This window comes from Onychostruthus taczanowskii, unplaced genomic scaffold, assembly GCF_017590055.1.
Source record: "Onychostruthus taczanowskii isolate IOZ18803 unplaced genomic scaffold, ASM1759005v1 scaffold2, whole genome shotgun sequence".
In the NCBI taxonomy this organism is placed as follows: Eukaryota; Metazoa; Chordata; class Aves; order Passeriformes; family Passeridae; genus Onychostruthus; species Onychostruthus taczanowskii.
This window is the reverse complement of record NW_024499239.1, coordinates 6,143,864-6,288,042: the sequence shown is the minus strand read 5'-3', so window position 1 is coordinate 6,288,042 and position 144,179 is coordinate 6,143,864. Positions and strand designations below refer to the sequence as shown.

The 144,179-nt window shown below is 37.3% G+C and overlaps 1 protein-coding gene across 3 annotated transcripts; it reads right to left on the bottom strand.

Annotated features, from left to right (window-relative positions):
- Window positions 1-47,412: 47,412 nt before the first annotated feature.
- KCTD8 (potassium channel tetramerization domain containing 8) lies at window positions 47,413-139,155 on the bottom strand. Of its 3 annotated transcripts, XR_005952518.1 has the most exons (3): window positions 138,266-139,155; window positions 95,189-95,290; window positions 79,987-80,343 (listed from the first exon to the last, which is right to left on the bottom strand). XR_005952518.1 is itself a non-coding variant. In XM_041402942.1 (2 exons), exons 1-2 carry the CDS (start codon window positions 139,107-139,109, stop codon window positions 48,279-48,281), a joined length of 1,305 nt encoding a protein of 434 aa, XP_041258876.1. In that variant the 5' UTR covers window positions 139,110-139,155; the 3' UTR covers window positions 47,413-48,278. The 3 variants fall into 3 exon arrangements, 2 of the variants coding, with proteins under 2 accessions (XP_041258876.1, XP_041258877.1); XM_041402942.1 differs by lacking the exons at window positions 79,987-80,343; window positions 95,189-95,290 and adding an exon at window positions 47,413-48,739; XM_041402943.1 differs by lacking the exons at window positions 79,987-80,343; window positions 95,189-95,290 and adding an exon at window positions 134,051-134,176.
- Between the last annotated feature and the right edge of the window lie 5,024 nt (window positions 139,156-144,179).

Here is a 144,179-nt window from a genome sequence, read left to right as displayed (position 1 = left end):
ATCATTCACCAATTACTGTCATGGGCAAAACAGATTTGACTTGGGGAAAATTACTTTAATTTATTGCCAGTCAAGTCAGAGTAGGGTAATGAGGTATAAAATCAAATCTTAAAAAACACCTTCCCCCGTTCCCTTCCCTTCCTCCTGGTCTCAGCTTCAGATTTTCTTTACCTCCTTTGCTGCAGTGATACAGGAGGAGCGGAATGGGGGCTGCAGTCACAGAATCACACCTTTTCTCTGCCTTTCCTTCCTCCCCACACACTTCCCCAGCTACAGCATGGGGTCCCTCCCACAGTAGACAGTCCTCCACAAACTTCTCCAACGTGGGTCCTTCCCATGAGCTGCTGTTTTCCATGAGCTCCTTTATTGTGGGTCCCTCCCACAGGTTGCAGTCTTCAGGCACAGGCTGCTCCAGTGAGGGCTCGCCCCAGGGTCACAAGTCCTGCCAGCAAATCTATTCTACTGTGGTCTCTCTCTCCATGGAGCCACAGGTTCTGCCAGGAGCCTGGTCCAGTGAGGGCCTCCCACAGGGTCACATCCTGCAGTGGGGTCCTCCAAGGGCTGCAGGTGGATCTCTGCTCCACCATGGACCCCCGTGGTCTGCAGGGGCCCAGCTGCCTCATGACAAACTGCAGGGGAATCCCTGCTCTGGCACCTGGAGCACCTTCTCCACTGACCTTGGTATTGAAAAGCTCCTTCCCTCACATACTCTCACTCCTCTATGTGGCTTCAGCTGTGCAGCAACTTTTTCCCTTTCTCATACACGTTACCACAGCAGTGCTACCTCCACTGCTGGTGGACTCAGCCTTGGCCAGGGTGGGTCCCTCTTGGAGCTGGCTGGGATTTGTTCTGTTGGATATGGGGGAAGCTTCTGGTAGCTTCTCACAGAAGCCACACCTGTAGCCCCTTCCACTATCAAAACTTTGACCTGTAAACTCAATACACTGAAATATAATAAATTTGCGTTACTGTCCAGTTTTCTGTGGTTTACTGCTGCAATAAAGTGAGAAATATCAGTTTAATGTTTGCTTTCTGTGCAAGGTACCAAATTAGTAGACTTAGAGAATTTTCAGAAAAGGACACCTAGGATAATTAGTTATGAAATAGCTTAGGTATGAAAAGTGTATTTATTGAGCAGTGAATGCCGTGGAAAATAAGCAAATGTGAGGAAAAAGCTAAGATAATTCTGTTAGTCATCAAGTAATTTGAATAAAATTAATAGCATACAAAAGCAAATAATGAGGAGTGAATCTGATCAGGTATTCATGGTACTCTTCAATAAAAGAATACAAAAATCTTCAATAGAAACTAAAAGGTACTTCTGAAACCAAGGGATTTATTCTGCAATTTGTAACTAAGCTGTAATTACCCTGCCACAGGATTGTAGATTTTCAGTTAATGTCAGAGTTGACAAAAATCACTGGAAAAAGACATGGAAGAGTCTGTCTGTGATTATTAAATACCAAGATAAGACTCTCTAAGGAATCAACTCACTCAAAAATTACTGGAAGCAGGGAGAGCATCTGTGGAAGTTCATGTTCTTGCATCTCTTGTTCTGATTGTGTCCTTTGGGAATTCTGTATGGGTGTCTAAGTAGACATTGATCTAACCTGTGAGAGCCAATCTTAAATGGAATTTGGTTCAAAGCAGAATCTGTGATAGAAAACATGCAAGGAAAACTCAAAACACTTGCATTTCTCAGGTCTTTAGTAGGCCTCAGATAAAAAACCCTTCTAAAGGGTACAAAATATAGAGATATTGAGCTTACTTCCAAATAATTTTCTATTTTGTCTAGATTATACTATCCATTATCAGCCAAAATAATGCAATACAATAACTATCACATGGGTCAATGTTATGATCCGATTACTAAAAACATTTGAGACATGACTCTGCCCAAATTTAATTGCAAATGAGATCATTTAACAAAGTCAATGGTCCGGATTTTTATTAACAGTAAATGTGAAGTAGAGATAAAAAGAAATAGGAAAAAGAGAAGTAATAAGATAGAAAGCATATAGTCACTACCAACTGGAGTCCTTGGCAAGGCTTGAAATTTTGATGTCTGTTGGTCACAGTGACAATTGCAGACTCAATAATCTGTCATGTTCTTGGGCAAATCCCATCACTGTGATTGAGAAACCCACAAAACAGGAGGTCTGATGGCGTTATATTTGCTAAGGTTCACATGGGAACCCCACAGGGGTACCTCCCCTGTGCTGGGAAGTTTCACACTGGATGCTGTGGATCATGAGGCATCTGACAACAGCTCAGGAGCCTTTGATGCCTGCTAAGATGTTACAGCTGCCTGTTACATCCCTGGCAGGGGAGTTATGACATCTGAGTTCACTTGCTTGAGGACAGTACCTGCCTCAAAAGTTTTGCCAGTTTCCTTATCTCATTCAACACCCAGCTGCAGCCTGTAGGGCTGTGCTCACCCTCTCCACCTGGGCAGGTGCTTTGCACATCGACAGCTCGCCCCCTCAATGTCTGAGCCAGCAGCATTCCACTCTATCTTCCAGTATTGCTTGTGGATACATTCTTCCCCCCAGACACAGGGAGAACTGAACAAAAGAACCACCTTTATCTTATCTCAGGTTCTCAGCACTGTCCAAATTCTAGCTATTAGGTGTATTCAGCAAGGGGTGGGCTTTGGTGTTGCAGATGAACAGCTGCTGCTTTGCAGTTCACTACAGTACAAGCCTCAGATGATCTTAATGATGTTTAAGCCATTAACCATTTCAATCTCTTACAGTCAACCAATATAATTAAGTAATTAGGTACAATCTATCACAAGAAGCAACAGTTCTGTAGTGATCTCCACTTTCTTTGACCCTTCAAAGAAAGGAAATGTAATGGAAACTGTATATGCTCACAATTGGGGAAATAACTGATTTCTATCATACAAGAGCCACTGTGTTAATTATGCATCAACTGACTAAGAGGATCCTAATGCCATGGAAAAAGACATTAGAGTTCCCTGTTAAGATTAGAAATAACTGTATGAGACAGGTATTAACACATTATGAAAGTGTGTGCAGACGGATAAAAATTATAGGAATGTACTCATGTATTTGTAATACAATAAGATTTTTTGTCTTAATAATTTAAATATGAAGAAAAATAATGAAACCTATGATCTAACTTTTCAACTTGAAATTTGAAAGAGCTAAAGAGAAAGCTACTTTTCTTAGTTGTAAATAATTGAATGTAAGACACTTTTCTGAAAGCTAGGCTAGCTGTAAGATCTCTCTAAAAAGACAGAAAATTATAACATCTTAACTGAAAAATATTTTATATTTTTCAACACCAAAGCTCTCCAGTTAATAGTTTTCTTTGTCAGATTTTTGCCCTCCAGGCTGCTTGAGCAGGTCTGGGTCTTGCAAGGTATCCTGACTGCACAGAGCACCTCAGTGAATCAAGTACATAAGAAGAGGAATGAACTGCACTAATGACTGCTTCAGAACATGCTACCACTTCAAAGTGCAGGCAACTTTGCTTTCCCTCCCACACCAGATGACATATCATAAAGCAAAACTGAAAAACTTTATTGATGAAAGCACCATTTTATATCTCTATGATTTTTTTCCCCATTAATTTACATTTATTCCTGGCGGACAGCTGCCTAGATCACAGTCCTCCCTAGGAGCAGTGCTGTCATGACTTCAAAAGTAGTCAGGAAGCTTTGAACTTTAGAAACAGTTATTTCCTTCTTCGGATACCATGAACAAAGATTAAAGAAATAATAAATTATTAGAATTTATAGCACTTATTACAGTCCCATAGAAAAATAAGATTTTTTTTCACGTATGGAATACAACAGCAAGACCAAGTTGGTCTGCATACTGACTCATACTGAACAATGGAGTTCTAATTATATGTATGCAAACACATCCACAATGTTAGGGTTCAATGCTTTCTCCATCTTCTTTCTGCTCTGGGTGACAAAGCTCATCAGGAAGGAGAAAACTCACCATCTACCAGGGTACCCTGACATAGTATTTAGTCTCTTCTTAAGTTCTTCACTTGTCCTTTTCTGTCTTGAGGACTTGCTAACACACATGAATGTGAGGAAAGCTAAGGCAAAGTGATGTGTTTGTCAAAGCAATGTTATTTCTGCAGAATGCTTTCTCTTCATGAATGGATATAATTGCCCTCACCAAACTGTTATGATCCAGTTATTAAAATTATTAGAGGGATCCCTCTGCCTGAATTGAAGTGCAAACTAGACCGTAGGCTGAAGTCAATAGCATGGATTTTATTTAACATTAAATGTGAGGTAGAGAGACAAAGAGACAGAAAGGAAGAGAAAAAGAGGATGGGGGAGACAGAGAGACAGAGACAGATTAAATAGAAAATATCACCACTGCATGGATACAAATGGCATCCTGTTGATCCTTTTCTTCTGATCTTTTTGGTGGTGAGGGTCCTGCAAAACACAGAGTTCAACGGATATGTTTGGGCCAGTTGGGAATGGTCAGGAACCTCCCCTGGTAGGGGGCAAGTTTGCCATACTTGGAGCAAACTCTGGATTTTGCATCACGAGCAGTGGTCTGGTGCAAGGCCTCAGGAATGAGTCTCAGGGGGACACTTCAGGGGTTTTTGATGATTTGTGATGCCTCCTCAGCTGTCTCTCATGTGAACTTTCCTTGTGTATGTGGCCAGGGTTATGACTGACAACCCACGCAAACAGGTTTGCATTCTGCAGTGACTTCCTCTTTTTGTTTCCCTTGAGAGTGGGGTTCATTAGTCTAATTTTGACTATCTGAATGTTGAGGATCTATGCTAATCAGCTAGATCTCTTGGGAGACAGCAGAAGAAGGTGAACTTCTATCAGGAATTGGTTCAGGTGATAGACAAATGGTTCAGGTAATAAAAATAGCTATTTAAGACCTATCTCCATTGACTGGGAGAATCTACTTAGGTCACTGGAGGCTAACTTTTTGGTGGCTAAAGGTAAAGGAGATAGGTTCCATCCTAAATATAGATTTTGTCACTTAACGCTACATTAAACAGTCTGTGGTTGGAAGTGCAGGAGTTAGAAGCCATTACCTGTGTGACCAGCCACATGGAAGATGCTTGACCCCAGTGGCACAAAGAGGAGTTTGTTGCTTTGTCCAACAGGAATCTATATTTGCCAGTAGCACCATAGCTACTGTTCTCCTTTGTGCTCAAGGACACTTTGACATTAATGTACAACTGACTCTAATGCAAACCCCAGACTACCATCCTGTGGCAGCAGGGATCAATGGATTCAGGGGCCTTGCTTTTCAGCTGTTTTAGGGAAAAGTAACAGGGAGATTTTGCAGGTAGTTTCCCCATTTGTATTCAATCCAATTTGTACTGCTGAACCAAGGATAAACAAAGAACTTAATTATAATTGTAATTAATGACAGAATAATTTAGGTTAGAAAAGAACTTTAAGATCCTCAAGACCAAATCTTAACCCAACACTGCCAAGCCCACCACTAAATCATACCCCTAAGTTCCACACTGACACATCTTTTATATTCCTCCAAGGATGGTCAGTCCACCTCTTCCCTAGGCAGCCCATTCCAGTTCTTGATCATGCATTGAGCTACGCTTGTTTTGATGATTTTGAAATTGCAAGGCACCCAATTGTGCAAGCAAAATTTTGTCCACTCTAAAGGAGACAGGCAAATTTGCGTAAATACATTTTTAAGATAGGCCACATCCTGACACTTTTCACTGTGGCTAGTGCTTCCATACTTCATTAACATTGGAGGATTCTGTGAGACTCCCCAGATATATTCATCCTTTAAACTGTCATAAATGAAAGAGTTACTGCTCTTCCTTGAGAGCTTAAACATGTCATTCCAACATAGTTTCATCCTTATATGGCTTAATTTAGAGACACCTCACTGACAGTGGCCAGACCTTGGGAAAGGTCAAGATAATCCATAAGTAGACTCAAGGAAAGAGAAAAGGAGGCTGGTTGTCCTACTTAGAGCACATGGTGGCAAGCCATTGGTATTTTTATTTTCACTGCCTATCTCACTCAGAGGTTTCAAAGGAAAGACAGCAGGACTGTGTGGTACCATACAGGGCACAGACTCAGGATATGTGAGCAATGCTTCAGATTTGCTTTCTTTGTAATTTGGGAGAGAAAGTAATACTTTTCAAGGATGTGTACCTTTTCATTCTCCTCCCCACCCACATCAGTACTAAGTCTTCTCATTCTCAAAGGTGAGCAGCTTTAAGGATTTTATTTAAATTTTTGCATTTTGATTGTCACCCACTGAAATAACAGAAGTACCATGTCAAGTTCAAGTGTGTGAAATGACTGGACATAGTAAAAGCGGAATTCTCTGCCTCTGAAGCACTAACTTGTGAAACTCAGTTGTCTGTCCTTTTTGTTGGCCTGCTAGATGATGCAAAGTTTAATACTTTTGTACTTTGCTTTGCTCATCTGAGCAATGCTTACATCCTTTGCATTGAGCTCCAATGTAAATGTCCATTTGAGAGATGTCACAACAGTTTTAATTTCTTCTGTAAGATTCTACCTTAACTGTATCAACTCAATTTCCTTATCTCATCTTGTTTTTCACCACCATATAGTATGTGATCTTTCCACAATCTAATACACTGGAGAGAGTATTCTCCTGTAAATTTGCCTTAAATCTGCACTCAAGAATTCTGCACAATTTACCCCATTCCTGGTACCCTTGCATCAGTATTGCTTTGGTATCAAATTCAAAGCAAAGCACCAGGACACCAACTTATTTTATAGGGAACCTCTTTTCACAAGCTTGATTTCTTTTTTCCCAACATCCCTTAATATAGGCAGCAGCAACAACTTCTTATGAGTTTCATGAACCTGAAAGAACCTCTTGGACTTCTTCCAGGAGGCAAGGACAGCAACAAAGTCTATCTGAGTTTGTTTTTATCTAGCACGGAGCCAAGTTTCTATTTAATATAAGAAAATGGTAAGTTTCTCTTGAGTCCAATGACACCAGGATTTTGCCTGTGTAGCTCAGAATTTTGTCTTATAAAGTTCTTCCTGCCAACAGAAGCGTGAGTTATTCAAATGCCCACTTTCAAACTTGCTTCACAATGAATTGTTTATTATAGAATCTCTTCTACATTAATAGAAAGGATCCATTCCATACTATTGAAAGCTTTTCCTTTCTATTGGTGTGAAAATACATTCAGAAATATGCATAAAGTTCACTGTTTTCTGAAATAATATTTCTTCTTTGGAAAACAATTTTGCAGTCTTCAATGATTTATTTCACAGAATCACAGAATGAGTCAGATGGGAAAGGACCACAGTGGGTCATCTGATCCAATATTCCTTACTCCTTACTTACTCTGGGTCATCCCAGGGCACAGGACACAGGCTTATTTCCAGGTGGTTCTTGAATATCTCCAGTGAGGAAGACTCTATACCCTCTCTGAGCAATCCATTCCAGTGTGTGGTCACCCACATGATAATGTTCTTTCTCATGTTTGGGTGGAATTTCCTGTGCATCAGTTCCTGCCTGTTGTTTCTGGTGCAATTGTTTGGCATTGCTTAGCAGCAGCTGGCTGGAGTTCCATCCTATGAAAACCCTTCCTTCCAATATTTGTAGGCATTGATGTGGTCCTCCCTCAGCTATCTCGCATTAATGCTGAACAGGCCCAGCTCACTCAGCATTTTCCTGTAACAGAGATGCTCCAGTCCCTTTACCATCTTTGCAGCCTTCTTCTGGACTCACTCCAGGAGCTCCATGTCTCTTTTGTACTGAGGACACATTACTCCAGATGCAGCCTCTCTTCACCTTAGCACACATTGTTGTTATTAAGATGAAAAAATATACATGCAGAGAGGTTTAAAATTCCCTATTTCTAACAAAACCAATTTTAACTGAGATGGAACTAATTATGCAAAAAGATGTTGTACCAGATCTACTGCTAAAAATACAGCAGATAAAAAAGTCAAATTGGTATCACACACATTTTTTGGTGTTTAGACAGACAAAAGATTTTTCTAAGTCTCCTTGGACAGGGTAACCAATTTGAATTGTAAAAATATATAGAGTGACCTTTTCTATGTTATTAATAATTTCAACTCCTGCAAAATGAGACAGAGGTTTATCCTGTATCTAGATCCCCTGCATCTTGTATATTAATTTCTACCATTGCTGTGTTTAAGGATGAATCCTTCAAACTGCTGTCCTGTGGCGTGATGCTCTACTGGTACTACTCTTATTACTGCAAGCCAACCCTATAAGTGTTTTATAATCCTTTCTTCTTCAGAAAATCAGGAAGTTAAATTGTGTCTGGGAAAGCCACTGTGTAGACTGAGCTCTAAAGAGTGTTAGTAGGAGTGGAGCATCCTCATAGTGGTACCACCAGCAGCAGGATTTCCAACAGTGAAAGGAAAACCAGGATGTTTACCTGACTAGAAGCTAGTAATCACTTTTAGGGTTTAATATTCAATTATGAAAAAGTATCAATCAATGACTAAGCTATACAGAGAATTCTGCCTGGCAAAACTAAATCTGAAGTTAAAGCTCTTCTCTTGCCCATGTGAATTCTGGGTCTAATTGGTGGTGGTTATGAAACCATTGTTCAAAATGCAATGAATAATTCATAACATATATTTGTTGGCAGCAAGAAGGCCAGAAGCAAGAGTTTCCCAATTGCTTTTGCAGTTTTCCACAAAGCACACCTGACTTTGTCAGGAGATAACATAAGGAAATAAATTTTACTGTCTCTGAATTTTCAGATCACTTTTATATGTGGAATGAGATTTCCATATCCACTGACCCAGAAGGGTGCTGCTACATGGCTTGAGCTTTAAAACAGGAAATTACTGAATTAGCTTGATTATATAATCTCTGGTTATAATCTCAAAAGTGGTGCTATGCTGCTTTATTCTTCCAGGTGAAGCTGTAGTCCCAACCACTGAAGGAGCCTCTTCTAGCTTTACTGAGTACAACCTCAGTGTCAGTCTGACAAGGTATCACCATTGTGCAGACATCTGAATTCTCCAAGAAATCCAAACCAAAGTTCTCCTGATGTAACTCTGTATTCTGCTGTGGGAGGGAGAAACTGCAAAGAATTCTTTTACATCTTTGGGAGCAGAGCTGGCACTGATCGCTTGCTCACTTCCTCATCAGCTATGAATAGATCCCCTTACATAAGGTGAGTAAAGCTGTGGAAAGACATACATTAAACACATTCTAGGAACAAGGTGTATGTTAGAGAAGTCTGCAAAAAGCAAAACTTTGTTTCCCAGTAGTCTTCTGAGAATATACATGAAAAGTGTGCTACAGGCAGCGCTGAAACTTGTCCAGAAACAATTTACAGCATCTCAGCCAACGGGGAGAGAAGACAGTGAAGACAAAAGTCTCTGTATTGCATGAAGACAAGCTGACTCTGACTGTATTACGTAAGAATATGGGTAAAGCTGTACAGTAAGACAGTACTTGAAAATTAATTTTTTTTACCAGTAAAAACAAGAATTGCTTTCAGAACATCAGTGTCATTAGAATAGACATTCTCTGTACAGGTGAAGCAAATAACCTGTGATTTCCTGAATCAAGCAAAAAGAATGAAGGCTGGATATAAAAATTAGATAGTCTTCAATAAGGAAGATTTGATAGTGCAAAAACCTGTATTCATTATATGACATAGAAAGAAAAAGTAATTGAGTGGCCATAATAATTTTATTATTGTTCAAAAAATAGGAAACATGAAATGAGTGCTTTGTCAGTGTTGTCATTTTCTACCAACCTCAATACATCATTGTTACCCATTTAGGATGAGAACAAAGATACATAAATTTAGACTATCAGTTTGTCACGACATATTTTTTTCAAGGGATGGGAGGCATTCTGTCAGGTCTTTCATTCTGCCAATTTTCTACTGATTTAGATTCACTTTCTTTCAGATTGTATTCTCATATTTGAAGCCTTTTCATTGAGAGGAATGAAATAAGGGACCCTCCTCTGCTTTTCCAAAAATAGTGTCCAAAACAAGGGAATGGAAATATTGAATGTGAGGCATATGCAAATATATTTGTGAATTCATTCATTGCTCTGTGAAGATGAGGTGTATATCCTCAGTGGATATATTTTTCTATAAATTTTAGAAAGGCTAAAAGTTTGTCCTTTTTTTCTTGTTTACTTCCTGGCTTTTCATTAAATATTTATTGAAACAAGGATCTAAAGATCCATTTCATGAATAGATTTTCTTTTTATGTTTTTTCATGGTCATTTGAATTTTTTTGAGCAAAGACTTTGGCTCACTAGAAACCAGTCTGCAAGTCATAATTTTATTTTCAGTAACTGTAATGTACTTCACTTGTTGAAGCTCTCTTATGATCTTAATATCTATCCTCTTTATCTTTTATATGCTTATCATATAATCAAAAGTAATGGTCCAAATTCAAATCTATTGAAGACACATTGCTACTAAGTGTAGCATTACTACAAGCTACACTGATTACATTTACCTCATTCTCAAGTATCAGATACAATCTTTAACTAATGATTTCAGAGTTTGTAGGATAAAATGCAAAAGACATGAAGGCAATGAAAGCGATAATGATATTTATATACTGAGGCTGAGTGGGTGGGTAAATAATTTTACAAACATGTGGCATACACAGGAGATCTTCCAATCAGAGCCTGATCTTTCCAGGCAGGGTACTAGATTTTTAATCTGTTTGGCTTTTTAACTCAGACTTGAGTGCTATTTATGCAGTTTCATGCAATTAGCAGAGGTGCTTATGTTAGGATTATGACCACCTTTAATAGTCAATGGAAAAATAAATACCTCTAGACTACATTTTAGCTCATCAGACTTCACAGTTTTCCTTCAGCTGTCCCTCTTCCTAGCAATGGAGGGGGTCTGAGGAGACAATAATCCTCTCTCCTCAGTGTTTTACTGCAGTGGAATTATCCCAGGCTCCTCCTTGAAGTGGGAACTTGTCCAAGCTTGATGGAAGGTGTCCAAAAATAACATCAGAGTAAATCCTGAAGTATAAAATTTAATCTGCTTGGAAGAAATAACTTTATTTTCGTCTGTGATTTGCACGCACACCATTCTAAAAACTATTCTTGAATCAGAAACACCCTAAGTTATGTTGTAATTAATATTTTGGTAATGAATAAAGTTGAAAATCACCATTGCCATATTTCTTCTCTTTATCACATTTCATGGTAGATTTTGTCATTTGATTGCAGAGCCAATATCTGGTAGTGTCAATCTAATGGTAAGATAATAGACATAAATGTTACAAAGTAAATAGATCCAGTGTGAGTAACCTTGTAATAATTCTTGGAACCTACTAAGCTTTTTACCAAGTTCGCAGGAACCTGCAATTTTCTCACCACCTTTTCCATTTCTTCATTTCTGTTTTATCAAGGAAGGAATTAAAAATCACCCTCTCAACTTCTAAATTTTTCATGGTCCCTTTACACTTTTGCTACTTGCTCCCACAGTGTCTCACTCTGTTGGTGAAAACCCAGTCTATTTATTCCTCTCCATTTGACTGCACACATCATGATGAGACAGTGATTTCTCTAACTTGTCATATGAACATTTACAAATGCAAACATTTGCATTTTGGTTTCTTATTTTTAGGTAACCATCCAAGTGTAAATAAAGCGCTGCTCAAGTTCATGCTCTGAGAAGACAGAAATCCACTAAGGATGTTTGCCTTTATAATAAGAGGATAAATAGTGTTGTGTAGAGACTTTTGCTCTTTGACAAGAAAAGGCTAGCCCTTTCCTAATGTAATTCCTTCTAGTGTGGGCTTTGAAACCATTTTAATTATTGTTAGATCTATACCTAGGATTTTCACATCTAACTGCCAAGAAATAAAACTGTCTCCACCCTACTTCCTCCTGTTCATACTTTTCTCTTTCATCTGTTCATGCCACATTTTTTTCAGTAATATCTTGCCTCATTTGTTCTTGTCTTTTCTACACCTTTTTTGATAGGTGTCCAATGTCTGTGGCAAACTATTCAATATTTAAAAAACAAGAAAACTAACAAGAAAACCAAACCAAACCAAGCCACAAAGAAAATAAAAACAAAACACCCAAAACCTAAATGCCCAGAAAAACACTTTCGTCCCCCAAAACAGCTTTGTAAATAGTGGTTATGCTCATTTGGTATTTTCCCTTCCTGCCCCATGGCATTCATCCAGATTCCCCTTGGCTCCAGTTTGCATAAAATTGTTGTGCAATCTGACAGTTCCTTCAAATAAGTAAAAGTATTGCAAAAATCCACAGAAAACAGATATAGAAGCTAAGCAGGACAACCCCATTTCATCCCTTTTTAGGTCCCTGCACCCAGTGCTAATTCTAATTGGTTCTACAGAAAAAAAAATAGGCTATGGGAAGAGCTTAAGTCCCTTCCAAAGCCAGCAGAAACAGAGTAATTGAAGAAATATACTTGTCATTTTCTAGGGCTGAGATAAGATTGGTCCTGAGTACTTAATTCAAGAAACATCAAATTAACTCCTATTCAAATTTTTATAATTTCATTAATTTTCTGTTATAGCAATTTTGGTATCTTTTGGAATGGACAGATTTTGGTCTCCATAAGATTAATTTATTTCTACGATAACACTAATTAAAATATTAATCCATATTGGAGTTCTGCACTTCATATTAGAGACTCCTTTGCTTTTGATGGCAAGCTGTTTGTGACTATTTGGGTATCTGACAGAGCTTGCACTTTCAGAAATTTGACATTCATCCTTTGACATGTGCCTTATACATATTTTATTTTTTTTTTCATCTTGGTCTTACCCATCTCTCATCTGGTCTATGGATAAATTGGCAATAGGTCATGATAGAAATTGAAAATACCATGAACAGTAAATATTTACATCCCATGGTTAAGATTCAGGAGCAATAAGTAGATTGCGGTCAAAGAATTAAGAAGTAGGAAAAAGAATTTGGCCTCTACACTGAAATTTCTATCCTTCCAGTATTGCTTTTAACATTGATTTTGCACGTAGTATTTCAGAAGATGGAGATAGATTTTCCTTCTAATTTACTTCAGAATATATTCCCATATTAAAGAAAAATGTGCAAAGGAAGATTTTGGGCTTCATTGGCTTTACAGTGGTGCAAAACCTTCTAAACCTGCAGCAGAAGTTCCCAGCACCAGTTAATGTTAGTCAGGGTGGCCTCCTGGCAAGTATAATGCCAGATGGACTCCTTTTGCAACTGCACAGCAAACAAATCCTGACCTTTGGTTCACTCACACATCCCGTATAAGCTTTTTACTTCAAAATGCCGTGTGGCTTTTTGCCCCTGTTCTTGACCAATGCTATGGCTTAAAGTATAAAGACATAAAAACAAGCTGCTGATCCTGTTATACCAATATTTAAATGCTGCTATTTGAATCACAGTCTGAACTCCTATGGTTTCCACAACTTTGGGCCCAAGAGGTATCATTGTAAGTAAATATCTTCACCTTCTCTCTCAGTGGGGGCTGCTGGAAACAGATTTATTTTTGTAAGGAATCACCTCCTTTGTGCTGCACCTGAAGAACAGTGTTGAACTAGGGCCAGACAGGAAAACCGGTAACAAAGATCAGCACACCTGAAGAACCTAAAAACCATCTCCTCCCTTACCAGGACAGAGAATTGCAGTCAGTCAAGAGGGAATGGACACAGTTCCACAGTAGTTTAACTCTCAGTTTGACACAGTGTTGTTTCTGTATGGGAATTTAACAGCACTTAAGTAACACCTGATCAATATTGAGAAGGTCAGCAGTGTCTGAGGAATGCTTTCTAGATCTTAGACCAAAGACTCAGAATCCCTATCCATAGGAAGTCAAGACTGCTTTGTTCTTCACTACTTCATCACATTATGTTTTTAATGTCCAAAAATCTAGCTCCTATCTGCTCCTTCAGAAAATTATTCCAAGGAATGATGTCCACCAGGCTGAAGGGTCTCTGTGATCTCTCTATCATTTTTGTCCTCGCTGACATTTTTCTTTCAGTTTAAAGATGAAGAGCAATGGCTGAATTACTTTACCACCCTGTATATGCATTCATTTGTAGCTCATTTCTACTGGCATGAAGAAGATTTTTGACCCCCTTAAGTAGTAGGAAAGAAAATATTTCCAGCCATTAACAAATGCAGCATTTAATGATATTATAAGCCTGCCTGATCAGAGACCTTTACTGGATATTGGATTGCTTGTAGTAAGTCGATTTTACAACAAAATAAACACCAGCATGACATAAATTTCACCAGTTTAGTTTTCAGTTGCAGTTATATGCCATATTACTCCTCAGGGGTGAAAAACATTATGTGTGCAGATGAATTTAGATACACAGCAACTGATTTTCCAGTGACGATATAATTAAGGCTATAAAAGACAGCCTATATGTAACAGCTACTGTGGGAGCCCCTCTCGTGCTCATATATACAAAACAACTGTATATTTTTTTCTTATTTTGCTTTAACACTTGTCTTTTTGTAAGACAAGCAAATTACACATTGTCTAAAAAAATTCTAAAAGACTGAGAAGAACAATAATTAGACCACTGACTAAAATTTTGCATTAGAGAAAAATAAACATTGCTAAATCAAAATACATCTTATTTGTTTAGTACTTAGGTATAAATACTTGTTTTCAATACAGATACATGTACGTCATGGGAACAAAGTGCGTAGTTTTAGCACTTTAGTTTTCAGTTCTTTTTCAAGATGATCACCTGTTTTCCTGAACAAGTGACTATTAGAGTCCCTCTGGTTCCTGAACAAAATGTTCATCCACTGTGGCTTCACTTGGGATTAAGACAGTAGCAAGGCAGCACAATGCATTATTTTCTTTTGTATCAAGGGAGGCTTCACTGAGTTGCTTTTTTTTACTGCAACCAGAGGAATTGACTAAGTCTTGCAATTACAGGCACCACTCAAATTTTTGTTCTCCTTGTTCACCTGAGAAAGCAGAAAAAAAGTGATGGTGGCTTTATAGCAGCAGGCCAGAACTAGAGGACTGCTGAGGAGTTATAAGCATGAAAGTGGAAGGGAAGGGGATAGAGATACCCAAGCACCAGGAGCTGAGCTCCATCACTGAAAAGAAAGCTGAGGTATTTTAAAACACATTTTGGAATCCATGAATAAGAATGTTTAAACCAGTAATTTAAACAGGCACAGTAGATAAATATTAATCAACTGAGCTTCCCTCTGCAGTGTAAAGTGAAGAACTATTTAAGAAGATATTTGGAGCTGCTTTTTACTCCAGTTTTATGTGTAAAATTTTATAGATTTCTCTGAGAATTTTGATTCTTAAAAAACAAGGACAAAAAGTTCTTGAACAAAATGAGCATAATGAGAATGTGACACAATGGTGAATAATTATTTTCCAGAAATTAAACCCAGGAACAGGAACAGGAATTAAACCCAGGAACAGAGAATACAGGTTAGACTTAAAGTTAAAAAAAAAAAGGCACAATTCTGAATATATTTTCTCTCTATGCTTCCATGAGAAAACCAAATACAAAATTCTTTACACTAGAAAAAGAAGTATAGAATGGTAAATATAAGATTATCACTTACCTAGTGACAAGCAACGCCCCCCTTGTCTTCATTATTGCTTTCATATACATCTAAAAGTTATTTACTATTTAACATAATATAAAATAAAAGCATCATGATGAAGGCTAAACCTGCAAAGGCTAGATTCATTTAACTATTGTCCCTAAAAGAAGCAACATACTTGGACCACCAGTTTATTTTCTACCTGAAATTTTTCTTCTAGCTATTACATTGTGGTATGGTATTTGGGTATTTGGGGGTTTCTTCTGTTTATTTTTTTCTTTGTAAGACAAATTGCTGCTATTCCATGAGGGTTAGGCCTTGACTGCTCACATGGCTCAGCACTGACTGATTATTCTGAGTTTAGATGATACAGCTGTCCATAGAAAAACTGATCTGCTCAGCTGCCCAGGGAGGCAAAGGCTGTAACCCTGTTTTTAACTTACAGAATAGACTGTGTTTATTATATTTTGACAAAAGTAGATATATTAAATGCTCTTGGCTAGTCATAGTGCTGATCAGTGGCTCCTAAATATAATGACACAAGCAATTACTACACAGTTATATATAAGGTTACTAACCAATACAACCATAGTAGAGAGCAAATCAAAGACCTCAAACAATGAGCACATATAATATTAAATACTGACAATAGAGGTCAGAAAGTACACTCCATCTGTTCAAACACATCTTCATTGATTCATTATCACAATGGTGTGATCATTTATAGTACCTCAGACTGATCAATACCAGAAGTTACAGACAAGGTCCTGAAGTGCTATTGGTTGCATCTAATATGTTGCTTTTACCAGACAGACACCAGATTCCCAGCTGCAGTGAGTTCTTTACTTGCAGTTAACAAGATGCTTTCCTGTCCTGTTATATCCTCCCTACCTATTTTTAGAAGTGCTTCACACTTACTCATGCAGTGCTCATCAATGTGTGAAATTAAATTATGAACTGATCAGTATGTGAAAGTGAGGTTCATAGAGTTAATTTATGAATAAATTATGCCAGGGATCCTGAATATATTTAAGGAAGGCTGTGCCACCTGCTAAAATGAGCTGTTACTACTACACAGATGTCTGAAATCAGAATGGTTGCAAGCAAACCCTAGCTGGAATCTACTGTGGTGGGACAAATATCCTCAAGTTACTAAATATAGAAAGTTACTTGTATTTTGCTGGGATGCCAAATATAAAATCATGTCTTAAACATGATAGGCAGAATTACAAAAAAATCAGTTTCTATTCTGTAAGATATACTACTTAAAAGCTAATGTTTCAAGCTCTAGATATGGTTTACAAGTAAACTGTATTTTTCTGCTTAAGTTATTGAAATGAAAAGTTCCATGTGTATTTCTGATGCCTGTGTGTAAGGAATGAAAGTGCTTTACCTGTTCAAAAGAAGCTATTTTGGAATACATAAAAAGTAGACATTACCTGTTAAATTAGTTTCATGCTCCAAAATAAAGTGGGTCAATTTCTTGCTGTTTGGGCTCAAAGAGACGGTGAACAACACACAGAGTTAGGAGTTAAATCAAATTAAGAATAATAATAGCATGGAAGAATATACTAAAGATAAATGCTCTGTCAGACCTGCAATCCCCTGGAAACTCAAAGCATCCAAGAAAGATTTAATCCATACACAGGGCACTCATAAGAAAGCAAATGGAAGGTAGCCTTATTTCTGATAAAGGAAGGTTCTGGTAACATTCAATGCATCTAGACAGATAATTGTGTATGTCAAACCAATTTTGCAGGAGATGGGATACGCAGCATACTAATGTCTGATGTGACTGACAGGATGTCTACTCTCCACTTTCAAACAGAGCGGTGGTGGGTTTTGATAGCATATTTTATAGCACTGGGTAGAAAGCATTATATGTACACACTGATGAAAAAAAATAAGATAAGCTTGGTCTTTTCATCCTCAAAATTCTTCTAAAATGTGCTCTTGCTTTCTCTTCTGAGCTGTTCCATGGGTATTTGATAAGCAGAACATGTTAAGGGGTAAAGTTGTGAGAAAAGGGAAAATTTAGATGTAGATATTTTCCTAGAAAATTATGCTTTAAAGTTATTATAAATTTAAAACCAAAACAATTGTTAAAACGGTCCCAAAAGTTTGAAACTGTGGTTCTAAGCCTACAATATGAAAACGGAGCTATGTGCCTCCATAAAAACTGCCAGGAAGCTGGGAGACACACTCAAGCTCAGTACCTTCTGAAAATGATGGAAACTATTTCAGAGGTTTAGGACTATTGAATAGAAACATTACCCTTCAGTTTTGTAGGCCACAACAGTTGTGTTACTCCACTAAGACTGACTTGGGATTAACTCATCTAACAGAAGAAAAATGAAGTAGTTATTTCTCAGGTTAGACTAAGGAAGTTCACTTCATCATGAGTTTCAAATATTTTTCATTCTCAAAAAAATTGCAGATTTCCTCAAACGTTTGAATAACTCTAAGAATAAACTACATTTGCTTATTCAACTATAAAAATTTCTTAGCTTTTTCATATTTTTTCAGAGTAATGTTTTAAAGATTAAATGAAACTCATTTAAATAGTTTCCACAGCTCTTCAGAAATTTTGCTTCCAAATAATACTACATGGTATTATTCTGAGTTTTTTGAAGATAAGTTTTAATTTTGTACTTTCTAAATGAAGCAAAATGTTTGTCTTGAAATACATAAATGATGGAAATGATAATATTGGGTATAAATCCACAGTTGTTTATTTGTCACTATTTTCATTGCTTTGACAATGATTTAATATTTTCTGTTCCAAGGTTGAATGGAAATTTTTATTAAATGTGTGAAGTTATGTACAAAAAAAAAAAGTTCTTATTTCAATAAGGTAGTAATTTTACATGGTGGAAACTTGTCAAGGTAATAACTAAGTTTCAAACCTCTTCAAAAATGCTGGCATTTTTCAGAGGTGAAAAATATATGGAATATGGTTCCAAGAAGTGCAAGTAGAAATGGATGAAATTAAAAAAAAATTTGTGAAAAAAAAATAAGGGGAAAAAGAAAAGAAGCATGAGATGGTGCTTTGTAGCACAGCTGCAAATTGTGATTAATGAAGCTTGGTACATTAGTGCACTAAAAAAAGACTTCCACTTTATGTCAGCTTGTCTGATCTGGTGAATTTGGAGACTGATTTTTAACATGTCTGATAGTTCTCTTTAATTTTTCTAATCCGGTGGTTAGCTGTGCTTTGGCTGGAGGCAGGTGTGTCAGTTGAAAGGACACAGACACATTTGCCTCTGCTGAGATTACATTTATAATACCTTGTACCATTGAAAGGAAATTAAATGCTTTAAGTTTATTTAAAAGTAGGCAGGTGTCTATAAATAGAAATAGAAAAGTGATCAGCTCTATTTGCATAAGTTGTACATATTTTACATTAAAAAACCACTGTAATCCTCTGTGTTGCTCCATGTATGAAGGTACAACCTGGTGCACAATTAAATTATACAAAAATCCATTACAAGGTCTAATGTTGCCTTGTGTGGCTTGTGAAATAATGAGCATTTTCAGCTCACAGTCTCAGCCATTATAATGTTATTACACAGTCATTAAATTGAAGTTGTTATTCTACTGCTAGAACAACTGATCAATATCCATTACCATTCAGTGATGGTGGGAGCCAAAATGAGATTATATTGCAAATGAGCTGCAGACAAGGTAATGATCCCTCCATTTTGATATATTTAAAGGCACTTCCTAAAGCAGATCATTTCCTTAAGGGAGAGTACAGCTTTTCCATCAAGTCACCAATCTAGGAAAATAAAAATGTTCTTTAATTACAAAAAGCCTTACATATTATTATTTATAATGAAACAATAGTGTTCTCAACAAAGATAACCACTGTTGGATCAATGAAATTGTTTCTAGTTTCTGCCCACTGCGTTTTACTTGTTATAAGTGCTGTGTTGTACAGACCCTGTGCCTTACCAAAGAAACAAACCAAATTATGTTTCTTTGAACTCAGGACTTATCTCAGTGTAGTATACTTTGAAGCTTGTCCAAAAATAAATAAATAAATAAAGATGGTAAATACTTCCTTAGAGGGATTTCAGCATCTTGTTCCCATAAGACCCACAATAGTTTCGTCCTTTCTTGTCACTTACAAAGTCTGGCCAAAAATTTTCCAAGCTGGACTTGAATGGTTCCTCCAAGGCCCTGTCAGTCACTGACTTGAGGGATCCATGTTTAGTTATCATCGCTGTTATCTCTGGATCATTGGTATACCTGGGTGTTTATAAGTTATTATTCTTAATTATTTCTATGTATTCATATATGCTATATTATAATTAATTATGTATAATATGTAATTATTCTTAATATGTATATGAATATGTATTAATAATGTGTATATTAATATAATTAATACGTATTATAATTATAATTACATATAATATGCAGTATTATTTTAATGTGTGGTTTTTCCTTTTATGTCAACAGTTTATTCTCACAAGACATGTCCTTACATCCAGGTATCCATACCTCCTTTACATTGCACATATCATTACAATATGCAGAACACAGGAGGTTTTCCAGTCTCCATCTTGCACCTCGATTTTCAACTGGTCCTGAAGTTTCCCCACTGAAGCAAAAGACTTCTCAAGTTGTTAAACAGATTTGAACAATTTACTAATATGTAGCATAATATAGTAACAAAATGTATCATGTTACTTTATCTAAAGATCTTCTTTCCTGCTTGGTTTTTGGGTTTGTTTTTTTTTTTCTGTATTAGACAGATTTCCTTCATTTTGTTTTTCAAAGTGGATATCCATGGATATATGGATAAAATTCTCAGTTTGTTTCAAATAGACCTTTTAGAACTAGATCTTCTGTTTCTATTTAATTCAGTCTTCTGTTATTTTGAATATATTTATAGAATATTAAAAGAACTTTAGTCCTCTTCAAAGAAAATCAGTTCAAAAATAAAGCTTTGCTTTTGCTACTATAATGACTACTTGGAAGGAAAAACTACCAGTAACTATGATAGGTTTATGTATGTATTTATATACTAAATATAAATACTTCCTGTGGCAGAAAGAATTTTCCCAATATGAAGATAAAATATTGGAAGTCCAATACTTCATTTTTACTTGCCTATATATATTTGATATTCATGTGAATATTACTGTTCTGCAGCAAGGCTCTGAGGGAATTCTGGCTTATCCAAAGGTTAGTGTCTCTGCAAATGTACGGAATGATGGAGGCAGAGGAGTTTATCTTTTTCGTGGGTAAAAATTAGTCTATCCTCTTTGCAGTCCTTCATAACCATAAAACAAAGGCTGTGACTTAATTTTCCATAAAATAGACACATTATCCACCTAAAATATTCAGTAGAAAAAAAAATTAGAAATAGGCTGGCTTCCAATGGTAACTTTTGTCATTGCTCTCTTCTTTCTTATGTAAAATTACTGCTGTTTTGGAAAAACTCATATTTCATGGCCCATTTCTTTGGATAGATCATTTGTAGCTTCTCACCTCTCTGGATTTTCTTCTGGTCTTCTCAAAAGCTTTTCCCTCTTACTGACCCAACCTGGTATCTTCATTTAGTGAGGACAATTTGGTTTTCCTGACTTGCAAGTCTGCAAGCATAATTACTATGCAAAATCTCCTCATTTTCCCATGAAAGCTCAAATGAAAGCATAACCAGATAGGCAGCTGGTGTGTTGTGACCACTATGCATGTCACACTGGGACTCACTGCTTTCTCCTGCCTGCCTGTCTCACTTTCACTTTGTCCTGTATCTTTGTCATTTTGCTGTGCAATCATCAAGCTGCCTGTCTTGGCCCCCACCTCTATCACTATTGTACCGGACTGCAGTGGGGGCAGCATAAGACCAGAAAGGAATAAGATGCTGAGATCCCACAGGGAATGGACTGAGGCAGGCACAGAGCATGCTGTGTTGGTTTCACTGCTCCTGGCACCCAGGAGAGAGTGAGTAAAGCTTGCTGCTCTCCCACCTCTGGTGGCTCTCTGTAGCTGTGATATTTTATTAAAAATCCTTTCCTAGGATTTTTCCCTCCTGAGAAGCTGAGAAGCCTCAGGAAAGGAATGTAAACAATAACTATCTGCTGCTGTGGAATGCAACAGGTGCGTCTTCTATTGGTCTATGTGGATTGTTTTCAATTGATGACCATTCACAGCCACCTGTGCCAAGGCTGTGAGCAGTCACAGGATTTTGTTATGCATTCTATTCTATTATTCTATTCTATTCTATTCTATTCTATTCTATTCTATTCTATTCTATTCTATTCTATTCTATTCTATTCTATTCTATTCTATTCTATTCTATTCTATTCTATTCTATTCTATTCTATTCTATTCTATTCTATTCTATTCTATTCTATTCTATTCTATTCTATTCTATTCTATTCTAGTTCTTTGTAGCCTTCTGATCATCTTTTCTCTCTGTTCTTTTAGTATAGTTTTAATGTAGTATTTTACTATAATATATAAGATAATAAATCAGCCTTCTGAGAAACATGGAGTCAAGCCTTGTGTCTCCACACACAGAGAGTTCATCTCAACAGCTCTCTAAACATCCTCTCAGTGCTAAGTTCCTTGGCGGAATAGTGTGTGTGGCAGAAAGAACTGGATCATAGTCAATGCCTACTCCAAGACATGATGGCAATACCAGCAATAAATAATAATAACCAGCAATAACTTTGCATCGTCTGACAACACAAATGCACACGTAAAGCAAAAATAAATAAATAATTGCTGTGAAGAGACCCTTACAGGGCCTTCTATACTACTATATTCTGCTTCATTTAGTGTAAAGTACATAACCCAGCCTGACAGCTCTGACAGCAGAACTGTCAGAAGATTTAGTGGAATCATAATTTTCTGTCTCTGATCAAACTGAGAACTGACTTTTTTTTGGCAAAATTGTAACAAGGTTTTGAATGTTGACAGAAGAAGGGCATGTTGGGGAGAAGCACATAGGTCATGAAAGCTGTCTAATCTAATAAATACTATAATTCTTAATGGGCTTTATCTTGGTGATTTTTATTTTTTCCTTACACTATTGTTTCCCGGCAGTTTCCTACTCTCACTTTATGTTTTCTGTACGAGTACATTAATTGCATCTCAGCTTTCAGAGATCTGAGGGCTGGTGCTGGTAGCAGAACTTGCTGCTCCTATTTATACCAAGTGTTTGATCAATAATGTATTTATTGCAGATGTGCAGCCCCCAGTATGTTGCTGCATACACCCAGATGGAATGCCTTTCTCCTACGCACGCTCCACAGCAGCTCAGCTGAGCAGTGCCCAGCACTGCTCCACTCAGAAGCCAATTAAAACCTCGGGGTTTAATTTCAAGTCCATTATAACCCTGCAAAGGTTAAGTTATTGCAGTTACTGACATTTAAGTTGTAAGTAAACAAGGCCTGAAGAGAAGAAGTGGGATGCTGTTTTTATTGCATGAAAAGAATAATTTTGCTGGAGTTATAAAGACAATTCTGTTGGTTTCTTTAGAGCTGCTGAAGAAAATTCTCATTGGATGTGGCTCAATTTAACAAAAACATGTTGGGAAAAGTATTTTAAAAGACTGAAGTGAAAGACCTTAATTTCCTTTTACTTACACCTGCCTCTGAAGGAATAATATAGGTGAACTGATTCTGGTGGGTTGATTCCCTTTTATGATATGAATGCAAACTGAACAGAATGAAATTCTGTCCATATTACCTTATCAAGTTCATTGGGCACAAACAGAATAATTTCCAGAGTAATGCAACGTGATATAGAATGCAGACCTATTTAGACTTAGTGTTTTAAGAGAAAATGAAAATTATTACATTCTGTTCAACAAGTTCAACAATAATGATCATCTCTAGTCTTTAAATGTCTCAGCTTATGAGAATTGTTTAACTAGCCCTAAGCTGCATACATATTAATATGAATTTTTTCTCTTTCATAAAAAAAAAAAAAAAAAAAAAGCTTTTTCCTACCCTGACTAATGAAATTGTTGCAAGGAATAACATGGCTTTATCATTACTTTGAGTTCTTAAATCTGATTTTAATCTTCCTGTAGATAATAATATGCAATTTCTTGAGTTCTATGCAACTACTTCATAAAATTCTACAGCACTGGTTACAAAAACAGATGTGTCCATCTCTTCTAGCTTTAATATCTAATAATATTATGTTCATGACATACATTAATAAACGGCACAGTCAGCACACTATGTCAAGATAAACAATGTGAAAATAAAAGAGATATTATTTTAATTATTTCAGAGCTTAGAAAACTATTAACATACTAAAGTGAACTTTTGCTGTTATTTTTAATATCTTAATTGTTGTTTTAATTCAGTAAATTTTGTTATGTTTATTATTATACATTATCTTACAAGATTTCCATTTTCAGCTTTCTTCAGAACTTCACATAATCTGTATTATTTGACAGATGATGACTGAATGGCCAATGACCATTCTGGTTGCTGAGAATAATTCAGAAAATAATTGTTTTCCAGTGATTTTCAGATATTTTAAAGATGGTCCTTGATTGTTGGATATGTCTTATGGATTCAGAAAAATTAGATAACCAAGGCTACTCACCCTTCTCAAGAAAGTCAATATATTATGAGGCATTATTAATTATATTCCCTTTAGCATGTTTCTTTTAGAACCTTGAGTCACTCCATTTCTGTTACTAAAAACTCAAATTATGCAATTAGGTAAACAGAGTTATTTCTGTTTTATATAAGCAAAATTTTATTACTAACATCAGTACATAGGCAGAAGACATAAATTAAATTTTAATGCCTGGTTGTTAATCATAAGTCTATCATGCTAATTTTTTTTTTCTTGTAAGGCTGGTTTCATACATTTTCCTGTACAAATATGTAAATTTTTCCTTTGTTGTTTAGTCTTGCTGTTTTCCTTAAAGGTCATTTTATATGCCTGAGTTTAGCAGTAGAGATGATAGCTACACAGTGTTTTATAACTCTGCAGCACTTTAGTTTATAAAGTGAAAAAACCTGACAATCTAACAATTCATCTGGGTCTTCTTGCCTCCTGAGCACATCGCTGATGCGTGTAGCATTGTCTGTGGAATAACACCAAGTGATTGATGGCACTTCTTTCCTACCTAAATGCTGTGTTATAAGTGTTTAGAATAAAATTAGTTCTACTAATTGAGTTTACTGGAGTATGAACATCATTGGGGAGTGTACTAACACAGTTTTTCCATGGTCCAATCCTGATCCAACGCAAGTAATTTGAAAACATACATTAATTTTCAGAGGCAAGTTTTGGCCACAAGAAATTCAGAGAGAAAGTCATGCAGCATAAAGATAAATAGTTCAGAATCCAGTATCTTTTATGCAAACTTTTTAAACGTATACTGTCAACATCATTGGAGCTGCTCACAGTTACATTGATATAAAAAAACAGATTGGGCCCACCAAGATTAGATTAATACTAGGATGTCAAACAGTCACATGGAGCACGACCTGATTCAGAAATTCTCAATCATCAGAATGAACATTCTAATTTCTGCAGAATTACTTAGATAGACTAATAGACACAAAACTCAATCCAAAGCAGTAGGAATCTACAAGGATTTTTTTTCTGCATCGTTGGTTTAATTGTAGTGGAAGATCAGACTATCGTTTTATCCATCCATAGGTACACTTGACATGTGTCTGAGAAGTTGGATTTTCATTACTTTGACCTTAAGTAAAATGGAAAATATGCCTCCTTTTTTTTTAAGGAACTTGATCCTCTGTAGCATTGAGCACATTATAGAAATGTCAAGGGCTTTGAATTGCCATTAAAACTAGAAGTTTGAAAGGTTGAGTCATATAGCTATTTATTTTATAGCAATTAATAACCTGAGAAATTAAGTCACTAATATACTATGCATCTTAATTAGAAGCCACATCTTCAATTTAATTACTTTTCTTAAACCTATCTTAAATTAAATTACGTTCCTTTGCAGCTTGCTTAACAAAGGTGCAGATTCTATACAAGATTTACAATGGATTCAGTTTCTTGTTTGTTTATGTGAAACTTGCTGAGAAGAAAGACAAATACTAAGTGTTTTTACTCTCTAGCTGAGATGCAGAATTGTCACTGATACACTCAGTACAGTGAATACACCCCAGTGCTTTTAGGGAAGTATTGAAGCTACCCTTACCTTCTGTGTATTTTGGATGGCTAGCTTGTTTTAGTTTATCCCTTTGCACCTTTTGTAATAATTTATGTTGTATTTTATATTATTATATGTCCAGTTAAAATTATAGACTAAAAAAAAGAAAAAATAAATACACCAAAAAAACCAAAAAAAAAAACCTGAATGGAAAAGCCTTGTTGTAAATACAAATTTCAAAGCAAGTAATGAACTAAAACAGACGTCTAAACATTTGAAAAAAAGACCAAAAAAAAAGCAGCCAACCCCCTATTACTGAAGCACCCATTCCCCCAGTGTAGTCTAATGAATTTACAAAATTAATTTACCTTTCTATGCCTTCCATAGATTTGTTTCCTTTTTTCACTAACTCATCTAACACTCTCAGTTTAGCACACTTTCATCCCTACCTTATATCACCTACCTAATTGTGCCTTTATCTATCTCCTGGGCAGATTACATAAACTGGTTTGCACACAGACATTTTGAGTACAATACTGTACCAGCTGTGCAAGTGGTCCACCAAAATATATGGCCATATTCCTCATGAACCCAATTCTTTGAATTTATTAGAAATAAGAGACACTGAATCAATCTTTCTCAGATTTTAGACAGAGAAAGATCTGTACACAGACCTCAGTTCTGCATCAAAGAATTCCAGCCCCTCTAGTGCACGTGAATTTTTCCCCAGACGCAGTAAGCACAGACTTCAGTTCTGCGTCAAAGAATCCAGCCCCTCTAGTGCACGTGAATTTTTCCCCAGACGCAGTAAGCCTCTTTCCTGCCATGCTATCTTGCCTAGATAAATGCCTTCATCCCCTTAGTGCTGATAATCTCCTCCAACTGCATGTTGTCTCCAATAGTCAAATCTCTGCTTCACATAGAATCATAGAATGGTTTGGCCTGGAAGGACTTTAATATCCAACCAAACTGTGGTAAACAGGAACACCTTTCACTAGACCAGGTAGCTCAGAGCTCCTTCCAACCTGTCCTTGAACATTTCCAGGGATGGGACATACACAACTTCTATGGGCAACCTGTTCTGGTGCCTTACTGCACTCACAGTAAATAATTTTTTCTTAACACCTAATCTAAAACCACTGTTTTTCAATTTGAAACCATTCTCCCTTTTCCTGTCGCTACATGCCCCTGTAAATAGTCCCTGTCCATCTTTCTTGTAGGCAAGGCTACTAGAGAGTCATCTGTGGGGAGATAGAATATAAGAAAATAAAGGTAGTGCAGAAAGTAATCTCACCCCTAAGGAGTTGCAGCTGGGCCAATTACTAAAGATTAGGAGCAGGCCTGACTTCAACAGGCCACAGCTGTGACCAATGAAGAGAAGAAGAATGCTATAAAAGAGTGGGTTGGGGCCTTGAGAAGGGATTTGGAGTCAGTTGGCTACTTTGTGAGGAAGATAGAGTCAGTGCTCTGAGGAGCTGTGCATGAGAAAACACCGATTTGGAGTCACTTGGCTACTTTGTGAGGAAGATAGAGTCAGTGCTCTGAGGAGCTGTGCATGAGAAAACACCAAGAAGGTAACAGGCTTTTGTGATAAGGACACAACAATATGAAACTTTTACAATACGGTGACAACAATCACCTCGATTCTTCTCTTCTCCAGGTAGAACCATCCCAATTCTCTCAACCTTTCCTGATAGGGGAGGAACTCCATCTGTCTAATCATCTTGGTAGCCCTTCTCTGGACTTGCCTTACAGCTTGGTTCTTTCCACACAGCATGGTCTTTCTGACTTTTCTATGATGACAGCATGCCCCCTTTTTTTACAGGCATCTTCTTTCTCCCTCTCCTCATTCCAGATGCCAGTGATTTGGTATTAGGCCCTCAGAGACTCTTGTCTATTGTAACAAAACTGTCAAGAGACCCCCCTCATAATCTCATAAACCTGAGAGGATCTTGGCTACTTCCTAACCTAAGGTGTTTAGATGCCTCTCCCATACTGTAATCCAAAGCCCTCAGGGCTCAGGAGAGGAATTGCAACCTTTCCATTTGACAGGTGGCAAAGACATGCACAGAAATCCTGGATTTCTGCAAAAGAGGGCCTATCCCTTAAATTATTTTTTTGCATTTTGCAAAAAGAGAGGCAAGGTGCCTAAATCAAGGCCATGAATCCAGCTTCTACATGACAAATTGAATTATCAGTGTTTTCAAATGTGTTGCTATAGGATGTCGCAAAGCTATATATATATCTAAATTGTTTAATGGGCCGTCTTGGAGAATAGATGTATGAGCACCTATTAAACATAATGATCCTTCACTTAGGCCAGGGAATCCCACAGCTGCCAAGACTCAGTTGTGGGAGGAGGTGTGAGGATGAGGATGCTCTGTTTCCTACACTGCTTCCTGAGGCACCTATTTCTAACTATTTTCCAGCACAGGGCATCAGACTGGGGTTTAGTTGTGATCCTGTTCAGCTGCTCATACATAGTTTATCCTAAGATATGTCTTGATTTAAGATACTCAAGATACCAGAATATGTTAAAATGGAGTTATAATAATATATTTCTAAAAGGAGAATAGTCAGCACTGAGGGTATTGTATTTATTGTTATAAATACCTATCCTGAAGTAAAGGGCACAATTAATACCAATGTTTTTTTTTTATAACAAAGTTTCTTCAGGACTTAATATAATCTTTTCCACCTCAGTGCACTGTAAAAGAGCTTAAATTAGTTAAACAACTAATCTAGTTTAGATAAGATTAGTTGTATCAGAAATCTACAATAACGGTCACTAAAGTTAAACACATGCATGTTCAACATACACATGTATGTGTGTGTATTTCTTCACATTTCAACTAAAAATATTAAACCATGTACTATGAATAGTAAGGATTTACAAAATTTACCAGAAAATACTCTGCAAAGGATGGCTCTAAATTTTTTGATAATATTAGGAATTCTGTAAGTACTCTGAGCCACGCTTGTCCCATGAATCTTCTTAGAGCTGCTGGATTTTTGTTTCCTCTGATCTGTTGTGTAGAAAACTGATAAAATAAATCTAGCCCTCCAAAGACAGTTAGTTCCTTGGCATTTTAATGGTCCGAATTCACACTAGATTACTGTGGTTATAATGTAAGAGCCATTCCAAAAGTGAGGGCGTTCCCAGTAGCCATGTATCTCATTGCTCACAAATACTAGGCTGCTGTTTTTTAACTAAATCTGTTGTAGTGATAGTGATCAGGGAGGATTTCTTTTGTTTGTTCACCTCTTGAATCCCAGATTGCTAGATTTGTTCAAGCTAGTAACAGAAATGAAGAAAAAAAGCCCCCAGATTCACAAAAGCATATGTTTCACCTTTCAAAAATTATGTAGTGGTGAGTCTTCCCTGGGAGGAAATTTTCAAAATTTCAGGACTCTAGGCATAATGAATATTTACTTAAAAATGCAGATTAAAAAAAATGTATTTAATGACCTGCAATCCTAAAGAAAAATAGTATGTATATACAGATAAGACTAGCAAAGGTGTTTATATGCATTTTTTTTTAATACCAGGTGTAACTGAATATTGCTAGCTTTGCACTGATTCATGTTAAACTTTCAATAACTTTCTTCCAGTATAGCCACTTTGATAGATAATGTAAGAGGTAATTTCTGTGGTGTGTTCTTAACAGGCTTCTGGAACAGAAATTTAAGTTTGCATTTTTATAATATTTTGGGTTTATTATTTTTTATTTTATTTTGTTATTATTTATTTACCTTATACTTTTCTACACCCAGAAGTGTCAAGTGAATTGATTACATAAAAAAGCCAAGTTTTTTCCACAAACCACAGTCTCTGTTTTCTTCCAATATTACCGTTGCATTTCTCAATTTCTTTCCTCTTCTTTGGGTATGAGTTAGATACTGTATTAGATAGACCAAAGAATTAAATAAAGCAAAATGTGCAACTAAATGCTTCACAAAAGGTATTTCACAAATAAATCCTTTTATGCTAAGATAAAATGTCCATATTAGAAAAATTATACTTGAATATATTATATTATAGAATTCAATGGCTGTTTAAACTGAGAGCTCTCTACAGGAAAATTAAAGAATAATAATAAAATAATGCAATAGAGTATTATAGACAAGATAATCTAGAATAAGATCAGCCTTTAAGCAAAGAAGTTGCATCTTGTTTTATATACTTTAATTTTGTCTTCACGCTATTTTTCTGTACCTTAACAGCATTATCTAAAATATGCTATTTTGAATTATTTTCTCTGGCTTTAAACTTGAATAGGTGAAATTTGTCTTCCACTGACAGATCATGAAACTGAATTTTTTTGCTGTTGGCTTATGATCAGCTCATTTTGCTCACAGATCCATTCTATTATAAGTTGACTTCATAAAACCAGGAACATAGGCAGTTTTTAGCTTTGGCACAAAAACATGCAAGTTTATATCAGAAAGAGTTCAAAGCATTAAGAATGACACATCTAACGTGTTTATTTCCTTTTCCTCCTTTTTTTTTTTTGTTTTTTTTGTAATGCTTTCTTAACTCTCTTTCAGGTTAAGAAAAGAGTGGCTTTTACCTGCAGTACTTTCTTAAGATGAATTTTTCTAATGCTCTGTAGGCTCCAGATGAGCAAGTATTTTGTTGTAGTCTTATATAAGGTGGCTCCCTAGGAAAAAAAATAAAACAATTCAAAAAAAAAAAAAAAGAAAAAGAAAGAAATAACACATGGGGTTTTCAAGCCTTGCAGAAATACTTGAGTTTTAATTGTTCAGTAATGTAATCTAAGCAACTTCCTGACATCCCAGGCAAATGGTTTATGGAAGGCTGGGGAAGAAACTCTTGTGGCAAAACACACAACACCCAGGTCTATAATTCTTTTTCCTACAGAATTCCTTCTTGTTTGAGCTGCATTGTTTAGTCAGCAGAATTTATTTTGCTGCATCTTAAAATCGTTATATTTTTTACTTTCAGTTTAATTATTTTCTAATATAAAAAAAAGAAAGCACTTCATAGCTTTTACCAGTATTTACCAAAAAAAATTACTGTTTTGAATATAAATGTATTTGACTATCTGATGTAGGAAATAGGTGACAATAGAGCAGATGTTCATCATGTACAGTAGGACACTTGAAGCCAAGTTTTTCTTATATCATGGCTGGTGAACAATTTTAGATAAAATTGAGTAGAGCTAGCTGAGGTGAAGTATATATATTCTTGTGCATCTCCCAGAAATAACAGATTCCAATAAGATGCTTCTTATGGAATATTGCAATAGGACAGGAAAAGAAGGCTTGGACAGAAGATAAAGCATTTCAGAGTTGAAAACAAAGAGACCTCCATTCTTGAAGGTGCCCAGGTTCAGTACCTGACTTCTCCAATCATGAGTAAATGGAAATGAGTAGAGCTAATGGGGCCCTGGTTGCAGTTGTAGCTGTGAAGACCCAGCTCATTTTCCAGCTAATTAGAGCTACCAACACCAAGCAGATCCACTGGTTCCTAATCATTGGAATCTAATAAGTAGGTTATTTTGATTAATTTTGATTTCAGAGTATTCTGAGTCCTGCAGAAAAATGAGAGTTCAAATACTCTCATATCAAATCAGGATGCCAGTTTCTATCAGCCTTAGTACAAAGAGATGTAATAGCAAAACTCAGTTAGCTCTGTGTTGCAAGTTATTTTCAAAGAAGAAGGTAGGTCATTCCCACCTAAAGCTATTTTTTGTTTCACCATTACTTGTTATCTAAGTTGGCAAAGTCTTATTAGAAGGGAAAGATCTGATATAAAACATACCAAGGTTACTGTGCTTGTCCCCACTAATTTCAACCAGCTGCACACAAAAATTAACTTAGAAAGTATTTGGCTAAACTTGTAATTTGAAAGGGACGGATCATTAATCTTGGGATCTCTGAGTCACATGACACCTTAAGGTCAGATTTCATTCCTAAAAGTCTTAGTTTGAAATTGTAGTCTACAGCCTTTTTTGATAAATTGTCTTTACAAAGAGTTTTTATGTCTCTTGTTCATTTGTTCTATTAGAAGTGACATAGAGTTTTCCTAGTCTCATTACTGAAGCTTGTACTGTCTTAATAACCTTTCTCCCAGTTCTTCCTCAGTCTCTTCCTTAAAGGACAGAAAACAAATTTGCAAAGACAATGCCTCATTAATCAGATTGATTCTATGTTATTAATGACTGTTAATCACAAAGCAAGAAAAGAGAAATATATTCCCTCAACAATTTTGCTTCCTCCCAGAGACCTTTTGAAAGTTATTTCTAACATAAATGTGTTCAAGCTCATAAGAAATATAATTTAATTCTAATATAATATCATTTTAGATCAAAGTTCCTACAAGAAAATAACATGATTTTGCTACAGTAAATGGCTTGTGTTTCTGCTACATTCATATTCCATTTATTTTCTTTTGATTTTTAATGTGGCACAAGATAGCTTATTGTTCATTGAAACACAAATTGCTATTCCGGTCAGAGCCCACTTGCCCTATGTATGAAAAAATTAAAACCTTTTAAATACTTTGTGAAAATTGGCATCTTCCTTTCCTCACCACTTCCTGAATGCAAGAACAAAAAATCTTTACTTCACAGCCATGTTTCATATCACATTATTAGAAACCTGCAAAAGCAATTAGGACATGGAATTCTGATAATGTTAAAGCTGGAAAGTAAGAGTATCACCAAATTCAGATATTATTGCTAAAGAAGGAGAACACAATAACTTCCACACAAATATATTAGATATCTGTCTATCTGCTAGAGTCCCCATGGTATTTAAAACTCAAGAAGACTCACTGTTAAAGGACTTGCTAACTTCAGTGTGTCAGGATGCACTCATAGGAAACTTAATCTTCCTTTAAGAAATGAAGAACACAATTTGCATTGGTAGGCTCTTTATACTCCTTAATTCCTATGTCCACAGTCTGACTCTTATCAAAGATTAGAGCTTTATCATATGGGTATTATTGGGAATGGTCCCCAATCCTCACCAGAACTTTTTGATAGCATACTGTTCAGTCTTTCCTCATACAGGAATAAGCAAGAAAAAGCAGAAAACTTCTGCCTGCAGCTTACTGCTGTTAATGGAAAAAATATTACCTAGCACTATGAAGTATGCAAGTTTGTAATATTATGGATGGCAAAGAAGTGGATTTTTAATGAGAGAGATGAAGTTTTCTGAAAAGTAAAATAAAAAATGCTATAGGGTTTTGCATCAACAAATACGAAAAATCATGCATGGATTTTAAAAAAGAAGTGTGCCTTTTCATTTAAAATCATAGGAAAGAAAGCTGACAGGACATGTGATGTGGGAGTGAAAGCGTTATTGACTGTAAGATGTAGATCACAGAGGGAGAGGGGTAAAAGAGAAAATAAATGGAAGTTTTCCCCTGATAAATTGGTAGTTGTCTATATTCTGTATATGAATAAATAAACAGTGTGAAAAGAAGTGTTAGTCTGAATTGCATATCCATGTTAGAGCAATACGTTATCTTAAGATTTTTCTTTTACGGCTTACCCTTCAGGATATATTTTTAGGATTATTCAATCAAAGTTTAGTTAAAGCATGATGGCAACTGCAAATAGAGAAAAAAAGGAACAGAGAATTATAATTAAAACATTCAGAAAAAAAGGCAAAGTTCCAAGTAAATAATGATGGCCTTAGAGGAGTTGCTTGGGAAATGGAGTGTGTGTGGTGTTTATTTAGCGGAGCATAACTGTTGTAAGGACTGATGTGAGCACTGGACAGGAGGGAACTCCAACATTTTGGGGTCAGACAGAGAAGACACTGCAGGCAACAGGAACTGAATTTAATGGCATACAGGTAACTGAGATCACACTGATCAATGGCATGTGCAGGAGAGTGGGAAACAGCTCCATAAAAGATGATTCCTGCATATATTGCTCTTTAAAGGGTGATACATTTTTCCATGTATTCACATCCCAGTTTAAACTAAAGAGAAGTCAGTGTGAAAGTAGAGACCACAAGTGGCACCAACAAACATTTATAGAGAAAATCATATATATTTGTGTTAAAACAATCCCCAAGATATATCCTTTCTGGGCAGCATGAAAGAAAACATCTGTTGCAGAGAACATGAAAGTGCTGCACTCAGATGGTGTTCAATCTTTTATGCACAATTTGGTCTTTTATGCATATTACGGGACATTTTTAGTGGTACCTCACATAAACTGTGTCTCCCTTGTGGAATCTCACATTGGGGTAGGTTATTGGAAGCCAACAGCTATTGCAGTGGTAATTTCAGTTGGGACAGAGTAATGGCACAACATTATGAACCAATAACGGGATGCTAATGTTTGCAGTATGCTCTTGCAGTGCATAAGAATGAAGGGGAAGTAAAAGTTTAGAATCAATCCTTAATTAGGCAGATGACTTTCCGATTATGACAAACACTGCAACTTGCCCTGAACTTCAGCACAGACTCACAGTGTTTTGCAGCATTTCTACCCTAGGGTGCCCAGGTCCCTACCAAGCAGTATTGCAGGACCTGTTTGCTTTAGCTTTTACCAAATAAAGCCGCCTGAGCCTCTAAGCAGCTTTTCCAATCCCTTAGATTTTCATGCAGTTTTATTCCTGTAGTGCCAGTGATCTTATGCCATTTGGCAGCACTTACTGCTGTGGTGAACACGTCATGATTTCAGCAGAGTGAGAATGGCAATGAAAAATAAAAATGTTAACATTTAGGGAGCAGTCAGCTTGCTTTTGATCAGTGGGAGGCAATGGACACTTATGATGTTTCAGGTGCTAATGAAAATGATTTCAGCATATCATCTAAAGTTTCAGATGTCCTCTAAAGTTTCACACAGAAAAGGTTGAGCACCTTCCCAGAATAGTTCATGACTAGCTACAGGACGCCTTGTGTTTGTGGGGAGCAGGGATGGTGGCTGGGGGGGCAGTGTTTAAATCAACCTCCTGCATTATATCCAGTGTGAATGTCAGCCACAAGCATTCTATGAATACAGCTCTTTTTGCCTCCTGTAAAGCCTCAGTGTTGTGGTTTAGCCATATGTGGGTGAGGAAATGATAAACAAACATATGTAAGCATTAAGCCTGCCACAGTACTTACAGACTGGCTCAAATTCCCTTCTGCTGCCCAGTGGTCTCCATCAGCGTTTATAGCAATGAATGGGGAGTGAAGTTGGGCTCCTTAAAGCTGAGCTGCTGAACATTTTTTTTTTTAACTTCTGTTTGTTGTTCTGTTTTAATAAGCTTTTTTTTTTTTTTTAAATTTGGAAAATTGTTTTAGTTATTAACTTTGCATAAGACTTCTGTCTGTGCTCTCAGGTTCAGCTATACCTGCTTCATAGTCCATTAAACTTAATGTCCCTGCTTTTATAAATGTGGTGTAAGGTTAGGGAACTCTAAAAAATATCTAGAAAACATATTAAAATCTGAAGATCAGAAACACTCTACATGGAGCATGTTCATCTGTCCGTGCCTTCAAGCACCCGTGACAGCTGACTGACTGCATGCCAGGCCAGCATGCACAGCACAAAAGAGACAGGAGTTAAGTGAAGCAGGAAAGCTGAGCAGCCAAAAGAAAGCTGCCCATTTGGCATTTCCTGACTTATATGGTTATATTGGGAACTCCTTCATTTAAATTCTTATTTGAAGCTCCCCTGCTGGAGCCCCTGGGTCTTCCTAGAAATTAATGGAAATGGATTTAAAATGGTAATCTTCATTGGCTAGGAATTATTAAATAAATTATTTGTATTTTCTATAGATAGGCATATTCTTTCAGAACACACATCTATTATCAGTCCTTCCAATTTGTTATTTACTGCCTGCTCACAGGTCAGGTCAACAAATTTAATTTTTTGATGTCTGATCCTGATTTTAGGTCATTTAATTTAGGGCAATTAGGAAGTTGCCAAAAATTTCAGCACATTCCAGGTCAATTCATTAAGTTTTATAATTCTTCTGAAGTTTAAATTAACACTTTTCTGCTGAATTACAAGTCTAATTAATTATCTTCTATGCTACTCATCAAAAGGACTCCTCTTCTCCAGTCTTAACCTGCTAATAAATGTCAGTGTTTATGAAGAGAAAGGTGCCAGATTCTCATTTGCACTAAGGCTCTTCACAAGGAATGACAGGAAAAGAGGCAGAATAGGCGTGTAAGATGCTTTGTCTCCAGTTTTAAAAACCTCTCTCTATTGATAGAACGGCCAGCTACACTGACAGTGTCCAAAGGTGCAAAGATATAATATTTTGTGAGTAGAAAAGCAAATGGTCAGTGAATGACAAATGCTGGTTCTAGGATTTAGAACTCATTACATGAACATACACTATAACCTGTTTGCTAAACTGTTCAGTTATTACAGTAAGAATAAGGGGTTTTTGTCAATAACCCTAGGCATATGCCTAATGCTCTCCCTGTTCATAAGACTTTTTAAGGCCTGTATTTTTTCTTCTACCATCTCCACTGCTTTTAAAAGTCAGTCTCAGCAGTTACATAAATTGAAGGGGAGAGGGGCAGAGAAGTGGTTTTGGGTTTTTTTTGTTTCTCTGACAAACAGGTATTTCCAGGAGCATGCTGACATTTTATCATCCTCTGGACTATTGTATCCTGGAAGAAGGGCTATATTTTGTGGGTGATTGCTTCCAATACACAGTTAGAGCTTCATTGCTGTCCTGTATTAGTTGAAGCACATAACCTATTTGTCACAAACAAAATTATTATGAGCTGTTTCAAATGCAAGGAAGTAGAAATAAGCAGTAAGCAGAACTGTCTGAGGCAGATATTTGCACAGCTTCTGTTCCTTGTCCTGAAAAATATAGAAAACTTGCAGGAAAGTGATTACTTTTAATCTACCACAACTGTCAGAGGCATTGTTGTTGCTGCTGCCTTTTTGTGAATATTTCTTTATATTTTTTTACTACTTTAGTATTCCAATCTTATTTCTCTTCCTAAGAACATATTTAGTTGAACAGCTGCTGTATGCATATCCACTTTAGGAATCGTGGTGGCTCCCTGGGGGAAAGCAGTGCAGGAATGGGCAGCCAGAACTTGTCCCCCATTCCAGAAGGGCAACCAGGGCACAGGGACTGCCCCAGCCCTGAGCAGTGTGCACCTCCCTGGGGATGGAGATGGACAGAGGCCACTGAGGAGGATTTGTAAAGAGGCAGACTGGCAGCTTTGCTTACAATCCACACATCCCAAACATTTGTCAAACTGTAACTCACCGGCTGCTCAAACCTTCAGGTATCTGTCCATCCATCATCACCTACCTACCCAAATGCTGCAACCTGAGTACACACCAAACAGTCACACCCCAGCTCTTGTAGACAGGAACCATCCACAGCTCATCCAGCAGAACATCTGGACAGTCACATCTGTCACATCCTGGAACTGCTCTGCTGCTCTGGATTTCCCTGAAAGACTACTTTTTTATTTTTCTTTTTAATAAGGTGAGTGACACAGGTATTATGCTGCCAGAGGGGCTCAGTTAGTGATGCTACAGCTGAGCAGCTGTTTTCCATCATGAATCTGTGTCCAATTGCAATGAAATTGGTCAAAATGTAGCTGGTGAAGAAAGCACTATGAGCCTCTGGGAAAGGAAGGGAAAGGCAAGGTCTGTGCTGGGAGGCAGTTATCAGTTCTGTGAAAAGGTGGATTAATAAGAGAGAAAGTTTTCTGGACCAGACAAAGCTGGCAGAACTCAGAAATGCCTCTTTTCCTTTCCCTACTATTCAATTTTATTTCCTTTGGAAGGCATATTTCTGTCCTCCACAGCTTGTAAGAGATGAAATCACTGCTTCCCATTCCTCCCTCATGTTCGCCTTACTGAGCAGCCGCTGCTTTTTCTCATGGCTTTGATTCCAGTCTAAGCTCCTTTTTGCAGCCTCTCACAAATGGCACAGAGGTGATTCTGGCCTCCCCACAGTGAATATGTTGATGATCCCCGCCTCAGCCTAGGAAAATGATGATCTCTGAGCACACTGTGCCTGCTTCTGCTCCCTCCAGGATCCTCCTCAGCCTGTCTCACGCTGGCGTTGTGGCAGACAGGGAGAGCCTGGCCCCAGCTGGTGCAGGGGCTGTAAGCTCTCTCATCCCTCAGCTCTCTTCCTGTAAGTTCAAAAAAAGCCAAGATCACTTTACTGCCATCACCACCTGGCCTCTGCTTGGCAAGGGGCCACACATCTGCAGGCTCCTGTGTCTGCTGGGATGTTGTTTAAGGCTCCTCCTCTGGGGCAGCATGGCTGCATCTTGGGGTTTCATTGCATGGTTGCCATAAGCTGCTGTGTGATCTTCCGTTGTCCTCTCCACACTTCCCAGTAGCTCTGTCTTATTTTTATTCAAGGAGAGACAAAGTTGGCTTCCAGCCCAGATTTGCAGCTGGTGTCTTTAGAAGAAAGCTTACAGAGGGGGAAAAAAACTACAAACCAGTAAACAAATAACCCAAATTCCATGCTGAATCTGCAGACTATGCAGTTGGATTCATTCAGCCTTATAAGACATAAGAGGTAAAGAGAGAGACTGAGAGGAGGTAAAGGCTATAAGTGCTTTCTTCATGATGGGAAGAGCAGTAGTAGTTGCTCTCTCTCCTCCAGTGGTGTCCAATAAATTGAGGATCCCATGTGGGATTTTAGCAATGCTGTGCGGTGCAGGAGATAGAGCCTGTCAAAGGAGAAAGAAAATAGGAATTTGCTGTGATGGCTTAGAGAAAATACACTGTGTCACTGACAGAAAATATCCCTACTGCCAGAAATGGTTCTCTCTTTCAAAAAACTTTCAAAAAATGTAGCTGAGGTGGGGACCTGACTTGCATACAGAACAGCACAGCACACAGATAGGGTGATTCTCCAAAGAGGAAAATGCACCTTTTCTACCGTGCAGCACTGCACTTGGTAATATAAATGGACTCACAATGTTAAAAGTTGAAACAATTAATGGCAGTGATGGATCATCAAATTGTTTCAGACAAGTGCCTTCTGCACAGTCTGGGCAGCATCTTTTCAGGTTTTCCTTTGAGAAACTTTGGGTGGAACATCTGTTACAACAAGCAGAAAATTGCACCTCCAGCTACCTACCCCAGTACTTCTGCCTGATTAATGGATTTGGAGAATTCAGCTGTGTGGCTTTAAGACAGAGAGATGGCCTTGAACCTCTGGAAATATCTGGATCTCCATTCTTACAGGTAGATGAGCTTTTATGTTCCTTTTTAGAATAGTTTAACCAGTCTTTCCAAGGAACATGGTGCTCTTCCATCTACCTTTCTTCCATGAGATAAGGTTCCCTGGCTACCAGCTGCATCAGAATATTGCTCTGCACTGCTAGGACTTGAACAGACGGTAAACTCAAGGGCTCAATTTTAAGGCATTAATCTTGCAATTGGATACTCATGGAAAAGAACCCAACTCATATGAACAGACCTTTGACAAATCACAGGATCTTACTCAAACATTAGGCTGCAGGGCCAAGGCCTGTGAGGAAACACCCTCAGCCATTCACGAGCTTTCCTGCCTTGTGGCACAAGATAAAATTTCTCAGCTACCATACACCAACCAGAATCTTCTGAAGGGGAATTGATTATACATGAGAACTCTTTTTTCTATTTTGTATTCTCATTATATGATTTCTAAGTTAGTTGATCACACAGTTGATGAGCAAACAATGGAGCAAACTCATTTGATAAATCTTACAAATATGAAGGTGTCAAAAAGGAAGATGGGCAATCAGGAAGACTTGGTGCAAAAAAAGCATGCTCCAGACATTACGTGATTTAATTCACAGGGGGTTTAATTGATGTAAAAACAAAAGAATATGAAGAGATTGTGAAATACTGTAATAAAATTTAGACAGAAGCATTCTAAGGAATACGAGTAGGAATCACAATCTCTTTGCATTTACGTTACATTCATTTCAGTGGTCCCAGTTCTTGTTTTGCCTTTTTCAATTGTCTTGGGACAGGAGACAAGTCTTTATGCTTAACTGTACAGCATTAAACATGCAGCTCATGCAAAATAAATATAAAAGTAAATCATGACAGGCATTCTGGGTTATTAAGAAAATCAGCACCTACTGCATAGTCATTCTTATTGAATGCCCGTGGATGACTGAGGAGCCTGAAGAAAATGACACATCTTCAGACCTGTGAGAAAGCATCAACTGGATAATCCTGTAAACATGGGACAGCTTAAGACCCTGGTATCTTACCAGCTGAAAAGAATCCTTTGATCATTTAATGGTTACAGTAAATACAAGATTCTTGAAATGGGCCCCACATAATATTGCAGTTTTGCTGAAATTTTCTGCCATCAAGATCATGATGGGATGTAGCATGCATCCAAAGAGTATTTGTGAGAGTAATATGACCCATGAATGTACAGCTATGCTTCCTACGGTGGGGCATTGATGTGGTGCTGGAGATGAGGCCCTTGATGGCTGCTATGAATTCAAGCAGGATCTCAGCTCCTGAGCACCAGCTGGGAACAACTCATTGATCTGGGAGCCTCAGTTCCCAGGATGGCCATCAGCAGATCATCAAGGTAATCATGTGGGGATGATGAATTTAAAGCACATAAAGATCACATTGATCCTCAGGTACTTGAAGATGGGGGGAAACCACTCAAATCACTTTCAAAGCAATGGAGAATTTTTTTTTTTAATTCTGTTCTTGACTTAATTTCCCTCTCTTTCCTTCATGACAGTTTCACTTTGTGTGAAGACTTACAGAGGGACACAGAAGACTTTGGAAAACTTCTGCAGCTTTTCAGAAACACTGATGCACAGCTAATTTATCGAAAGCTTGTATGTGTAAGAGTTCTTCTTGCTTCTGTAGCTGACAGAGCAGCATCACTACTTGCCACCTGGTGAGATGCCTATCACAGATTGGCTCAGACAATTGCTGTTTACCACTGTCTGGGATTAAGACAGACTCACGACGAGTATTAAAACATAGCTCTTGTCAGGCAAACTTGATTCATTATTCCTTTCAAATGCACTAAAGAATTAGTGGAAGAAAGGAATGGGACAGCATAATAATTTCTGATTTCAGTGTCAACAAAGCTTACTTGTAAAATTAATTCAAATTGGTTTGGAGTGGAAGTAGGAAGCTGGGGAAAGATGATGATCAGTTTTACTGAGATGAGGGGAAGGGCATAGGGATCACTGCAGAGATAACATGAGTTTTTCAGAAAAAAAAAAGAAGAAAATAGTTACATGCTCAAGTCTCAGTAAATGCCACAGGGAATTTGAGATTTCTTTGTGCCTTTGAAGATCTCTTTCGTATGTTTTGCTTGCCATCTTCTCAAAGTTAATGTTCATGAAATTTGATTTTAAAAAAAAGACTCAAAAATAATTAGAACCTGAGAGAAAAGTAAAATATGACTGAACATTTGAATACAGCAGCCTGGTTAGAAATAATTGAAAATCTGGGCTGTATATTTCCAGGAAAAAAGGGATGGGGGGAAAAAAAGTGAAAGAAAAAAGTTAACATGATTTGCAATATAAAAGCAATTAATAATTCCATATATGGAAACACCCCACCACACTGCAGGAAGGGAATAATCTTTTTTCCTACCTCTGTCCTTCCGTTACCAACCAAAACTAGAATATGTGCATCCTCTTTCCCAAAACACTATTGAACAGTTGGAAGAAGATCAAGAAGAGTCATGAGACCCATTTGAAACAACAGTCCTTAATTTGCCACAGAAGCTTCAGGTAATTGTTCACATTAATGTAGTGCATTCAGTGACAAAAATAGAAGCCAAGCCTACATTTTCACCAAAGAGCAAGAAGGTGCTCTTTAATTTTTCCACGGGGACATTCAGGATTGGCATCATAAAACCTGTGGAAGAGCAACTTTTTTCCTGAAGACTGGTCTTAGTTCTGCAAGATGGTGAAAGCAAGCTTGCCCTTGGCAAAGGATGCACAAGGGCCCCTCATCTGTCCCACTACAGAGAGATAAGTACCACTTGACATGTCCTGGAGGGGCTGGGGCTTTCAATCCTTTGAGATGCCTCCAAATCCACAGTGGCATGGAGGACTGCTCTTACCCTTATCTTCTTTAAGCTCATTTCTCGACTGTGTGGCAGGTGTTCAATCACTCAGCAGTCACCTAAACTGCTCGTGTCAGAAGCTTACTAATGTAATTTAAATCAGGGGTAGGTATAAATCAGAACAATTCAGGGCCACACTGTCAGTGACTATTTTGTGCTGCATTGAAACAAATGCTACCTTCAACAGAAAAATGACACTATATGAAACACACAATTCACCTAAATAGGAAGAGAAACAGGGAATAAAGCTTTTAAGGGTCATCGATTGATAGTTTTCACAATTCCTCCTAGGACAAACTAGCAATCCAGCAGGGATGAAAACTATTCTATCAGGTGTTGCCTGCTCTCAAAACATTACATTTACTATGCACAGTATATATTTCTTAAGAAAACAATATTTCAGAAATATATCAGGAGGAATCTAAGTTTAGAGCACATTATCAATTGATTGGTGTTAAAATAATGAATTGCATGCATGCTAAGCAGATAAGAGGTAAGTGATAGTATTTTAGAATTAAATGTTGCTTTGGAATCTGGAAAGATTATTTATTGCATATTTATGATTTCCATTCCTTTTATGTAAATTTAATTTACTTCTTGTTACTGGTGCTCATCTGTTCTGGGGTGACTGCTTGCTAAAAATTACACTGCACTGTAATTGAAACACTTAACATGCTCACTGCTAGAACTTCATCTATTATGTCTGTGAACTAGGGTGTTAGAACAAATTCCATCAAACTATTTCTACATTTCCTTTTTATGTATATAAAAGAACATAAAGTAACATTAACATGGTGAAGAAACAGAAATTTTAATAGGCAGCACAACACAGCGACATGGATATTCCCACTATATCCATCTGGTCAATTATTATTTTTTGTAATTCATTTTTCTTATTCTCTGAGGCGAAGAGATGGCCCAGTAAGAACAGGAAGAGTCCCTAGGGGAGGAGAAAACTCTCAAACACTTTTTCTGTTATATTCATCACTATCTGTATTGAGTCCATTTGTGCTTTTCCCCGATGTGCCTTACACAACCTAACGCCTGCAGCTGAGGATTGCCAGGGTGCCAGGCTGCAAACAGATGGGAACACAGTCAGTGTTGTTTCTCTTCTGGGCACTATTTGTACTCTCTTTTCTCAGCACCCCATTTCATGCTGTCACAAGCCCAATTTCAAAGAAGGAAGAGTTTGCTAAAGCAGGAGAGATTGCCATCTTTTTCCTATGGTTCTACACATAAGAATACTGGGATTTGGCCCACTGAATGGCTGTTTTCTGTGCTAACAGTAATGCTCCACCCGAGTAAAACAAGAATCCCACTTCAGCTAGCAATACAAGGTGTTCTAGTAAGATGGCAAGTACCTGCTACAGCCTGCAACAAGCTGTATATCCCCATGTACGGTGTGAGGAAAAGCTCTCCCAGCTCTTGCCTGCAGCAGCCATCTGGGGTGTCCCTCTCTGAACTGGGGTGTCCAATTTAGCTGCAGTATCAACAAACAGCAGGTGTAGGGGGCCAACAGGGCACTGACAGCAGCAGTGGTTCATTTATCAGTGAATAATGACTTTGTGGCTTGTTTCACTGGAGGACTGGTCTTTGCTAAAGGAATATGGCACCTGACAGTCAGAAACAGAGCACAAGCTGGAGGGTAATGTGACTTTGCCTTCCAGCTTGTACTTTGTGCCAGCAGTGCAGAAGTTATTCAAACCAGTAACACTGCCAGTGTGTCCAGCTTTCCCCACCAGTTTCCAGTGTAGTCTAATCTCTTCTGAATTTGAACATGTGACTTCAGGCAAGGAACAGATAAGCTCTTAAATAAAAGTGTATGGATGTCCATGGTAACAATGAAAAAGAGAGGGGCAGAGTAGAAAATACGAAGCAGGGTGGAAGCCTCTTCTAGATAACAGATCCTGGAAAATGAGAAGCTACTTGCTGGCCTGTAATATATAAGCTGAAGTAATGTGTGAATGTTATTTTTATGATGAGCCACACCAGTGGTGCAATCCTGCAGAAACCTGAAGATTTCTTGATAATTTCTGAGCATCCTAAAGAGCCTGGTTCAGGACATGAGTCACTTGTAAACATTGCCCTCTCGTTACTAATTTGGGTTTTCCACCTCCAGTAGGAAGTATATTTTTAAAGATCATTATTTGAACGAAGACAGCATTAACAAGTCAAACTATATTGCGTAAGCACTATTTTTTTTACAGGAGGCCATAAAATTATGCATCTTATGCAATTTATCATATTGTATTCATTTAAAAGAAATCAAAGTGAATTCTGAAATTCTATTTTAGAATTAATTTCAATTATTCTAATACATAAACATTTTTGTTAATGCACTAATCCTTCAGTAACAGACTGGTTGAGCATGCCATTCTGAGCTTTGCTCACATGTTTTCAAGGGTAAACATCACTGTATGGCAAAAGTATTTCTAGTCCCCATCATTCAGTTAGAAAAATAAAAACTGCTGCATGTAACATCTATGATGAGGGCTGAAAACTGACTTGTCTAGTGAATAAAGATAAGCAATATTAACAACACTACTTTAGCATCAGATTCTAATTAATCACTCTCATGAAATATTAGCCTAACTGGGAGATTACTTATAAAGGAAGATTTTATTTTTATCAGTTTCAAATGTTTAATCTAGACTATGCCATTCCATATTTCTGAACATATTAAATATTAATAATTAAACTAATTGGAAAAACATAATGGGATATTTTTCCATGTTGAATTCTCAATAAGACCATAATGTAAGGAATTGTGTTGGTTTAGAAAGAAAATCTGCAGAAGCAAGAATTCTATTGCTTTCTCTCCAGAAATGTGTTTGCTTAATTTACATGTTAAATTACTTCTTTGTATTTTTTTCTTATTTAAATTTAAAAATAAATTTTATCAAAGCAATTATCACTTAAACCTATCACTAAGTTGTTCACTAAAACCTACCTAGTCTTTAATTACACTGAACCAAATTTGCACCCATCTTTGAAAAGGATGGAAAGGAGGTCCCTGGGAACTACTGACCTGTCGGCCTCACTTGTGTGTGCGGCAGGATCATGGAACAGATCTTCTTAGAAGCTGTGCTATGGTAGACAGCCAGCACAGCTTACTTCACCAAGGAAGCAACATATCTGCACTTACGTAAGGCCTTTAGTCCCCACAACATCCTCCCCTCTGACCTGGAGAGACACAGATATGATAAGAAGAAAATACAAGATTATAAGAAAGATGCGGACAAACGTTTAGTAGGGCCTGTTGTGAAAGGAAAAGGCTTAACTGTTTTAAAATAAGAAGGTAGATTCAGACTAGTTATGAGTAAGATATTTTTTGTGATGAGGGTGGTGAGACTCTGGAAGATGTTTCTGAGCAACGTGATTTAGTTGAAGTTGTCTGTGATCATTGCAGGAGGGTTGGTCTAGATAACCTTTGAAGGATCCCCTCCAACCCAAACCATTCGATGATTATAATTGAGGATCAACCAATATCAGTATTTGGATTTGTTTTGGGTTCTCTTTTTCAGAAAAATGTTATCTTCATGAGCTTCATACAGAGTAGATATTTAGAGGCTGACTGCCTCTGCTGAAACCCAATAAAAGGCAGAGATTCCCATGGTAGACCATTCCAGTGCATAAAAAAGTGAATAGCTGAAAAGAAGAGAAAAAGAAGACTAAAATGAAAGAAGAAAAAACAGCTATCATGGTGTTATGAATAAAAATATACCTATTTTTATTTAAGGCTAATGGGAAAATTAGAAGAATGTAAGACAATAGGAAGCAATCAACTCTCCAAGTGCTTCTAATATACAATTCTCTTGTAACACCTGGGAGCTTTCAACCAACCATAGCCATCTCAACACCCAGAAGTTCCTCTGTTCCACTGAATGTCTCAGCTTGTGTTCTCCCTAATTGTCTGAAAACTGTAGAATAATAACTACATAGACAGGGTTGGAGCTCTAACTGGGTGAACTGGATGAAAAGTGTGATGGAATTAGAGAATACAAACAAGGGTTTCTCATGACCTGTGGTTCCTCCCCCCTCTCTCTGCCTACAACACATTGGAATTTTTCACTCTGAAAGAAGGACAGTATACACTGTCTAATTCCAAAACCAAATCACTTCGTCTTATGATGCTACTGTCGTTACAAAGTAGCAGTAATGTCATTCATCTGCCACATCACTCACATGCATCATGAACACACGGAAAGTGGTTATCAAAAATCTTACAGTACTTATGCATTAAAAACACACATCAACATATCTGTTCTTCTCAAGAATGAATCAATATGTTTTGAGAAATTTTAGGCAGTATAATAAAAGAAAAAAGCAGCTCATAAAAATATTTATATACTGACATATTAAAACCAATAGACAGGTGAAAAAATCACCTAAGCATTCCTCAGGCAGTTACTTCCTGGAATACTGAGAATAACTAGGAAGGCAAAGCAAACCTCCAAATTCAACAACAAGGTTTACTGTGAATGCTCAAGATGATGTCCACATCTAAAATGTAAAATCCCAAGTGGAAACAAAGCTCTCAGTATTAGTCTTACTTCGGAATAAGTAAAACTAGAATTGTATCCACCGGAGGATAAGTGATGATTAAACAGCTGGAAGTTTCATCAGGTAAAGAATAGGAATCCAAAGATTAGAAAAGATAGAAAGTAAATTATAAGCTTGTCTAAGAAACATTAAACTTTCAAAAGAAAGAATGGGACTTTTGGACCAGGAAGAAGTAAGCAAGGAACATAAAGGCAAACCTGAGATGCTAAATGGTCTCATATTGGTCTGTATCAGTTCAGACAAGACCTACCCCAGACATGGTTCTTCAAGTTATTAAAATGTAGTCAAAATATGTTGCAGCCAACTAATTATCTGAATAGGAGAACACCTAGTTCTATATGGGCTGATAAAAGAATTGGTGAATGAAGTTGCTTCTAAAAAACTATTAGAAGTTTTTTTAAAGTGGCTTTTCAGAGGACTAAAAACTAACACAGGTATCAGGAATAACTCTGGAAATTATAATTTAAGAAGTCCTCTTTACTTTAACTAAAACCATTTAAAAAACATAAACCATTTTAGCCAAACCATTTAAAATTACCATAAGATGTAAAACATCTATTCTGACACAACTGTGCAGTTAGTGCTATAGAACATGTATAGAGATTAACCCTTCTAAATGTGGATGTGTACATTTGTGTGCTCATAGTAATAATTTGAAATCTGTAAGAACTCAGCAGCTCTTTTGTGAACTCCAGCAGTCCTTACCCATTTCAGCTGTGGCTGTCTGAACCACAGCTGTCTTCTTGGTGTTCCTGTAATGAGAAAGGAATTTATTTTCCCGTCTCTGGGCTGAGATAACAGGTTTGCCATACAGAGCTGACTATTCACAGAAACTTTTCATTTGTAAATGTAGCACACTCTGCTGTGGTATTCTAAATTTTCTATTTCTAAGCTGATTTTTGTGAACTTGTCAAACTGGAACTGCTTTCCGCTCTGCTAGTAAAACCAGTCAGTTTTTTAGTTTATCCTCTTCTGCTTCTTAGCATAACTCTCTTTCTCTTAGGGTCTGTATGGCAGTTCCAATTAAACTGCCCTACCCTAAATATTTTCTCCCACTCTTGAAATATGTTTTTATTTTGTTTTTTTTATTTCCAGCAGAGTAGTTACGAAAATACTAAACAAAAAGTAAAAACTTGCTTGATTCTATTTAAAAAGGAGAGGCAATAACAACAGCCAAGAAAATCTACTAGATGGTTCTTTTAATAAATACATTAAAGTCTCTTTTATTTTTCTCCATTTTTAGTGACTAACATAACAAAAACTTTCAGACCATCAAACCAGTTTTCACAATCTGCCATAAATTCGCATTTCACAGAAATAATCCTGACAAGCACTAATAGATGAACGTTGTTGGTGCAATAATAAACAATATAAGGCATATTTACACCATCCTTACATACAGAAAGAACACTGTACACACAAAAAAAATCACAGATCCAGAACAAAGTAAGTTCAATCCCTTAGACATTTTACGTTTATAGGCTTGGTATCAAACAAGTAATTCTCCAAGCAACAGACAACCTCTTGCTCTTGTGTGATTTATTTGTAATATTGTGCTCATGCAAAAAAGGTATTTGATTTATTGCATTAACATTGAGAGAATGTTGGGAATTAGTTCCAAAACCAGTTCAATTGAATTTTAAACCCTGTTTGTCTTCATCCTTAGCAAGTCTGAGTCATTTTTAATGGTGACATAAAATGAGGTGTTAACTGATGATTGAGATTTTTATTTGTTATGTTCCAAAATAATAATGAAACTCAACTGACTGTGGTTCGAAAACCATCTTTCTTGCCCATGCAATTTTTTTCTTTGCTATTATGAAGTGGTTTAGATGAGACACCTTTTGCATTTTTAAAGTTTCTATCTTTATATATATATGTATATATATTTAAAGAAAAACATGTACAATCCAACATCCACTGTTCACAGAAAGAAATAAGCAGCAGGAATAGCTCTGGTGGCAGAGTCGGCCAGGAGGAGGACACCAGTAAGAGGCAATGTAACAAACATCAAATGCCTCAGAGATACGTCAGGAAACAGTTGATTACTATAACCCATATTTCTGTAAGAGTTCAGACTGCCAAGGACGTTTGCGCTCTGGAAAGTAATCTGGAATGTGGATTTTTTTAAAATCTTGAATGCATTTTCTCATTTCTTCCTCAACACTCAGCTTCTCACACACCTTCTTTTTGGAAAGGTTTGTTTCTCTGGACTTGCTAATGAGAGTTTGAAAGAGTTCACTGTTCCTGCGTTTGTCTGGTGCTGGCATCCACTGCACCGGGGCCTTCTTGGATGGACGATCCAATGTCAGAGTATTTGGCTGGTGGGCTGAGGATGGCTGAGTGCTGGTGGCATTTTCTTGAGGGGTGCTCGCTTCTGAGTGGCTGTCACAGCTTGAGGTGGACAACTCATTACAGGAAGTCCCACTTTCACTGCCCTTGTCCAAAACTTTGTCGTGCTTCCTTTCTTCATGGTCTTGTTTGGGGGAAACGGTTCGCTGGGGGGGCCCTAATAAAAAGTAGGAGAAAAAAGTATTAAGCAAGCACTGCTTTACACATAAAACTGATCAGATAGCATCCAGAAAAACACGATTCAGAGTCTCAGCTGGCAAAAGTTGGTCTCATTTCCTTGTAGGCAACAAAACTAAACCCAACTGGGAAACAAATTGAAGGTCTGGTCGTCAAAATTCTCACTCCTAAAAATGTTTACAGCAAGAATAACTTCACTGCCTGCCTCGGAATCCAGGTAACAAAGCGTGCATGATGCTCACAAATTAGCTGCGCTGGAAATCCTTGCACGCAAGTTTAAATGATCTAGTTTCCTGTTACACTGCAAGAAGTTTATTGTGGTAATTAGATTTGGTTGCATAACGGAAATAGTACTGTACAATTTGCAAACTCTTCACTTGAATAAAAATATTCCAGGGATTTAGATTTTAATTTTTTTGGAAGCTCTTAACTCACCTTCCCTGAACAGTCTACTGATACTGTGCTCTGCAGATGTCAAGTCTGCAGAAGCCCTAGACAGAAAAAGGAGCATTAGTCCTAGGATAACAGAGAGATCGCTCACTGCTGACAGAGTCTTTAGGGTTTGGTTTTTTTAATCCAATAATGATTTCACTGCGCTTCTTACTGTCAGTTGTTACCCAGACTTGGTGCAAGCTCAGAATTCAGCTGTACACCTCCTACGGCACAGGTTGGCAGGGAAAAGCAGGTTATGAATTCATGAGAGAGGCACTCTGCCATGGCAGGGGGAGCAGCCCACCAGCCTCTTGGCAGGCACTGCTCAGCAATTCACATGCATGAAAATCAGATCTAGGCTCTTATTCCCTCCATATATCATTTCTGCTTTGAAGTCTTATGCAGAATACGAATGTGAAAAATAAGTGGTAGCCACTAAATCTGTACAAGCATTTTCAGTTTTGAAGACTTATTTGAAAACTCCAGCTGTGAAGTGAAATGATGCTATGCTGACATAATATAAACGTCACAATCTTAATTTAGGACACTATCTAAAGATGACTGCAATATCTATGGAGTTTAAGGAGTGTTGAACTGGACTAAAGGGAAAAATTTCAAAGATGTTTAGGGATCTGAATGAAAACAGAGTGGGGATTTAGCGGCAACTGTGTGTTTGTTACAAATCCTAAAAGCGTCCAAACAGGCTGGGTATCTAAAGATCTTATGAAAACTAGATTATTCCTATAGTTTATCCAGACACCACCAGCATCAGTTTAGTGCCATTGCCAGTACCAAAACTCAGACTATGACAGCTGTACCTTGGGTCACTGGGACAGAATTGCAAGATTTTTGATTCACTTAGCATTTTGTTGTTCAGAATTACAAAAAAGAAACGCAATTACAATTACAAAAAAATGCAGACGCAATATGAACACCCCAGTGGTCTTTTTGACAATGCAGTTTTGTGACTCAAAGGAATGTAAGAAGATTGCAGTATTTTATATGAGACGGGGAAAAACAAAACAAAGAAACACACAAAGGAAAGGAAAGGAAAAATTAGTCTAAAAGAAAGATTAGTCTAACAATAGCAGCATTCAACAACCTGCTTTTCTTTTGTTTTAGCTAGCATCCCAGGATGCTGTGTCCCATTTCTGCAGTCCATCTAGAGAAACCCATGAATAATCAAGAGCCAAAGAGAGACAAGAATCCTACAGAGCTTGTACTTACATTATGTGGAGTGAAAAACAGAAGCAATTTTCTACTTCATTATATTCAACCCAAATATTTAACACATAGCTGCAGCGATTTCCCTCCTCCTCTTTCAGAAGTTTGATCACCTTCTTAAATAGATTTACATGCCTTCCTTCTATTGTTGTATCTAGCATTTCATTTCATACCTCAAATGATTATATGAATATGCTAAATTGAGAGTCAAGCTGGCATTATGGAACTACTCCGGCTTTGCAGCATGTAATTATCAAACTGAGTCATTAATCAGACAGTGATTTCAGTATTGTTACTCTGATTTTCAGTAACATGATTAACATCAATATCTAATCTAGTTTACAATCTAGGTTTTTTCAAATATAACAACACTCTATGACTAAGAAACTAAAGCCTTTTGTTTGCAAGACTCAGTAGTCTTCAAATCTCTTTCCTGCCCATTTCTTTTGCTGCAACTTCATATATCAAGATGTCATTTCTTGTTGGTTGCTTTGTACTTAGTTCTTTATTGGTACTCCTTCCTTCTCATGGGCTCAAACCCGCAATGTACTAAGGATCTATTTCAGAAAAGCACATTGAAATACACCTTCAAGAATATAAAAAGATCCATCTCCTGCTATAAGATTATTCAGGAGCATGACAATAGGCAGGTATTTAAATGCTTTTTTGGATCACAGCCCTGAGGTTCAGTATCTTACAGCACTGAGCTCTGTATGCTCCACTGAATCGCCTAAATTCACAATGACTTGAACTGAAACACAAGTTTCTCCCACATCTCTCCTTTTAAAAATTAACAAATCCTCCCTCACAAAGAATTCTTTATATACCTATGCACTGCTTTCTCAGTAGTGTGTTATTAACAGAAGTTAACAGTTCTGCTAGAGGGGAGGTTTTCCTCACAGTACTTGCAGTATTTTCTGCCAGCTGAAACCCAATAGAATTTTAAAATATATACAGAAGGATGTACAAAAGATTGGTTGAATTTTCAACATCAGGGATTATTGGATAAATTTAGCTACATTTCTAATTCAAAATACATTTCCTTATTGCCCTTTGTGCTGCCACACTTTTCACTGTACCTCCTCAGCCATTCCAGGATAACATCAAAGACATTCAAGTAGTTCAGTCTATCTGAAACTACTTATTTTCCAGGAGTGCAGAATAGTTCTTAAAAACTCAGAGAAGGTATATTTGCTCCACTGTGCACACAGATTCATAGGATCATTTAGATTGGAAAAAACCTTTAAGATCATCTTATATGGCTGCATCTCTTATAGAAATATAGAAAAAGAACTAGCCCTTTACCTGGGCTTACTCATCACTTCTACTACAGTGGTGTCACGGTTTAACCCCAGCCAGCAACCAAGTACCACACAGCCACTTGCTCACTATCCCACGAGCAGGATCCAGGAGAGAATCAGAAAGGTAAAAGCCAGAGAACTCATGGGTTGAGATCCAGACAGTGCAATAGGGAAAGCAAAAGCTGTGTACATGACAGAAGGAAAACAAGGAATTAATTCCTGCTTCCCATGGGCAAACCCATGTTCAGCCACCTCCAGGAGAGCAGGGCTCCATCACAAGTAATGGTGACTTGGGAAGACAAATGCCATCGTTTCCAATGTCCACCCACTTCCTTCTCCTTCCCTCCACTTTATGCACTGAGCACCATCTCACATGTCTGGGGTATCCCTCTGGTCACTTTGGGTCACCTGTCCTGGCTGTGTCTCCTCCCAGCCTCACACACACCCCCAGTCCCCTCACCAGTGGGGCAGGATGAAAAGCAGAGAAGGCCTTGGCTCTGTGTAAGCCCTGCTCAGCAATAACAAAAACATCTCTAGGTTGTCAACCCTCTGTTCAGCACAAATCCAAAACACAGTTCAAGCCACTGAGAGGAAAATTAACTCTACCCCAGCCAAAACCAGCACAGGGGGCTACTAGACTCCAAAGTCTAATAGACTTGAAAAAATATCTCAAAGACATTTCTATGATCAGGAAGGCATATTACATTTACTTTGACTGCATTTACTCCTCATCTGTGTTGTTCTCTGTGCAGATTTTAGCCAACATTTCCTGATAACCAACTAATAAAAGAATCACTCTCAATCGCTAAAAAATATGCATGGAAAATTATCTAGAAAATTATAAACTTAATTGCCTGGAATGAAAACCTGCTTCTATCAGTTATGACAAGCAAAACAGAAACCAGAAGAAATTCTCTCAGACTTGGTCAAACAGTAACTGAGCAACAGAGCTCCAGTCAGAGAAAGAACAGGCCAAAAACCACAGCAAATCATCGAGGCCAAAAATTATTGGTTGAAAATTGTAACCATGTATTTACATAAATTGTTGCAAATATTCATAAAGTGCAGTCTGAACAACTAGTCAAAGATTTTTTTCTATCTGCTGCATCGGAGAAAAATACCAAACTGGAAACATTAAAAGCATAAAATAATGATATTCTGCTTATCTATATTTCAGTTTTTGTATACACTTATTTTCTTAAATATTTGTACAACAGTCTTAAAACAAAAGAAATCATATTCAAGCACTTTTACCGCAGAAGGACTTTGTCAAGAGATGGAGTGACAGGATGGAGTGACAGGATGGCACTGACTCCAGGCCTGGTGGAGGAAGGTCTGGTTAGCTCATCCTGGTTCATGCATCCAGGAAAGAATTTCTGCTGGGGCAAACTGTGTAAAGAAGCAACTTCTCATGTGCATATCACATACGCATATCAAAGATCACCCCAAGTTATGGGACAGAGGGTATCTCTGACCACCAATAACTACCGAACCCCGCTGCCAAATACACCTCCATGGATACCTGGAGCTTGGACAGTAAGATAAGCCACCACACTGGGAACTTGAGATAACATAAAGGTGTTACTCCTGTCCACGTGTTACCTCAGACTGAGGGGCAGGCTTACAAGGCTTGGGGAGAAGGATATATCACTAACAATGGGCAAAGAGAATGCAGAATTTGGAGGCCACAGGGCAAGCCAACTCAGCAATTATGTTGAAGTCAGCTCGACAGGGTAAAAGTTCTGGCAGGGGGAGATTGTGACTGCCAACTCATGGCCCACCAACCCAAAAGAAGAGAAAGACTGAGCATGGAACTAATTAGCATTAGAAATGAGGAAATAATTTAACCAGTAGAATAAGAGAACTGTGTAGACAGTAAAAAGTGTTTAACCACCTTGGGACCCTCACCACCAAGAAGTCCAGGGTGAAGAATGGCCAACAGGATGATGCTGGATTTATGGGTGGTGACTATGTTATGCTTGACCTCTCTCTCTCTCCCCCCACTACTCCCTGCCCCTCTTTTCTATTTATTTCTATCTCTCTACCTCACATTTACTGTTAAATAAAATCTGTATTATTGACGTTGGCATGTGGACTCATGTGCATCCTAATTTGGGCAGAGGCATCTCTCATCGGATCTTAACAGGCTTGTAGCTCAGAAAGTCAACTACACCCTGGGCTGCATCCAAAGCAGCATGGCAGCAGGGCCAGGGAGGGAATTGTGCCTCTCTGCTCTGCTGAGACCCCACCTGCAGTGCAATGCCCAGCTCTGGGGCCCCCAGCACAGGAAGAACATGGACCTACTGGAGCAAGTCTGGAGGAGGCCTCAAGGAAGGTCAGAGGGATGAAGCACCTCTCCCAGGCAGTCAGGCTGAGAGAGTTAGGGTTATTCAGCCTAGAGAACTGAAGGCTCCGGGGAGACCTTTTGCAGCCTTCCAGTCCTAAAGGGACTACGAGATAGATGAGGAGAGGCTTTTTAGCAGGGCCTGATGCAATTTGACAAGGAATAATGATTTTAAACTAAAGAGGGTAAATTTAGACTAGATATAACAAAGGAATTTTTTGCAGTGAGGGTGATGAGGCACTGGAACATGCTGCCCAGAGAGATGGTGGATGCCTGATCCCTGGAAACATTTAAGGTCAGGCTGGATGGGACTCTGAGCAATTCAATGTAGTTGAAGATGTCCAGCCTTCATTGCAGGGTGGGGTTGGACTAGATGGCCTTTAAAGGTCCCTTTCAACCCCAATAATTCTTTAAGATTCTCCTTTCTTTGGTCATATGCCTGGTTTCCTGTAGGCACAGTGTCAGATGGATGAATTAATTTCCTCACTCAGCTACTTTACTCCTACAGTGTCTCAAAGATAATTTTTTTTGTTTATAATTCAGTTTATTTTTACTGCAAAATGTAAAAAAGTTGTGAACATATGCACAGACTGCTGCAGTTAGCTATTTTAGTAACTACTGTGTTGAAATGAATAATGGAAAATCTTAGCTCTGGAGTACAATGGTTATAGCTGGATGCAAGACATGGAGATGAGTTGAAGCTGATGTACAAATGGTCATTTGAGAAAAAACCATAGCCAACACTTTATATATGTTCAATACGCACTACCTCAATCAAGAAGGATGAAATCTGCTGAAAAATTGCAATCTTTTACTGTTGTTTCAGAAAATATGCATAAAGGAAGTTAACTGATTTGAGTTTTATGAATTCCCTAGCTAGCACTATAAAATAAAGCCTGTTTGTTGATTTAAGTAGAAACCTAAACCAATTTAAAAAATCAAACCAACAAAACCAAAACCTTGAGTCTTTCTGTGATGTAATTTAAGTAAGAAAAAGTTCTTGAGGGTAATTTATTTTCATACTTTCCTGTTTCTTCAAAGGTACTTAAAAACTCAAACTCAGCTGTACTTGATACAGTCTATTGAATTAATTAAATAATCCAATTAATTAAATAAGTTCATTTGAAATGATAGAGCCATAAACAAAACTAACTCCTGCATAAGCAATAAATATTATTTCTTTATATTTATTGAGAATTAAAAAAAAAATCTTTAAGAACATTTTTTCTTTCAAGAATATCTTTAAAAAAATTGCAGCAAAATTGTTATCAAAATTATGATGTAAAATACTGAAACAGTAAATAAATTTCATATTTCTAGTAGATTTAATAAAAAATGAAAATAGGAGGGCAACAGAGTTTTAGACTAACATTATATTGGATGTTCAGAAATAATAGCAATGAGAACAAAAGTTATTTTTATTTATATCTAGAAGAAATTATATCTAATTCAACAATATTATTTGCAGCTTGATTCATAATTTTTGCAGTATGTGAGTTGTACATGACTTTGCTTAAAATCCAATTTTTTCCATATTGTTTCACATAGTGAAAAGTCCTTATTTTTAGAGGCTACATAGGACCTTTAGTCTGGAACGCAGATATGTTAAACTCCTGAATTAATTTCTCCACCACCTCTTCTCTCAAAATTACCTTATAAACAGAGTGAATGTAAGATAAAACCTGTTGCTTTATGATTTAATATTTAGAATTTAAATAAAATTAACTATAATTAATATACAATTACAGAAAAGAATACTTGTCTAATCTCACATTGATGACTTACTCATCTGATATATCTAGGTTTTTTATTATCTTTCACCAAGACTGGAACTATTACACTAAACTGAAAGCTTAGAGAGAAGTCACCTGTGAAATCTGATGACAGATTATGGCTACTGTGGGAACACTTTCATTTCCATAAGTTTGAGTACTTAATATCACACTTCAATGGTAAATGATTACCTTTTATGTCTAATTTCACTTTATAAATAAAAAAGATTACTTTTAAGAGCTGTGAAAGGATAGCTCTAAACCCCTGACATTTTCAGTGGCATATTAATAGTATTTCCAGTTTTAGAAGAAAATCCTGTTCTTAAGAGCTCAGTTCAACACATGAATTCACTCTGAGACCTGCACAGGACTCTGCTGGACCCTTACCACTAGATCTGTAGGTTAAAACTGTACCTTTATGGCTGGCAAATTTACAAGGTGCTTCCTGACTACTGCACTCTGTCCTATTTATCAAAAATCAAAGCTAAATCCACTCCTTGGACCCAGCAGTAAGAGTTTATGTGGGTTTTACTCCATTCAGTTTGTCAAGAAAACTTCACTACTAAGTTTCATTATCACAATTTACATCTCACTTAGTTCTGCGGGACAAGGGACGAGGGGAGAAGGAAGGCCATGTCCCATTGAATGTCCATTTTAAGGCTACTATGCAGGCCTACATGACGAATTAAGTGGTGTACAGTCCTCGGCTGTCCCTCTGGCCAGGGATGAACTTTATAAATTATGAACATACCAAACAAACAATACTAATAACTAAATAGCAATACTAATACATAGCATGAGAAATATCTAATATTTTATCTTGACAAGCTCTGCTCTAGACAGCTTATGGGAAAAATTGAAGAGCTCAGCACAGAAATTTCCATGGACTAAAACTCTGTGTAGGAGTCCTTATGCTTGTGTGGCATCAAATTTCTTCAAGTAAAAAAGCATTCAGTTTCCAAACCGGGTTTCATCTGGTGCAAAATTCCAAACCACTTCTTCAATTAAAGTCTTGATCCAAAGAGTGCTTAGTATAAAACAGCAAAGTATTTTTGAGAGAGGAGGATTGAAATTCAGCCTCTCCTATTTTCTTCCTCCTTTGGGATGAGTGATGCATTGCTATGGATAGCCAAATGCTCACCCTTTCATGTTTTTTGACCCAACTGGGTCTTGGCAATAGTCAATGCAAAGTAGAATAGCTTCAAAAAACCTGAAAATAATGTCCCTTTCACTTTCAATTACTTCAGGGTAAAATATTCATTTTGAAGAAGTAAGTTAACTTCCCTCAGGCATAAGGGAGAATTGGTATCTGTGAGGCTTTGACTTATTATGTGCTAAGTTCTGAACTCTTGGGTAAAAGGCCAGTGCTGTTGACATATCAGCTTCAGGACTTTGAGCAGAACCTGAATTTTATGTGATTTAAGAAAGCCAAGCATGTTGGTCTGCAAATGAGACTGCCACAGAGAGGCTTGTGAATCTCAGCAGGGCTTCTCTGACATGAAGAACAGCATTTAGGTTACTCATACTAAATCAAAACAGTTTTGTAAACATGCCCTATGTTCTGGTAAAACTTCAAATTCATATCTACAGGGCATGTAAATTGGTTTGGCTTCACTAATAAGATGATTCTGAGCTATGAGTCCAAAACTGCAAAAATTTTAAAATTTTTAGACATAACTGTTGATCCCATTTAAAGACAACATACTCTGTGACCTTAAGTTAAACAAAACTTATTAAAAAAAAAAAAAGCCTGTTCATTCTAGTGTGAATGAAAAAAGACCTTATCAGAAAAACAATTTAATGGAGAAAATAAGGTGAAAAAATACTGTGTCTTCTTGAAGAAAAAAAAAAAAAAAAGATTTGTATAACTTTTCTGTACTTTGCTCAGAAAGCATATTTTTATTGGCCTCCCTAGACAATTCATCTTTAGATGAAACAATGCAAAATTACTGCAGATAGAACTTTAGTCCAAATGTTTGAGCAAAAACATATGAATATTATGTTCTAAAGAAAACTTCACCACAGACTTAATTATCAATTTTGATAGAATATAGAGCCCATAATGATAAAGAAATTATGAGAAAATTACAAATAAATCATGATCATTATAAGAGATGAAGGCAAAATATACTCCTTGATTACCTGGAACTGCCTTACTACATTCAGAATTCAGAATAGGACATGCAAATTATCCCACAATATTTCTTGTCCTCTCCAAGCCTATGATGCATCTCACACACTTTGATTTCAAAACAGAATTTCAAAGTGTGAACTGTGCACCAAAGTCTTCTTGGTAATGTTTTGGAGTACTAAGATTTTTAGGACTGTTTGTTTTCTATTTCATGGATATTTCAATAGGAAGAATATGTCTGTGATTGCACTCTTGATGAAGCCTCTTATTTAAATCTCCTTACCTGCCATGGAAAGATAAAAAGACACTGTGTAGCGACAGCATCTGTACTGGGCACAGCTCCCACAGGGGAAATTACCCTTTAATAGTGTTAAGCTTGATGGTGTGTGAATGGTTATGTGGTACTTGAAGTGAATGAACCAATTCATCTTTCAGATTAGGGCCACATGTCTGTAAGTGATAAGTGTTTTGTCTCAGAAGAAAAAAAAAAGAACACAACAACATAAAAATATTTTACTGTCACATTTACTACCACCTGATGTTAAACTAACTTCTAGAAAGGGTGCAGTAGAATGAGTGAAATAAATCAATGAGGAAAATTTCTTTGCTTCTTTCCAGTCAAGCTGTATTTTAAATATTATCATTATTCATGACATAGAAAGACTAATTAATATATAGAGAGGGAACTATTTTTGTTATATGGAATGACAGAATAATAAATAATAAATCCTCTGTGTCCAGCTTGAATTCATTAGATATTTCACCTGAATCTTATTTTGAACAAATAACCAACCCACATTCTTCCATTTGTTACTTTTCCAGCTTGGTTTTGTGCTAGGCCAAGCAGTACTAAAATAGGAGAGAGACGGGGAAATTCTGACATAGGCAATTTGTTGCATTCCAGTAAAACCAATGAAGATACCAGAGTTTTTTTATTAAATACATTAATCTGAAAATTATGAAGTCATTCTGCAAAGTGTCTTTTCTAGACAGATAAGCTAAAGATGACAGGAAAGACCACTGGTTTTCATATCCAACTGCAAACGTTGAAGACAGTATTTTTACTTGTGAAGTTAGAGATGGCTATAACATTAAAGCACTGCTGGACATACGAGAAGAAAATGAACAGTCTGGAAGAGGAAAGTTTGGAATAGATGAGGCAAGCTGAATCTGTAGCAAAAGATTCAGTCAGGAAATGACCAATACTGCCAACATCCATCCACCAAAGTAGTATGTGTGACAGATTTAGCCATTTCTAGATTATATCACTAGGTCAATATTTTGCAGCCAAAGATGTCAAACCTTCTGTTTACCCTTGAAGAAAGCACTGTTTAGCAAATATATTGCACAATCTTCTGCAAAATCCTAGAAGCAAAATTAAAAAGTCTATCCCAGCTAAAGGAATATTGCAAAGTCACCTGCCAATTTGCTAGCAGGCAACACAAACTTCCAGAGCCAACCAGATGGTTCACATTTTCCATGTTATGTTCTGGGTAAATCATCACATTCTTCAGTGGTGGTCATGTGCTATATCACTCTCCATTAACAGCAGAGTAATAGCAATAAAATACAAATATTATACTAGCAGCAGTATGACTGAGTGATTTGGCTATTTTAGAATGAAAGTAATTTGATATAAAAGTATTTGACATGTAGAATGGTTGATTTTTTTTTCTCTCTCCACCTATAAAAATATTTTTCCCTTGCCCAAAATCTGAAAATATAGGTACATAAAATAATTTTGATGCTTGAAGGAGAATCTCAGAAATGATTGCATTGGGATACACAACAAATGAGTACAGCTTTTATAAAAAGCATGCTTCTTTCATAACTTTACTTGTCACAATGAATAGGCCCAATTGCTTTATTTCAGTAACATCTTGGCAACATCTGGCAGATGTTCTTGTCATTCATTTACACACTGTAGTTGGTTAATGTTCAGCTCTGATCTTGTATTTTTTTGACTCATTATTTTTGACTGGTTTTCAGTTAAGAACTAAAATATTTTGTTCTGACCATGAGCAATGCTTATTAGTTATCTTTTAGATGCAGTATTTTCCCTAAAATAAATAGCTAATTGATATTAAATGCCACCAAATTATGAATTTGGCCTTTGGAAGTCAGTAAGACTTATCTAGTGATACTCTCAATACACCACACAAAGGAGTTAAGGGAATGATCAAAGGCAGGATATTTTATCGTGTTGTTCTTGTAAATTCCCTTAAGATTTTAGTGCTTCTTCCCTTAACTAGTGCTGGGAGTAAGTTTACTTTGCTAATGCTGATCGCTGGGAGAGTTTTGTGACACAGACCTGTCTTCCAGCTTCTACTTTAGCCCTTGCAGCTAAAAGCAGAGGTAACTTCTTTTATCTTTCAACATCTAGGATACTGAACAGTACCAGAGAATCTCAGGGGCAAGAATGTTCAGTGTTTTTAAGCTGGTGTTTCTTAACCATTTCCTTCACCTCAGATGCAGGCTTGAGTTACAAAAAGAAAAAAAAAATTGATTAAAAGCCTTCAGCATACTTGCAAAAGCTCTAAAAGGGCAGAAGTGACAAAAAGACAATCACTCCACATTACAGAAACACATCCCAAATGCATCTCCCTCCCATGACTCACAGGACAAACTATAAATGGCTGCTTAACCTGTGGGTTTAGATTCTCAGTTCGATTTCCTATTCTATTTGGTATCCTCAGATAACATTCAGAGGAAGTAGCTGTTGAGCTGGGGAGGGATACTGGCTTCTATATCCCTGTTTATCCCTGATGTAGGCCCCCATTCCCTGGGGGTCCCTCTGAGGTTGCCCACTATTATCATTCCCCTTTCTCACCTTCCCCTTTCTTCTAAGAACATATTTATCTGCTGGTCAATCAGGCATTTCAGTCTGTAGTCAACCACATTACTGGCTGCTGCATTCTGCTTTGTAAATATTAATATTGGTTGGGCATCTGCTCAAGTGTGAAATAGTCTTTTAGCCACCAGGTCTGTGCTTGGCAAAGCCCTTATCAGACTTCTAAGCAATGTGAAGCTGAATCTCTTTCCACTCAGATAAGCAAGACTCTTCTTTGAGCCACTCACATTTCTTTTTTCCTAAATTCATTTTAAATTCTCAGCTGTCAGATGTGGCTCCCTATGTGGCCATATAAATGTTTGTGCCAGAACAACAGGCACTGGAGGGAGGACGGGAAAGCGCATTGATGGGAAGGACTGTACCTCCCAGTGATGCCTTACAGCAATTTGAAACATCCATGAAGCAATTACTTGCCTTCTTCTCACACACACACACACACACATTAAATACATCGACTTTATAATGCCCCCAACAAATACAGTTTACTTTCAATAAAAACAGAATGATAACAGGCAATAAGCAAGTGCAAAACAATGGGAAATGCACACTCAGTAAAGTTTGGTTACCAAGATCTATCAGTGAATTCATGAACTGGGCAAGAGTCCACAGTGAATTACCCTAAGGGTTGAAGCATTAAGACCAAAGCAATTCAGAACATGCTCAAGATCATATTTGTATAGTTTGTGCCCTTCCCTGCTGGTCCCCGGGATTACAGAAAGTTCTCAACCTGCAAGAATTCTGCAAAAAGACCAGAAATGTTTGCTGAAAGCTTTCCTTAAGTAACAGTGCTGGTCATCAGTGAGATCCTTCTCACTTCAGTGTATGCAGCCTGAAGCATATTTGAGACTTACATTTCAACTATAGCAGTGCCATTCACCTATTTTATCGTTGAGGTCCAGTACATGAAAAATAAAGTAGCACAAAATTATGTGTGGGGCATTCTATCCTAAACCATGTAAACACATCCCAGTAATAACAACTCACTATTTTAGATCCAAATTCCTAGATAACCCTAATGGAATAATTCAAAGCATTTGTTCAAAGCGACAGAAAATATGAACATGCATGCAGAAAACAAAAATTATTTATATGGTATATATTTAAGTAAAAAAAAATTACTTAATAGGTAAGGGATAATGAATTCACTTAGCACAGAACACCTCATTTTTCCTCTATAAAAAGCAAAATAGTTTGTAAATAATTTGCATGTTAAAGTATTAGATATGCATATGAACAAAGTATTATGACTATATAACATAAGCCCACAAACAGATAAAAAACCCTAGAGGCTGAATTCATTAAATGAATTCTTCTTGGGAAGCAGTGAAACAACACAGCTAAGCAAACTGAAATCTGTTTGTGATGACAGCTGAGGTGGTACTTCTTTCCTGTCACCAGCCAGAGGTGACAAAAAAAGACCAGTGTTTGTGCCTTAGGACTGGCAGTGGAGAACAACTTCAGTGTAACTCAGATTTCTAAGTACAATCTCTACCGTGATATATCAGGGAAAGGGATGTCTGTGCCCTGCTCATTTTTAGTATTCCCCAGAAAGGAACCCAAGATAAAAATACTCCTCTCTTGCTATATTCACTGGCCTCAGTCTTCCAAAAGTGTATTATTCCAAAAGTGTATATTCTGCTTCCTACATACTTGTTTTTCCTCTGTTTTGGTTGCCTTATAAGCTAAAACAATTTAACCAAGCTTTATCAATGGTATTGTATCTTTCCTATCCAGCTGAACACTGAGCTTTCAAATTCAAGGCAGTTACCCTGAACAAATTGGTTTTCTTGCCTGAAATTGTAATTTTCTTTTGCTTTTCAATGTCAATATTAAAGTCAGGGTTCTTCTGTCTCACTTCCCAAGTTTCTCCACCTGTAAAATTTAAGCCATCCTTTCTGTAAAAAGCTTCAAGACCTGCTGCTGAAAATATTAAATAACAGCTGGATACTAATAATTTATTAGATTAAATTGTGCTGGTTTCTTACAAAATAAATTCCAAATTTATTTTGGGGTTATAACGTGCAGCTGGACCAAGAGAAATTAAAATCCAAACCATAAACTAGGTAACAGTTTTATCTCATGTGACTGTAGAAGATGTCCCCCTTTTATATTCATACTACTATTTCTGGTTTGCTAATGTGTGTGGTATGCCACAGTACTACTGTGTATTGAAAAATTTAGGAGAGCAAAGAAAGTCAAAATCCTTAGTAGAAAAGATTAATGGAAGCCCAGGGATGACAAGTTTGACTCTCCAGGATGCTTCTGATTGACTTTGTCTAATTTTCACTCTATACTCAAACGTTTATTAAATTCTTCCAATTTTTTAATTAGACTTAAAAATTGTAAACAAATGTTGATAAAAGGAAGAAAAATATGCTGATATAGAGTCCTACATTCTTCTTACAAGATACTGTAATTTGCACATTTCAGATCTAGCTTTTGTGTCATGCTTAATGTGCACAAAGGGCAGAGCTTTAGAGCTGCCTGTATTCCAGGCAAGGTCACAGATGGGAGATTTGCACTGGCAGGGACTTTTAGTGATGGAAGAAAAACTTTGGTATGTCCTTTTATTTCCCCACAACCAAGCTTCAGGGATCCACAAGTGGGAATGGTGCCTGCACTATGGTGGTATTCCATTGCTCTAGCTGGGTATTGCTAGTTTATACTAACTACAGTATAAACTAATTGCTAATTATACTAACATGAATTAAGAGGCACAATCTTGGCTATAAGTTCTATTTCTTTAGTGAAAGACTTTAAACTGGATTTTATGAACCAGTCATGAAGTGCTTTCTGACACAAATACCACCAACTGTTCCTTGGATCAGAACAAAGACCATTCTTCAGAGAAAACTTAATACCTTTTTGACTGCACTTTTTAACCTACTGCCAGTGATAGTTTATATTTTACACTCCTCAGCAGAAGTTCATAATAAGAAAACAGAAAACACAGGGTTTTTTAAATTATCCAATCATAGTTGATATACTGCATTTTTAAAAATATATTAGGGTCTAGAGGACAATTGTTTCTTCTATTGCTCAGGGTGGTTTTGACTTCTGTATTTTGTTTTAAGATATGATTTTTCATTCCAGCAAGTGAAATGCTTGTATTTTTAAAAAATAATGTAAAATAAATGGGGAAATCCATGTAAGTTAAAAGAAAAAAAAAATTGAGGTTATTTAATAACTTTCAACACTTTTGTAAATCACCTGTTTTTTCTTCTTAAAACTACCTTTATTTTTCTAGGAAAGAAATTAATTTAAATCTATGTACTTAATGTACTTCAACTTTTGATGAAACATATTTTTCACTGAAAAAATATTACAGTGGTTTTTTTGGATTTTTAACTATATTTTTCACATCTTACATCACTTTACAGTAGTCTGTGACACAACTGAAACAATAACTCACAGATCACTTTTATGATATTTGTCTGAAGCTCTTTCAATGTCTTTATAAGAAAGAACAGAAGGCAGAAAGGGACAAAAATTGCAGTAATTTTAACGTGTAAGATAAGGTAGTTAGAATAAGGGTATCTCTTGATTATGCAGCATCTATGGTTAATACAGATGCAGTACTAGAAGTATAGATGCAGCAATACATTTCTACTAATGGCAAAATATTATATATCCATATAACAAAAAATGACACTTATTTCCTCAGCAGGTAGAGGCAGCCAATATTTCACAATCATCACCTCCTTGCTTCCTACTGCCATTGTTGCACTCAATAATGAGATTTTCAGTTCATATGGTTACCTTTCTTATAGCATGGCTCAGACCCTGAACACAGGGTCTGCAGTTACACTGCTGTGAATGCAGCTTCACACCAGCAGTGTTGATGAAGGTGCTCTGGTCCTCACCATGCTCACACATAAGAAGACAAGTTAGGTGCTGCTGTCTCTTTTATTCCCATACATTAACCTGAATATGTGCAAGACAGACATTCTCCTATATTCAGCAATGCTACAGCTGAACCTGGAGGTTCTCAGCTCCGTTTTAGCATCTGCTAAAACCTCTTGGTTTCCAAAAACTTGGAAATGTTTTCACAGTCATCAAAAAACTCTGTTAGGATTATATTCTGTACTGGAACTATTGTGTTGCCCTTGCAGTTTATTTTTTATAGTTTCTTTATTTAGATATGTTTTTTAAAACATAGCTGTTAGAAAAGGATTCATCATTTTTAGATGATTAATTATTTTCTGCTTTGTGGAACAAACTCAGTAGGCAGTCCAGGCTCAGACATATGGACAGCTAAAAGCCTTGAAACAGGGAAACTCTGCTAGAGATTGCAAGTGTTTCCAGAGTCAAGTGATAGCTGAGTTGAGTTTCTTAGGATGACATGCTGCACTTAGCTATCTAAGTTCAACCACATACGCCTAAATCTTCTCTTTTTGATGTGGATTTCAGTTTTACCTTAGCTGGAATACAGCTTAGAGATATTTGCCACTCTCCTGTCATGTAAGCAATGAAAGATTTCAAGGTTTATCCTCCTCATGTTTTTTTTGATAAAGACTTTACTAAGCACATCAAGCATTTCAGTTTAATGATAAAGTACAGGCGAAAGCTTACGGCTGGAAGTGAATGAGTGAAAGAGGTTTGGAAATGGTATATGCAGTACCTGATCAGAGACAAAGCTAACAAAAATAACACTGGATGAAATCCACAAAAAAAATCCTTCTTTAAGCAGTACATAAGTGTCCACAAGAGCGTGCCATGCTTCTTTTCTGCCCTGCCTGCCACTGCAGGTTCCTTGTGTCACTGGGGGGTGCCTGTCCAATCTTGCTTTGATGAACATCCACTTAGGAGAATGGGCACCTGCTTCCTGCAGAGAGGTCACTGCAGTGCTGACCCTGAGGGTGGTGGGGCCAGACATGCTGCTCATGTTTCACACATGGCTCAGTGTGTCAGGACACAGCATCACCCAAGGCAAGAGCCCTCAGGGAAGGGATGGGAGGTAACACTAAGGAGAAGCATCCATGCTGACCTTCAAGACATGCGGCAAACCTGCTTCCCACTCCCTTCTGCTCAGGGACACAAGCTAGACAAACATGTCAGTTATACTTATTGTTTTTACTTGAGCATTTTTTCAGAAATAAATGAAATTCTTTCGTATCAAGGACGCCTTGAGAATGGACTCAATTTATAGAGAAGCAAGTATTGTCTGATGTGCACGACTTCAAATGAAAGAAACAGTGATAGTCACTGAATGGCAGTCTGCAGCATTAAACTTACCCCCTCTGTGAGCAGCATGTCTTTCCAGGATTAACAATTTATGAAGTTAATGCACATGTAAGTATGCAGCTGTCCTTTTCTATTTTTAATAACCAAAAACAAAATGTCACCAAGGAAAGGAGAAAAAAGCTGTTTCTCAGTTGGGACTGTACAGAAAACAGTGGCAGTTATTCTCTGTGCTGTAAAATGGTACTAACCAATTTCGCCATGGAGCTTAAAAATAGCAGATACACCAAAAAATTTAAACTCTCTTCATTTTGCTTTTATGTTATTGTTGAAGTGTTCTTTGAAAGAACTTATTTTAACTTCGATTGTAAAATGAGTCCTTCTCTATGTGTGTAGCTTTGTACAAACAAGCACTAAACAAAGCTACCTGAGATATTTCACTATTTAGTTGCATTTTCTTTCTGTTTTACACAAGACAATACAAACAATCCCTTACTTTTCTGGCATTTATGTATGAAGAATCCGGAAGTGCTTTGCAAAACTACATACATGAAGGAAAAACTATCAGTGTTTAAATGCAGCTCTCCGAGGAGGTTTATATGTAAGTGTGTATTTTCTGCTTGCCACCAGTTTCTAGATGTGCTATAAATACTTTGATAGGAATAGAATCTGCAGCTGCATGAAAAGACGAATTTTGAGTAATAAATATTTTGCTAGGATATCAGTACAATTTCTCATTCATTTGAAAAGTATTGTGAAACTTGTGCAGTAATGGTCTGGAAAAAGCCAGACAAGAAGAGGACTTATACAGGAATACAAGGGTGGCCACAGACTTGACTACATGGGAAGTGAAGATGAAACTTGAATCATTGAACTGGAGAGAAGTGTGTTATTTTGTTCAGAATCATACTTGAGAGGAGTCTCATTTCATATCTGTAGTAATGACCTTAACAAAGAAGCATGCTGCAGAAATGTGGCAACACAAAGTTGTAAAATATTACAAAGGAAAAATCATACTGAAAATAAGGTGATGCTGATGACCTAAATAATAGAAACAGGATGAAAAGGTAATGGAACAAAAAGGCATCTTGGAAATTATTAACAAGAATTTCTTCTTTAAGCATCTGAGTGGAAAGAAAAGAAGAGCAAAGAACTGGTTGTGCTAATTGATCATAGTTCCCCTGAACAAAGTAATACATTAATAAAGAAGAAGTTGTATGCAATTCCAGAACATAACAAGTGAGGAATACCCAGAAGGAAAAATTGTACTGCTCTGCAAGGTACAGGTAAGACCTGACCCAGAATACTGTGTTTAATTGTGGTTTCTCAAACTTATAAAAGACAATTTGTATTAAAGAAAGTGCTTCTGGCTTTTTTCCTCTTTCTTTTTTTTCTTTATATTTTTTTTTTATTTGAAAGCCCAAAAGAAGAAAAAGCAATGTAAACAGAAATCACAGTGTTTGTACAAAAATAGGTTGATTTTAACCAATTATGAGTTCAGAAACTTTCTAACAAGCCAGAACAGCAAGATTTTGTAGTTTGATAAGTTTATACACATATGGTTGCTTGAGATAGTTCAAATTCAGTAAATTGGGAATTGCCTTCCATCCACATCTATGGTGAGATCCCCAAATTAGCTACAGCTTTGGGCTGGATCTGCACAGATAATTTTCTTATAGGTACTTCTCAAAATCTTTTGATAAATTAAGGCAAAAGAGAAGAACAAAATCAAAACCAGGTTTTCCTTGAATTGCTTGTGCTGTGGGCCGACATTTTCTTTCTGGGAGTTGCACACTTAGAGCTTTGCAGCTCACATCCACTCAGTGCACCCAGAGAGGGCACCAGACAGAACCAATCGTGCCTCCCTTTGCCCAGCCTACACTGCCTACACTGCAATGCACCAGCTTACAGAAAAATGAATGCAACCTGCTTTCTGTCATGACTCACAATGAAGCTGGTCAGTTATAAAAAACCCAAAATTTTATAAGCCTGCATTTCGCCCAGAAAAACAAAAAAAACCCCCTACCTAGCAGCTCTTCCCAGGAATGTGCTCTACAGTTGGAAGCAGCGCCTGCATTGTATACATGGTGCTACAAACATGGTGATTAACAGCCAAGCTCTCAGCAGAGCATGTGGAGTCAAGACAGTGTGCGACTGACAAGACAGGGCTGCAAATTTTGGATGCAGATGAGAATAATAATCCAAACCAAAAAAATATTGCACAAACTTTATACTGGTAGGAGACAGGATGAGACTGTGTTAGAAAATCTGCTAGATTCAAACAACTTTTATCATCTATTTAAAACTATACATGCTGCTCTTGATCTTTTGGAAACTGTCTTAACAACTCTGTTTATGTGTAATGATAGTGGGTCCACCTTTCAGAGAAACCCTGTCATCATAATTGCAGAGTATGTACCCAACATGCTGTTGATTTCATAAGACTTCATCACTTCCTTGGCTGTCAGTCTCAGCAATTGCAATGTTATGTTCCTTCCTCCCACACTGTAATTGCTTAGCACAGGGCAGGCAGTAGAGCATGATGTTTATGCTGCTATCTCCATGCTGCTGCTACTTCATCGAATGCATCTGTGATACAAGTTGCTCAACCATTATGAGAATAATAATGTATTATGAAGCAGGCTACTTATTATGCTAGAATTATTCAGTAATGGTATTTTTAATGAATATTTAATTTCCATCATCGCTACAGTTTGCATAGAGCTGCCTATAAGTCTCAAACCAAAACAAATAATTGTAATCCAGAGTCATTAGTGCTACAGTTATGAAGTCAATTCATACACATATGAAAACCTTTATTGTTTCAGAAAGGTAAGACTTTTGGGGTTATGTTAATAACTTGCTTCCTGAGCTTATCTGCGTTAAGGATCAATTACTGTGTTTAGAAAAAATAGTACACTGTGTTTACTTTTGGGACAAGATGTAACATACTTTTCTCCTTTGAAGGTCTCAGCAGCAACTGAAGAGAATATTCACTGCCACCAGACTCTAAATATCTGTCTACTGAAGAAGAACCTTTAAGGTTTCTTCCATATTCCTTTGAAAAACATACATTTGTATTTATACACCTGTGCTATGGTTCCAGGAGGGAAACTTAAGAGTTAAAATCCCTCTGGAAGCCAAAGCAATGTACCCTTTTGTAATATATTTATAAGGCAGATACCTGGCACACACCAACACGAGTGGTTGTTAAGAGGAGCAAAATGCAAAGGACATATATAAGCAGCAAGGGCAGACACCATCTGATAGATTTTGCTGAAGGGGGACAAAAGATCTAAAGTTTAAACACTCTGCTGTTCTCTTTGTATCTCTGGAAGAGGTTATTGCTCCCTGAAACAATAAAGAAAATAATGTGCTGGCACCTCTGCTGCTTCAATTCACAGCCCTATAACCAAATCTATTAATAAAACAACATTTCAGTGTTGCATTAATAGATATCACTTTTGGTTGGTTCTGACACTGTAGATCAGACACGTTCCTTTTATCACTGAGATACCATGTATTTCTAATGTAAACAACAGTGCAGCCTTTTCATTTATATTTTAGAAGCTGTTTTGCTCAATAATCCTGTAGTCTATAGATAATATTCTTAGTGAGCAGGTTTCCTGATATGTAGCAAATACTCTACCCATAACAGAATATATTTAAGATGATGACTTTATAATCTCTATTATTTCATCATTAACACTTACTGAAAATTAAGAGAAAATGTGGATAGATATAGTGTGGCAGCAGCTCTCTGGTCACAGAGAGCAACACATAACTTTCCCAGGCCTTTCTGGGAAAGGCTGTGAGGAAATCAGAGAAAAGAATGAGAAATTCTTGTCTTCACTTACTACACCTGCTGTTGTGAACATGTGGAATGTGATATGGAGATTTGTTTACCAAAGGGTAGTTTCTTAATTAGCCAATAGTGATAGTGTTTAGATTAGAGGACCAATCAATTCAACCTGTATCATAACTGTCTAAAAAAGCAATAAGTTTCTTAAATAATATAATATAATATAATATAATATAATATAATATAATATAATATGTATAATTAATAAGCATCACAGCGTGCAGAAAACACGACATAAGCTTTCCATAAGCTATGGAAAGCTATTGTGCAGATTACCTATTATGACTTCTATTGGTACACTAGATACAGTATACAAGATGGTGCCCATGTAAAGTAGTTTTCATTGATTTCACTGATATCAATGCTGTTATAGCTGCTGAAAATATCCACTTGGACTTATTTTTCTTTTTCAGAATTTTTTGTAGCCCAGTTCTACATTCAGTACTCTGCACAGAGTTAATTTTCTTCAGCCTACAACCTAAATTAATGGAATACAGTGAAATCTGTGAATTGTAGCATAAGGCTGAACTGTCCAAAGAAAACCTCTACAGAAAAAAACACATTAATAAATACAAGCAAACTCATGGAAAAGTCTACTGGTCAAGGATTGGCCAGATGCTGTTAATTTTGGCAGTGTTCCCTGAACAATGACATACAATGCCAACAAGCTCTTTTTCAGTGTTCAGTTTTCAGTGTTCGGGCACAGCTCTAACAAGAGTGAGTCAGGGTCTGTTCCGACCCTCTCACAAGGTCAGTTGCACATGGCCACAGTGGTTTTGGGTGAAGAGATGTTTAGTGTATAAATGGGGATCTTTTGTCTCAGAAACAGCTTGGGTTTTTTTTAAGTTGGTACAAAGAACACAGTAGAGATGGCCAAAATTGACTTAGCACTCACTTCTGCTTAGCTTTCTTCTATTTTTTTCCTGAGAAGGTTAAGAAATAGTTCATGAGGGATCAAAATCATACAACCTAACTGGTGCTGGACAAGCACTTCTGCCTGTATCTGCTTTGCAGCTGTCCTTCACTAGTGACCAGCTGCAGACACAGGGAGCTAACAGGCATTACATAACCCTACAGCAGCTCTGACACTGAGTTAAGCTTTCCACGACAGCCCCCCATGCCTTCAGTGCTGCAGTGTGCTGCACAGTCACTCTGCTGAAGACTAAAGACACCTACTGGTACAAGACACTTGGAACAAGAAGTGAGGGAACAGGCATTTCTCCAGCGGTACCTCCAAATGCAACACATGTGCATTACAGTTTAGCAAGACATTACAGGTGAAATCATCAGGAGTTTCTTGTTGCAAAATGGTTTGGAAATCTGCTTGAAAGCAGATTTGCATACAGGAAATTTAATTTGTCAAACTGTGGGATGTATTTTTGGAAAAAGAGAGAACACAAACAAAGCAAAGGAGAAGCAAATTTAAGATGATTATGCCTTGCAATTACATACATCTTTACACCCTGTACTTATCTTCTGACATGTAGAGCTTCTATTTTCCAAATAAAACACCTCAATACCTTAACTGAAAACAAGTATGTTGAAAAATAGAGGAAGAAGCATTTCCTAATCCTGTAAAGTGATATAAAGCCTAAGAGCACAATAAGATAAGGAATACGGACTAATTGGTGATAAAATGTCAATATTCCAATAGATGTATACCCGAAGTCCATTAAATTTAATTAGGCTCTCTCAGCAAGTAATAAATCATGTAAAAGATGAATTGAGAAAGAAGTCAGCTGACTGCTGGGAAACACTCATAGGTTGGTGTATCAAGGCTAATCTTTAGAGTAAATTAAGAACTAGCACAGACATGTTAAGCAGAGAATTCGAAAAAAAAGAGCAATGTCTAATATTAGTACAGGATTAAGAGATTACACAAAGGTACTGTTGATCTACTCAGGTTTTAATTATGATATCACTTATAGCTATAATAAAAAAGTATTAAGAAAGACTCAAATTAAAGGAAGCACTAGACTGGAAAACTGGGCTGGTTACACCCAGCCCCATTCTGAAAACCAGTAACAATTATTGTGCAGCACGTGGACACTGCAGCTTCACCCTCTGTTCAGCAGGGCTCCATGGAGCTGCCCCTCTGCACTCCATCACCCGGATCAAAACCCACAGTTTACAGGGTGTGCATGGAAAATGAAACACTAATGAACTGGTGATCACATCTGCAGGATCAGGGCAGAGGAGCAGCAAGTGCAACACACGCTGGCTGAGCACACAAAACCAAACACAAAAAGGGGAGATGATAATGAGAAAATAAATGCAGTAGTTCTTGCAGCACTGAAGAGTGAAAATGCAACATAATTTAATGCATCTGTTGGAATAAAAACTTTTTTTGCTGAGATCAAGGATGGGATTTTATTTTTTCCATGGCTCTTCTCAGTTCTTCATTAAAAAGATGTCTGAAAAAGCATGTGACATTTTAAAAAAAGTTTAAAAGCACCTGAAATACAGCACACATGCAGGAAAAGTAGGGAAGGTTTTGGGTTAATTTTTGGTGGAAGCCAAGGCACAATAGATATAAGATGATACAAAGAAACATATTTTTAGATTTGCTCAGAAACAACAACTAATTTTTAAAATTGTTTTATTTTTGCAATTTAATCACAATGTCAATTCTACTTATTTAAAATTGATCCAATGACACCTGAATAGAACTGACACAAAGTGTTCACAGGACAGACCTTCTTTTGTCATGTATAAAAAGCAATAAATACTCTTCTTTTACTCAAAAGTGATGCTATGACAGTTTGCATTATGCCTTGAGACAGGCATTTAGTTGCACATTACAAATAGAATGGTACTCACGAGAGGAGAAGGCTGAAGACCAAGTTTCTATGATTTTTGCCTTTCAGGAAAAAAAAATCTGTATTTTCTTAAACTTCTGCTTTTCATCTGCCCTTGTAAGACTTTATAGTGGAAAGGAAGAGACAGAAGAAAAGTCCTCCAAGTGTTTGTAGATTCAACAATTATTTTGCATTTGCCATTTTAAACTGTATATTATCACTCTATGAGATTAGCTCAGTGGTAGGTAGGTAGGTAGGTAGGTAGGCAGGAGCAGGGATTTATTTTCTTAACTTAGGTACAAAACCTTGGCTTGTTCTGTGCTACTCTTCAGTTTGAGACCATCCAAGTTCCTGACAGCTAACACATTACATCAAGAATTATCCATGGCATATTTTCAGAGCTGCACCTGAGCACCAGGGCAGCAGTAACACACATCAAGTGTATCACTTCTGGCATCGGACAAGCTTCATCAGCACTTGCTGGAGATGTGCTCCACTGCCCTGTGTAGACCTGTCCTGTGGGAGGTATAGAGTGTCCAGGATCCACTATGCCTTCAGCAGCTCATTCTTCTTCATTTTGTTTTTTATTAATTTGGAGATGTCCTTTTTATTTTCAATTTTTAGAAATGGTAGCATATCCACGCAACCTCTGCATGTTTGCTGTGTTTAAATGCACTATTACTGTGACAACATCCAATGAGTCCACACAGCAAGGGGAAATTTGCTCAATGATTTCTTTTGTATTGTGCAGGTTTTGGAAGACTGGAGCCTTTCCCTGGCATTTTCTGATAAATAAGAGCTGCTAAATGTCTATTTTTCAATAAATTACCTGATAAAAATTGGTGGGATTTCCCCTATTGGATAAATATTTGATAAAGGTTTAGATCTCCATGTAAATTTATTTGTTGGATTTTTTTTTTATTATTACCCTTTAGAATGTAATTCAGATGTTAGATAATAGCCTTCTGGCAGTACTAAAGCACTTACTGTTCAAATTCTTTAGTGAAAGAACCCTCAAAATCATTTAGTTAGTATCTGCAACCCAGACATGCAGCCATATCCTCAGACTCATATAGAATGTATATAGAGATAGAATATTTTTGGTAATAACCTGAAGATTTGTTTGGTTAGCTAATTCTAGTTCAGAAGAGTTGACCTTGCTGTGACAGAGTGCTTGATATTTGCTCAGTTCAAAATTATGTACAGTAGCCGAGGTTTGCTGATATGTTTTTTGTGTTTTATTAATGCCTACTAATACTGTCACATTTTGTAAAATAAATAATTTGCTTTATAAATTTTGAGAAAAGGACATCAAACTCTCACCCAAATTAGTCTTTGTTTCCTGCAACAACCTTGCACTGAAATTTACTTGACAAACTTACAGAACAAGAATTAAGAATAATTTGATTCTTGCAAACCATCCTGTAGATTAATTAAAGAAAATTAGTCATTACAAATCATATGTCTAACGGAAACTGGTTATTTCAGGGAGAAATTGGCATTTAATTTTTGTTTCAAGCTGTTCATGTAGGAGAAAAAAATAAAAACGAACAGCCCCACACCAGATCAATACATAATAAAGTAACCCAGCTGAGGAAGCACTTTGGTGATGGTTACCCAAAACTGCTTATACACTTCTGTTGATGCATACATGGAATCTTTTAACAATCACAGAAAAATAAAGTTTATTTGGTGTTTTCTGACACTGAGTCTGTACTTGGACAATAAACAGCATCGACCTCCTACATCACCTGTGTTGATACCTTTAAAGCATTTGCTGGTAATGGAAGAAAAGCCGTTTATGCTACAGAAAGCTCAACACTGAATGACAAGTGTATCGGTATGACCCAGAGCTATTTGGCTAACCCTTAGGTCTTACCTTCATAATCCCTGGCAAGGCTAAAGTAAACATATAGGATTGCTGAGGTCAGAATGGGACTCTGGGGATCACCCAATCCAAACTCCCACTCAAACCAAAATCAACTACAGCAGGTCGCCTGGGACTATGCCCAGTCAAGTTTTGAGTATCTCCAAGGATGGAGACTCCACAACCTCTCAGGGCAACCTATTTCAGTGTTCAACCATGCCCACAATAATAGGGGGTTTTGTTTGTTTAAATAGAATTCCTTTTCTTAAAAATTGTGCTCATCGTCCTCATCCAGTCACTGGGCACCTCTTGGAGGGATCTGGTTCCATCTTCTTTACTTTTTCCCAAAGATATTTATACACATTGATAAGTCCCCTCCTGAGTTTTTTACTCTCCTGACTAAACAGTCCCAGCTCTCTCTGAGTCTTCCTACGTGACACAGGCTCTAAGCCTTTAATAATTTTTGTGTCTCCAGTATGTCCATGTCTTGCTAGTATTGGGGAGCCCACCACAAAACACAGCACTCCAGATGTGTCTCACAGGGCTGTGTGGCTGAGCAGTGCTCAGTATGTATCTTGGGCATTCAGGCATGAAAGAAGCCTGCTATTTTCTTTTTTCAAAACAACACCTTTGAAACTCTCATGATATTACAGGAGACATTAGGTGATTCGTTGGGGACTGTGAAACAATGCTTAACAAGAAAGTGTGAAGATGCAGACATTAATAGATTTTATTCTAATTCCCTCTCTTTCATTAGTTTTGCAGTTTGAGTTAATTAATTTCAAACTAAATGACTGAAAGCACATTATACTTCTTTTACCCATGTTGCCAAAATGCTGTATCACTCTGGCAAGAAATTTTAGATTCTCTGAACTAAGCAGTAAAGGTACATGGGGAGGCACTACTTTTCTTACATAGAATGGGAATCATCTAAAAGTATCATACAAACAACTTCCCAAAATTGATAATAACTTGTTATCACATTTTCTCCATCAAGAGCTTTGCACAGGATCCTTCTAGAGGGAACCATGTGAAAAACCAGCAATGACTCAAGGAAGAGCTGTCAAAGCTCCCCAGGTAACACCTGAATCACACAACCACAGTTAATGCTTCCCAATCACCTTCTGGGTTAGAATGTGGCTTACTGAAATTCTTTTCAGAACAAGCTTTGCTGTGGGAGGAGGGTGGGTGCACAGTGCCCCTGTGTCCAGCCTGGTCTTCTGACCCCATGGGGAGGATGAGTGTCCCAGCTGTAGCCTTGCTGCAGCATGCAGAGAAAACCAGTGGCACACGGAGCCTTGGCATTCCCAGTGCAGAAGACGCACCCAGAGCTGCCATTAGTGCAAGAGCTTGGACAGGGGAGAGAAATGAGAGATTTACTGACTCATTTGTCATGGAAATTCACAACACAGTTGGCCAACAAAACAGCAGCTTCTTACCATTTTTTGGGCTGCTGGAAAATTCATCAAACTTTACAATGAATGTATGCTACTTTTGGGGAGACCAGGGTGAAGCAGGTTATTTTAGTCTCCATTTCCAGTACAGAACACAGGAAAGGGTAGAAGATATAGGAGGGTTGTAATAGGTTATCACATTTTTGTACCTCAAGAACTTAACAACTTCGTACATAGGGTCAGAGTTACTGTGTCTACTTCAAAGATTTCTGTACTTCTATTAGTATACTCCCCATCACCTGTGCTTTCCTTACACTTTCCTTCAGATGAAGAAGTAAAATGCATTGATACTTCTAGTAATTAATAGTTATAAAGCAGAAAAACTTCTTTCAAATTGTCATTTTTATCAAAATATTAAACCATTTGTAACAGCCATGCCTGCTAAATACAAAGATGAGGAAGATGATGTATTTTCCTACCCGTACATTTCTGTGTTTCATCAGAAATTTGTTCTTCAAAAAGGAATTCAAAGTACCTCTGATTTAAGTTTTTTTTTTGCTATCTATCATACCATGTGCCACTGCACCATGGCCTATATGGCATTATACTATACTGTGAAGAAAAGTGAGTTATTTACTAACAGAGGAACATAGGCAATAAACATCTATTTAGAAAATGGAAAATAAGTGACTCTGAATTCAGTGCCTATTGGAAATATTTTGAATGTTACACATAGCAGTTCATTTATTTTATTCATTGACTGTTCATCCAGATAATATGAGTATGTTCTAATGAAGCTAAATTTAACACCTATAAGTGTTCAGAAGGAAAGTGCTTTTCCTTTGGGATGCATATTCATTCATTTTTTCTATCTAACTAGTATCAGCATCCAGACAAATTCCATGATGAGAAATTGATCCTAACCATGTGTGGCATAAAGTTGGTGATTTGTGACTGAATACTGATTTGAGTTTTGCAGATATGAGACATCAATTTCCCAGTAGTGGTCCTTCTACAAGAAGCTAAATAATTCTGAAGGTTACTACTTTCTAAAGTTCAGAAGATTTTAAAGCTTAAAGAATTTAATTTTTTTTTTTTTTTAATTGTAGAGTACAGGAAACCTGAAGGAGGTTTTTTAGGCTGGATGACACTAATCAGGCAGTGGACCATGACTTCAAAGTTCTATATGCAAGGCTGTAAGCACTTAAAGATCACAGTTCCCTGTCTCAAAACACTGCCAAGGTAACAAGAGGAACTTGTCATAAAATAAGCCCTGAGAGCAGGAATTTGAGATAAGCATAGATAGGACAAATGTTCAACAGGATGGCACTAGTTCCAGGTCTAGTGGATGTGAGGTCTGGTTAGCACATCCTGGTTAATGCATCGAGGCAAAAAGTTCCCACTGTGGCAAACTGTGGCAAACAAAGCAACAGTCTTTGCTTTAAAAACTGCTAAGTTGAAGAAGTAAGAAATCTCTGTCCCTCACAGCACAAACCAAGAAAAATATTTAATAACAGCAACAAATAAATGTCCTCTAAGGGGCTGATAAACTGTCTGACAATAGAAACTTACAGAATGAATCCTAAATTACTGAATTTTACAGTGAATACTATTTATGAAAAAAAAATCTAGTGTCCAGTAATAATAATTTGGTCTTCTCCTCAGGAATTTTACAGTTACTGTGGTTATATTCTGGGTGCTGAAAACAGCAAAATAATAAAACCTAATTGGACTGAAAGGTAAAAATGCTATGTCCTTTATTCTAAGAGCTGAACTCAGTAGCATGAAAAGCACTAACTTATCCTAAAGGCTTATTCTGGAAATAATTATTTCACTTTTATATAAAACAAAGCAATTAAAAATTATTTTCAAATGATCTCACTTATACACACTTATCCATTTCATTCCTGCCACTATATTGTGCCAATAATCGGCAGTGGCAATCATATGTTTTCTGTTTCCATTTAGATGCAGAAGTCTTTTCAGCCTCTTTGATGAGGTTGTGTGAAATACAACCTTCTCCTCACCTAACAACCATGTCATCCCAACACAGAAGCTTTATCATCCTCTCAAGATGAAGAAATATGCTTGTCCATGTGACTGTCTTTGATTGCATTTGGTCACAATAGGATTTTTTAATGAAGAGTCAGAGAATATCAGATGCCTTCTAGACCACAGCAGTGATGGGGAAATTAAGCTCAATAATCTTATGCTTTTTGTAGTCACCAAAATGCTTAATTCCATTTCTCCCCACTATTCTACCAGTTGCCAGAGTTCACTCATAGTAAGAAAGCTGTCAGGAAATAAGAACATAAATGGGGAAACAAGTACTGAATCTCTCCTGAAGAGTGGCTACAAGTGAAAGTAAAAGGTACTTTGCCTTCTTCAAAATCAGGTTATTAATGCAGTACCTAAAAAAGAGTTTGAATTTTCTGCACACAACTTCAAATTCTAAATTCCCTGTTCTTTGAATCCCATGACCTCCAGTCATGGAACAATCTCTCCAGAACAGGAGAACACGTTTCTTCAGCTATATTTGCAAATATACATCCATGTGAACAAAAAAACAACCAACCAAAAATAACCCCACTTCTACCTGATGTAACCTAATAGCAAACGTGACCTACAGACTGAGCTGTCTGGCTGACTCAAGCAGCTTTGCCTAAGACATAGGTGATGCTCAACACTGCAAGGTGATGGGGAAGCCACCATTAGAGATCAATACCAAAGTCAGCAGTGACTGCTGTAGTTAAAGCTACCAAGATCCTATTCCACTAGACATTTAATTACAGGTAGAGCTGAGCCCAGGCCCACACCTTGAACAATGCTGTGAACCTCACAGCTACAAACTCTGTCTTGCAGCCAGGGCAAGCAACAGCAAAGACTGCAAAAGAAATAAATCCTACTCCTGGAAGAAGGCACTGAAGGTGTGAAGTTTACTAAAGCAATGAATATTGATGTAAATCTTGCAGCATCATCTCAACATCTTCAATTTGAGAGGCAGGGAAAAAACAAATTAAATTATCCTGAATTTCCTCTTGTTCTTCTTTCTGGTGTGGAAGAGACAACTGTTGACTGCAGAGTGCTGATAAATAAAGGACTAGTTAGGTTGAAGTCTCTGAAATTACACTTTCTGAAGTAAATTCCAACTTGTATTGCAGTCAGAAGCAAAAGAGCTGTCAGAAAGATTTACTTCTCAAGAAGCAGTGTTTGGTAGGATGGTAGATCAAGTTTTATGTTCTTATCAAAACACATGAATTCAAAACTGATTTACACTTTAGGGATGAAAAATTATAGCCAAAGAATGTTTAAATTATCATAAGTAAATAAAAACCATAAAAGATGAATAATTCACTTTCATTAATGCTTTAGGCTGTCTTTCTCTTGAGAATTCATTCAGGAAGAACAGCTATTTGTCCACTCCAGCCCAGTACTACTGAGTTGGTTCTTACTATTCAAGCAGTAAGGAAGCATCCTCTCAGATCAGGCAGTACAATCAACTGTCTTTTGAAAAAAAAAAATAAAGCATTAGTTCCAGTTTGTATGGGCAAGTTTTGGAGAGCAAACGACAAATTGATTTTTTTTCTAATTAATATTCTAAATAAGGAAATTGCTATGTATAATTTATAGCCCAAATGATCAAATACTTGGTGGACAGCTCTGAAACAGTGCTTTCAGGGTCTCTCTCAACTTTTTTTTCCTGATGCCCACTGTACCTCAACCCCAAGCACAGAACACTGTCTCAGGTCACCAATACATTTTCTCTCCTAAGTCAGACTCTTCATGAATGCCTACTGCTGCTATCTCCCCTTAAGGAATACAGTCAATACATATTCAAATTATATTAAAAAAAATTGAATTCTAAGCCAATATTCACATAATCAAGCAGTTATGTCATTTTACCAGCTCAAGAAATGTATTTTACTTCTTTCTATAAATTAATAGTATTATTATTATTGTTATTATTATTATATTTAAAGAAGGCATAGAAAAAGTCATTAAGTAGCAAACTTCAGAGAGTCTTGCCATTTTTTATTTAAAGCCCCTGATGGTTACAGATACTGTAATCATAGAGTCTAATTAATAAAAGATCTTTTTATCTCTTGACAAATAACATTATGTCAATTTTTAGCAACTTCATTCTAAGGAAGAAGATTAACAGAGTGCATGATTTTGTTAGAACTGGTGGATCTGTGAATTCTGTCTAAAAGGGATTTTATTGCAAGTGGAATGAGAAATATTTCACATCCTCTGCTGTAACATGAGAGGAAAAACATTTTAAAGGAATAATATATACACACAAGGAAATAATCTCCTGAAGAACAAAAATCAAACAAAAGTCTCAAACCATTAAAATAAAACAGGTATTAAGTGAAACTTAGGATTATATCCATAACTCTTGAATGGATGATTCTGGAGTTCATTGCCTGTAAAGAAGGGAAAAAAAAAAAAAAAAAAAAAACAAAAAAAAAAAAAAAAAAAAAAAAACCCCAAACCACCCAACTATTGGTACCTGCAGGCCTCCAGCAAAGCCAAAGCACTATGAATTTGTTAATCTGGAAATGCACCATTAGATACTGATTTTCAATACACTATATGACTTGCCTATTTTCTCACGTGAAGCCTCCCTGTAACAGATCAAGAACCACTAATGATAGACTGGGACATTTCCTACAGATGGAACAGTTTTGCACACACACACACACACACACAGCACTTCTCACTGGTGTTTTGAGACAAAACCAGGCAGAAAACTGTGGCACAAGAGGAGCACCTGTCCCAGGTAAAGAGCTTTGCTGAGAGTGCGCATTCCTTGAAAACCAGGCTCAGCACACGTTGCAATGCCCAACTCTGAGCAATCTGGATGGAATCAGAGTTTGGATCAGAGCTTGCTCAAAACATGGGCTGGTTTCATCTGCATCAGCCTGAAATGCAGCACCTCTGGCCTCAAGGGGAAATTACCCTGGTGCAGAGACCACCTGCAATAGGGTGTGCAGACTAGAGGCTCTTTAATGCATCTTGCAGGGGCCTCAAGCTTCTCAAGTACCTGAGTCACCACCAGCTGCCTTTGAACAGCTTCTGAAAATCAGCACCTCTACCTGTACGACCTTCAATACCAAAATATACAGTGGTAAAGATTTTTCTGTCAGAGCAGTTATGTGAGTATTTCTTCACAGAAAATTAAGAAGACCCAACTGAACAGCAGCAAAAGCTATAAATGGAGACCAAGATGTTAACCTAAAGTCTTCATATGCTTTATTTCACTAAAGTCTTAGTATTTTTCTCTTCATTTTATAAGAAGATTTATGTGCATCCCTGATAAAATATCATTTTCAGAAAAATTCTATCTTCATCTACTGGAACCAGAAGACAAATAAATTTTAAAATCCTAATTACAGGAAGAAAGATACTAGTCTAGATGCCAAATCAAACCCAAAAAAGCAATAAGGGCAGATGGCCTGAAATAAGAATTTTTTCAAGCAATGAAAAATCTCTTTAATCCTTAAAATGGAAAAGCCCCCAGGGCTTCTAGAAGTTTTTGGCCTAAAGAGTTATATTTTTAATGTGTTAACTATTTCTGATGTTTTTCTTTGTACAGTGTTCAGTGTAGGTTGTAATGCATTTTCAAATATCTGCATGCTAAAGTGGGAGAATACTTTACTTAAAACATTTTCTCTGCAATAAGTGGTTTAACACTACTTCATTGTATTAAAAAAGCTCCACCTCAGATAGCCTTTGTTAAAACTGCATTTCCTTTTTGGTAAGATTTCCTATATAACTTCTTTTTAACCTCTTCCATTTGGTGACATCCTATTAAAATTGCAAAATATTTCATGAAGACAAGGCAAGATGCATTCTTGAAAATTTGGGATTTTCCCTAAGAAATGTACACAGTGGTTGGAGGCAAAACATAAAAGAGGACCACTATTTTCTGTGTCCAGCTTGGGACAAGCTTGAGAAAGTAATGGATCCTTAATATAATGCAATAGAATGGTGTAATATTTGTTTTTTTAAAAGCTATACATTGCTTAAAAATCATGGCCTAAAGATTTTCAAGCTTTTCAATCCATACATATGGCTCTGGATTCCCAAAAAACTTCCAAGGAAGTTTTAGGTGAATTAAGTTCTTATCAGGGTCTAAAGTTTATGACAGCAAAATCCCCATAAATAAACCCCAATTTACAAGTCCTGTTATATTAACTAAATAAAGTGAATAGTAATTGCAACTGCTTGCTTAGCTGGGAACTGCTCTATTGAATCCTTCCATCTCTTGAAACAAATAGCTGTGATGTGTTAAACATGAATCAAAAAGGTACATGACTGTTTCAGATAATGAGGGCTTAAATGCTTAAAAAAACCCAATTGATCCTATGACCTCAGGTATTTGTCTTTTCAGCACTTTCCAGCATGTCTACAAAAGCTGATTCAACTCCTACCAACATCAATTGGCAGGATTAGGTGAAAATGAACACCTGGCAGAGATGTTTCATTTATTTTATATTATTTCCTTAAACATATATACATAAATCACCACAGCTCTTTAGAAAATAGGAGGTTTCAATATTGGACTCAGAAACTGACTTCTTTGACCTTATTTTGTAAGGAACAATCCAGATAGTGCAACCTTGCTGTTGGCAGCATTAAAGATGAAGCTGATCTTAATTCCAGTTAAAGTCTTGCTTGCTCTTTGATCACATGAAACAAGGTCAAACTTATTTTACCTGAAGGTGTACCCTGTAAAACTCAGAAAAAGTGCTACAAAGAAGCAATAGAATCATTCATAATTTAAATGACAGCATGTTTTATACAAAGGACTGTCAAGGAATATGATAAGGCTATGAAGTAAATTGAATAGAATTCAAGGAATCAGTTGCAGGTGGTAGAGCTAAAGGAGAAGGATTAAAATCATAGTTAAAAGAAAGGGCACTGGAAATGAAAGTAGTTAGAGACAGATGTAAAATGGTGATTGCCTAGCATATTTCAAGAGAAAATAGTTAATAATAGCATAATAAAAAAGAGAATGGAAAGACAGAAACGAAAAGAACAAAAACACTCAACAAAGAAGATGGGGCAGCCTGCAAACATATTTCAGTTGTAAGTGGAGGTGCTTTTAGTGATTGAAGTTTTCTTACTAATGAAAACATTTAGAGCCTCTTACACAGCTCACATTGTCTTGTAAAAATGTCAGCAAAAAGATGCTCTATAAAGACATTATGCAAGTGAAAATGGAGTAGCTAAAATTATGATTTTCCCACTAATTTATTCAGGATATTTTGTGCAATACTGAGGAATATTGTATTAGGTGTTTTATTTGACTATTTAATGGTAAATAAATCAAATTCTTATTCCTGTCTCCAATGCATGCACATACACAGAGCAGTCTTATAAAACATTAAAACACCAGAAGAAATAATGTAATGTTGCCCGATTGTTTATCTCAATATAAAGCTTTATGCTCTAATTACCAGCAAGCTTCATAAGAGATGAAACTAAAGTAGGGAAAATGAGAAGACCCACTGAGATGAAGGCCTGAGACATCCCAAGTTTCTATCAGTATCCACGTCCCTGAAATGTTCTTATTGCCTGGCAGTATCTCATTAAGATGAATGGGTCACTTCACAAGTCTTTGGAGACTTTCTGAAAGGGCATAGAGACATGAAAGGGGGAAATAATAGCATTTACTTTCTGCATCATTTAATAGATATTTACTGCCATGGCAATCAGGTGCTTTATATTTTAAAAAATGACACAGAGAATCACTCAAGTTTTTTGAGATTTTCCACTTTTCCTGCACAAGCTTTCACAATTGAAACACACACACACACACATTTAATTTTTTTTGTTCTGTTTCTTCTAATTAACTAGCTTAAAGTTTCATATTCTTGGCAGTTAAAAGCTTCTATTCATATTAGTACCTCTCAAATATAGCTTCATGAGAGCGAAGTGCTAACATACCTTCCTTGTGTACAGGTTTCTTTGAAAGCCTGTTAATGCAGACCTCTTCCTTTTTAGTACAGGTGTACCTAATGTACCTTCTCCAGCTGCTCTGAAAGTTGTTAGTTTGTCTTCAGAGTTCACACTGACTGGAATAAAAGTAACCCTAAAAGCAGCAGGATAAGCCTGCTATTAGCCTAGCTTAACAGAAACTTCAGCCTCCTGATCAAAGAAATGGGAGGAGGTACAAAGACATGGTGCTAAATGAAGGTCTGGTATGCCTCTAATTAGGACAATCTTATTTCCCAGGGAGCTGAGTAAAGGCTTAGACAATTTCATGTCAATCTCCTGTTCAAAATTTGTTGAGATGGTACACTTTATCCACCACATGGTGGGGATCTAGCCAAGCTCCTTCCCCCTTGAACCAAACTGCCTCTTGATAAGGTCAAGATTCTCTTGGTGCCCTAGAGAAGTGAAACAGAGTCACTACTGCATCTGCTCCTCATCCTGTAGGGATTCTTTCTCTGCCTTCCTTCAAGGAAAGTCAGTCATGCTGCTATGCCTCCACTGCTAGTTAGTGGAGATAAAGGATTTTAGCAACACCTGCCAACATCTTATCCAACAGCCGTAAAAGAGAAGAGATTGGTTAACCCCACAGTTAGTTGATGGGTAGGTATCCATGTGGTGGAACAAAACTCTTCCTTATAGAGACAGACAATGTAATAACATGATGAAATCTTGTAGCAACATTTTGTGAGATTCAGGATGGACACTGGGAGAAACTTTCGCACAGCACAAGCTGCTCAGAGAAGCTGTGGAACCCCTTCCTTTGCAGTTTTCAAGACTCAGCTAAGCAAAGCTGGCCGACCTGTGAGGTGGGTGACTGTCCTGCTTCAGGCAGCAGGCTGGACTCCATGACCTTGGGAGGTTCCTGCTGACCAATATTCACAACATTCAGTGAGCACTGTACACTTACAAAGGCCAAGCTGGATGCCTTAAGGCAACAAAAGGAACTGAGTCTGTAGAAGTGTCAGAAGGTACAGAGGTATTTGAACCTGCTGCTTTTCTGTGGGACCTTTGGGATTATGAATTTATCTCTAACTAGGTCCTTTAAGCATATCCTGATATTCTTCAAAGAGTCAAAACGGTCTATTAACTTTGATAGCATAATAAAGCTTTAGCTTTAAGGAATCTGTAGCTTCCTTAGCAGCTTTGAGAACATGAGATCTATATTCCTTTCTCACATCTTTAAAATCATTGCCAATGCCAAAGTGTGTTAAAATACTAAAAAGTACCAGAGTCTTCATTATCCTGAACTGGAATTTTTCATATCCATATTTTAACAATTACTTGATATAACATAGCAGCCAAAGCCTCAGCTGATAACACCACCATTTGATGGCATATTTATCATTATATTAAATTTGCATAAAGGCAATCATTTAAACAGCTATATAAATAATAGGTTAGCTGAAATTTATCTATATTACTGAACATAAAAACTTCTCAGCATTTTCAGACTTGCTCTGGAGGATCAAGCCTTCAGTACTGTAAGATTTTGTGACATACACTGCAAACAAAAATAAGGAAAATGCAGAAAACATATTCCATATTTTACAATTATTTCAGGAAATATTTAAAATATTCAGATTTTTTAAAGCATTTTCAGTTAATTGGTAGTAATTTTCAAATAATCTGAAGTAGCTAATATGTTGTGAAGTTAAGTGCTTCATAAAGTACCATTTCATAAAGAAAAATATTCCACAAAATCACTTCTCTTATGCTAGCATTTTTCTTGACTAATTTATATTTTGCTTTGGAAATCTACAGTTACATTTTTTCTTAAAAGAAAGTGAAGTTCAAAAAAATTTTTTAGTTTATTCTTTTGAGTAAATAATTTTAAACTGAGTTTAAGTGAAAGGCTTTTCATGCAATTTCCCAAATAAATTTACTAAAAATATCACTTGCTTTTATGAAAAAATGTTGTTCCCAAGGCCTACATTCCAACAGTTTTATAAATAAAAATTCACTTTACATAGACATACATTCAAAAAACTATTTTAAGAGATACTTTTAATTATATTTTACATAGAACTTTTTAACAAATGGGATTTTTTTATCATCTCCCAAGTCTGATACATTATTTGTAATACCTGAGTATCATTTTTCTATTGAAAATACAGATTACATGAAGACTGCTTATCAGATCTGTTATTTTTTTTAATCAATACTTCTAATGTACCAGTGTTTTATGTTAAAGAACTGAAATAAAAAAGAAAAATATGCACATTAAGCCAGTTGGGTTTAAGGCACCTTTGCCTGATTAACTGTTAGACTAGAGAAATTAGCATATCTTGAGCAACTGAAATAACATTCCATTTTAATGAGACAAAGCCATATATTATATCTATGGGCATTAATTCTGTAATTTAAAAAAGTGACAATAACATTGTAGAGCCAAAGGACACTGTTTACTGTAAAGGGTGGTTTTAGTAACTCACAGATAAAGGAAGCAAAGCTGGCATTATCTTTTTTTCCTGTCTTTCAAAAATTCTAGTGAAAAGAGCAGCTCATATGGAGCCATTTAACTTTTCTTTTCCTATGTTGATGTCAGCTTTGCAGTTATACTTGGCATAACAGCTTTGATTAAACATTTTATATAATTGTAAGCTTCCTGAGGGGACTCAGAATGGAACTATCAGGTGCTTGGGTTACATTCCAGATGGCAAGAGATTTGCTCAGCTTCACACTGCTCTTCCCACTGATGATACTAAACCACAGTGGAATTAATTTGCAAGTAATTCCAGGAACCATCAGGCTGAATTTCAAAGAATGAAAAAAAATCAGCAACTCTGCTCTTAAAACAAAGCAAATGATTTGCAGTATCTGTTTTATAAACAATTCCAAGGCTTTCCCTTGAGTAATTTTTAAACCTGTGTCTGCAAGGGTTACTGCTATTGCACTAAGGTTACACATGAACTGAAATGGCTTTTCAGTGTTAATACCTTCCCACTCCTGATCTGATGTGCAGCTAAATGGATACTTGAGTCAACAACCTCTAGAAGCAGACAGGTTTGGTAAGGGCATGCTGAGAAGTCAGCCTACAATCAGATTCATTTGGGCTACCATCACAAATGGCCACTACCTAGACAAACTTCATTTACCACAGCAAGTTAGATTCTACAAGCAGCTGGGAGGGATCCAATCTCACCTGCAGAAACAGCAATACCAAGGTACACCTACAGGACGTTCAAGGACAAACCTGAGGACAGCTGCCCTATATTCTAGAAAGCATCAGATGTGGAGGGCTTGGAGGACAATCACAATGACCACTCTCAGAAATCCCAATGTGCCTGGACCTGCTGTTTGTCATTTTCCTGTTTCCAGCAAGCTGTCAGTTGTTCATACCTGTTTCTCACCTGCAGATAGCATGTTTTAAAGTGTGGTTATACATGCATAATGATCGAGCTGGACTGGCTTCAGGAGTTTTTCTATCCCATTAAAGTGGACATCTAGAATGGGACTTGAGCACAGTGGAAGTATTTCCACCCAAAGCTCCATCCCAAAAATTCTCTCTGGCTACTGAATACTCACAAGGTCACTATTCTGAGTTCAGACCCAAGACCAAAGCAAGACTGCTTCTTGTCACGCACAAAACTGAACCAGGTTTAACTAAATACTGAATTGGACTTTGTCTCATTTTAGCATCCTAGAAGACTTTATCTGCTGGATTTTAGTCCCAACACCCAGCGGCAGACTGGCTTTCTGCTTCCCATTCTCAGTAACACAAAGCTGTGACAGCTTGAGGATGCCTGAGGAAGAACAAGAAGCCATGGGGAAATGAGTTCTGGTTTTGTATTTCATCAAAAGCGAATAACAATAATGATACGATTGTCCTGCTAGAATACACTGGAAGAGTGGTTACAGACACAAAGTCAGAGGAGAGGAATGTGAAAAGATACTTTTTTTCTAACCTGTAACCAAAGTTGTGTTCTGTGTGTGGAGCACAACGGTAATGCAGAATGAGAACTGAAAAACTACAAGGAGTTATTGGCTAAAATAAAGATTCACCAGAGAGTATGTGCAGATTCACTCAAAGGTAGTGCAACAAACAGCAGAAGTGGTAACTGCAGTGAAATTAATGCCCGATTTGTTGATCCCAATTCCTTTTACTCACTCTGTATTATCCACTTTTTTACTGCTAACAAGGAAAGGCAGAAGAGCAAATACACAAAATTGTATAACTTGATTCTTGTCAAAAGCTACAGAGGAAATGGAATACCTTGGAATGGGCTTCCGTGTTATGCAGTAAATCATAGTTTCCAAATAAAGATTAATCAAAATACTGTCAGAATTCATCATCCTCTAAAAAACAATCAAGAATTTAACTGTGGGTAGTAACTTGAAAAATTAACATCAGTAATCTAATGTTGGACTGTCTTAGGAATATAAGGTATGATTAAGTAACTCTTGAATGTCAGGTTATTTCAGGACACAGTTATTCCAAACCCCACTTCATTCTGAGTAAGCAGAATATAGAAACACTGCACTGGAACATCTTAACATAATAACAATATGAACATGAACAAATTAATTTTGTGAAATGACCTCTGCTTTCTTATCAATATAGTTTGCAGATACTCCTTTGACTGATGGGATGTAAAAGTCAAAGCAATATCTCACTATAAGGGATTCTTTGAATCAAAGAATTTAAAGTAATGTGAAAGAGAATAAAGGTCAGATATATCTGACCTTGAAAGATAAGAACGAACTGCAACTCTTTAAAGCTTCTGAAATCATAAAAATATATTTAAAAGGAAGGTCATAATGGATTTAGTCAATTTGCTTATGAATAACACTTTAATGAAAAGTAAAACTTCTGTTTTATCACATGAATAAAATGTCAAATTACAGATCTAGCAACATAAATGAGAACTAAAAGAACATTCTTTCATCTCATACACATAGGAAAACTATTAAAAGATGTAAACAGTAATATTCACGTTTAAACATTTTCTTTCATGAAAATAATGCTTAGGAAATAACATTGTAATAACAGAAAAAGTCATATAAAGTTAATTTAAAAATTAATATATAGCCTAAAGATGTAAGTTCAATTACATTTTAAGTTTTAACTGTGTTTTGAAATTACCATGACAGGCATTTAGAAGTGTTTGCTTACAGTACTGGTATTTTTGTTGTAGTTATATTTAAACCTTAGTTCTGAAATTTGATCAATCAGTTTGTTGGAGGGTTTTTTTAAATATTAAAATACCAGTCCTGAGTTTGAATACAGTGAAGTCTTCAAGACATAAGCATCAATTATAAACCACTGTTCTTACTGTCCTATTGACTAAAAATAAAAGTGGAAAAACACTGAAATCATAGCATAGTCTTATGCAACAGGAAGCAACCCAACAGTAGAGCTACAACAACTACTATTTTATGCCACTTCAGAGACCTGAAGTGAAAAAATTTGTGAAAAAATTCAGAATCCATTCAAGGAACAACTACTTGAATTTAAATAACAAAGGATTATATCTTCTGTAGCTCTTACAGAAATCTTTGTCCAAGAGAAGAATCAAAAATGGACAGTACAACATTAGTCAGGAAGGAAATGTTCAGAAACACAATCCCACATCACTTCTGAAAGGGATGATTTTGTTTACAGTTCACTTGATTTAAATCTACTAATTTCCTTTTCTGTCCTCTACTTAGAAAATTCTTTAGAAGACAAGTACTTTCAAAAGTATCTCTGGAATCATTCTCTTTCCATAAATAAAACTGCCAATAAATATCTCATACCTTCTAGAAACTGACATGCAATTATGTAACATCCCAAATTTTGGAAAGTTACATTTCAATGTCACAATGTCTGAGATTACTTGGAAATTCATGGACTTCTAGTCTGCCATATAACAGAAAAAAGTAGCTATTATTACTCTGTTTATGCAAAATATAAATCTCAATTCTTAATAGGGTAGAAGTACTCATAAAGTAGAGACAAAATAAGTAAGTTTAAGCTATAGTAATTCTTCACATAAAGCCATTTTTGGAATCTGTGAACTACATAGCTATTAATAGTCACATTTTGTCCCTGCCAATACTTGACACAAAAGTATTCTAGGAAAGCTCACATCAGAGCAATCTTCATAATTTTTATTAATTTATGTTTTTTCAGTCCTCCTAAAATGCTGTAAAGTAACAAAGTTTCTCTATTCTTCTTGAATGGATTAACAAATAGGTATTTGGAAAGGTTTCAGAGCATGTGTAATGACAGGAAGTTAGGATGACAGGATAAAATTATTTGCAGCTAAAGTGATGTTACCATACCTATGTCTACTTAAGAAACAGCTTTGTCATGCCATTTACAGTACTTATTTAAACATTAAATACCTGAAACCCCAATAATTTTTAAAACCTAAGCTATCTATTGTGTGTACTCTACTTTTTTTAACACAGCAAGGTCTCCTCTGTTGAGTTTTACAACGTTCTCCCTATTCCTGAAGCAGAAAATAGAGAAATAAGATGGAAACTTCCATCAAGAAATTATTTATCACATGAATAATTTTATACATAGGTAAAAAAGACTCCTCCCTTTATAAGAACTGTGAGCAATCAGAAGCCAAGATAGCCTGACTGACAAGCTAGCCATTACAAGCAATCAGAAAATTTGTGAGGAAAGATGTATTGATGATGACACCATTTTAATCCTTCCATGTTTTTCTTTTCTTTTAGTGCAGACTTGTATTGCCTGTTGATTTTAGGTATTTCAGGAGACACATGTGAATATTTCAAATAAAAATGTAGCAGCTTAGAAATCTGCATTACATATATGTTTCAAAAAGCAGTTATGGGTCAGATGGTAGCTAGCTGCATAGAGCTGCAGAAGGGAATAAATCCTCCTCTTGTGCACCCCTCTGGGAAGAACAGCAGCTCCGACTGAATAACACACCTGCTCTTTCCACATTTTTGCCCCGAGAGAAGTTTCTGGACTGATTGAAGCATATTTGGGAAGGCAGAAAGAAGTGAATGTTCCGGTCTCTTTCAGCACATGTTCCTTAAGGTGTGTATTATCTGCACACTGTTCCTTTCTGAGGTCACTGAAAGGGCATGGATTTTTCTGAAGGAATCTAAAGGAAAAAGGGAAGCAAACCAGCAGGCTTGGTTTGTTACAATACTGTTCCTTGTAACAGTCAAGTGTAAATATGCCTAACATTCCCTTTTAGCTTGTTCCTCTATAAAGGAATCAGAAAGAAAAGTAAATTTCCAGGTACACTGAAACAGGGAAATTTGGAAGATGAGGAAAGAAGCAATTTCTTGGTTTCTGACTAAATGAAATAAGGGGAAACTCATCACTTCTAAATATTAGCATAGTACTTACCCTCAAGGCAAATGAGACAGCTCAGATCGACAAAAAAAACCCTCCCACAGCTACCAGTAAAAACAGGTTTGGCATTTTTAGGACAAAGATTCTGGGACTGCCTACACAAAAGATTCATCAAAAATTTACTGAAGCCGGTAATAGGGCAGCTTTTTTCCTCATACAGGACTGGAGTGAAAACCCACAAATATTCAAACCTTTCTAAGAAGAGCAACAACATACGCTTGTTTCTGAATGGACTCTTGCATCTGTATCATCTTCATATGTCAAAAATAATTTGATTATATGAATTTTTACAATGAATAAAAAGACATAAAAGACAAGGAGAAAATACAGGGAAGTGTAATACAGCCAGGAAAGGGAGAGCAAGGCACTTTGGGATTCTATTTTAGGGCAATGTTTTTATTAATTAATCTCACTATCACATAGCATCTGTCAGCTATGGAAAAACATTAGGGAAGAATGAATGAAAATTGTACTAGAGAGAAAAAAATAATGCATAATAAGCTGATTACGAAATTATCTCCTGTAGACCTTCAGAAGAATAGTAGGTTGAATTGTACAAGGAACAAACTAAATATGTTCATACAACTTGTGCTGGGAATGAACAGAGCCACATCTGGCTGAGGCAAGGAAAAAATGCTACCTCGTGCTTTTATTCTCATGGGCAGAGCAGATTGACACTTTGGGTGGCTTAAACTACAGAGCTAAATATTCATTAGAAAAGACATGCCTTGCAAATGCAGGTAAGCCCCTTTTGACACAATGAACCATTTGCAGGTGTACATTTCCCAAATGTGTTCATTCTTTTAATGATTCAGACATCTTAGCTGGATATACTTTTACTGGGGAAAAAATCAAGAACAGACTGCCTGGACTGTTTTTGCTCCTCATTTTTGGCATAATACTTGGAACCAATAAAATCAAATAAAGGATCAGAAAACACAAGAATGGTTTTCAAGAGGTACTACCAAAATGCATTCTGAAATTAAGGTTTAAGATGTGCATATTCCCCTGTACAGACCTCCCCTGTATAGTGAATAACAGATACAACTAATGTGATTTTGACACGAGTTTCAAATAACAAACATTCTAAAAAATATTCTCAAGTCCCAAGAATTTTCCCAGGCAAATAGAAATTTTCTGTGTAATTATACATAATGAATATTTTGACACAAAAATCACAACAGAACAGCTTTAATTTCTGGAGGTGTTTTAAATTTTACTTGTATCACTAACCACATAACTATTCCCTGTGCATCCCAGAGGTCTCTATGAATCACCTTTTAATTACTTCTCATTTACTAAGAACTACAAAGAAAGCTAATGTTGCCCTTTCATATTCTGTGCACTTCTTTTTCAAGAACAGAGAGTTATTTTAGTGATTTCCTTCAGCTGAGTCCCTGGCCATATTGCTGTGGTGTGTTGGTATTCACGGTTCAGTGCCAGAAAGATTCCCACTGTCACTTTTATCATGGGTTGATTCTATACCATTAAAAATATAGAGCACCATTGTCAGTTGAAGAAGATAATGAACTGAAAAGCTCCAATGCATTCTTAAAGGAGCGTTCTAGTAAAGGACACCTAAATCTCAGTAACTGCTACGTGGCTATGACCAGGAAAAAAAACACTTCCATGGACTAAATCCATGGTGACACAGTGGTGAATGGGACTGCCCAACTGGCTTCTCTTTTCCTTCCTGCCTATTAAGAACAGGCTGGTTTTATTTTTGTATTTCTATTCTCTTTATTCTCTAATACACTGCATATCAAAACATGGGGGAAAACATTTCCTAACAATACCAAATCAATTATTAAAACTGAAGTTGTTTTATTTGTCTTGGCCTCAACTACAAAGCAGATGAATTTCCCTTAATTGCACCTGAGGAATTAGAACTGTGCTGCTAATGTGCAATTCTGCTTTTAACATACTTTATTTAATGACATTTAAATGAAATATTTGGGGCACACTTTGTCCCTAAAAGTCAGGCTTCTTTTTTATTTTCCAAGATAAACTAGTTTTACATTCCATTAAAGGCAATCATTGTAGCCGACAGTTTCCAGCTGAATACTTCCCTCTCTGCTCAGGTGTTTACATGTCCCTTCGTGTGTGTCTGCTTTCTTGTAGCAGCACAACATTTCTCCAATCTACACTATATGTCACAGCAGGTTATCGAATACTGTGACTTGGAGCTATGAAGGCAAAAAAGAAAAAGATAAGGAAGTTCTCGCCTGTATTTATATTTCTTCTTATTGCATTCTTTCTGTATTTCCTCTTTCCCGTCTCACAAAATCATAATAAACTCATCATCCACCCTGGGCCAAGAGATGCTGGGAAGCAGATACAAGCAAACCAAGGAGTCTCAGGAGAGGCTGTCCCCAGACACATCATCAGTGTGTCTGTCCAACAGGCCAACAATGCTCAGTACAAAATGCTTCTGAGCCACTTCTGCCAAAGGAGAGCTCCATATTCAAAAAGCCTCCCATGAGCTCTCATGGTGAACTCACTGAGATGTGGAACAAAACATAAAGGAGTCTGACTTAAAAATTACTCATGCAAGCAACTTTGACTGTGTACAGTGTTCTGCCAGCCAATCAAGCTTTCTGTACAGATCTTTTTTCCACATAGATGAAACATCTTCCATTCCTAGCATGATTTGTTTTAAACACCTTATTATATATGATTAAAAGTTTAACGATGTTTTGATACAAAAGAGCTTTTGCATAATTACAAGAGAATGACATGAAGCTAATACTAAATATAAAATTTTGTCTCTCATTCTATACATGAAATTTAGTTAAGCTTATACAGAGCACCTGCAAAGGTTTCCATGAATTCTCAGTGTTTGCTTTGGTGTGAACAGGGTTCATCCCTCTAAATTATGACAGCTGCCAGTAACTTTAAATTATTCACAGCTAATGACACAGAGGAAAGCCCTCAGCTCTCTTGAGGTTAGAAGGACAGATGTGGTGTTAAACTGGTATTCTGTCAGCTGTGAAGGCATGATGCCTGTACAGCCACTAAAACAGCCTTAAACTGCTAATATGCCACTGAAAAGCACTGGAAAGTAATGGCTCTGAAGCCCCAGGTTTAGTCCATTGTGTTCTGAGAATCCTGTAAACAGTGAAGTGGATACAGTTCCTGCTACAAAGACAACACTCTAGTACTCTAACTAACAGGTTATTATATGCAATCTTTTAAAAAATGACCACTTTCTGGCCTCAGTTATACTGCTACTGAGCACCTGTACTTCCCTGTAATTCATTTATCAGTAGTTTGGGCTTTTTTTACAAGGTTCCAGAATAGGTATGAAATACATATTTTAAAGTGTGTTATATAACAAGCAAATATCAATTTCCCATTAATTCCCACTAATTTTAAATACAACTATTTGGTTCCCTACAAAAATTGATTTAGAAAGCATAATTCTTTGTATATTTTGACTGACCTATCCACTTTTAAATCAGTCAGTTCAATCTTCTGGATTTCAGGATGCTAACAAGACATCTAGACATCCATAGCAGAAAAGAAAGTGCTCATTGCTAGACATGAGTTCATGCTAGACATGAGTGCTCTGGTAAGAAACACCTTATGTGTCACATCATCTGCTGGTGACAGTGTCCAGCCATAGCTCTGGGCTGCAGATTTAGTGATCCCAATAATGTACAAGCTTTGTATTGGAATACAAGACCATGAAGATACTATGATAATTATTTGTTCCCTGTGTGCAACCATCAGTGAACAGTGTCTCAGTCATCTACTGTCTTCCAGCATCTGAGAATTCCTGTAGGACTTTTCCCACCTTTCCCCTTGTTCCCTTCCCAGGAATGTGCATTTTATACAATAGTTCATCTCCCCTGAAATTGTGAAATTGTACAGTAAAGTATTTTGAATACAAGACATTACAAATGCACTACAACCTTAAAAAGACAAATGAACTCAAATGAACTCACTATATGAAGGAAGATAAAATGATTGTGGGCCATATTGAGAAGGAAACTGGAAAATCAGCTTTTTCCTGGTTCATCATTGTCTCCACACCCATGTGGAAATACCTGCTGAAACAAACGGACATAAAAGTACATACACACACACAGGATTGCTTGCTGTTTCTTGTAAAAAAATATTCGCAATGCATTCTAAAAAAGTGATGACCAAGGAATGAAGTAAATGATTTTACAGGTGACTCTTTTTTTACATTAATAGAAATTTAATTTTTTAATTTAATTTTTACCTGCACTGCAACTTGCAGTAAGATTGAGAATTTCTGTTAAGTTTCTTAATCTTACTTGCAGTAAGATTAAGAATTTCTGTTTACCATGTAGGATACCTTAACTATCTAAAATGGCCACAAAAATCACCCTTTACCAATTAGGGTTGTTACAAGTTCTTTGCAATATTTCCATAGATCTTGAAATTACAAGTATGCATTAGAGAAAGACTGTAAAAAAGAACCTACATTTTCCTATATATGAATAATTCCATTGAAAGAGATTTTTTGTTCCATTCGTAGAGGCAAAGTTTAGCAGCAACCAGCAGGCTGAAAACTTATACATCAAGAAGAAATTTAAAAAAATATGTAATAGTACCAGCCAGCAATGCCTATTAAATCATGTCCTAATGATAGCAACCTTGGTGCAGAATTCCTCAAACAAGCCAAACATTTCATTAGTAAAAATTAAAAATCTCATATCCTATTTAATCTTAATACTCTTATTTACACTCTTTTATAATAAAGCCATTTCCTTTTGCTAGAATTTTTCTAAGCAAGTGAATGATGCTTCTTTATGATACATTAGATACATGCACTGTATTTTTGTTGTCCTTTATGTTCATATTTTATTCTGAAACAATTCCCAAAGGCCTGCTATCAGGGGACAGCAGATAGAACTTTATTCTTTTAAGTGTAAAACTTTCCAAAGTAATATATGTCTTGTTCAGGTATTCATCACTCAGCTCTGATGTATACTGACTAGTTCTCAAGTTAGAAACATACCTACACAGAAATGAAACTGGATATACATTCTCTTTCTAGTAAAGATTTACTCTTCTGAGAGGTTCAAGGGAAGCCCTGAGACCACTCCTTCAGCACTGCTGAACACTCCTGGTGAGGATGTGAACTCAGTGTCTATGAAGATGCTCTAGACTTTGAAGCTAAAATAGACCTCTATAATTAGAAGAAGAAAAAAAAGAGCAATCTATTACATCCATGAATAACCTAATATTAATTGCCAGCAAATGAAACCAGCTTTTTCTTTTAATGCCTCAGTCTTCTACATGTTCACCATAAAAAGCTGAATTTGTGGTACTTGCAGGCAACTGAAGGTCAAAGAAACCAAATACGAGCAGTAGAACCAAATGGACACCTTTTGACTCAGGCAAGGACAAACAGTGAAACAGTAAATGCTTTGATGGGAACCTCAGCTGGAGTAAGAGGATACACATTATGACAGGCCATTACAAAGCACTGAATATGGCACTAAAGTTGCCAAGAGAAGGAGGATAGGTTCCATTCACTTTGGTAAAAATTGGATGATCAGCATTGTGTCAGTTGGAGATTTTGGTACATTTTCACATTTGTCTCTAGACTGAAATGAGCTGATTCTGTGACATTAACAGAACATTCAAATAATTTTTAATTAATTTGGAAAAGTCCTATTTTGACTTCAGAACCCGCTGGTTTTTCTGCATTTTTCACTCATCACAGGAGTTTGTGACAAGTTGAGTTCCTGTGTGCTCTTTTATGGGATTGTGTGTAATGGCCTTGATTTTGAGTAGGTTTTCTGGAATGCCATTTCTTAAGTTTTAGATTTCCTTTCCAAGAACTCTTCTTAACACCATTCTCTTCTCTCTATATATCCAGTTCTGCTTCCATGTGCATGCACACCTTTCTGAAACTCCTCCGTTTCAGAAGCCATAACAATATGATTACTTTTCAAGGAACTTTCAGTTTAGTAAGAATTAAAAAAATTCACAGCAGGGTTTACTGTTTCACCTTGGGGCAGGCTCCTTGAACTTTCCCACACCTCCCTGCTGGATAAATACTAAACTACAAGTAGGTTCTCCATCCCCTTAGTGAGGAAAGCCAGAAGCAAAAAGAGAAGGAAGCGACATAAAAGAGAAAAGGTGCCTGCAGCTAAATTTTACCTCTTGTTGCTTTCAAGCAACCCAGCGTAATTTCACTAAGGTTTTCAGTGGGTGACAGGTAGCTGGTATCACTCACAGCTCACTACAATGTCAAGAAAGCAGGGGGAAGGTTGAAAGCCGCAGAACTGTAGCACTAAGAAAGGTTAATACCATGACAATTTTCAGAAAAAAAAAAAAAAAGAAAAGGAAAAAAAAAAAGCAGCCCTAAATTTACTACCTTTGTTGCAACTTTAGACAGAGTTTGCCGACTAAAGAATGAGAGACATCACTAAACACACACCTCCTCACCTGTTTGAGTAAACTTGACTTTCTCCTTAAAGGTGTATCTACTCCCTAATAACTACTGTTCTTCCAGGGTGGTTTAGATTATGAAAACATTATGGAATATTTCAGTTTTCCATACAGTGTCCAGAAATGATTTAGCTATTCTAATCTATTTTAACAGATGGACTTAGTCAATAGCTGAACTTTTAGGTTTCATCCCCTTTATGAAATATAAGAGGACATAAGTCCACAAAGGTGAACTGTACTTAATGGCTAGACTAGGGAGACAAAGAATTTTTGTACAAATAATACTAATTCCAATTATTCAAATTCAAAAGAAAAGCTCACAATCACAACATTGGCTTTAAAATCTTGAAAGGAAGAAGGGAAAAGGATTTGTTGTCTTTGTTTAATCCGACTGAGGTGAATCTGTCAATCATTTCTTTCTAACTTACAAAAGCCAGTAACCACTTTAAAATAAAATAACAACAATAATAATAATAGTAATAACAACAACAACAAACAAAGCTTAAATTCTGAATTATAAGGTGAACTCAGGAGTTTTGTTGTAATTTTTTGAGAAAGAATACCAAAATTGAATGGAGGATGAGGATTCTTGGTAAATCAAGGAAACTGTCATAGAATTTAGAATAGGTAAAATGTTACATTACTCGATCTTTTAATAAGGAGATATATTCCTGTATGTTATACCGTACTAACTCTATGTGGCTTTTAAAGACATCATCTCATAAATAGATATCAAAACACTTTTTGACAATAATCAGAATCAGTACAGCTACTTCACAGATGGAAATACTGGGACAGATGTAAAAACTGGGACACAAAGGACTGAAACTACCAAAGTAACCAGCAAAACCCCTGCACTGACCTTATAGCTCAAAAATCTAGCAGAAGTATTCTTTACCCAACAATATCCCAAAAGAGGTATTTCTGCATTTACACATTTCACTTGTAGACAATAAAATGTCCAAGATTAACAAAATGCAGCTTATTATGATGTGTAGTGTTGTGCAATTATTTCACCTATTTTTTTCTAAAAATCCTATTTCTATGCTTAGCATCACCACCTGGTAAGAACCATTTCCTGCAACCTTCAGGTGTAATCTAAATATAAATACCTGCTCATTTTGTGCTTCTGAATATGTAAAGCTATCCAGTTGTGAAAACATAACAAATAAATTCAAATTGCTTTGACTCGGTCTTTGACACCCAAAAAATTAAGTAAAAGCCAAGTATAAAAAGAGAACAGAAGAAAGGACAATTTCAAGGTAATATCAATGTCTTTGCCCTAAGCATGGAAAAAAATCAAGGCATGGCATATGATTAAATATAGTTTACAAAGTACAATACTTTTGTCACTATTTAGTGTAAATATTTGGCAATCAGCTCCTAAATGTTATGATTTAATCCTGGGAAGACTTATGTGCAAACTTAAATATACCAATGCTTAAAGTTTATTGTGTGCATAAATCTTCAGGATCACACCTGAGTCATGCATTTAATCCTTGAGATATAAAACAGTGTGTCACCATATAAAGTAATGTATCAACTCATCATTTTTAGAACAGGAACTTTGGGAAGATCACTCTGACTACATGGGATAACAAGGCATCATTTCCAAAACTGCACAAGAACACTTCACATGGGAAAAACTGGACATGCAAATAATCAGATATTCAGAATTACAGTTCATGTTTACAAATCTCAGACTTCAAAATCCAAGATCATGTGGCTGATTATTCACAGATTACAACTCTTGCCTCATTTTGACCTCTCACATATGACAAGCTATTATATTCTGAAAATGAAAAAAAAAAATTTGAAATTAAGCATAGCCCTATAAAATAAAGCATAAAAATCAACTTATACTCGCAAACGCTCTGAACTGGAAAAAGGCTGTATTCACAAACAGCTTCCGTTCATTATGGAGCATGTTTCTAATTTCCTACTGCTGACTCACAGCAATTAAGCCAGAAAACATAGTCAAGATAGAAAGACAGGCAATTCACTATTGGCACATAAGCTTATTCACAGTGTGAATTTGGCTCCCAGGACAAGAAATGAGGTGTCACAAAATCCTAGAAAAGCAAAGTTTCTGTGAATTTTAATTTAAAAATTACAGCAAATGGAAAGAGGTATATGGAATAATTAGGCTGACAACATTATGGTTTTAGTTACAGCAGGCATAGCAAACACAGGCAGCTGAAAACAGAAGGAATATAAAGCACTGAATATTATTTTAGTGATGGAATAATCTGTCACTGACATCAAAGAAAATGTTTGGGTAAAAAATGCATTACTCTGACAGTGTTAAGCACCACATGCAAACAAAGAAATAAACAAACGAAATGTAAAGTTACAATAGGCCAAAGAACAAAAGAATCCGAGTCGTAAATGAGGCTTTTGCATGCAATCTCATGAGCTAAGTATTCAGAGCCAACAAGTTATCAATAGCAGGGCAAATACACATGCACAGAGGCTTGCTTAATACTCTACTATAGTAATAGCAGGCATATTTCAAGCATGTAAACTTTCTTTTATTCATTTAAACCAGCTGTGAAGCTAACTGTGCTCAGCACCAAATAAGACTTCAGAGAAGTTTCTGACAGTCAATTGCAGCCCCTCATACCAGTGTTTGCATGATGCCACTTCACACCTGGCTGTACCACAACAGAGAACTCCAAGATCCCAGGGGAACTGCTGGTAACCAGAGAGCTGGAATAAAACACTGGTACCATCTTCATCACAGTCTCATAAGCACGACCATGGGAAGAGTAAATAGCAGAAAGAGCAACTTCAACTTTTTTAGCTATCTACCCAAATGTAACTTGTTAACTTCTTTACCTGTATCTGCAAAGGGAGGAGGAGAGTGGATGATTTTTAAGGTTCATTCCAAACCCTCAGCATTCTATGATTCTGCATTTTAATATGTTTTTATTTGAATCCAGTTGCCAAGGTATGCATTTTTCATAGGAAAAGGTCTTTTAAACTGTGAGAGGGGACACCTTGCTTAATTTGCTTCATACAGCTAATTCTTCAAAAGTCACTTTGGCTTCTATTTCCAGAGCTGGCTTTTTCAAAATAGGTTTAGTTTTCAATGAAGGGATTTCACAAAGGAGCAAATGCCCTGCACATTCCTGTTACTTCAGATTACCAGCAGTACAGCGTATTTGATGTTTTAAGATCAACATGTTGAAGAACACTAAGGTTAGATTATGTTACAATGGTCCTTGCAAGAGCTGCTGTTGCATTCATCATTAAAGCATAAAGTGCAAACTACTGGTCTGGGCAAGCCTTCCAGCACAGATGGGCTGCCCCAGAAGGCAGGGATTTTCAGCTAGCTGAAACAAGATAAAATTATTTTCCACTTTGCCCCTGAGCATTTAGAACCAAACAAATAAAAATCAATCTTTGATTGGTAGTTAAGTGAAGAAAGAAATACTCGTTGCTAGTGGAAACACAGGACAGGAGCAAACACTGTGCCTAGTTTTCTAAGTAAAAGTAGGTGTCTGAAAAAAGATACATAAAATTTACATAACTACATATATAAGACTAGAGTTTAAAAATATTTTTACAGTCAAATGCAGAGAGGGTTATAATTTTTTTTCTTATGCAGATGATGTTAATGTCCTTCAGCATCTTCATGCCATTTAAAACTTGAAGTACATAGCAACATTGTTTAGAACTTGGCAACTACTTCTCATTCTCAAGGTCAGATGCTTATCAACAACCACAAGACTTCAATCAGCATCATTTCTCTTTAAGAATAAATATCTTAAGCCATGGATTATCTTTCATAAGATTAACAAAACCTGAGGGTGGGAAATTCCATCTCTCCTGCTTTATATAAAAGCACTTCTATCGCCATCCTTTGAACATAATTTTTTTTCTTCTACTTTTCATGTTGTCATTGACCAATAAAAAAACTTATTCTAAGTTTATAAACATGTACATTTAACACTCCTTTTCATTGTCACAAACCTTATAGTATTTCATTTTTAGGGGAAATTATAATATATTTTACATGAGCATTCTCCAATGAAAGAATTTCAGTATCAGGGGTTCTCAGAACTCCAGGCAGGAAATTACAGAGACAACTGATGACTGAGACCCTAATGTTCACAAAAAGAAATTGTTATTTATTCTTAATTCTTCTAGAAGAGGGGTGTATAGAGTCCCAGCTAAGGGTCAAAAATATCCTACCAGTCCAAACATTTTAAGCATTTGTAAATTTAACAATGGTTAACAAAGAAAAGGCATACCAGCTCAAAATCATTAACTTAAACCTTACTCAATTATCAACATCTGAATGTTGATACTGGGAAAGTGTTTGATGTGAAGTATTCATGAAGGAGAGAAAAAAAATCCTGCAGATAAATTATGAATTATTTTCTCAGCTCTTTTTCAGTGACGTTCTTTGGTGTCTCCAAGTTTCCTCTGCTTTAAACATAAAACATTATCATATTTTAAAATTTCATGATCAAGTCATAATGATATTACAAAGGATCAGTGAATAGCAGATACTTCAAGAGTATTTTATATAGCTAAAGTTTAATGTTGACTTTAAAATGAATAGTTTTATCATTTGCCAACAAAATTGTGTACCTTTTCCTGGTCAAGTTTCTTTTGGACAAGATATATTAAATTCTAGGGAAAATACATAGTTTGCAAAATTATTCCCCAAGGTGTATCCAGACATCTATTTTTAGGCCTCACGCTTTGGTATATCAGCATCTACACTTCAAATATTAGTATTTTTGCACATTTATATAAAAGTAGAGGAAGTACCACTATAGGATCATCAGAATTCATACACCTTTCTGGGCATTCACTATTTGACATAGATCTTCATGATCAATTATTCTTCATGACTCTCTCTTTTGCAGTATATGCTTTAAGGCATGTGCACTTCATTTTACTACATGACACCTTCTGCCAGAAGATCTTAATTTTGATACTTTCAAACTCTGTTTCTTACAAATGGGTAAAGAGCTCATTTTGTATTGCAACATTATAATTAGCTCCATATCACCTCTTAGAAACATTTTAGACTTGTTAAAAATTACAGTTTTATTCAGATGAAGTTTAATTTTAAGAGCATGAACTTAGCCCCAGCTGAAATCAAGATAACACTAAAGGAGGTCATGTCATTATCTTAAAATATAGATTGTGCTGGTTTTGGCTGGGGTTGAGCTAATTTTCTTAACAGTGACTGGTGTGGACCTGTGTTTTGGATTTGTGCTGAACAGAGGGTTGACAACCTAGAGATGTTTTTGTTATTGCTGAGCAGGGCTCACACAGAGCCAAGGCCTTCTCTGCTTTTCATCCTGCCCCACTGGTGAGGGGACTGGGGGTGTGTGTGAGGCTGGGAGGAGACACAGCCAGGACAGGTGACCCAAAGTGACCAGAGGGATACCCCAGACATGTGAGATGGTGCTCAGTACATAAAGTGGAGGGAAGGAGGAGGAAGAAGGAACGTTTGAAGTGACAGCATTTGTCTCCCCAAGTCACCACTGTGTGTGAGGAAGCCCTTCTCTCCTGGAGATGGCTTGCAATTACAAGTGAAGAAGGTCTTATGTGAAATGTGATCTAAATGCAGTAATATCATAGCTCCAAAGACATCGATTTGCACTTGGAAAATATTTATTTCAATTCATTAAAAGTGTGTCTGTATACCTAAAAAACAAATTATTGGGATGTGGTTGAAAAATTGCTTCTGGATAAATAGTTTAGATATTAATAATATATTATGACTTCTGTTTAGATTTTGTATATTGTGGTATGCATTATTATTTCTTAATTATGTTTTGTCACCAGCAAGTAATTAATTTTCCTCATATTTTTTACTTGAAAGACTTCAAGAACCTTAAGGCATTCTGTGAAAGCTTTGAACTTTAGATTTCCTTTGTATTTTCCATTTCTCTCCCTATTCTGCTGGTTCATACTTAAATTCTGAAAAACATTGCAAAAAAAGGTCAAAAGTGAAAAAGAGAGCTGTTGCAGTACTAAAACAATACAGCATTTGAGTAAATAGAATGAAAAGTAAATCTTTATAGACATAGTTTATGAAGGCAATAGAAACTCTTGTTGAAACAATTCAGTAAATTGGTTTTTAGTCACACTGTTATCACTAGAGCTTACATCTCAAATCTTAAGCTACTATAGAATTGAACAACCTTGGTATTCAAGTTTTCTAAACCATGAGTTAAATTAATTTTGAGTCATCTAAGCCCTTATGTTTTTCAAATTTCCCCAGGTATCTCATAGTTTCCACACAAGAAACTTTTTATTTATTATAGACCTGTTGGAAACAGAAACCGTTAGTTATTCCCAACTAGGACTGTCATTTCATATATAAACTAGTAAAATCAGCCCAGTACCTTGAGTTTAGTCTTCTGAAAGGAAAAGGCCACTGAGTATTTTAAAGCATTTCCAAACAGTCATAGGTACATGAAACCCAGGTGGAATGATCAGCTTTCTGTAGCAACAATTCAACAAAGCATGCGCAATATTTTTGTAAAATATTGTTATTTAGGAGTAGGGTGTAGTTTTGAAACACCAATGGCAAGACTTGACATCTGCCTAATTTATTGTAAGGATCACTGTTTGTGATACACTTAAGGGTACATGTATGCTACCTTGTATTTTGTATCTTGTTTAATTCTGTAGTGTTATTTTTCATGCAGAGAATGTGTCCAGCTATAGCAATATACTGGTGTTGTTAGCTAAGCATCTAAAAAATATGGTGTCATTAATATCAACAACATTAAATAGTTTTCATTAATTTATTAAAATACTGTAAAGTTTCAAGAATTACAAAAGGCAATTAGTAACCAGCAAATTTATCTATTGCAAACAATCTCTCTCTTCAGTGCCAGAAATGCCATAAGTGCAAAGAAATGACATATGGTCATAAAACCAGACAGGCTGATAGCTGGCAGCCGGGTAAGTGAACAGTAAAAAGGACAAAATATAACAACCTAAGCCAGCACTTACCATGACAGGCTGTCGGTTTGGTTTCTAAAGAGATGCAATAACTAAAGAAAGAAAGTTTAAGAAAAATCTCAATATTGACAAATGCAAAGAAAGAGGTAATAGCAGTAGTGGTCATGTTGGACTTGTTGATGTTCTCTCTGAAAAAGACACCAGATTCCCATATGAAAGCAGAAGGCAGATAACTTTATGCATAAAAGGCCACCTAAATTATATGGGGTATAAATATGCAGGTAAGATGCCATTACTGCATATGCAAAATATTGTTTCTGGCCCACGAAGAAATTCTATCACACGCAGCTCCTCCCTGTGAAGGTGATTTTGTTCATACTACCACCAGAAGTCTCACTTGTTTGCTGCTGGCTTCTTCACTAAGATATGTCCCACTCCACAAATACAGCCCTGGGGCTCTAGCAGGAAGGGTGTAATCCTGCAGAAGAATGAGCAGAATCAGCAGGAATGTGCTCCTTCAAGAAGGAAGCAGCAGGCCTGAGAACACACAGCAAGCACTCATAGTCTGAAGAGCTGCTCCAATTACTGAAAAAGAGTGCCTCGAAACTGGATCAGAATACCTGAGATGCACTGAGCAACTCAATATAAGCGCTTCTGCATTTAAAATTTGATTTCTGAATTCAAGAATAATTTTGAAACAAGAGAGAATCTTCCCAAAATAAACATGCTGTTCTTTCAACTGGGTACATTTATCATTATACTTATTGCACTTATTGCACCTGATGTATGGAAGAACAAGATATAAGATACAAGATATAAGATATAAGATGAAATCATAGCCACTTTTCTGTCTAGACACTTCTATCTACATCCTCTGTCATTGACTGGATATTTCAGTTCCACAAATTCCGCAAACTGATAGGGGTACTGCTCCTTCCACTGCTGAGGTCTGAGGAATCTCTGAATGCTGCAACACTGGCCATTCCTTCAACCACGTGTTGCGGGTCTGCACTTTCTCTGTACAGTACTTCAATCACCATCCTTTGTAATGTCCCACTGCAAAATGCTGCTGGATTGTGCCACTCCCCCTGCAGCAAGTCTGGATATTCATTTCCCTCCTTGGCAATCAAGTCCTAGAAACCACCACCACACAGCCATCACCAGAACATGTTCTTCCTGAATATTAAGAGAAAAAAACTGTTGGAAAAATTATTCAGAAGAAAAAATCATGTCACTACATTCTTGAAGAGATGGTTGTTGAGTAACATTAGCCATGTTACACCATACCCCAAAAATTCTGTGTTTCAAAGCATATCCAGGAGAAAGTGTTAAATGAGTGAATCACTCTATGATTACTCTGTGTGAGACGTGAGATGCTATCCAAGAAGCTGTTGTCTCAAATCTGTATTGATGCCTCTGTGTTTTTCAAAAAAGAACACCCAGACTGCGGCAGATTCTCACTTGAAATGAGTCAAGATCACAAATAACTACTGCAGCAGTTTCTACTCTGTGTCTGGTGTGACTAATGAGTTGCCAAGTCCTGTCATATCCAGCAACAGACTGTCATATCTAATGAATTTGAGGACTTTGCTAGGAATCTCACTCATTTAAGCTTCAAATGATCAGGCTGAATAAATGATGTAGACAGTTAAAAGTGCCTTACACAGAACTGCCAAGGGAGACCAGCCAACAAGGCTTGTCAGATCCCTCATCTGTAGCAGGTCACATCCACAGCTGGGAAAAGACAATCTCTGAGCAGCAGTACTACAACACAGACTGCACCTATGTCTCTGTTGAACGTGTGGGATTTTATTCCACCATCAAGCAAGACAGCGCTGGTGTGCTTGCAGTACAGGGGGACTTGCAGTCTCCCAGAAAACTTATCCAGTTGAGGGTGGTAGATATATTGCAGATATACCTATGTCGTTACATGTGCATGTTGTAGAGATGGGTATTTCATATAAGGAGACGGAATGTGTATGTACAGGAGAGACTACAATTTTGGTGAATAGAATGAAAGCTTACACAGCTTGTAGGGAGATAATACAAATAGAAATGAAAGAGTAAAATCTGGATTTAAAGATTGTCCCAGAAACCTCATAGACCAGGCAGTAGAGGCAGGAAATGGAAAGTTATACATACCTGGTATGTATATTTTTTCACGCTGAGAGTAATTGTACAATTGCGAACCATCTCAGTGGTGGTGTAGAGCATGGAATAATCCTGTATTTGAGCCTCATTGCATGTGGGTTAATCATCAAGTTGCTCTAGTAAAACAGCTCTATGTATCTGCTGCAGAGACATTTGTCATCAGTGGACAAGGTCCTGGCTAAGAGGGAACAGGTGAGAGATGGGAAGGTTTTATTCTCACTACTACAGGAAACCTGTCAGCATGTGCACTGCAAGTTTCAAAGAATCTAGGAGTGCAGGGAAAGAACTTTAGGAAAATTAATTTCTTCACATAATTTGATTTAGAGGAATGAAAGACTGTCTAGATTATTTGTATCCTATTTCTGTACTTTTGTTGAGTGTGAGGGAATATTTGGGGCAAAGATGGTGAGAATGTTGTTCTTCTTAGTTCAACATCCTTTTCTTTCAGTAAGGGGCCTCTGACAAATGTGCACTGGTGAGAGACACCGTTTTCAACCCCATACAGTTTCAGAGCCAGGAGGGATAAGCAGAGTTGAATGCATGCCTCTTCACCAGCTGTTGGCAGGCAGAGCATTATTGCATGCCCAAGTAGACAGAAACAGCAGACAATCACAAATCAAGTCATCTGTGCAGAACCCTGTAGCAAGCTTGAGAAGTTGCAACTACAGGTGAAGATATGAGTACAGAGAGCAAGTGCAAGAAATAAGGAACAAAAGTCACTGTTTGGAAGGCTTGCTATTGATGGTAGCTTTGATAAAATTTATATCTTCATTAATTTTATCTGTGCTTCTTCTAAAGACTGGGAAAATGGTTCAGGGTCCTTAGAGCTCTTATTCCAACCCTGCCTTGTCCCTCCTCTTTCTGTTCTGTTTCTCTTATTCCTATCAGCTTGGCCGTGTTCTGTACACTTCTGGTGACATCTTCAAGGTGTGGAGCTCACCAGTCTGCTAGGGCAGTGTCCAAAAGGTGAAGATGATAGTGAGAACACAGTCCAACCCTCACTACATAATTGCTGAGACAGAGAACTGCACCCTTGCTTTCTACGTGTTTTGTGCAAACTTTACAGGCTTGTAGCTGCTTCTGCATTTCAGTGCTCCTACAGGATGAGGTAGCACTCAAGATGGATGCCCAGGTCTCTCAAGTACATCTTGTGCACCGTAAAATTAACCTGTCTGGGCTTGTCTGAAGCAGCTGCATAATGATCAAATGTAGCACTTGACTTGTGTGGATTTTAATTGCGTCTTAGACATCTAATTTCCCATCTTACAACACAGAGAGATATACAGGCCACCAGAAGTTGCAAATGCTTATGCTGGATGGGCACTGTTGAGGACAGTGCTTGAAAATTGATCTTAATGGGAAGGAAGGGCACAGGAAGGTGCAAAACATTATAAACAACGGATAATGGAAAGGAATGCAAAAGCTGAAGCTAGAAGAGCTGTCACTAATGCTGACAGACTGTAAATAGGGATGCAAGAGAAAAGGCAGATTAAACAAATGGGCATAGATGAAAAGCAGCTGGTTGTGCCTGGGAAGGGTGATGATTCAACAGCTCAGTGCTACTCAGCAAGAGACAATCTTTGTGAACACACAGCTAAAGTGAACTTATTATTTATACTAAAGCTGCTTGAAACAAGTGTGAAAATAGGTCACAACTGCAACAGCCTGAAGTACCATGGGAAAAATGAGCAGAGCATGTTCTGCTCTGAAGCAAAGAGTCAGAAGTCTGAAACCTGAGCAGTTGTATGAGTGAGAATTACCAGGAAGTGCTCTCAGAACAGAAGTAGCTGTATCTTCACTCAACTCTCTTCTTAACATATAGTAATTTGCTAAAGATCATGACGGATGCATCTAGGAAGTTGAAGACAAATAGATCATTATAAGGGCAGAAACTTTACTTGTGGTTGTGTGCTGTGAATGAGAAATCCTGAAAACTGAAGATTTAAATATGAAACACCTACTTATCTTTATTGCCATATGTTTCAAAAACAAATCCAACCTATGGTGCTATTAGCAACATCAAAGCTTTTGAAATTTTTCTGGAAGAATTACATTTTCCATTTGGCTCAAAGACACAGAGGAAGGCTTTTCAAAGCCTTTGGGAATATATCACAAGAACAGTTACATATATTAATAAGAAAATGCCCTGGCCTTGTAAGAAAAAGACCAGCTTGCACATTATAGCCAAGTCCAGAGGGACATGTGCAGGTGGGCTGAAATACAGGTGGACTAATAAGCAAAAATACTGATACCAGCTCATTTCCATTTCAACAGGAGCCTGATATTACATATTAATGAAAAAGTTGGAAATCTTTCAAAGAAAAATGTGCTTGGTATTTCAAAAGCAGCTATCATTTTAGCATATTGTGTGGAATTAAAGGCCAGAGGAAAAGATTACTTTTCAAAATGCTCACTCTTCTTTTTTCTTTTTTTTTTTTCTTGCTTAACTACTCTCCAGCAGAAATAGTGGAAATGTAGATTTCAACCTTTCAGATATGTACTTCACATGATTTCACTGATTGTAATATTACACTTTCATATTTCTCTGTGAGGCAGTTGATGATATTGATGAAACAAATAGCATCGCATGATTACAGACATCACTCCTTTGATTGACCAAGGATTCAATTACAGACATTTCACAGAAAGAGTATGAAAGATTGCAAAGATTTAGCTGGTAGGTAAAGTCATGTGCGGTGCAGTGTTTTGACACACTTTCCATCATGAAAGTAATCAAAAAAATTTAAAGCTTTTTGCATGGACTTGGAGAGATATTAGATGCTGGACTACAACTCAAACATAAATGGCCATGCTAAGCACCTTAAATGTTGGCCTTAGAAAAAAATTAGTTAAAAACCTGTGTATTATTAGTAAAATATACAATTTCATTTAATAGCAACATAAGTACTTCTCATAAGTAGATTTCCATTAGACTACTCCCAAATGACTCTGTCTATGACAGTCTATAAATAGAATGCCAACTGACAAGACACAGACTGGATTTTGTGCTTGAGAATCAATTGGTCTGACAGTGCCAATGATGCATTCTGTTATTATTAAATATAGTTCACAGCCAAAAATTACATATGTGAACATATGTGTACAACTGGCACTCCAGAATTCACCGCATGTTATGGTGAAGAATTGGAAACAACTGATGAGAAAGTTTTAAATTCTGAATGTACATGAGGTACAAATAAAAACAAATGGGACTTCTTGTGAAAAAGAGGTGAATAAAACCACACAAAATTTAAATCTAGCGCTACTTCCTATTTATTGCAGAGTGCATCTACTCCATGCAAAGTTCTGAAGTGGACAGTCACGATTTTTGTGCAGAAGAACTACATTGCAGAAATGCTTTAAATTCACCATGTACCAAAAGACCAAGGCAAACAAAACATCTAAGTAAATAGTAGTAGGAATGTCTTTTTGACTCTAGAAGAGATAATTAATCCTATCACTAAAACACAGCAGTAAGCCTAATTTTAAAGTCATATGTAAGTTGTAACTTTGAAATTAGCATTTTTTATTTCATTACTAGTTTTAATATAGTTTCATAGTAAATTGGTACATTAAAAATGTCAAGAGAAAACAGCAGGCAATCATCAGGTCTTCCTTATACACTTTCAGACTCTAAAGGGGTTGGATAACCTGGGTAACTCAAACTCAAGTACGATGCCAGACAGATGTAAAACTTGGTCATAAGAACACACTGCAAGGGTGCAGTGGGAGGAGGGCAGTGTTGCTGATGAGTGTGGAGTGGGGAAATCCCCCAGCTGGCACCTAGCAAGCAGTCAAGAAGGTACTGTGCACTCAGCCTGGGCATGCCTGCACTCCTCCTGAAATGAAACCAGCTCCTGCAGAGCCAGCTCCGGTGTCTCCGCATCAACAGCACACCGAACCCTGAGTCTGGAAGATTTATCCTTGGATAATCAAGACCTGACTGTATCTGGATGAGCTCAGCCCGTTTATTAAACACACCACCTCTAACAGTGGCTACAACAAGCAAAGGGAAGCTTTCCCTTGCCATATGCTGTTTACTGAATGAGGTTCAAGGGCTCGAAATCTCCAGTGTGTTAGCTGCTGGTTCAGCTAAGATAACACTTCTCATAATGACTTTTCCCAGAATTATGGATGTTGCTTTAGCCTGTCATTTTGCCACTGTTAGTTTTCGAATTTTTACAAAAGCTCAGCATGGAGAACTAGTTTGCACTGGAAAGACTAAAAGTATTTTTCGTCTTTCCTTTTTTTTCTATTTCAAGCACTTAAGTTTATTCATGTAATTTCTCACCTGTGATTTGATTCTGCAGAGCACTACAATCTCCAAGTTCCTCACATGCTTAATGTAGCCCTTAAAAGTGCTCTGCAGATTTGTACTTTATTCTCTGATTGCATTACACTTTATTTAAAGGAAAAGGTAATCTCACATGTTCTGGAGATGATATGAGCACTAAATCATGTGTTGAAAGTGCATTAAAATCTCAACTGTGATAGACTTAAACAAGTCTTAAAATTGTCTTACTAATACTCACCAAGTGAAATAAAACTAATTGCTGGTTTTTATCTTCTCATACCATTGCACTTTCATTGTCTCTGATGACAAACATTGCTGCCAGCCTATCTATTTAGCTTCAATCACAGGATCTAGAAACATTTTTACCACAAACTTTGGGAACCACTATGAAACACAAAATATGACTGAAGACTGCTGCTAAAGTTTTAGCTAACTTGACTGAATAGTCTTTTAATGTTTTTTATTTACTCCTGAGAAGAGTAGAATTCTACAAATTACAACCTAGAGCACACATTTCACTCTAACACATGCTAAATTTATAACTTCCCCTTCAAACTACTAATGTTTAAAAGAATAATGTAATTAGTATCATTCTTTAACCCACCAAGAAAGCATACTTTGCTTTTAAAACAGTCAAATGTTCAAGAATTCTATGCAGCTAATTTTCTTGAATCACCACAAAGTTCAGTAACACCAATATCCAAATCCAAGGAAAGAGGCTACTATGTAAAAATTTCAAAATATTTAAAAAAAAAATAAATTAATTCAGAATAATTTAGAGCCAAATATATAATGTAAAATCATTTTAACCTTAATGTATGTATTTGTATGGCTACCATAGTTAAAAACTTAATTACACCAATCATTTTCTACAAAGAAATATGCTGCTATTTTCTCAGTGGGAGATAACACTGGCCTTTAACTTGAAATAACCCTGCAAGTTACCTTCCTGATAAACAATGCAATATTAATATCACAGCTGGGAGCAGTTTTCTGAACACTCACAGCAGGTATCAAATTTGTTGCTTAATTTTTGTTGGAATTGTAGCGTCCCTTTCTAATGGGTATCTTTAGCATCAGGTAAGAGGAAAAAGTAGAGTTCAAGATATAATTAAAGTAATTTCATATTAAGCTAAGGTACAAAATTATCCACAGAGAAGCAAGTATTAAATCATGAAAAGCATGAAAGTAACAAATTATTCAAGCCACATTTTAATGGTATGATTAAAGATTCTTAGTTACCAGTAATAGAAAAATAAGTGCATAAAAACTGAAAAAAAACCAAATACCTGGGGAAACCCTTGTGTCTGTGTTCAGCTTATATTGAGATTCCAAGTCAAAATGCATGATTTATTATGGTGTCATAGATAAATTTTAGGAGGGCCTAAATTGCAATAGGACAAGGGCAATTGTTTTACACTGAAGAAGGATCAAATTAGATTGAAGATTTTTTTTACCATGAGGGTGGTGAAACATTGAAACAGGTGTTGGATCTCACAACACCCAGAGAGGTGGTGGATGCCCAGTCTGCTGGAACCATTCCAGGTCAGGCTGGACAGGCTTTGAGCAACCTGATTTGGTTGAAGATGTCCCTGCTCATTGCATGTGGATTGGAGTAGATGTCCTTTAAAAGATCCTCTCCAACCCAAACTATTCTATGAATCTATAAAAACAGAGACGTCTATTAAAAAAAAAAAAAAAAAAAAAAACCCAAAAAAAAACCCCAATAGATTCTAAGAACATAAGAACAGATTATCAGTAACAATAAATTCTTAGAATAGAAGAAACACTGCTTTGACTAGAAAAGGGCAATAGCCTGCCAGCTATTTCTTCCACTCTGAACACCACTAATCTCAACCAAACCATTCCACACCTTTTAGTATCCACCAAGGTGAGAGGCTCTCTTTTTGACAAAAATCACATTATTTGGTAACAGACTAAAAATCAAATGTAACACAGATGCATAGTAAGCCACTGTGCTCAGTTATGAGATTATTCCAGATTGTATCACCAAGGAATTACCTCGAAAAAAAAAAAAAAAACCCCCTGTACTTACAGTAAGATTTCCATAACTAACATAATTGTCAATTAGGAAGTTGTAATAAATGACAGTGAGTGTTCTGATGCTCTTTACTCTCAACTTAATCTTACCCACAGTTCATTCTGGCATTCATTATGTCTTCTCTTACCTTCTGCTAACACCTGACATACAAGATCAGGGCGTTGGTCTAAAGAAAAAAAAATCAAAACAGAAATCTATGTTTCCCAAGGAAAAACAAAACTGCACTCAAAATTTGAAAAATATTTGTTTTGTGTTTGATGTTTATGACAATCACATTGTAAGGAATTTTCTTTTACTGTATTTAGTTGTTTGGAGTTTTGGGGTTTTTAAAGTGTTTTTTTCCATTGTTCCTGTAGTAGATCTGGCAATTTCAATGAGCAAGGAGATTTTATAGCTACAGAGTGCTCAGCAGTTTATGCACCAGAACAGTCAAAAAGAAACTTCTGAAATCCCATAGTCAGCAGCTCTTATCTACATTTCCTTTTAATACTACATAAAATAAAGTGAGATTAATGAGAATGTCAGCTGTCAGTGTTAAATACTGATGGAATAAACACATCGAAAGTAGAGCCTGTGTGTTATTATAACATATTGATGTTTTGCTGCACAACCAAAAAATGCCAGTCAGTGATTTTCTGTTGCCTTTCACAGAATCCTTCCTCCTTTTTCTCTTTTGTAATCTTTGGTGTTAAGATAAGAGATATATATGTTTACACACACACACATATATATGATGTCCAAAACTTATTCTTAAATGTATTCCCCAAAAGTAATCCTATATTTTTTTAACAAATATAGGTTTACATTCTTATTAAAATAATGCAAAAAATCCCCAGTGAAGACCGGCTGTCAAAACATCTGCACAGTATGATAAACAACAGTGGATCTAAAGCTATATGAAAAAGTATCTGGACTACCCCACTCAAGTAGCCATTAAAACCACATGTTAAAACATAGTTTATAGAAAGGGAAGTACTAGGTCCTGCACCTGAGGCCACACCTCAAATCCTGTGTCCAGTTTGGGCCCCTCACTACAAGAAGCACATTGAGGAGCTGTAGTGTGTCCAGAGAAGGGTAACAGAGCTGGAGAAGAGTCTGGAGCACAAGGCTTGTGAGGACCAACTGAGGAAGCTGGGATTTTTTTGTCCTGGAGAAAAGGAGGGTTTTTTATCACTTTCTACAACTACCTGAACGGATGCTGTAGTCAGGTGGGGATCAGTCTCTTCTCCCAGGCAGCCAGCAACAGGATGAGAGGACATGGCCTCAGGTTGAGCCAGACAAGCTTCAGGTTAGACATGAAAAGAAATTTCTTCACAAAAAGGGTTTTTAAGGATTGGAATGGACTGCCCAAGGATGTGGTGGAGTCACCATCCCTGCAGGTGTTTAAGAAATAACTGCATGTGGCACTTAGTGCCGTGGTGTAATTGACAAAGTGGTGGTCAGTCAAAGGCTGGATTCAATGATCTTGGAGGTCTTTTACAACTTAAATGATACTGTGATTCTGTGAATTTTATATTAAAAAAAAAAAAAAAAAAAGAAAAGAAAAAAAAAAAGCAGCTTTGCATTTACGTGGCCACACTGTCCTGTATCTTTAAATTGTGAGGGCTGCAGCATGGTTGCAATATTGTGATAAAAAGACACAGCAGCCTATAGACAAGAAAAAACACACAGAAACAGAAGAAAAACCTTCCCAACAACAAAGGGTTCAGACAAGTTAATAAGCTAGGACCAAAAGATCATCAAAGAACCAAAGCAGTGTGAAATGTAATGAGGTGAAATGTAATACTGATTGCTGCACTAATGACAAGAAATTTGTCATCTGAAGAAAACAAGGCATGTGAAAGACACGACTATCTTAATCGGATAAAATAATGTCTGCATGATTTGGTTTTGTGAAAATAATTAATGTTATCCCAAAACGTGTAAAAGCCACAGCAACAATAAAAATTCATTAAATGTAATCTATACAATTCTCTCCTTCTTCAGAAAATGAACAGTTAAACAGAATCCGATGCAGAAAATTATCTACTAGAGATCAGAGGAATCAAATAATAGCACATGACAAAATCATATCTTGTGCATCCTAGCAAACCAAAACATACAAAACATCTGATTGTTCTTCTAGTGGAAGAAGACCTATGTGAACTGTAGCAGTAGCAGCACTTAAAAAGAATAAATTGTCTAAAGAGAAGACTGGACATTTTAAAGTGTTTTCTAACCAACAAAAGTAGTGCTAGTGAACAAAGTGATAGTTCTTAAATGCAGATGTACATTTAAATTGATATAGGATGATGTACATTTACTTACTAATGCAAAAGATCAGCTCTTTAGAATTTGGAACATCACTCCCACACTTGCATCCATCCTACTTTCCTACAAGCCAGCTAGTAAAGCTGGAAGTTGCACAGAGAGAACAGTAAAAGAAAAAGCTATAGGTGTCTCAATTGGTCACTAGAGGAAATCTGCTATTTTATCTTTAACCTTGGTTTAAGATACAGAATGTATTCCTAAATGAGGATTGAGAGAGGAAATAATCTACCTTACTCAATTCTGTATGATAATTGATTGCTTTCCTATAAAAGGAGATGCAGTATTATATATAAAATTAAGATTCACTACTAACCTGCAGAAAGGAAGAATTAACCTGTGATAAGAGGAATATCTATCACTGCACTCCCACACAGCCACACTAGAAAGACCTAAGAATCACTGATCTTTGCAGACCACATTATGATATGATCAATTATATTTTAGCTCACAGAAATAAAATTATTATTATATCTCATTAATTTAAATACTCTTTAAAGCAAAAATGAAGCAGACTGAGACTGATTTGTGGCAGACCTCAGTTAGAGCTAATCCTTCATAGTCCTCCTCAGCAGAACTACTTAAGCAACCATGAATGTGTGGGTTTGTGGCTCACTGCTGTATTTGCAGGAATTGTACCAGACCCAGAGTTACTACTTTACAGGGACTGCAATTCCAGCGAACAGAATAAGGAGCATCCTTACGTCACCAACTGGGCAGCAAATATTAGCAATTTTGAAACACAAAGATATACAACTCCAATAGTTAAGGAAAACAAACAGGTTTTCAAACCTTACATATTATGCTACATTTTTCATAAGAGAACTGTAACAACATGAAGCTAAAGGTTGCAACTCTCTTCACTAGGCTCTTCCATTAAATACAGTAGATGAAAAAAGCTTCTGTGACAACACAAAGCTAAACTTCCTTCATCTGCATGTCGCACTGATTGCTGCCTGTATGGCCATGACCAGTCAGAACCCAGTAAAACCTGAAGCAAAATTCATTATGCCAGACTGTTCTATTCACACCAGATAACAGAAGCATGTAATAAAATCAAACTTCTGCAAATATTCTATACATGTTACTATGGAAACTTAATAGGCAGGTGAGTTTTTTTTTCTTTTCACACATTTTCATTTACTAGAAAATCAAACAATGTCATAAAATCACTTAATCATTTTTGCTGGTAAAGACCTTCAAGATCATGAAGTTAACCTGGCGCTGCCAAATCTACCACTGAGCCAAGTGTTTCAGGAAGATTCAAAATCTTTTGCAAGCAAAGAGGAGGTGTGAGGTAGCATTCATTATTTATTTTCCTAAAAACCATCACACTCAGAAACAAGTTCCACCCTCCAGTCAGGGAAAGGAGAATTACACACAAATTCAGCAACCATTGCATAAGGATTTTTGGCAAATGCTTAAAATAAAAATTAACATCACCCCCAACTTAAAACTGATTTTAAAAATGCAAATGAAAAGGAGGAAAAATAGATGATATGTGTTTAAGAATGGAGGAAAATCTATAATGTGATTTGGGAAGAAAACAAGGAATTGGGGTTTTGTCTCTTCATTGCATTGAACAAATCTTCTCTAGCTGTTTTGAAAGATTTTTAATTGGTCTTTCTGACACAGTAAATAAATAGTGACTGGTACTAAAAGGTATAGATTAAAGCTAATGAAAGAGCATGTTTTAGGGTGGATGTTTCATTTTACAAGATTTAATTCCACTGATACTTTAAATGTCAAAGAGAGAAGTGAGTACACTAAGACCCAAAATGATAAATATCAGGCACGTCCATCAAAGTCCAACAGGAATGTACTTACGACTCCACCGTGTTCTGGGTTTTGTATTAGCAGTTGATCAATTAAGTCATTCTCAGCCATTTAGAAAATAAAAATGCTTTCTCTCACCTTGCCTGACTCTTGTTTCCAGCCTTCCGTGTCTGCCCTGACTTTGTGTCTCTAAGAAGAATCTCACAGCACCTCCTTGGACAGCAGCCTGCTTTGCCCATGCCTGGCCCATGAGAAACAGCACCAGCAAAGGGTACCCACCGTATCCAAATGTCAGAAATAGAGACGTGGGGAGCAGCACAGCCAATGCCAACATGCAGCATCCCAAACTGTAACAAGCTTCCAAAGGAAGAAAAGGAATCTTTTTAAAAGTGGTGAACAAGTTCCACAGGACCAGCCATTTTGAATATTTAAATTAAAATGCCAGATCTGTTTTTGCCTTCTGTCTGTATACACTGCTGTGATCATTTCAGATAAATATCCTGTGTCTTTTGTTGTTGACTTCTTAAGAAATAGCATGATTGAATATGATTGTTCCCTTCCCCCTCAGACAACTCCTCTTGAATTTTAATGCTTCATGATTCTCTTGTCATCTTTGTAGAGAACAGTATTTTCCATAAACACTTGTTTCAATATAAAATTTCACAAAGCTAAAATGACAACGAAGCAATGCTCAAATTACATACCTAAACTAGAAAATCAAGTCCACAGGACACAGTATAAGTAACAGAAATAGCTGATAGGTATTTAATTCTTAGGATAGCATTTAAAATTCTTTTAATAGGATAACTTTCAAGTTGAGTAAAATTGGCCATTTTCCTTTTTACTTCTTAGAAACTTTTTTAAAGATAAGAAAATTCACTACATAAGGATGTAGCAATATTAGCACAAATACTATTACATTTCAGTTTTGAAAATTATTGCCTCTAACAGTGGGAAGGGCATCTACCTCAGTAACTTCGCTCCAATCATTAGACAGCCCACTTAAATTCTGGTGACTTTCTGAAATGAGCCAGAAAGTTTAAAAACTGCAAAAAACCAAAAAAATGGAAAAAAATATAGAGTCCAACATCTTATTAGCTGCTATTTAATCATTTGCCTACTTTTTGTATGTGTGTCTGCCTTAAGAAGTAAAAAGGCATAGAGCTTTATTACTTGTGCACTGCAAGGCCAGCCACAACTTACCACATGCACCAACTTTTTAGCAGTATGCCATGTCAATCCTCAGGTCTCCACTTCAAAAAAAGTGACATAACTGCTCCACATCTGAAGGAAATAGGAATTTGCTAAATAAACAAAAAATACCCCTACACAGATTTCAATAGTAGCTACAGCCTGCATGAGAAACTAGAGGGCTAAACTTGCCTTGACTTAGCTGGTGCAGGCATCTGCCTGTACAGCAGGAAAGCATTCACCAGAGAGCTGGGCTGGTGGGAACTTGGACATCCCAGGGTATCTTGCTGCCCATAATCTCCCTTTTGAATTTTCTAGAGAAGTGGCTGCACCTGATGAGAAGGGTCCTTATGCAGCAGCGAGGGACCTGCAGATGCTGCTGACCAAGGTACTGACTGTGAATAACCCAGGGCAGCTGAAATGACAGCATGAAAAATGCTGAACTGGCTATTGTTGAAGAGCCCCCAGGAGAATGCAGTCACAGAGCTCTGCAGACTAAAGAAGTTTCTCATTTCTCCAGTTGAATCTGAACCTTCTCTCTAGCAAACAACTCCGTTTTTTCGAGATGGACTGAGGAATTGTATCCACAGCAGCAAACAAAAGTAGTAAATAATTCCGAATATGCTGCAGAATTTTATTCATAAATAGAATAAATTAAGACAGCATAAACAGTGAAATTATGTAATTCAGCCCCTATTAAAAAAATATGAATTGAAAGAAAAATAATGAAGCATAGCATTTTATAAAGAAACTACCAATCTCTTGTTTCTATTGTGCCACCCAAAGAACTTGCATTTATTTAAACCAGCATGTGACTGTAGGAAGTAACAGTTAAAGAATGCCAACAAGGGAACCAGCTGTTTTCTGTATGTGGGGCATGATGGAAATGAGAAAACAAAGACAATTAAGAAACAACCAAAGCTGATGTCTTCTAAAGGTTTTCATTTTTCTACAATGGAAATAAAATGTGATAGAGTGGACTAAACACAAAAATCACACAGTCTTCAACTGCTGGTAGAACAATGTATTCCAGTCAGAAGAAATTGTATAAGGGAACAGAAATGTTTTAATTAATAGTAACAAAAACACCAAAATGCACACACCAAAAAAAAAAGAAAAAAAAAAAAAAAAAAAAAAAGAAAAAAAAAAAAAAAAAAAAAAAGAAAAAAAAAAAAAAAAAAAAAAACAGAAAAGAAATGTAAAAGAAAAACAGTTCCACAGTGGAAAGCATAATGAATTAATTTATAAGCCTCTGAAGAGGAGCATGACCAACATGACCCAGCAATGCACATTCAAAACCCAGAAAGCCAATCTCATCCTGTACATCTTGATCCTCTCTCCTCTTGGAATTTCTATCAGCTGAACACAACTGGAATCATGAGTGGTAGTTAATGTCTGTTCTTTTCTGTATCTCTTCTGTCTTTTGCTTTTTCTAATTATCTCTTCTCAGAATTTTGAGTAACATTTTGAGAAATCTAAAGTCAGATAGGCTTGGAGTTTGCTAAGCTTAATGGGCTAATCTAATGTTCTAATGTGGAATGTTTTAAGTTAATTGAATGTTGCTCAAAAGCTTTTGCCAAAGTTCTCTGATTTTCTAAGTTGCCAGTAAAAGCTTTTTTTGCTGTTTTGACCTCTTGAGAGTATCTCATTGGTGTTTCTCCCATGCATCTAAGTCAGAATATGTAAAGAAAAGTAAGCCTTTTTAAGTGTCTCATCAAATGAGGTTTTAGTGGCTTTATTGCCTGTTGGAACAAATCTAGAACCAAGCTGATCACAGGGCTGGAGCACCTCTTGTAGAAGGACAGGCTGAGAAAGTTTGGGTTGTTCAGCCTGCAGAAGAGAAGGCTCCAGGGAGAACTTCCCTTCTAGTACTTCAAGGGGATCTGCATGAAAGCTGGAGAGGGACTTTCTACAAGAACACGTAATGAGAGGACATGGGGAAATGGCTTTAAAGTAAAAGAAGGTAGATTTAGATAAGAATGAGATATCGAGGAGAATTTTTTCACTGTGTGGATGGTGAGGCATTGGAACAGGATGCCTAGAGAAGCTGTGTATTCCCCACCCCTGGAGGCGTTCAAGACCAGACTGGATAGGACTTTGAGCAATCTGGTCTAGTGAAAGGTGTCCCTGCTCATTAAGGTCACTTCCAGTGCAAATCCTTCTTTAATGGCAAGAGAAGAAAAGAAGCTGCATATGTCCAAGTAAGAGAGAGGAGGCAAAAATCAGGAAGACAGCAGGAGTATTTAATGAGTATTTTGCAAGAGTGTCTGACAAGCAAAGCCATTCAAAATTGATTGAGATTATGATTAAGATGCTTCTCTGAAGTCCAGTGAGTCAGAAGGATATCTTCCAGGCAATGGATGGAGTAATTCAAGTAGAATCTACAAAATCTGATCAAGGGGATGGCATAAAAGCTGCCACATGAGAAGTGCTAACATTAATTTGGCAGGAGTAGCAAAGCTCTTGATCCTGTGGTGAAGTTAGATTTTTAGAATCAGGAGGCAAACAAAAGAGTGGGAAAGGGAAGCAGTAGTATAAACCCATAACCAGCACTAGCTAAAGAGAACATCTTTAATGTTTTCTTTGTGAATGCCTGATTATCAGAACTGGACAGAGCTGGCATTCTGTTTGGGTTTGTTTTTCAGGAACACAGCCAGAGTAAACCCAAGAAAACAATCTAGAAGAGCACAATGATTTTTTAGGAAATAGAAGTTTTAATCAGAAGTGTTTACATTTAACAAACAAGGGTAATCCTTATGCTTACAAAATCCAGTTCTTGAAGACAAACCTCCTGCTTTCAACTAAATCATGAATATGAGTAAAGACAAATCATTTGGGTGGTTTGAAGTATCCTGGCATTCATGTGTTGTTCAGATTCAATCAGAACACATGAGCAAGATAAAAATCTTCTATTAGAGTGAACTTCAAAAAAAAAAGAGGGTTCCTTCTGTTTTGCCAAGTGCTGGGCATGGATGATTAAAAAATGAAGGGGAAAATGGCTACAGAATGGCTACAGGAATCCAGTGGGCCTCCCTGCCCCTGAATACTCTCTATAATCCAGTCTTGAAAACTGAGTACTTTGAAAGAAACTCTGTATACCAAGGGCCAAGGGAAAGTCCCAGTTTTACCATCCACCACAAGATGAAAGAGAACCAGCCATGACAGAACACAAAAACAATCAAGTAACATCCCCAAGTTCAAATTTCTGCATAATACTGTCCATATTTTTTTTTTTTCTCAAACCCCATGTCATTCTTTCTACTGATGTAGAGAGGCCTAATTGAAAGGCAAGTTTCTGTTTTATGAAAATCTCTGAGGGAAGATATTGATATTCAAATTCAGAAAGAAAAAAATCCCTGTTGCAAAAACAGAATAGTTACATCCCTAGACAATCTAACCTGGCAGTTAGAAAACTCATCTGGGAGGTGGGAAGCCTATACTCAATCATTTGTTCTCTCTGATTTAAAGAACTGGCAACTTCTACCTCCCACATAACTGCCCCAAGACTAAAGCTCATTTTCCCGCACCAAATTCCAACTTAGAACCATTTGTTGCTTCCCCTAACTAGCAAGGAATCATCTAAGCAGTACTATCAAATATAATTTGAATTGCATTTTTATAGTAAGCCATCTGCATCTTTTTGCTCTGGCAAAGTTACGTAATAAATTATAGACAGGTCTATCACTTTCTGTGACATGCAAAAATGACAGAAAATAGCAGCATATTTTGGAAAAATATTCAGTTTCTGTGAATGCTGCAGTAGAAGACAAAAAAAAAATCTACTGGCCTGCCTTCCTTCCGGCAATATTAATGAAATTTCAGCTATGGCAGATCCAGTAAAAAAGTAAAGGAAAATTTGTTTTCCTGTATTTCAATTTGGCTTTATCCAGCTCATTCAGGAGGGATGTAGCAAAAAAAAAAAAAAAAAAAAAAACCTGAATAAATAAGGCAGGAAATGCATGCAGTGAGGTCCCAGGAGCCACCAAGTTAAGCTAAATTTTCTTTAAGAAAATGTATTCATGGCAGTTTGCTTCCCAGCCTCAGGCAAGAGCCTTCCAGATTTTTAAATGTTTAACTCCAATGAAAAAGGTGAAGCTATTGCATCAAATTTTCCTTTGTGAAGTATAAATTGGACAGAAACTTGAAGCCATCTTATTTTTGAACAAACCATACAATGAGAATAGTCTTCATAAATTTTACAAAAAGAAAATGTCTTTGACAACTCTTGCCTTTCTAATTTTTTGGGATTTTTTCAAGCGCTTTTATACCTTCTTCCTTTAATCTATTCCTCATAGAGTCAATCAATCCTATGTCAGGTGTCTTCTTTTTTTTCCTACTCTTGTATTGTAAGGTATTTAATTTCTCCTGATAATGATATGTTTATTTCTTTTGTCTTCACTTGGTATTTATTGTTTGTTGTAGAATCTCTTGGTATTTATTGTTTTAAAAACTTCTGTCCCCTCTTTTCAGAGCATTAACTGGAGGTTTTCTTTCAAGAAGGTTGCAAATATGAACAATAGAGACAGCTGCTTGCTTTAATAACCCTCTGTTTTCATGGACCTCATCCATAAATTTTGAACATTGTTTACTAATTTGAAATTGAACTCCAACTGCTAACTTCCAGCTTTTAGCCTTCACCTATTTCTTCCAGAGCCCATTTGTTTCTAAATATGGTGTCCCTCAATCTTCATTCCAATAACCTTTTAGTTACAATACTGTAAGTCAGTAAACTTCCAGTCTTTCAACTAACACACAATCCAGGACTGCATCCCAGTTTATAGGTGGAATTATGAGCCCCAGCAGTTTTCCATCACTAAAACAGCAATATCTAGGTGCATCCCAGCACCTCCCAGCTTTCCACCACCACCCCTCCAGCACTTGGTTTTCTTGGAAAGAGAAAGAAGCTGTGTTTTCTCTCACTGATTTCTCAGTATAGACAACATATGGCTCAAAACTGTGAGGCAATCTGCTCAGAGTCTGGCTGCACTCTCAGCTCTAACTCAATACAGCTTTTCACTTGAAGTTTCCATGAATGCGATTCCTTGGGGATGGCATTGAAAGACAGCCCCAGTTCATCTCACATCCAGCCAAGGCAAGCCTGGTTCGATCAGCTTGAATAGACTTCCATTTGTACAAAAAAAAGGAAAAAAAATATTTGCATTTTTTTTTGCCCATCTATATGTGGCTCATCAAAATCCAGTCTCCCACCTGCAATTCTTTAAGCTATGTATGTAGAAGGAAACACGAAACAGAAGGATTTCTTCCCCCCTGGATAAATTAAATCAACTCCCCTGTCATGCACTAGTGCTAAGGCACTGCCATCTAGTGTGGAAAATCAATATAACAAAGAAAGAGGAAAAATACAAAGGAAAAAAAAATAAAAAGCATTTACAAAAAGGCAGATGAAGTTCTATTGACTTCCATCAATTTTGAATACTGATTCATGATATTCATAACATTTATCATTCCACTTTATGGAAAAGCACAGAAGCCCCCCCTTTCAAAGAAAATCCCTGACCTGATAGGCTGCAATGGATTCCATTAGATGGTACTGCATCATGTCAGACAAACTCAGCAGAACCCTTAGTCCCAGAAGCCTCATTTGGTGTAACTCTGTGAAACTAAAATTCTACAGTATTTAATGGTGGGAATCTCTTGGTAGAAAAGAGCTTTTTCTTAATTGCCACATATTTTGCTGCAAATTTACAGTTCAAGATTCTTTAAATCACGTTATATGGAAAACATTGCAACATAGCAATCTGCAAGACCAGAAAATCAGAAATTTTTGGATTTTGCCACTTTGTGTACTAGCTGAAGATATTCTTTTATCTTCCAAACATTCCCTTCCATACAGCCCCAGTTTCCTTAGTTTTATGTCCCATGAAATTACCTACAATTGTTCAATGAACATGCAAAGGATTTGACCTGTTTTGCTCAGACCAGCTTTGTACAGATGAAGTTAAGTACACATGATATGAGCCAGTGGAGCACAGACAGGATAAATTTACAAAAGTTGCAGAGCCTTCATAAAGACCAGTGATTATAAACACCTTTATATTATTTAGTATTTTTACAACTTGTTGTAATCTCTATATTACTGTCGTTATGATCAAGAATTTTAAACACTTGATTAGCACTGTTGCTGACTTCTTTCCAGAACTGCAGCAAGAGAGTTTTACATATTGCTGGTGCAGATATTCCATATCATACTGAATAAAACTCACTTTAGAATACAATCTACATCAATGACTGGAAGTTCACACAACACAACCCAAAGGATTTTGAATACCATGTCACTTAAGTTTCGATTTATATTTAATGAAGACACAGAGGGACAGACTAGCTGACACCATCAAGACATCCAGATGTTCTCTAAGTGGATGTAGGTGAGCTCATAACAGGAGTATCTGTACCAATCTGCCCAATCCCTCCATTGCAATAAATAGTGATAGAAATACATTGTACCTTAACAACATATGCCCCACCTAGAAGAATAACTTTGGAGAAGAAAACATATTACTAGGCATAACTGACACAATTTCATTGAGTGTTTTGACAACCTACAACTGACACAAGAACTTACTTAAGATCTTTTTATTATGCTGCTTCTCTATGAACATGTATCTATATTTAACTATTAGGTGTCAGTCAAAGCAAACAATATTTCTGTTTTAGTTTGTTGTCATAAGGGAATTTTTAACAGCACAAAGAACCTTTAGCTACATCACTTCGTCAATCTTTTCAGTAATGTGGGAAAAGCAAGAAGAATATCCAACATTTTTTTTTATAATCCTAGTTACTAGTGCCTCATGTTCCATTCTTACATTAAAACTTCAAAAAAGAAAAAAATGTAAACTGTTGAAATATCCTAATAATTAATTACTTTGTATTTACATTATGCATCCATTCCACAGTGTATTGCTAAAAAGTAACTCCATATTGTTCATATTTCCTTTACTATTATTTTTTCAATAGTAAAAAAGGCTACCAAAATAATTTTCTTTGGCATTTTTGCAGTTGCTACATAAATTGATTCAAGCTATGCTAGGGGAAAAATACAGAAGCTGAAAATCAGCAGCAAAAAAATATATCACAATAAAGGAACTCAACACTGATTAAAACCATCAAAATGGAGAGAAACCCAAAGAAATCCAAGGCAGTCTGTCACGTGTATGACAGATAGAACAAGAATATCTCTAAAGAATGACAATAAAAATTATTTGGAACAGTGGTGATTTTCTAAATTTGTGATAGTACTTTCTTCAAGCAACATATGATCAATAACGACAGTGTTATCCAATAAGTAGTTTGATTACTTTTTCAGATACTTTCTTAACTATAGCATATTTAAAATTCTATGGCTTTGAATTTGGGCCAGAAAGTCCTACAGAAAACTTTATCCTGAAGCAATTATTTCCATTCTGATAGGACACACTTATGTAAGTAAAAAGAAAACATAAAGCTAAAGCTTTGAAGTTTATGACTTTGAGAATAATCAGAATTTATAGCTTTTTAGCATCTACTTAATTTACCTGCAGCAGTTCACTTGCCCTTTCCTGAGAAGTGTTTTCAAGTAGCCAATGTCAATGTAAATCACATCAGAGAAGAGAACCAGAAGATAACTCAGGAGCAGTCCAGCCTCCTGCTCAAAAGCACGGTCAGTTATGAGGTTGGATCAGGCTCGCAGGGCTTGATCCAGACAAGTCCTGAAAGCCTCAAAGGACACACAACACACACAGCATCACTGCACAGGCTGCTCCAACACCTCCTTAATGGAGGAAATGTTTTGCCTTTCTTCAAGGAACTTTTAAGTCCATTAGGAAGCTTGAAGGCTGAGTTTTATGTGCCTACCATATGTAACGTTTAACACTTAATTTCCTGATCCACAGTCTAAAACCATGTACCTTTCTGAATTCAAATTATGGCAACATGCTCTGGACCAGCAGTAATTGTCTAGTAATTTGCAATAGTCTTGCTACATGACTGCTTGATAATAAATAGCTTTTACTAGCATTGCTTTCACTGTTACAAACTGACCCAATTGAGCAAATTAATAAATGATAGCTAACCACTGGTAGAAAGCAAGGTGAATTTCAAAAAATGTCATATATGCTATAACCACAGGATACGGAAGGAAAGAAATAAGTGTGGTTTATTGCCAGTCACGGAGGTGATAAGAAAAACTGAATTTTCCAAACCAGCACTCTAAATTCAAATTTTTCTATCCCTGCTGCTTTACTGGTACTCAGAAGTGCAGATGGAAATTTTCACTGAACTTGACTGGATTTTCTGAAAATACATTCAAGATTGAAAGCATTGATTTGGAGGTCAATTTTAGTCTCATAATATTCTCAAATGCGATTAATTACATGGTTCATTAAAATGGTTAACTACTTTTGCTAGTAACCTCACCATGATGACAGAGGATAATCCTGATTTCAAAATCACATATTAAAATATTTTTTAAAAACAAAGGATGTCTTCCCAATGTTCAAAATATTTTTTTCTGTGTTCAGAAAATGCAGCCAAGCAACCACTCCAGGTTCCTTTGTACCTTTATGCATCATGTGTGACAATACAAAAACTCTTGCATACATCATTATTAATAATTATAAACTAAAAAATTTGCCATCATCTAAAAAGCAAATATTTTTTCCATGTTTTAAATTTCAGATTACTTATTGCTTATTGCAGTTGTCCCTCCCTACTTTGCAGACAAACTGCTTTTGTCCCTCCATACTTTGCAGACAAACAAAGAATATTTAGATTAACTGTATTAAGTTTGAGGTTACTATTGAATTTAAGCTGCTTCAGCAGCATGGTTGCAGGAACACAAACGGTGTGCCATAACACTACATAAATATTAATTAGATGCAACTTTGGTCTTACTGGTGCCTTTGACCAAGAACTCTTTGGTTTTCATGCATAAAAATAACTCAGGGAGTGATTTATCATGTATTTTGCACTATAACAAGTTTTTATATTGTGGAATGCCCCACCCTGACTCAGTGCTCTCGCACTGAAGCACATCTGTGACTATGGTGCCTGGCCAGAGGTCATTGGAGGATGCAGCTCTTGACTTATTTGCTGGTATTCACAGAGAGCAGACATGGGAAACATATATAAATAATATAAATATATATAAATATATATAAATATATATAAATATATATAAATAAATAAATATATATATATATATGTATACACACCAGGACCCATTCCAGCCACGCCCCCTGGGGATGGCAGAGCCCAAAGCAGCAGCACGGACACCCTCCAGCTCCCCTTGGCCTTGCACCCACCTTGCCAAGACCACCCAAAAGCACCACGAGCCCCACACACGCTTTTGGCAAGGGTGACCAGCGTTCAGCCTTGCTCCTAAGTCCATGTCAGACCCCCCAAACCAGAAAAACAAAACCATCTTCTGAAACATGGACTTGCACAGCCATGCAGTTTTTATTCCTGGCATCCCTAGAAATGGGATTTAGGAAGGAAGCACTGCCAGGAGACAGTAGCTGGGGAACTGATTAGACGGAGAGCATTTAACCTAATCTCCTCTGCCACGAGCACATTCTGCTTCCTGTAATTAAATGTGATCGCAGATGCAATTATTTAGGGGCATAATTCCACAAATTTAGGCACCAAACTACCTTAGCTACAGGTGGGAAAAATAAATACTGAAAGCAGAGGAATAAAAATGTGAGTGTTGTTATGACTGGAGGCTGAACTACTAGACAGCTGAAAGTCACATGAAGATATAAACTTAGCAGGTTATGAGGTAAAACTTCAAAAATTCTAATAATCTTCAAGCATCTAAATAACAAACAGTTCTGAAAAGTTCTTCCCTTCAATCCTAAAGAATTGCAGGGTTATTTTGAAGCCAAAGGAAGTCATTATCTGCTATTCCATATGTTTTAGGAGGAACAAAACCACACAGACTGTGTCTCTCTCTAAGATTTAGAGAGGTTATCTTCACTTCCTGTATCCCCAGAAACAAATTGACAGTGTGAAGATGAGAAATTTATATTTGCAAGCTATGACAACATTAAGATAGGTAAACAAGCACAGCTTTCTGAGAGACTGGTAACAGAAAACTGAAATCTATGGTTCCTGGGAAAGTAAAAATTCCAAGCGGGATTGCTAATTACAGTGGTCTTAGCTCCATTCCTTAAAGAGTTTTGTTTTACTCTTTAAATATGATAAGGTTTAATGACACATAGTTCTTCTCCAAAGAAGGGGTACTTCAATGGTAAGTCAAGCAGAAAGGCAGGTGTGAGATTTGATGCCAAAATTTTGAAATTAAAAGAGGACAGAAACAACCTTGCTTGGACAACAGTCCCATTCTATCTTGCATCATAAATAGCTAAATTATTTTGTTCTTTCTTTTTTCCCCCTGAAGTCCATGTAGCTTCAGCAATATTGATCAGCATTTGTTTAAAGCTCTATAATGGTATTTTTAGAAGGACAGAATGAGTGATATTTATATTACCAAACACTGGAAAGAGACAAAAATAGATGGAAAGGCAAGAGTAGCCATGCCTCTGCTTTGTTTGAGAACTGCTCAAAAGCCACAGTAGGCATTAACAACAGAAATAGTAACAGCTGTCTGAAAAGAACAATACTGGCGAGCGACTGCCTATAAAAGGGTGACTGTGAGAAGAAAGGGAAAGAAAATGTGTTTACCAAAAAAATCTAGCAAAAAGTGTTGTTTAGTTTTAATCTTTCTCCACTGTATTATCTACACATTACACTAATTAAATTGTTGGCACTCAATTTTACTGATTTATTTTATCTGCCTTCCAGCCCTTCTGTAGTTGATTTTCATATTATTTTGTATTCATGAGTTTCAATGAGAATGAAAAAGCTTGGATTAAGAACCAGAGTGTTAGAGAGTACTTCTGTATACACAAACTGGACATTTGTCATTACTCTCATAGTTTTGCAAGTATGGTGGTTTTAATGATGACTTGAGTAACAAAAGAGGGGGAATCTCATTTAATTAAACTGTTAGTAGGAGGTTATGAAAGTAACCCTTTTGCAGAAAAAGTATTTATATAATCATGAATATATGCAATACAGGGCCTTTTTGCTCCTATCATTAAATAAAGAGTTTCACAGATTCCTGTGACATATAAAATACTCACTGATACAAAGCTTTTGGAATTATAGTACACTTCCAATAACTTCTGTGGAATACACTGACATAGCTGTAATCCTTGAAATAACCTATGAACATCTACATTCACTAAAATACAGAAGAATTTCACTACTAACTTAAGTTGCGGGAGAGTGTTTATAACAGAATGTGACAAGAGTCCCTGAGCACTAGTACTTCTCTCTTTGGGAATATTTGTTAATACTACTAAAGGGTAAAACCCAGCAGGCATGAAAGAGAGAAGATACAAATGCATCTGAAGGTTATTGTTTGCTTATGCCAAAAATAGAATATACTGACTTAATTTCTGAATAATATCTTTCTCCGAATGCAAAGAGAACATCTCTATAATTATTAAATACAACTGAATGTATGCTATGCAAAGACTTGGAACCTTTACTTTCATTTATAAAAGTCAATGATGATGTTGATTTTTCCCCTCAGTTTCCCAGCCCACACCTTCTGTCCCTGAAGAGGTGTGCAGAATACCTATTTCAGTGCACTAGGTGCCATGAGCAGTTGCACTTGTAACTGAATTGCTGTCTCTGCATTGAGTTATTCACAGTAGTTTTTTAAAAGTGTTGTAGCATTCCCTTCAAAAGAAAGCACTATTATTTTTTATTCTATAAGCTACTCTAGTTTTCTTTTTTTGCTAAGTGCATGTCATTGGGATAGAAAGCAGGTCAGGTACGGGGTACGTGACTGGAGCAGTGCAAAGCCAAGCCAGAGGTGGTGGCAGCCCCCAGAGGCTGCAGCCCCTGTCTCTGCACCTCCTGCTCAGAGCCTCTGCCACAGGGTTCAGGCATGTTAGGAACAATCAGAAAGGACACAGCTCCATTTAGACCCAGCTGCTCTCAGCTGCAAGATATTGATGAAGGAATCATTGCACCACCAGCTGTAACTCAGAGCAGTCTTCACACTGCTCGAGGCCAGGCACACCTCACAGCACAAGGAATGGGCAAACACCCTGTTCCACATCCCTGAAGGCACAGCTCCTCTTTTGAGCAACCCTGGGAAAGACAACATACAAGAAACCTCACAAAGAAATAGTATTTGCATAAAAGTTTTTAAAGCATTGAATTAATCTTGCTGCTAGAGTCATGAAGCTCACTAACACCACTATGATTTTTACTGGTGAAGTCCCCAAAATATTTAGAGCTGTGATGATACGAATGCAACTGCACCTTGCAGCAAGATGCACCCTTTAGTTTGTCTTCTGTACACTGACAAAATGCAACATGCTTTATAAGTGTAGCTTATAAAATCTTATAAAATTCAACCAAAATGGAATGGCGTTTCTAAAGTTGCCTAAAAATTACAAACCATCACCACTTAACTCCTGGCAGGATTTTGTGTAATAGAAACAGTTACAAACCCAAATTACCACTCACATAATTTGAATTTCACCTTGAATTTCATGTGAGGGACTAGCACAAGGCTATTTGCTGCTTCAGTCCCAGTGAAGTTGCAATTTTGAATGGAACTTGATTATTCTCAGTTTCACACACTGTTGATCTTTATATATATGATTAGTTCCATTTAGGTCAAAGAAAAAAAAGAAAAATGAATTAATTCTCTTAATATTCTTGAATTTTTATGAGGTAAAAGCTAAATGTGCAATTACTGGCTTAAAAATAAAAAAAATTTAAAAATACAAAACATTTAAATGAAAGTACTCAAATTCTGCTGAGAATGATATTTTACACATAGGACTAACATTTATTCAATATATGAATTTTAAGTAGAGTATAAATTACTTCTTCTGAAAAAGAACATGCAGTTTGATCAAGCTGGAGTGAACAACCTCCACAGGAAATCCATCATGAAGCATTTGATTTGCTAAAGCAAAATAGAATTTGCCTAGTAATTTTTCTAAAAGATTCTCCACTGGACTTCCAGTGCCTTGGTTTATAAAAGAGCTATGATTTGAGAGGCATTAGTACTCCACATGCTTAGGAAAAAAAGCATGTCTTGTGAGGAGAAGTGAAACAGAATCATCCTTGGATATAAAAATCACATCAGTTTGTTAGGTTAGGATCTTAGCTGGTAAAGTGCCTCCAACTTTTTTCAGTCATAGTCAAATAACCACCAACCAAATAAGCAGTCTGTAGTGTGAAAAAGCCCTGCAAACGCACCACGGGCAGCTTAACTCTGTAACAGACTTCTTACAGTAAAGTGCTCCAAAACTGGAGGAAAAAAATCTGAAGAACAATCTGGGAGCAAATGCAGAGCAGGGCTTCACAATTCACCTCTCCTGCAGCGTGGGACAGCCAGGACCTGCTGAGTTGCTGAGACAATGCAGGACAATGCTGAGCTGGCTGCAAGCTCCACTAAGCACCACACCAGTCCCGAGCTGCTCAGGACCCCAGCAGGGTGAGATGGATGCACACCACCCTGTGCACTTTCTTCTTGACCCAGCTGGGTATCCTGAGCTCGTCCTCAAACTGGTGACACACCAGAACACAAGCAATTCCTTCTGGCTGCTTTGTGCAGGCCATGCTGGTGTGCAGCTGGACCAAGAAGAGGACCTTTCCTTATACTCTTCCCTCCTCCACGGGATCTTACTTCTGACCTCTGAGGAGCTGTCTGAGCAGTTTTTAATTTCTGGACACCTGTGTGTGGAACTATGGCAAGAAAGGGGATAATGTGACAATCAATGAACAACCTTGTGGTGCAAATCCCTGAATTTTTGTTTGCCACACAGATTCTCACCACAGTGTAACAAATGTGGTATTTGCAGCAAAGAAGGCCAGCCATAGTGAAATACCAGTCATATCATACTGAGAAAGCAAGCATTGCAAAATATATTTTATTAGCAGTAATGTTTTAATTTTAAATCATCTTCCTGGAACAATATTAAAATAAAGCTTTTGTATGCATAACTTCTGTGCTTGAACAGTAGATAACTAGAATTTTGTGTTGACACTAAAGAAAAAATAAAACATGATTTGCTCATCTTACTGTGAAAAAAATAAACATTTCCCAGCAACTACTGCCATAAATCCTTGAAAATCTATAAAATGATCTGACACCAAGAAGTGGTTCTCCTGCAAAATATTACAGATCCAGCAAAGTCAGCTTTTCTAACATTGTCACTTTTTCCCCCAAGTAATCCACAAGAAATACCAGTCTGGGACAATATCAAAACCCACGTGTTTCCATTTCCTGACATCTGAAATAACAGCTGCTTCCATCAATTATTGCTTATTCTTTATCTAGCATTGATCCTGGTATATAATATTCAGGACAGTTGATTTTCTTAGTTAATCTCTAGTTCTATTTTTAAAATACCACACAACATTTTCAACACTCAGCTCTAAATATTTAAAAGGCTCTACAGTATTTAAAATATGATTTTACTGTAGTAAGACCAGAAACTGGAGACAATAGATAAAATAGGATCACAAATCATTGTATTGAGTTATGCATATTTTGAAGGAAGTGTAAAAAAAAAAATGAAGAGGTTCCTGTCATAGTTTTTCATTGTAGCAGTGTCTTTTTATCAGCTGTAGAGGAATGCAGGTTATTTTCATTTTTTATTAGAAAGTCAAATCTGTTCAAAGTTCTTTATAATCTCATATTTTAAAATAATTCTGAGATAAAATCTACTGGTTGAAATGATGACAAACATCAGAACACCTGTTTCAGTAGACTAGATTATCACACATATCAAGTGGCAGCATAAGAGCAATATTCTTATTAATTATGACTGCACACTTTGATTCATCCCTTTGCATTCAGGAACATATGTTTCAGAAGAATGACAAGATAAGAAGCAGTCTATTATTTACTAAATTTTAAGCTGTATTAAGAGTTGAGCTGAAATTATAAAACAGAACATCATGAAGTTCTGCACCAGTTTTCCAAAGACTGCCTACAAAATGTCTCTTTAAAGGGCTTTGCTCAACAGTCCTGTCAGAAACAACACTGTAGATCTTTAAACTGTTAGAAATCTGAAGCTTTTCTACACTGTGCTTGTGATACTGATTTAATCCTTTACATCACCCAACCACACTAAAAATTTGTACTCTAATCTTTGATGCTCTGGTTCAGGTTCAAAGTAAATTGTCCCAATTTATCTCCATGTGCTACACAGATGTAACTTCCTTGGTCTCATTTTTCTCCTCAATGCCTTACACGTATTTATTCCAGATTAAAAAAAACTCCACCAAAGGTGCAGTGATGGATGAAGAAGAGCTTGTCATGGTCACAGTAACCATCTGCAGGATGGCTCTCACACTGCCCTCAAAAAGAGCAGTTTAGGGTTACCTGCCAACCCACCAACCCCTCACTGCCCCAGTGGGATGCTGAACTGGATTTGGCACTTACAACACCTCAAAGTATTTTACATGCAATGACACAATCAATGTTGGTTAGGTTTCACGGTTGCTATTGGGTGGGGGTTTTGGGGGGGGGGGGGGTTGCTGCTATCATTTTGTTTGAGTTTGGGGTTTTTTTTTTCAAAACACCATATTGCCTCCTAAAAATTCATTTCTTCCAACAGCTTATTCCCCATCTGATTACAAAATTATTATCACTTGTTTATGACAATTTCCACAGCAGCCAATGTAATCTCAAAGTGCTGTGACTTCAAGTGGAAAATAAGCATCATAAATCCATGCTAATGTCACCTGTTATAAAACAAAAACAAGAGAAAAGGAAAACAGAAACTGTCGTATGTGAAACAGGAGTGTCAACATAGAAAGCACGTCAACATTTTCAGGAAATAGTACTGTATTCCTCTTATAATAAAGATGTCAGTTCAGCACAGTAAGCTTTCAGCTGAGCACAATACTCTCAACACCCCTAAGTCACATTGCATAGCAGATGTTAAAAGCAAAATCCATTAGGACTAATTAGATTCTGCAGAAGAAAAAAAACTAGTAATAGCATGCACAGACAATCCTGCATTACACAACAGTACTGAGAGATACCATGAACCACAAAAAAAAAAATCCCCTCAAAAAACATTAAACATGTAAATTTCACCCTTTTTTCACGAAGATGTACACTAACTGAAGACATGTTACAGTGTTTGCAGCCACAGGAAGAAGAGAGATCTCCTATCTCCAGTTAGAAGCAACTTCTGTGATGGCCATAACCTACTGTATATCAAGAGGTAATTAATTAATCTGCCGTCCTCTATGGCAGTGTGGAACTAAGCAGCAGAAGAGTTTGAGCATCCTTCCCAAACTGCATATGCATTTCATGTTACACTAACTTGACCCAAGTCATCCTCATGTGTACTAAGGTGAGAGTGTTAATAGCATGGAGCAAAAAAAAACCAGTTTGTGGTACTCTCTGATGGAGCCTTTTCACTACCAAATAGAAGTTCACTCCTTTAACTGACCATTAAGAGTCAGACACAGAGTGTGTAATGGACATGTGGAACAGATCTATGAGCACTTTCCAAAATTGAGCCATCAATGCAAGGTACAGGCTAAATTCTGGCCATGTACTAACTGTGTAGACAAATTAATCTGTCATTGCATACACGACAGCTCAAACACCACTAGGGGCAAAGAACTTAATTTTTTTTTATAGGATTTATACATACTAAGAAGGAAATCTGGTTTTGCATTTGTCATAACACATGGCCAAAGGCTGAAGCGTTATTTCCTGGTAAGCAGTGTCAAATAACTCTGGTTCCTCAATGAGAATTAGTCTGCATCTATCCCCAGATATTAAGCAGTTCATAAATGAGTTAAATGCATATGCAGTATCGCAGACGAATTTAATCTTCCAGAGTGCTTAAGAATATAATTTCCATTTTTTTAGAAAAGTGGTAGATGATAATTTCAACTCAAAAAACCTACCAAAGTTTGAAAGATCCTAGAAAAAGACCTGAAGTATGTTTCACAAACCACAGATTAAACCTTTGTCTTTCTTCAGTAGCTCTTGGGGAGAAATTCATTCAGCTACTTATGGCCTCAGAAAACAGGCAGAATGAATATGTCCTCATGTATGTTTCCAATCACTTTACTATCTACCATTACTAGGAAACAGATTTGTCCACAGTCCTCAGGAGAAATGATGAAAAATAAGTTTATGTGACTGTTATGGACTTACAGACCAACAAATAATACAGTTGCTGTTTGTTGCAGACGCTCATGCTGTGAATAACAAATGCAAATGCAGGTACAGCTTTTTCCAGTGGGATACAAAACTGGGTTTCTTCTTCGCTAGCACCAAATTAAGTCTCAGACACTGTCCAAAATTGCAATTGGTTCCATAAAGTCTTTTTTCTTAATTTTTTTTGCCTCTAAAACACAGTCCAGGGCTGGACATGAGAGCTCTTGAAATCAGCAACTTCCCACCTAAAACTGCTTCTTCTTCAGGGGTCATGGGGACATTTGGTAAGGAATGAATTGAAAAGCAACTGCTCTTCTTCTTGTGCATGAAGCTCTGCTCATGAGCAAGAACGTGGCCTTAGCTAAGGCTGTTGGAGAGCTGAGAGCCAGTAGCCCTGACCCCTCTTGCCACTCTTGGTGCAGAGCACAAGGCTTCCAAGGCTCGCTCTCCCTTTGCTGGATTCTTGTGCAGCTGTCAGGCAAGGCAGCAGCACACACGCAATCCATCCAGAGCATGTTATAATTATTATTATTATAATAAAGTGCTGTTTTATCAACAGCCACCATCAACTGGACATCTAGTCAGATTAAAAAAAAAAGATAACAAAAAAACTAAAGCATTACTTCAGGCACTGTTTCACATGTTTCTCTTCCCATTTTGGTGATTTTCTTTAGTGTTCTGTCCATCCTGCTATATTTCAGAGAAATGTATCTGAACATAAAACAATGTATAAAGTCATTATACAAAAAAGATTCTAAATGCATAACAAGCAACCAAAATTAAAATATGGCCAACATCTTTTCAACCTATTTCTATCTTAGCCTTTTTTTTTTTGCATTCAGCAGTAAAACAAAACAAAACTCCCACCTGAAAAATTAAGCAAAACCATAAATTTTCAGTTAACTGTATCAATTTAAGTAATTAACTATTTTACTTTTCACATCAGAAGCTTGAAGACTAAAAACCAAAACAAAAATCATGACATACAACATCCAGTTCATCCCTGGCATTATTCCAAATAAATCAGTGGTATTACACTGGGGATTAATTTGGAACACTGATGTGAACTGGAGGACTGTTCTATACAGCAACCTCATTGTAATATACACACAAAAAAATAACCAAGACATTATGAGCATCACAAATGCACACGAAAAAAATTATGCACCTACAAATCTATTTATAAGCAAACAGTACATACTATTTCAAGGAAATTTTATTATTTAGCAAATAATTATGTCAAATTTTCTGAGAAAGAAGGTTTAATAATCATGTTAAATACTTGATAGAATTCCACCCAGGAGAATGTGAAGCTCCTCTAGTGCTCAGTTTTCACACATCCCACTGAAATATGACCAGTGGTAAGTTATGCAATTAATCTTCAAAAACTGTTTTAATCCAGTTTCAAAGATTGATCTGAGCACTCAAGTCTGCTCAGCAAATGGAAGTCACCACCTATACAATACAGAGCAATACAAACTAATTAATCTCTCCTCCCAGTAGAAAATCATTCACATTTCCCTCCTCTGTTAAACACCGTGCCTAAGTCCAGTTTTGCAGTGCAAACAAGTTGCTTCTGTTCAGCTGCCTAACCAGTGAAGTTAGAGAGAGGCTGCATCTCCCACCTCACCAGAGAGGCAGGCAGATGCTCTGCCAATTCATCCCTCCTTTGCTCAGGGAGCGTGAGACCACACAGAGGCAGGAGAAGAAAGAAGTGAATGCAGAACACATCTCTCCTCTGCCGGCTCGCTCGACTCTCAAACACATCTGTAATGTTTAAGGCTGCCTCTGCCTTTCGAAGACAAATCTCTGCCAGGGGATGGTGTTGTTGATCCAGCTGCAGTTTCGTGACCCGAACCCGCTGCTCAGCCAGTGCCCTACATAGCACTACATACTTTGCCAGACTGAAACTCATTCGTCATCGCTCGGTTTTCCTATCTGCGAGGGACCCAAAACCTCTAAGGCTACCCACAGCCAACCAGCGAAGTTGTTTAGGAGCTGTGTAATGGCCATGGAGTGGTTAATTCCTCTTTTCCAATTTTCGTCCACCTTGGAGCCAGACTCTTTCTTGCTCCTTGGGAAGTTGGCTGTACCCTCGCTACCCCTTCCCTCACGGGGACCGTGCCCAGGCGCAGTGCGCTCACTTGAAGGAAACGCAGCGATAAAATATTAAAACCCTTCCTTGCTCGGGGATCTCTGCGTCGCCTCGCTGGCGGGAGCACCGCAACGCTCCGCGCCGGAGCCGCGCCCGCACCGCGCCCGCCCAGATGGGCAGGGACACCCCCCCGAGGTCATAGCCCCCCGATCCGTAACCAGTGACCCTTCCCCCGGGACACCGCGACACATGGGGGCTGCCTCTCGGCACTAAAAGGCGGGATCAGCCCAGGATGCCCCACAGAGTGTACGTGGGGAAATGCTCCCACGCCGCGCTCCGGACGGGGCAATTTAGGCAGTCCTGTCCCGCCCCCACAAAGCACAAAATGAAATTTGAACTACGGCGGTGACAGAGTGGAGTGAGGGGAAACGGGGCAGCCCCCATTTCACTCCAGCTACGTGTTGCTTTGGGACAGCGACTGCAGCTGTACTTTAGGTGCACCCGCCGGGAACGAGGGCGAGGGGGACGACACCGGGGCGCGGGCAGCACTTACTGAAGAAGATGTACTCTGTGTAGCTGCTCCAGATCTTGTCGTCCCTGTACTGGTTGATGAAGGCGGCGGTGCCCGTGGAGTTGCAAGCCACCATGTGGAAGCCCGCCTCGGAGAGCCGGTCGAAGGCTTGCTCCAGGTAGGTGAATTTGAGGTAGAAGCGGGAGGTGTACTTCTCGGGGGGCCGGTCGGGGTCACGGCTTTCGTTGAGGGTCTCTCCGAAGACCTCCTTGGCCAGGGCGATCCTACCGCACACCATGATGCGGGCGACGCGGCGGAACTTGGCGTCCGCCTGGTTGTCCCGCACCGTGGTGTAGGAGCCGCGGTAGCCCACGGTGAGGAAGCCCGAGCGCTTGTCCAGCGCCGCCCGCTGAAGCCGGTCGCTGCTGCCCTGCGAGTTGCTGTCCTCCAGGTCGCTCTGGCAGCCCTCGTCGTTGAGCGAGCTCTGCTTGGTGACCTTGGGCGACAGCAGCTTCACCAGGTCGCCCAGCTGGAAGTACTCGGCTTCCCGCAGGAGCCGTTCCTTCTCGGGGAAGTGCTCGGGCAGCGCCAGCTGCTTGTCCCGCAGGTAATCCAGCACGTACCTGAAGAGGAAGCCGTCGCGGTCGATGAAGAAGCGCGCCCGGCTGTCCCTGGGCAGCTGGCGGGCCGCCGCCGGGCCGCCCCGGCACGGGGAGAACATGGTGGCCAGCGTGCTGTCCGGGACGCTGAGCAGCGTGGAGTGCCTCGTCACGTACACCTGGCCCCCCACGTTCAGCTCCACCACCTCGGGGAACGGCGAACCCGACGGCCCCGATACCATGTCGCTGATGGGCAGGATGCTGCCGCCCGCCTCCTTCAAAGCCATGGCTGCGAGCGGGCGGCCGCGAAGGAGGGTCTCCCTCCTAAAAAAGCCGGCCTCCCTCCACCCCTCCTTCCCTCCCCTCCCCTCCCCTCCCCTCCACCCACACCTCCCTTCCTCCTCCTCCTCCTCCTCCTCCTTCCTTCTTCTCCTCCTTCCCCCGCCGCCCGGCGCGCCCGGAAGCGCCTGGACGGAGCCGCTGCTCCGCCGCCCTCCGGCGCGGCAGCGGGCGGCAGGACCCCGGCCCGGGCGTCCCCTCTCTGCCCTGGCGGTGGGACAGCCTGGGCTGGGCTCTGGGCTGGCCCGGCCCGCCGAGACCCGACCCGAGCGCCCCCCGGCCCTGCCCGCTCCGCCCGGCGGGGCGCGGGGCCCTCAGCCGCGCTGGCCTCGGGGCCGAGCGGCCGCCGGAGCCGGCTGCCACTTTGCCAAGCGCTGCCGCGTTGCCAGGCTCGGCCCAGGCAAGAGCCAAGCCCATACCGGGCTCCTCCCCTCGCTTCGGCTGGCTGGCTGGCTGGCTTCGGTTTGAAATTAATTTTTTTTCCCCCCGTTGAAAATCTCCCAGCCTCCCCCAAATGCCTCTGTCGGTCTTACACTGTCGCTCCGGTCGGCACTTGCAGTGCTCAAATGATCGTCGTCCTTCCAAGAGTGCCATCCAGCAGGATGCATATGACAGCACTTTTGCCCATCTTTATCAGCATGCCTTTAATATGACTGAAGAGGGCATGTAATAGAGGGCACAAAAGAAACCAGCGTTCTGCTGTGCTCGTGGCACAAATGTAATGGGTCCTGGTGGGACACAAATGCTGTTTTTGATGTTGTGAAGATTCACTGTGGCAAGGCACACTGGGATCTTGACTTTCAGAGAATCTAAGCATGCTCTTTAGATTGATGATGGAATTGGGGTGATTCAGAGCAGAAAAAAGAAAGTTGCCTTTAAGATCCAGATGACAGACACTGATTTGGAACACATTAGTGTCTGGATTCTTGGCTGTGAAACATCTCAATCTATACTATATTTAAGCAGTATAGAGTTTTTAATTTTTATCTGTTCCTAGTGAGAGCCACAGCTCACCTGCATCCAGATTTCTGATGCATGTATTTCCAGGCTGTGCTGCTGGAATATATTAGAGCCCAGATTTGTGCTCATGTTTTGGCTGAGAGAGGTACAATTGCGTTTGCCAGTAAAAACCAAGGCCTAAACCTGACTGGGTTTCTCTGACTACCAGTGCCGGGCCTAAGTGCCTAAGTGTGACTGTTAAGCTGGGTGTTTCATACATGGGAATTTTTTTTTTTTTTTTTTTTTTTTTTTTTGGGGGGTGAGGGTTCAACCATTAATTGTGCCACACAGGCAGGAGCCCAACTTGTTCTTCATTTAAACAAGAGTGACTTCAGGCATGAGGGGTAAAAATCCTCAGCAGGTAGATAGCTGCAGTCTATTACTTCCTCACTAGTGTGCTGTGATCAAGATGACCAGTCAAGCAAAGCTTGGCTGGGGTCTTTAAACCACTAGTACACACTTGTCTGCTTTAAAGCAGTAACTTACACATCTACAGCACTTCATCTGACCTGTCTTAGATATCTCTTTCTGGGTGGAAGGAATCTGTCCATGGTGATACTTTCCTCACTTCACTTGCTATAGACTAGCCCTAAATCTGTGTTTAGAGAGATCTCCTTTAGCTTTTACATGGCTAAATTGAGAAAAGACTCCTAGAAAACTAGATATGTTGTGCTTCAGACAGAAGAATTTTGTGGAAGTTAAGGGACCTGCAAACAAATATGCAGGAAAGATTTCAGGAAAGATTTCTGCAGTGTTCCTTTTTAAACACTTAACCACTTACTGAAACCAATTAATAGCTTTGAAAAAAGAAATAACTGTAAGAAAAAAAGTAAAATTTTGTCCCTTGTTTATTTTGTTTGAAATGGTCTTAAAGTCTAGAAGAAACATTCAAACTGCTGGGCAAGAAAGGGCATCATTGTTTATTGACAATTTTGCTGTAGGTTTCTGTAGGTTTAATTCCTTGGGATATGAGAGGAGTCAGTTTTCATTGTCTTGTTCATTTCTGCAGGGGATGTTGTTTCTCTTGAGGATTCAGATGAAATGTTTTTGCTGATTTCTAAGAGGACAGATTTCCTTTCCGCTGTATTCTGTGTAATATAGAATAATAGTTTGCCCACGTCTAAGACAACTCACTCTATAGTATTGCATGGCTGTGGCACTGCAGCACTACACTGATGGACAGCACTGAACTGTTCCTATGGTCAGAGTAGTGCCATCAGCAAGAGGATAATTGCATTTGTTTTTCTCCTTTTGCTGCAGCAGAACTGTATCTTATACACTCTCTCTGATGACTTGTGTTTGCAAGGATATGTAATCTAAGAATAGATAGTTCAACAAGATAGAGTGAGATCACTTGCCACAAAGAATTTACCAGAGTCTGTCAGTTTGCATAGAAGTCATAAAACAAATATTAATGTATTACTTATGGAAGTACGAAGTTTCTTCTCAGGATTATCAGTGAAAGAAGGGACAAACTGTGCTACATTCTTCCTAGGCTCAACAGCCACTTGGACACTTGAAAAATACATACACCAAATGTTACAGTCACTTCCATACTAAGCTCCTTTATGCTGCCTATTATTTGGTCAGCTCATGGTTCCCTCTGTGAATAAACATATGCTAGGCCCATCAATGTCTTTGTTTGAGTTGATGAAAATAGCCCATATAAACTCCAAAGGTAATTTTTCATGAGAATGGACAGAGAGAACTTGTTTGTACTCTGTGGAGTAGGAGCCATCTTCTTACAGGTTTATATTATGTATTGTAGCAGCATCCTGCAGTGCTGTTTGGGTGAAGTCTAAGGGCAGTACAGTGGAGAAAAGTAAATCTTGAAGTACATAAGTAAATATCCTTAAGCTTCAGACATGTAATGGTTTCTGATGCTTAAAGCAAAGAAGAAAAATGCAGGTGAAAATCTGTCATGATTTGTTTCTTTATCTGTCAGGACTGTTTTGAGATTGGGCTGAGGAATTCATGTTAGTTGGAGATTCCCTTAGGTAGGCACACTGGTGCAAGCGGCAGGCAGCAGCAACAACAATCCTTTTGGGAAGTAGCCTGGAGGGGCACAGTCAGGATAAGTTCCTCAGATAAAAATCTTCTTTTCACTGTAGTCCTTCCTGCCCTGGAGTCAGTTGGTGTGCTGGTTTGACCAGTCTGCATGATAAATCTCAACTAACTGGAGAGGATCATGCTCAGAGAGGGGGAAAACAGAAAAGAGGGTCAGGAAGATCATCTGGACCACATCATGTCGATCAACCAGGTCATTCTAATGAAACATTCATGTTGATAAAAGTATGCATTTACTGCTGCTCAGACACTTCTAAAATGGAAATTAGGATTTCAGGAATTAATGCATTTACTTGGCTTACTGCTCAGCCAGGTTTTGAACTGATTTACCCAGGTAAAGGTAACTTTTTTACATATAAAAAATGCTACACTAATCTCTTGTGAAACTCTATTTGGTAAAATTGTTAAATAGAACAGCATTTCTGAGAAGGAGAGAGGTGAAAGTGAGAGTTTTCTTCATGAGAGACTTGTTTTAAAGACATTCTTGAGTATGATTAAAAAAAAGCAAAATCATTCACTAATACAATACAAGGTAATTGGATAACATGAAATGAAGGATACATAACCACTTTTCAAATTAAATTGTAAAAAAAAGCTTTTATCTCTATGAAAATGAACAACTAATAAAGGATAATGTTTAGTAAAAAAACAGATACTCCCTTAGAGAGAGAGAAATAGAAAAAATTCTTTAGTCCCAGCAAGGGAATGAATTAAGTGAACTTTTCTAGTAAGGAGGAAATTCTTCTGGTGGGCCCCTGGCGAAGTCAAAGGGACTTGGTTCTTTGTTCGGAGTTGCAGGATCTGGAAGGAAGAGTTCCTGCAAAAGAAGTTCGAGATCATTACTATGAGCACGTCTGCAGTAATCCAGAAATCAGCTAATACGCATTTAAGATCATTATGTTGTCTTTCAAACAGTAGTCAGCACAAAAAATTATATTAAAATTGTGACAAACTGCCAGCAGAATCATGTTTCCAACACTGTTGTACTCTGGCCCAGTAAGCCTACAAGTCTTGGCCACATTCACAATTCCTTCTTTCCTTTCGGTTGTCATTTCTGTCATTCTTACAGATATTAATATTTTCCTGTTAAGAATTCTTCCTGTTAAGGTCTTACTTGTTTCTCTGTTAGCAACAAAACATCATTCCAATGTACTGATTTTTCTAAAGACTTTGAGCTTGTCTGTTTTCCATCCACCTACCAGTCAACACTTCAATACATATGTTCTGTTTGTTCCTTGTTAGCTCATTCAGCGCATTTTCCTTCCAGTCCTAGAATTCATCCTTTTTAAACCTTAGATGTATTTATATCCAACATTTCATTATTCTGAAATGATTGGAATTCTGTCCTACAGGAATTTAGAAATGTTTGTATTATATCGCTAATTATCAGAGTTAAAGAGAAGCACTCGTAGATGTGCTGTGGGAATTTGTACATTCAGGACTTAAACGACATTGTATACATTTGGGTTAGGACTATAGATTATTTAGTTGCAGTACTGGGACTTAAATCAGAAGAAATTAGCCTGCAGCCGGATTCTGGGAATCTGGGAACTTTCTTTACAGTCCGTAGTTATTCATAGCTCTAATTTAAGTTGCATTTGAAACATAGCAAGCAATTAAAAAATGATGCATTCTCCGGGAAAAAAAAAAAAAGGCCTGGTGAGAAGTTTTGTAAGCCAGGTTAATCAAGAAAGAATTTAGCAACTTTTGCTTCCCAAGGACTGGAAGTTTTACTCACTTATAGTTAATTTATCTGTTTTCTGACAGTATTTACAGAGGTTACCACTGTGAAGTCAGCTCTGTCATACTGTGGCTGAAGTGATTTGTTTGAATTATTCATTACAACAGCTGCATTAGCTTTACCTGACGAGTTGTTCAGGTTGAGAATCACTTTTCACTTATGAAAGTTAAAATGATGCCTGTGTTTTCATTCTGTAGCAGTTTGGAGTATT

Coding starts and splice junctions, on each gene's coding strand:
- KCTD8 (XM_041402942.1), bottom strand. CDS start 139,109: ATGGCTTTGAAGGAGGCGGGCGGCAGCATCCTGCCCATCAGCGACATG. Junction 48,740..138,265: donor CACAGAGTACATCTTCTTCA/GTAAGTGCTGCC, acceptor ACTTTTTATTAG/GGCCCCCCCAGCGAACCGTT.